Genomic DNA, 136657 nt, shown 5'->3' with positions numbered 1-136657 from the left:
CCAACTTTACAGCAGAAACAAACATGTTTACAGCCTGGTACAAAAACTGTTCTGGTCTCTAGAGCTAATTTTCTCCTTCATGACAACTGTACAGGGGTGAATCTTTATATAACAGGCATTATGTATATAAAGTTATGTATAATTGCGGCGTGGATGACGTCACGGAGTCTACATCCATCTTTATTTACAGTCTATGGTTCCAGCTTGTTTTAAATCTACTGTATTTGTACCTGGACCTAAAAACACTGATGTCAGCAGCTGACCTGTGGCACTGACCTCTGTTATTATGATGGTGTTTGAAAAACCTGCAACCAAATATTTGACCACACTGACACTGACCAATTTCAATTTGATTAAAGAGAAACTAGGACTGTAGAGATCACTGGCTCCCTTTGCGCCTGTTTATTGATTGATGTCCTGCCTTGAATAATAACTCCTAAACACACACTGTAAAAAACAAGCCAGTTCAACAGTTTGTAGCCTGGCTGAGTTTTACAAGCTAAGAAACTTCAGTTGTTTGCATATATATATGTGGATTCCTTAAACTTAGAATAAATAGTTGGAGTGACAAAAGGGAAGCTGGCAAAACAGTCCCATCAAGTGTTTTTAATGATACCAACAAGACATTTCAAGTTGTACAAAACTTAAATCCCAGTTGAGACAACAAATAATGACTAATAAAACCAGCAAACTTGTATTAATGTTTTGAGTTTTACAAAGTTGTTTAAACTAAGTATCTTGTTGAATCAATTTATAATTTTTAGTTTTTCAGAAATTAGAACCTCAGTTTACTCAACTCAGAATCTTGTTGCATTATTTTTTAAGGCAGCCAGGTTTCTTTTTCAGGAGCAGTTCATCTTAAATGCAGTGTTTAGTTCATTCTGAAAATTGAACTACGTAATTTGCCCACACAACTTCAAGTTTCTATTAACTAACATTATTGTACCAACTTGATACATCAACATCAAAGAATATTCAGAATGCTTTTTATTAACTTTCAGAACTGACAGCGGCCTTTTTGGTATGATCTACCACTTTGTACAGGTTTACATTAACATTTATTTCCCCAAGCTGTATACAAAATGCCCTCTGTACTGTGCTTTTACAATAAAAGAACAACTTGCAAGGTATGAAAGTACAAACTGTTGAATATGAATGCATGTGGCTTTACATGAAGTGGAGTTAAATTGCACAAACTTTGAAGGTATAACGTACTGTAACAGGCCATATAACCACATCTGCAACCAGCTTTTTACTGTGACTTTTAAAGGCCTTTTTATTCTTATCATTGGCCTTGTGTTGAGTCTTCTCATGGTGGTGTGTTAGGTGTGTGTGATTCAGTGTGATGTAGTTTTAGTATATACATATACACTACACTTTGCCTTGAAGCATCTTGTTTCGGAGTCCGTTGACTTTGGCTGAACAACTGTCACTATGGATACCTAGAAGACGTATTAACTCAAATGTATACGTCAGTCCTTTGGGATAGTCCATGTTAAGACAGTAAATATGACCCATCAGCGATGTGCTCCTCCTGTACAACAGCAATGTTGATGATCTCTCTTGCCAGCTGCTGCTCCTCATGTCTACCTTCCTCTGCAACAATGAGAAGGCCAGCGTCCACTCCTTTTGTAGCCTCCTCTTCTGAACCGCCAGCCTAAAGAACATAATGAAGCATGTACAGTCACTATACCAAATTCAGTTTACTGCTCTATCATGGGAAATGTACCATGACAACAGCATAATTGTACATTCTGCATAACAACACGGCATGGTGCCAGTTTACCTAAATAGGAAAAACCTTCTTCGAGACCCCTACATATTGGTTATTAGACAATAGATATATCATGTAATTTATTGTTGATCTAGTAGTAGCCTGTATCCCAATTCCCAAAACCAGACCAATGGAGATACAGATTGAACTACATGTCTAATTGTGTACTTGGCTTTAAGAGATAAGGCCATAATAAGATATGATTATTTTCAACAAATCCCATGAAATCTAATGAAATCACACAAATTTAGTGAAGTAGTTTTTCTAAGTTTGATATGTGTGTATGTTTTTTAATGCAGTTAGCACAGATGCTATAGGAGGCTTCAGCTGCACAGAATACTGGACTGGATTTTTTGGGGTGTTTTAAAGCCACAAACTTTGTGTTCTAGTAGTGATCTTCCAAAACAATGTGGTGCACAAGAAAACTAGAATAGATTAAAAAATATGAGGTCTTAGGTCTGAACATTTCTTTTGGTGTAAACATCACAAAGCCTGAGAAGACACACAAGTCATATTCTACATGTGATCATACAGTGTGAGAGTTGTTTTTCTTTTGAGTTTAAAGCTACTTAAAGGTCAAATCTGTGACACAAACATAAAGCAAATGGCTAATGACTAAATATTCAAACTAATTTGGACCTGTCATCAGTGTCAAACTGACTGGTGCCTTAGCTGGACTAACACTAGACAATAATTAAACCTTGGCTCTGATGCTCTTAAAGGTTTGTTAATATCATCTTTGTAAAGACAGCAGGTATACAGGCTTATAATACCAATCATGATTGGAAAAGATTTTAAAATGCAGCTGTTTCATCACGTTTATGGCTCAAGCTTTATTAACATGTTTAGAAATTACAATGATGTGCTCAGTAAGTGTATTTACAATGTCAGAATTCAACACCATGTGTCTTACATTCAATAATAAATCGTTTTGTACCACTACTTCTTTTAATGTCCCAGCCACATTCAAATCAACTCCCACTCCTCACAGACACGGATCAAACTGCTGGGATCCTCCCTCAGGTAAACCTGACGTCCAAGCAAAGCAGCTGTTCTTCTCATCTGGTTTGAAGTCTCAACACACAAGAACAACAACAACAGAAGGCAAACTGTGACAAATGTAGCAACAAATGTTTAGAACAGATTTTGCTACATCACAGTCTGGTACATGCTAAATGGGACATGGCTGCTCTGTCAGAATGATACGTTCAGCTGAGCCACAGCTAAGATGAACATGCTGTGTTGTAATAGTATGATGAGGTCATCCCTCTATGATATATTGTAGCTGGTGAAATAGGTTATCAAGACCACATACTAAGACAATATGGAAAAAATCTGAACTGTAAAACAATATGAACAATGTAACTTATGGAGAGAAGAGAAGAGGGGCAAAAGGGTGGGATTACTTTACTTATTTTTATTGGTTACGTTTTATGTTCCCACTTATTAAGGCAGGATGAGTCATCATTAAGGATTTGTACCTTATCTACAATCACTTATTATTTACTCATTATATACTGTCATGCAAGGCACACACAGAGAAAAAACTGTCTGTGCTTGTCAGATAAATGGAATGACCTGAGGAGTGTCCAAAAGTGCTTTTGGATTTGTCAGCTAACACAATATTGTCACCTGCATAAACTTCCATGTTTGCCAAGTAGTGAATTATTTCATACACATTATTGTCTAGTAACTTTTACAGGACAGTAAAGTGTCTATTTCATTTTGTCTTTAAAAGATCAGAAGATTTTTTCCAGACCCAGTAAACCCTAAATGCAAGTAAGCTAATGACAGTGACAGCTTGTCATCACATCAGATTTGACCATGACTGACACCATCTCTACAAGTGACACCAGGTTATTTTTGTTGAGGGTTGATCAAAGGATTGGGTAAAATCTGAATATCCTTACTTGTACATCAAGGGGCAGAAGCAGACGTTGTGATAAAACTGTAGTTACCAAGTTCATTCCCAAGATCTGGGAACATAACTCCAAAAATAAAGTCTAGTGTGTAATAAACATCGATCATCTTTCAATAACCAAAAGTCTTCTTCCTGCTAGTATTGTCTAAAATATATTCCACTGGTACCCTTAGCACTTTTTTCCTACACATGCAAAATTGTTTGCATGTGTAGGAATAAGGATGCAAGTCTATGCCTAATTGATTCTCCTTTATCTTCATTGTCATCATCATTTGGAGGGTTATCATGATCTATTGAAATCTCATCTCCTATTTGTTCCCCACTGGTTTCTGCTGGACTATGATCACAAATTAGCTCAGGTCTCACTTTCTCTAATCCAGAATCACAGTGATATCTACTTTTGTGCCCAATGGGTGGAATACACACCAGACCTAAACTGACACTGCTGAAAAGGACAGTTAACAGTTTCCTTACTTTTCAAAAGAGTACGTGGCTCAGAAAAATAGCATAATTCACACTGTAGCCATTGAGTTATTACATTAGACTGAGATTCATGAGCAACAACAGCTGGCTGAGAATGATGAACCACTGATTCATGTTTCAACAAATGTTTTTTAAGAGCGACTTGTGTCATAACGGAGCACACACAGTCATTGAAGATGCAAGGCAAGAGGCAAGACCTATTGTAGTGTCTGTGTTTTAGCTTGTGATGCTTTATAATGCTGCGTTGGTTCGCTGAAGAAACTTGCAGATCCAGTTCATACAAGTCACAGGACAGGTTTTCCACAGTCCTCAGTGCAGACTTCAGCTCTGAGGAGAAATCAAGTCAGAGTCAGATTGACATCACCATACTTTGAGTTATGTCCATACATTACTGCCAAAGGGCTTTCTGTAATAAAAATTATATGTCATAGTTTTCCATCTTTAGCTCGTAATATTCAACTGCAGGAAATAATAAGAGCAAACATTGCATTACATAACAAAGTCATCGTCCATTAAAAAAGACTATTCAACAGAAAAATTAGGTTTAGCAAAAATAGACCACACACACTGTTGCTCAGGCTCAAGAATCAGCTTAGCTGCTTAAAAAAGATTTCACTGCTATCTACTATTTATCTGCTAATATTTCAGATCAGATCAGTATTGATCAGTATTCTGCTGTACTGTCACTACACTCCTACCTTCACCAGCGAGGTGTTAAAGGGGATCATTTGGGTTATTTGACAAAGGGCTGTGTGAGGTAGTCCTGCATAGTCAGTGTGTTACCTGCAGCAGATTCAGATCAGTGTGCTGCCTGACAGGAGAGGCAGCAGGGAACACGGCACACTCACAGACACATCCAGACTTTTAGACACGTCCACCAAAACAATGCAATATCTGTTTAAATGTTTGCTTCATTTACAATATTTTCAGCACTCTGTCTTCCGGTCAAAACAGCACTTTCCCTTGGAACTACATTTTACTCAACCGTTCAACTACTTTAGTCTTGTGCACAAGCACACCTATGGCGCTCACTGTATTACGCCGCAGTTGCAGGTCAGCTGAGTGAATCAGAAAGAGCTAAACTTCACTTTGTTCTGACGGGAAGATAAAGCTCTGACAAGATTCTAGATGAAGCGAACATTTAAATATTGGATTGTTTCTGCGGGCATCTTTTAAAAGTGTCTAAAATGTGCTTTTTCTGCTGATCCCGTGCACATCAGCACGTCACTCAGCCAGTGCCCCCTGCTGCTTCTCTAAAGTGGCAGTGCATTGATCCAGATATACTGCTGGTAGCACACTGACTATGCATGACGTCTCACACAACCTCACATCAAATAACCCTGTCACTCTGAAAATACAACCATATCACCAAATCTAGCACTGGACAATGCACTGAGCTAAGTTATTAATAATTTGACAAATGTGAACATACGAGTCTGAAGACATTCATGTGCAGTCTCGTTTGTCATCAGAATCAGAATCAGAATCAGAATCAGTTTTATTGCCAAGTATGTTTTCACATACAAGGAATTTTTTCTGGTGATTGGTGCAATTGATCAGCAACAGTGGGGCTCTCTAGCCTTGTTGATGAGGCTAATAGCAGATGGGAAGAAGCTATTTTTGTGGCGAGAGGTTTTGGTCCTGAAGGACCGCAGCCTCCTGCCAGAGGGGAGTGTCTCAAAGAGTTTGTGTCCAGGGTGGGAGGAGTCAGCTACAATCTTCCCTGCACGCCTCAGAGCCCTTGAGGCGTACAGGTCCTGGAGGGACGGAAGATTGCAGCCAATCACCTTCTCAGCAGAGTGGATGATACGCTGCAGTCTGTTATTGTCCCTCTCCGTGGCAGCAGCGTACCAGATGGTGATGGAGGAGGTGAGGGTGGACTCAATGATGGAGGTGTAGAAGTTCACCATCATAGTCCTTGGCAGGTTGAACTTCTTCAATTGCCTCAGGAAATACATCCTCTGCTGAGCTTGTCATGATTATGATTTACAAAACATATTTTTCTGTGCTCAAAATCTCACACTCAAATAGGTCGTAAGTCATAGTTTAGCCACTTGTATGTTAATTACAGTCGCTTACATAATTCCTAAAATTGGCTATAAATAATGTTTGGCATTTTAAGTTACTAACTGCTGCTGCACGGTTTACTTTGACAAACCCATGTATAACACTGGGGAACAATTTGAAAAAAAAATTCTGTTGAGTTAGATTTTTATGCTGATTAAAACTAAAATTGGCATGCTGATTCCAAAATTGCAGTCGGTTTTTTTCTAGCATGTCAAGTTTTTTCTCCACAGCTTACCCTCCAGATAAGCAAAGTTCCACTGATCAGCTGTAGTAAGACTTGCCAGCTGATTATGATTGGACTCATCAACAGCTACGTGGCAACTTGTTTGTGCAGTCACAATGAGACAGTGCGGTGAGAGGAGTGTGCAGCTCCCAATGGGTCAGTACCAATGTTCCCTCTAATTTTTCATGTGTCTGGGCACACGCAAGCTCCCTGAGCACACTGAGGACCATGGTGAGCAACACCAGATGTGCACGCTGTGGCCACACACCTGTATCACACCTGATCAACACCTGGGATCATAGCAAGTTACATGGCTTATTAAAAGAATCAAATTACAGCAGCAATTTCCATTCATTTACTTTTAATATAAGTGATTTGGCCCACTTAAAATGAAGTGCACTGTTGTTAGCTAGCTAACTTGCGCGGTGCCGCGGCGCGTATGGGAAGGGCACCTACGTAAGCAATGTCAATGCTGTGATTGGCTGCGTAGCGTAAGTGAACCGTATCGTATCATTGGCTGGACATCTGTCACTCACTGTGTTACACTGCAAAAAGTTACAGAAAAAAATGTTATTGCTCTAATTAATTTACAGTTTATGTTGAATTTTATTTTATGCGCTGTATAGATTTTCTTGTGCGCTGAGAATGTGTGAGCAGTGCGCGATTGCGCAAGCGCGCAGCTTAGAGGGAACATTGGTCAGTACTATCAATATCTGCAAACAGAAAGCTGGCATAGTAGGAATTAAGAGGATTCGTGCTGGCTTTTCTCTTAACCTTGTAACCATGGGCATACCGTTCTAAGTTCTATTTCGTTTTATACTGTTTTTTTAGTTTTCAAAGCCTGTAACTGTTCCATCTTAGTACAGTATTTTTCATATGTTTTAAGGAAACAGGGATCCTATAGTTCAAAAACTTGACGTGATAGAGAAAAACTGAGATCAATTTTGGATTCCGCACCCAAAAATTAGTTAAAAACAGCTGTCAGACCTAACTTATCTAGTTTACCTGTTCAGACTGAATTTAACAAGCGTTTTGATAAATACAAGCACGATAAAATTTTATTCTTACCTTGGGAAATCCTGACCCAAAAGGAACTTGCTTGTGGCTCAGGTGAACTCTTCAAATTAGCAGCTGACACCACTGTGACAGGTCTGATCTCTGGAAATGATGAAACAGCTTACAGAGCAGAGGTCTCCTTCTTCGCATTCTTACCCTTCCTTTTTTATCCTTTTCTGTCCCAGCTCTTTCTTTCAGTCTTCTTGTGTCTCTTAACCTTTGTCTTTCTTTTAATATTGGAAAAACAGAGGTTCACAGACCAGGTTCAAGTCTCTGATTTATTCATGATCTCCTTTGCTTTTTTTTCTTTTGTTTCCTGCTGTTCTTCTCTTTGTCCCCTCCATATACTACTGCCTCACCCACCCTATATTTCCATCCTTTATAGGCTCAAGCAAAGAGCTGCTCAGGACAAATAAACAATGTCTCCTGGGGTTCCACTATTCTTGTTTTGCCATTGTTATGGTTTTTCTTTTTTTGTTGCTGTTGTTGTTTGGTCAGGGCTAGGGTTAGGGTTTTTGTCTTTTTTTGTTTGTTATTTTTACAGTTGTACTTAAGTATGAAACTGTCCTGAAAAAAGTTAAGTTGACCTTATTATTTAGATTTTAAATACACATTGAATCATCCTGGCCTCTGTCTTTCCCTGTCTTTGTCTCTCGTCTCTTGCTTTCTCATTTCTATGAAACCATTTCCTCCCTGCTGCCATGCTTTCATAGTTATGTGCAGCAGTTATCAATCTGAGTGTGCCCCATATAATGTGGGAAGCAGTTATCAATCTGTCTGTCTCCGAGTGAGTCTCTGAATAATATGAAAATGAATACTCCTCTGTTAAACAGTCCTTATTACCTTCTTGCTTCAGCGGGCTCGGACTGAAGCCATCACCAGAAACAAAGCTGAGCGGCAGATAAATGAAAGACCAGCAGTGAGCTCCTCAGCCTCAGAGAGACAATAAAAAAAAAACCTTTTATCTCATCTTTCCTGGTGTTTCTAAAAATCTAAGCAGCCGCCCTCCCCTCCCAGAGAGGTGCATTTGGTGAGCATAATTTACAAAAATGTCACATACCCGTTTGAGGCAAGAAAAACTTCCCCACGATTCATCAGTCAGCGTCTCTAAAATCTGCAAAGGATTGTGATGAAGTACATCATTGTCTCAGATTCTGACTTAAATCACTTGCAGTCCTGGAAAATGAACCAAGACATGTTTCAATCTTGTTATCAGTCATTCTGTAAGTGTAGATGTGAGCTTTTGTCAGGACAAAGATCTCAGGTTGAAAGGATTTCCAGTGATGTCAAGTGATCTGCAGAGTTCTGTTGCTGTACCTGGACAGGTGAGGGGCGACACTGAATGAGGACAAGCAGACTAACCTGACTGTCCCTACCTACATCACAGCTTTCAGATTCCATGATGTTCCTGCAAGCTCCTCCTCTTCCTCAGGCACTGCTGAGCTTACTGGGAGATGTGAAACTTAAAATGACAGCCTTTTATTTGCTTCAGTCAATGAATACAACGGGCTTATATTTGGGGGAGGCCATTAATTCTTTCCACACAAAACCTGTGCACAGCAAAGATGGGAAATACTATCAAATTGATTATTCAAGCCAGTATGAATATTACTCATATAAAAATTACAAAGCTATCAGATAACATATTAAGAATCAGTCCATTGATCATAGTACCAGCAGCCTACTTTAGAAAGGATGAAAGCTGAAGCTTACCATAGTTATTTAAACCCTTATTTGTATAAGGAAATTTAATAACTGACGTGAGCGTCTTTCACTCTCGCAACACTCCATCCAGAGAACCTGGCGTCTAGTTCAGACCTGTGTTTATTTGACAAAACGTGCAGCCACACCAGGACAGTGGAAGGGACTCGGCGCTGAATTGGGACTCAGCTTCAAACTGAAGTTTTATGGTAGTTTCTCTGGCGTGTCAGTGTTAGAGTCATGAGACATGGAGCTCAATGGCCAGTCACTTAAAACTCCTGTGAACTGGATTTCACTTGTGTTCGAGATAAATCTTTGACAAACAATCAGTCCTCCAACCTGAACAACCAACAACCCTCTGATACAACCCTCTTATGTCTCCTGAAGTAGCCACCTTATGGCAGCAATGGACCTTGACTGTCATGGTTACAATAATAAACATGTGGACTGTGCCGACAGCTGCGTATTATATACTTTGTTTGCCACGGTTACCATAGTAACGGTCATGTCTTGGTTAGGTTTATGAAAAGATAGTGATTTGGGTTAAAATAAGTACTTGCTCTACATTAGATGATCCTTGTTGTCATGGTTACAATAATAACAACAAACAGTCATGGATAATAGAAACAACATAACAACATAACAACATAAATGTGTCATATTCATCCATCCACCCCAACCTCCTCCTGACATGGACTTTGTCGCTCTGTAAACTACTTCACCACACTTTTCCCTTTGCTCCTGTCATCATTACCACGACCACTAGATGTTGCCTAGCAACAAAACCTAACTATGGGTCATAACAACCTGCTGACAGACGACCTGTGGGCCCATTGTTTACAGGAGTGTCTCAAAGGGTCTGGGGCTCTGTGTTGGACTAACATGGACAGTACAGGGAAGGAGGGGCTGGGTCCCCTCCATCAAGGTCATAAATAAGGCTGAGTTGTCTGTGAATTTATAATTTTATTTTTATTTGTTGGACATTGGCCTTGGTTGCCATGTTCAGTTTGACAATGAGTGATTATGATTGAAAATGAAAATGCCATCTTGCAGACATCTTGCGGACTTGCATGCTTTGATTTTCTATACTGTAATAATCACATAATGCACAACTTCATGCTGCTGTAACTGTCACAGTATCATATGTTGTGGGTTTTTCTCTTCCAGACTCACAGTGTCAATAAAGGGCTCAAAAAATCCTCTATATAGTGCCCAAGGGATCTGCCTATTTCACAGTGGCACATCCCTGAGCTCACGGTTAGCAGCATGCATTAAAATCTTTGAGAGTAGAAGGGGATCTTGGCCCTAGTCCATCTGCTAATTAATAATGAACAGAGCCTCCTCCTGAGGGAGGAGTTCAGATCAGATCTGTGACAAAGCAGCCTGAAGCTATGCACTAAAATGTTGTGGTGATAATGGTCACACTGATGATGATCATGGCACCTGGACTGTAATGATATTGCTGACCCAGCTGGCCCTAACCTGGATAAGCACTTCCTGATGGTGTCCTGACTCTGTTTTGTTGCCCAGGGCCTGAGGGCAGATGCTACATGAACAGCTGCCTGGTCAGCAGTTGTACTCACTTGCTCAGTTGAATTTGTGCAAATGGCAAAGATCCATCTATCTATCTGTCTGGAGTGTGTGTCAATGTGTGTTCATTTCATTGTAAAGTTAATGTTGGAGTCATATTAAGTGTTTTTGAATTTAAATCTGTTGGATGCGATATTTTGAGTTTGATTTTGAATTATGTTTATTTAAGTTATGAAATATTAATCCAAGAAAACTGGCCATAAAGGCTATAAATTGATAAATGACATTATTACCTGATACTATGGGACGGTGTTTAGCTCAGTTGGTAGAGCACCCACTCCATGTGTTGAGGCTATAGTCCTTGCTGCAGGTGACCCTGGTTCAAATCCCGTGCTGGGTGCCCCTCTCCTGTGTGTCATTCCCCCTCTCTCTGCCTCCCCATTTCTTGTCTCTCTTGACTGCCCTATCCAATAAAGGCATGAAAAAAGCCAAAAAAAATAATAATATTAAAAGACTATCTTATGTCATAAAATATAGTTTCAGTTATATAAAAATATTATACCTCTGTGTGCTTTATGAGTGTGTTTGTCAATTTCTCAATATAACCTCCTTTTTTTCAGTTTTGATTGATTGGCAACTATAGTCACAAATTGTCTCTATATGACGTAATACACTAATTATATCATTCATATTGTAATTGCATTGTGTCTGCATTCAGTCTAGTATCAGCTGGTTCATCTGGGATTCATCTGTTTACTTCTCACCTCCTCTCTGTGCTCACATATACAGTATTTTAATTCAGCTGAATTCACAGTAAAGCTGATCTCATTGATATGTTTTTCTGTTTCTGTTGTCATGAAACAGTGACTGAAACATGGTCCATTAATACAACATGTTAACCAGCAGTCACTTCAAGCTGCTGCTAAAATCCTGATTTTATAACTGTCTTCTGACAGAATCACCAAACACATCAGTTAAAGACAAAGACTGAGCTGGGATTTCAGCAGGATTTACTGTAAGATGACAACTCAGACAGAAAGTTAGAAGAGACGCAATATCTTTCTGATTCTGTGTGTCACACAGAGCACAGCATCTGTCTGGGTAATAACCTGCTGCTCCACCTCTCTGCTGCTCCCTGACCTGAGTAGCGGTGTGTCTCTCACATTACTGGCTACTTACTCTTTTCTGTGAAAATGAAAACTGTTGTAGATCCACTTCACAGTAAACCCCCCCGATGATGTAATAGTACCACAAACTTATCTGGCTGTCTTTGGGCTTAGCTCAGATTTTCTGGTATCACAATGCTGGCTCACTTTTAACCAACAACCGACAGTTTACAATGAAGAGAGAACTAACGAAGAGCAGCAGATATTTTTATAGATCAGTAGAATCATTTTGCTGCTCCAGACCTTCACTGTGACAGTTTTAAAACAGCTTCTTACAAACAGGGAGTTTGCCACAAGAAATAAAAATGACAATAATAGCTGCATTTTCATTTTACTCAGACTGGATTCCTGACAGTGTCGACACTTTTAAAAACTTATCAGCTCAGAATAATGTGAGGAGACTTTGTGAAGATAATTGGCCTCTGTTGTGTTTTATTAGAAAGAAATTAACACATTTCCCAAAATATTTCCTGTGATTATATATGAACATTACAGTCAGATTGACCTCATCAGACAGGAACTCCTTTCTCCTCCTCAGTCTTTGGTTTACTTGTAACTTTATGTGCGTCAGACGATAACCAGATATAACCAGACAAAACAGAAAAAAATACTCTTTATATGCTCTCTTACAGAAATTGTTGCACGTACTCACAGTATATCCCTAACCTTAAATTATAAGAGTATTTTATAATCATATGACCATATGTTTCACCCAGTTGAATGTCACTGTCTGTCACTATAAACAAATTTACCTCATTCCATACTTCATTGGTGTTTCTGGGGATGTCACTTATAATCAACAACCCCATCTCTTTCACATGAACACAGTCTGGATGAGAAAACCCAGAGTTACCTGAGCCAGTTGATAACCAGGCTCAGTGAAGCCAGGTAACCCCAAGAAGGTGAAGCAGGGGACAGGTAGTAGTGTGGGTTTAAGACCACACGTGCAACACAACCTGTAGTCACATGGCTGGAGAGCAGAGTTGTAACTGATACAGTGTTTTATTGAACATGTAACTCTCACTGTCACTGTCCTCACACTCACTGCAACCAAACAGCATCTGCTCCTCTCAGCAAAACAAAAATATATACTAGTATAGTATATAAAGTGTATACTATACTATACTTTTCTGAAGCTGAGAGAGTGTTTAGCTGCAGCCAGCAGACTGAAGGGAGCACGTTAACCAGCAGAGTCTGAAGAGAAGACCAACCTCTGACACCGACGCTCTCTCCGTCCATCAAAACCAAACGTGCTGCTGCTCAACGAACAGTAACATCGTCACAGTCTGAGGGTTCATGTGTAGTTTGTGTCCCACTGGAAACAGAGACACACACTCTGTCTATGTACAACTAGATGAGCTGATCCAGACAACAGAGACATCTGGTGGTGGGACGTGTTCATTCCATTCAGTTAAAGCTGTTGTTCCCTCTAAATCAAGTCACCTCCATCTGTCCCCAGCTTCCTCATCAGGTCATTGATGTGATGTTTCTGTTTGTTGCTCTGGATCCTCCACTAGGTTCCCCACCTGTCCACGTCACCACTACAACAACAACTGTCAAGCACTTTCTAACTTTGTTAAGACAAGTGTTATATAAATAAAGTTTATACTCAATAAGCTTAGCATGAGTTCAATCAGGAAGACTCTTTTTTCCGCTTCCATTCATGCTTCTCTCGTTTTCTCCCTCTCTCACCCCTCTCCTTGTAATCAGCTGACTTCAGGTGATCAGTAACCAATTAGATCGCTTCACAATCTCAACCAGCCAATCACGATGTCCCTGTCATATTTTTAAATCTGTTCTCCTGTCCCCTGCTGTCAGCTGTCATTTCAGTGTGTTTCCTCCACACATTTCACCTCCAGTCTTCATATCCAGTGCAGCTCAAGCTCATCGTCACCTCCCATCACATCTAGGTCTCCAGCTCCTCTTCTTCCATCATCAGGACCACCTCCAGTGTCTCGACCCTGGGGGGTTCCCAATACTTTGCACAGCCCCACCCCCTCTTGATGGGGTCTAACCGCCAAAGACTCTCACATCTCTCACTTTTCTTCTCTTCTTTTGCGCATGGAAATAAAAGTTATTCGTTAACACAAATGAAGTCTCTCCTGATTGAAATGTATTATTATTATTATTGAAATAATTATAATTTAAAAAAACACTAAGTGCCCTACTCACAACTGAGGCCTCAGTGCAGTCTTCACAGGTGGTTAGCTGAGGCTGTTTATCCAGATCAGGCTCAGGTGTTTCTGACTGCTCATACCCCCTCCTGAGACACACCAACACAAAAACCTTTCAACCAATAGCATATTGGAGGTAATGTAGATTAATATGTGTCTTTCAGGCTTGTTTATCTCATGTACACCTGGGCCTGACTGACTGTCCACTGCTTTTAAAAAGGTTGAGAGGAGCTCATGTGACGGTCCATCAGTCATCAAACCTAAGTCTCACTGAGAATCTGAGACACAGTTGTAATGTGCATCCCAGCCTTTATCAACCAGCCGTGAACCAGCCGTAGTTTCCTAGTGTCCAAGGAGACATCTTTAAATATCTTATTTTGTCCGCCCAACAATAAAAAAAATCTGTTTACTGTTATATAAATCCTGATGTCAGAGAAGCTTGAATCGTCAAATATTTTTATTTTCTTGACTTGAAAACTGATTTGAACATTTGATCAATTATCAGAATAGATGGCAATACATTTTCTGGTGATTTAGTAATCGTTTTGGTTTTGTAGCTATTTTGGCACCAGCGCATTTCCCTCCCTGCCAAGTGAAAAATTCCTGATATCTCTGACCGGGAATTACAGGAGGCTGACATGATGTTTTTTCTCTGCCACAGCTGCTGGAAAATACAGTCTGGAAAATATGACATGAACAATGCAACAGGAAACCAGGAGAAAAACAAAAAATACGAGTGGCAAAAGTTTTCAAAGTAAAGTTTTTCAGAAATTCCTGCTAACAGACCAACTCAACCAAAAACAGAACCTCCTTCAAAGTGAAGCGCAGTAGACATTCACCCCAGACCCATTTCCTGCTGTTGGTATTATCATGTGATCTGTATCTGGACTGACTGATGTTAATTAGTCCATCAGAGCTGCAGCTGTGACAGATGTGGTCACAGCTTCATCACTGTTCACCCTGGTAACCACTGCACCTGCATGACATGCTGACTCAGTTGTTTCTATATGAAGGTCATAATGTTCAGGTTGTTGTATTATGCTGACAGGTTTTTCCTATTATGTTGTCCACCCCATTCAAATGAGTGAGGGTTGGCTAAATACTAGACCCTCTCTGTATAATGTAATACAGTTCAACAGCTGCACAAACTTAATAAAATGATCCCAGAGGTGAATCAACACCTGTTTGATGGAGGAGGATTTACTGCCACCTGTTGTATGGACTGCATTGACTTTAGCTCAGTGTCTCTAAAAAACTGCCCACTGAGCATCTGAGTCTTTTTTGTCCAAACTTTGTTCAGGTCCTTATTTTACTGGATTATTTTAATGGTTCAACTGTGTCCCTTTCTCTATATTTCTTTCATGCTGTCTTTTTTCAACATTTGAATGCTGTTTGTTTTGTGTTTGTGGCATGAAAGTTGGTGTTTTTCCTTTTCAAGTCTCATTTACATCTTTCATTGACTTCATGACCTGTTCAAGGTCGATGAGCAGGAAGGAAGGAGATTATTTTGACTTTTCGACTGCACCCGTGGGCTCACTCACTCACTCACTAACTCAGATGCATGTGTTCATGATGTTTGAGGCTTGCATGGGAGGAAATGTGAGGGCAGTGATTGGTCACAGAAACACCGCTCATCTTTCAGTGTTTGAGTTGACATCCCAAACAGCCCTGTGAGATGTGCACCACCTGGAGGCTAAATGGTGTAAAGCATTCCGATGCTTCTGTTAGTTTACATGATCCCCAGCAGGCGGCACTTTATCATCTCATCACTGTATCACTACATCCTCTCTAGTGTTGTGATAGAAAACCAAACACCAGAGGCTGGTGAAATCTATTTATGGTAAAAGACATAAACCAGACCAACACATACTGACGTACTACACATGTGTACAGTAACCAGACAAACACATGATGCAGTCTGTACATGTGTCGTGTACAGTGGTAGAGCAGGTTCAGGCAGGGCACTGGATCTCTGACTCTGGAGTCACATTAGCAACATTGGGTCCTGGTTTCTAAATATGATGACATTAATACATTTTGATGAATCTACTATCTGATATGTCTCTGTACCCTTAGACCTTAAACGACTCATCAGGATTTGTAAGGCAGGTCAGGAAATGTCATTAATTGTCAGCTGGCAGATCCAGAGCTGATAAACACTCTCTGTGGTAACATCGTAGCTAAAATGTCAAGACAAGGAGGCTGGAAACATTCAGATCACAGTGGATGGTTGAGACCCTGCAGAGCTGCAGGTAGAAAACAGCCTCTTACCTGCCCTGCAGGTCCACCTGTGTGTTCAAAACACATGTGAAGCCGAGTGAGTGAGTGAGTCTAACCGCCCTTCAGAAATGTTACAGTATAATACCATTAACTGACACTACAGAGTAGTGTTAAGTTCAACAGTCTCAAGTTCTCATTCATTTATTCATTCATTCATCTGCAGTAAGTTCTCTTCAGTCTAAAACATTACAACATAAATATTAGCATAATAATAATAATAATAACAATAATAATTTGTATCCTCATTCTTCATGTTGCTGTTGTGATTTCTTTTTCAAACAACCTTTATCCATCCATCCATTTTCATCTGCTTATCCAGGGTCGGGTCTTGGTGGCAGCAGGTAAGCAGAGAATTCCAGGTATCCTTCTCCCTAGCAACGCTTTCCAGCTCCTCCTGGGGAATCCTAAGGCATTCCCAGGCTAGATGGGATATATAATCCCTCCAGCAAGTTCTGGGTCTACCCCAGGTCCTCCTCCCAGTTGGACAAGCCCAGAAAACCTCCATAGGGAGGCGCCCAGGAGGCATCCTCACCGGATGTCCGAACCACCTCAACTGCTGCTTTCAACGTTACGGAGCAGCATCTCTACTCCGAGCTCACAACCTTTATTTTGTTCTAAATTGTGTGCACAGTAGCAGCAGTTTAAGTGTATTTTATGTGTTTTTATTGCATTTATGTTTCATGTTTTTGTGTTTTTATGTTGGTGCGCTGCAAAAAGAATTTCCTCTTGTGGGATAATTAAGCTCTGAAGTGAACTGAGCTTTTGTTTTAATTATCCAGTAGCTACAGGTTTTCTCTACATTTGAAGGTTATTGGTAAAGGACTCAATGAAGACATGGCCGTGCAGCAGAGACCCAGCAGTGTACTGTATCATGTGGCAGTGCTACAGTACCACTACAATAATCCATTCACATCCATCCCTTCTCTGTCTGCATGCACTGCACTTGCACCATCTCTTTCTTTTCTGTCTCTGTCTCCCCATGTGTTCAAGCTAAAGTCAGAGCAGGGTTGGAGATTAGAGTGATGCTCCAGCCTGAAACTCTGACTCTCTGGTTCTGTAAAGTCACTTCTTCCATTTACAGCACAGCATGAACTCATGGTGGTTACACCCGGACCACCTCCCCTGTCAGCCCACAGGCATTGACATATATGACTCCACCAATGTGTGTTACTTTGACACTTACTTTCATGTGTAATTTGTTATTTTTATTTTTCATTTTATTTTTCATAGTTTATTTGTAACACTGTGTGATATTAGTTCGATCATCTGTTCAGCTCACAGTTCCCTGTGTAGACAGGATGTCCAAGCAGCACAGAGTCAGGAACTTTAACTCCACTCCTCTTCCTCACCCTCAGTGGAAAAGCATCAGTGGCACAGAGGTCACGTTACATGACAGTGTGTGACTGCCTGTCACTGACTGTAACTGATTCCTCATTCAGCCAGTGATTCTTCATCATATGATGGATGTGAGGTGGTTCTGTCAGATTAAACGGAGGCAGCTCAACAAGTGCTCCATCAGTGTGAAGAAGAAGGAGTCTGTGAATAAAGTCATTATTCATGTTCTGTGATGAGATGTGTGATGAACCACTGTCACATCACCTTCATCTTCACAGTCTGCATCATCACTTTGAGGTAAACGATCACTTTAGCCACAATAAATGAATCTAAGTGTTTTAGATGAAAACACATCAGTGGGTACTGAGGTGGCACTACACTGGGGTTTCCTGTGGCGATACTCCAGTCACGTATCACCCACGTATCGTGCATGTGAGGATCCTCACGTAGGCCTGGAGCTGCAATGAGTAGAAGTTGTTTAAGCCCTCAGCTCTGCCTTACAGGCAACCATCACTGTCACTGTGACGGGTAACATAGAAGACGAGCACAGTCGGCAGTCTGTTCAGTGTGAGCCCTTTAGCATTAGCTGGTAAAATAAATGCATCTCCTGCACCATAACAGGTTGGAATATGTATAAGCTTCACAGTAGGCTACACAATGTATAGGTCCCAGTCGCTACATGTGACGTAGAAAACTGTCTGGAAGTTCTTAACCTGCATTTGTTTGTTCTTCTTTTAGCAGCAGAATCAACAGACTTCTTCACATCAGCGGCAGCCATCTTGTTTCTTAAGAAAATTGCTTCAACAACGCTCCTCTGTCAGTCATTAACCTGCCTATTTTAGATAAATGGTTGTGATTGGCCAGGCCTGTCTCAGGACAGATGGAAATCTGTCTGAGCAGGAGGGGCCCCAGACCCATCTGAGAGTGAGTAAACATGAGCTCCAGATTGGTCTCATTTCCAGGCTAAAAGTGTTTCCACCTCCACTGACACTTTTAATCCCTTGATTTATACTGCAATCAATATATACACAAAGAAGAAAAATGTGTTACTTTCCTCACGAACAGACACACTGACATTCCATCATGACATGCTGTAGACATACACCAACAATGCATAAACTGACTTCAGTCACAGTCTCTGGAGCCCTGTGGATGATTGGACTGGACCTGGGTTGACCTCTTAACCCACTGTCGTCTGTGTCATTTTCAGACAAAGAAGATCAACATTTAAGAATCTGTCTTTCAGGCAGGTTAAATATGATGAGGAGATCTAGAACGCGTGCAGTAGGAGACCGTTCAGGGCTGTGACCTGTCAGACAAGGCTGAGGGTTTATTTTACCGGTCACATCAGCATCATCGTTCAGCCCGTCAGAGCCCGACGACACAAGCCGTCCTGATGAGCGCTGCGTTCTGATTGGATGGCGCCCGCCGCGGCCCCGCCCTTCTGCCGCTGCCCTGTTCGTCCTTCTCTCCGTCTCCATCTCTGTCCTGTTACAACAGCAGCTTCCTGCATCTGCGTCTGTCGCCGTTCCTGTCGCCGCGCCGAGCAACATCCCGGTGAGTTTGATTTACTGAAGAATCCGAGAGTTGGAAACAGGAGCTGAGAGGACGACGGCTCCACTCCTGCTCCTTTCATTACAGTTTATCAGTCCAGCTCGTCACGTCTTTTTGTGTTTATCCAACACTTTGTGATGCTGCTGTTTTGGTATTAGTGTTGTTATTATTGGAGAGAACAGACCTAGTGTGGTCTCCTAAAGCTGACCTGGTTTGTCCTGAGGTGTTTCTGGCTCCTGCGGGTCTCTGTGAGCTCCCAGTAGAAGTCAAAGTCACTCAGATGGCCTGACAAGGACGCGGAAGTGCCGTCATGGCTTCTGATAAAGCGGCTGTTACTGTGTCCGACTGTCCCTGAAGTGTCAGGAGCTCTGTAACAGTCCATCAGTAGACAGGAGGACAGGACAGGACAGCAGCTCTCCACAGTCAAGAGAGCGGAAGGAGTTTTTTAAAGACTCTGACTGGTACTCCTCACGGGCCATGACGCACGGCATCATGTAGTGGCCCCTGGAGGCCTTCCGGGCTGACTGAGGCCTGGGGTTTCAAATGACTTCAGGGGCTATTCAGTTCTCTGAGGATTTACTTTGGTAACATGTCAAGAACCACGGGGTGAAACTATTTCATCAGTAAAACTACACTTCAGTCATAGTAACAGTATTAGTTACATGTACTTATAGTATTCTATTGTCTAGTTAGTCAAAGTGGTGATTGTAGAGTAAAAGATTTTATCTGACTTCATTAGATTGTTAATACAGATGTTTTGATTGAATGGAAATGGAAGAGCCATTTTACTCTTAGTCCCACACTGGGGTGTGTGTGTGAGTGTGAGAGTGAGAGTGTGAGAAAGAGAGAGAGAGAGAGAGAGAGCAAGCGAGAGAGACTGGTTTTTAATGCTGTGGTTGATCAGTGTATTGAAAAACAATTGAAACTACAAAGTAAGTGTTGAATCACTAAAACAGGAGACAGAATCTGATCAGTCACTGATCGATGAATAGAAACTTCCTGAAAGCTGATAGTTTAATAGATACAGGTAAACCACACAGCTGCAACATCTGTATTTCACTTTGTTTCAGGTCACACCTCTCTAGGTGGTAGAAGTAGAAGAATAATGTGACATAGAACAGAAATACTCACATGAGGTACAGGTGTCTCAGAAATGTGCTGATTGCACTTGGGGAAAAAAAGAATTAGTCACTGTAACCTCCACCACTGCATTCTATAAGATCTTGTGTCTCCTTCTGTGTGCATCAGACCAATGTGTGGAGTTACTCAGGAATAAACAAATATTGGTTTCTCTCCTTCTCCTCTTGTCCCCATCACAGTCAACATGACTCATGCGTATCCCTTCCTGAGTACTGAGCAGAAGAAGGAGCTCAGTGACATCGCTCAGAGGATCGTGGCAGCTGGGAAAGGCATCCTGGCAGCCGATGAATCCACAGGTACGATAGGGATCACACTCATACTGTTATCTGTCATCATTATTGATAACACCATTACCTACACAGCTGTTCCTGGTCTCTCTCTCTCTCTTTTCTCCTCTCTCCTCCCCCCACCCCCCCTTTTTTTCTCCTCCTAAACCCAACCGGTCGAGGCAGACGGCCGCCCACCCTGAGCCCGGTTCTGTTGCAGGTTTCTTCCTGTTAAAAGGGAGTTTTTCCTCCCCCCTGTCGCCAAGCGCTGCTCTTTGTGGGAACTGTTGAGTTTTTCTCTGTAACAGAGTAAGGTCTTGACCTTGAGATAATGTATATTATGATTTGGCGCTATACAAATAAAATTGAATTGAATTGAATTGAACCACGATGATCAACCACAGTCCAGTTCAATCACTCAGTAATCACATTAGAAACAGTATCTGTTGTCTTAATGCTTAGAGCTGCTTTAAATGTTCTGCTAGAAATATCCAAGCACATACAAATGTATCCATTTTTGGACCCACTGACACATACACCAGCAGGGCCTAAAGCAGTGGCTTAGTTTAACTCAGCAAAGATGTAAGAAAGTAAGAAACAGTAACACAGAAGCTCTCACATCTTGAGGTCATTTAGAGACAGTTTGTCCACCAAGCAAAGAAAGGTTTATTATGATTCTGTAAAATGTCCCGTACTACACATATTAGTCACTGACAGATGTTAGGTGTCTTTAGGTTTATGTCTTATGTAAAAAAAAATAATATTGGCTGATATGTAGTTATATTTCAAACTCTCAAATATTTACATTGGCACTGGCTTCAGAAAGTCAGTCTCTCCCTTTACCTCCCTCTGTGACCTGGCGACGTCTCCAGTCACATTCATGAGCTAAATGTTGGTACATGAAACATTTTGTGGTGCGTGCTGTTTATCAGTGGAGGAGAAAATAACAGAAAGGCCGAAGAAAAAACGAAATCACTGTAAGGAGAACTCTGAACTGACAGTTTGAAGGTTTCACAATTAGTGTGTGTGTGTGTGTGTGTGTGTGTGTGTGTGTGAGTGAAACCATCTTTGTGATCATTACAACATGTTTTACTGACACATCCTCTTCAGCTACGCAACACAGCTGATTACAGGGAGCTTTAATAATATCTGCAGTGACGTTTTCACTGTCTTTATGTGGATGAGTAGTTTTGGACCCTTTTACAGTTTCACTCTAATGAAGATCCAGAATTACAGCTGAGAGATGAAATCAGTATGAAGCTGCACTTCCTCTAATGACCACGAGGTGATCCATCCACAGAAATCTGACAGGACCCAGTGTTAATCATAGATTGTTAATAAAGATGGACGTAGCCTCTGTGATGTCACCAACAGGTTTCTGAAGAGTGGTTCTGAAGCTCAGAGTGAGCTGCTCCACCTTCGCCATCTTGGCAGTGCCTGACTCCGCCCCTAACTCCCAGCTAATCCAAAAAGAGTTAGTGTTTGTGTGGAGCTGAGACTTTGATGCATGCCGGTTTGTGGCGAGCATACACTCACCCACCTGTCACTCAAAGAGGCCACGCCCTCAATTCTCCATACCTTTAGTCCTTAATAAAATTTAAACTCATAAAAATGAGTTCTATAAAATTCAGCTGTACAGTCGTCATGAAGGAGGAAATTAGCTCAAAAACAACCAGAACAGTTTTTGTACCAGGCTGTAAACATGTTTCTTTCTGCTGTAAAGTTGGACATTTGAACATGGGAGTCTGTGGGGACTGACTCACTGCTGGAGCCAGACTCTAGTGGTCATTAGAGGAACTGCAGCTTTCAGCTCTTCACTGTTGAAGCTTCATGTTTCAGACCTGGAGATTGATGTTTGGTATAAGTCAGTTCAGAAGCTCCTAACTTCCCTCTCACAATACTTTAATTACTAATTTATGTGATGTGATTTTGACAGTTTTATCATTATTATTATTATTATTACCTGTTGTTTTAAATTATTCGCAACCTGGTTTCACGACCTTCCAAGGAGTTGCATAAATCTTAAAGAGCTTGCCAGATGATTACTGGAGAGGTTTTCCTCTCAAAAGGATTAAAAGAATCAATCTGAGACTAGAACATCACTCTGTGGTTGAACTGCTGAACAGTCCCATTGAGGCAGCAGAGGTGGACGTATCTTGACCTTTAGCCCCCTCCAAAGACGTGAGGTCCTTCACTTAGACCTGCCCCAGCTGGCAAATGTCCATGTCTGTTAAACTACAGTTTGTAAAGTGGCGTTTTCACATCTTCCCCGTCTCCTGTCTCCAGGCAGCATGGCCAAGCGCTTCCAGAGCATCAACGCAGAGAACACGGAGGAGAACAGGCGGCTTTACCGCCAGCTCCTCTTCACCGCCGACGAGCGGGTCAACCCCTGCATCGGTGGCGTCATCTTTTTCCACGAGACGCTCTACCAGAAGACGGATGACGGCAAGCTCTTTCCACAGCTGATCAAAGAGAAGGGCATGGTGGTGGGAATCAAGGTGGACAAGGGTGTGGTTCCCCTCGCCGGCACCAATGGAGAGACGACCACTCAAGGTACAGAGTCGCTCTTTACTACAAAGAAGGCAGAAACAAAACCACTTCTGGCCTTCTGCCTTTCACAGAAGCCTCATTCAGACTCCTCCCATCATTCAGATATGTTTAGATCATATTTCAACAAAAAATACTAGAAAAAAATGACATACTGTAGCTTTAATTAAAGCTTCTACCCACAAGACAGATGCACCCTGATACTGAATTTGCCTTTTAGCTGACTTCCACAGCTTCCCCATAACTTAATGTTGTTGTTGATGTTTTGTAGTGAGACACAAACATGCTTCAGACTGCAGGCGTCTGTCTCTGTCTGAGTAGGAAAGATCTCTGTGGTGGCGCTCCCCCAGCAGTGATCTCTCAGCCTCCTCTCCCTGCCTCCTGCCTCCTGCGTGTCCACAATGTCTCTCCTCTCTTCCACCTGCTGTCTGTCTCTGTCCCTGTCAGGTCTGGACGGGCTCTATGAGCGCTGCGCTCAGTACAAGAAGGACGGCGCAGACTTCGCCAAGTGGCGCTGTGTGCTGAAGATCACCCCCACCACCCCATCTCAGCTGGCCATCATTGAGAACGCCAACGTGCTGGCCCGCTATGCCAGTATCTGCCAGATGGTTAGCCACAAACACACACACTCACACACACTTACACACACTCACACACAATGCACGTTTACTGTCCATCCTCCACAGCTTCCTCAAAGCAGTGATGTAACACAAACAGCTGTTACAAAACTCAGCACACTTCTCTTCTAACTAACTGTTGGTTCACAAGTCTCACCCCCAATAGAGGAAGTGCTGCTGTCTGTTGTCATGACCTTGTTCTCCCTTTTGCCCCCCCCCCCCCCGCAGCACGGCATTGTGCCCATTGTGGAGCCAGAGATTCTCCCAGACGGCGACCATGACCTGCAGCGCTGCCAGTATGTGACTGAGAAGGTGAGTGATGGGGGCGACAGAGGACCAGATGCTTCAGTTGACTGAGACTGACCTTTAGAAGAACAGCAGCCTGTCATTGTGGTCCACCTCTAATGTGACTCTTCTAATGCAGAAAGTGTTGTCACCCTGAACTTAGCAGAAAATCTCTGCAGGAATTTGGTTTTAAAAAACTGTGGCACCATCTCATTCACCACATGCCCACACACTGCCTGCTCCCAGACATGTAATAACTTGTGCTGTGCATAGTTTCACTCTAAGTCCTTGGTTGTTTTGAGGAATGTGGAAATCATATCTGCTGCTTCATCAGTGTGGACGTAGAAACAGCGTTAAACAGACAGCTGTTAAAGCAACATGAGAACACGTGAGGAGAAAAACATTTGTCAGGAGGCACTGACTCTCAGTGTTTGGCAGGAAGAGATGAGTTCATTCAGGGGCAGAAAGGCAGCAAAACTGACTGTACTTTAACCTTCAGACACCCATCAAACAAGAGTGCTGATTTTCTCCCTCTGTGCACCTGCTCAGTTTCAGTGGAATATCAGAATCATTCTCTGCTGCTTTAGTTCAGATTTAGTCCAGAATCAGGACTGTCATTTCTACTGGAGGAATCTTTTTTTGACAAGACTGAACAATGAATCAAAACATTATCACTATCACAATATGACCAAGTGAAATATCCAAATCACAAGAGCAGCAATTTTTTTTAGATGAAAGTAAAATGTGTCACAACAACAGACCTTAAATGAAGTGTTGTGGTGCTACAGAGAAAAAATGGCCATCTGAGACTCATATCACTTTGTTTTTGCATATTGTTCAGCTCTGTACAATAGTACGCATCCAACCGCACATTTTCAACTTCAGCTGACATCTTGACGCCACTGTACATCTTCTACGACTCTAGACACAACAGTCAGGTCACGCTGCCCCTCACATCACAGACCTCCACTTCAGAGTAACAAGACTAAGAGTCAGCAGCCATGGGAATGCCTCTCTGACACAGCAGTGCTGGAGCTAAAGGCTAATCTCTCCATCTCAGGTGCTGGCTGCTGTCTACAAGGCGCTGTCTGACCACCATGTCTATCTGGAGGGAACTCTGCTCAAACCCAACATGGTGACCGCTGGACACTCCTGCCCCAAAAAGTACAGCCCTCAAGAGATTGCCATGGCAACTGTCACTGCCCTGCGTCGCACCGTACCCCCGGCTGTGCCAGGTGAGATGGATGGACATATATGCATATGTGTACAAACAGTGTATGTACACACAGACACAGTTATCACAGGTATGTGTTGTTTCCACCCACAGGTGTGACCTTCCTGTCCGGTGGTCAGAGTGAGGAGGAGGCCACCCTCAACCTGAACGCAATCAACCAGTGTCCCCTGCACCGGCCCTGGGCCCTCACCTTCTCCTATGGCCGGGCCCTGCAGGCCTCAGCACTGAAGGCATGGGGGGGCAAGAAGGAGAATGGCAAGGCCTGTCAGGAGGAGTACATCAAGAGAGCCCTGGTAAGGGGGGTGGGGTGTGGGGTGGGGTGGGGTGGGGGGTGTGTGTGTGTGTGGGGGGGGGGGGTCCTCTCAGCTCCATCTGTCACACAGTTTAGAAAAAACTGCACTGAATTGTGAAGGTGTTAAAAGTCAAATCAATGTTATATAAATTAATATATACAAGAAGTTATGAGAATATTATTATTTCTAACCTAATCTGATACCACTGTCTAATATTCACTTAATACTGGGTTTGTAAATTGTAACTACTTCCTTGTATAATCTGATATTATCTAATGTTTAATCTTTGTCTGCAAAGTAAGTTCAGTATCCTCCTCTGAACATAATAGAACATAGTAGACTACACAGACTAACTTCTGACCAATGTGACGGAAACCTGAGGAGAGCTGTGCTTTGTGTTTGTCCACAGAACAACAGCCAGGCATCTGTGGGGAAGTACGTGTCCTCTGGAGATAAGGGAGCAGCGGCTTCGGAGTCTCTGTTTGTGGCTAACCACGCCTATTGAGGACAGCCCAGCTGCCACCCCTCCCCCCCAGTGCACTTCATCCGCATTCCTCCACCAGTCACTCCACTGCTTCCCGTCGCAGCCAGGAGGAGCAGGCCGCAGTCTCCCCCGTAACACATATTAATCGACATTATCCCAGTAGTGACAAGAGTCTAACCAGTTCCTGAGAGAAAACATTATGATTTTAAAAAGATGACTACAATACCCAGTAAAAATACTCCAGGCATGTCCTGCCTTTTAGTTAGACTGTAAAGTCAGTGTTACTGTACTTCCTGATCCAGTGAGGTTGCACTTTATTTTGTGTTTGTGCACTTAAACCCCAGAGACAGAGAGAGAGAAAGAGAGAGAGACAGAGACAGAGAGACAGAAAGAGAGAGAGACAGAGAGAGAAAGATCCTCTACAGCATCCTCCTCCTGTACTTTCATCTGTCACATTGACACGTGATTTCTGACGTTGTCTAAATACTTCATGTGCCTTCATTTGTCAGCTGAACCAGCCGCTGAAGGGAGACTTTGTAGAGGATGTTGTAATGCATGTACAGTATTCATTCAACCTTTATATAAACCTTGAATCTCTTAAAACAGAATCAATACACACAAAAACAGCAGAGCACCGTGAAGAACGAGTGTGTGCAGCACTAAGACTAAAAGCAGTTTTCCCAAAATGAGTGTTTGCACGCGAGTGGGTCAAATAATGACTGAGCCCAGTTTGATAAGGAAGTGATGTATGATGGCCTGTTGACATTCAGGGCTTTATAAATAAACAGAAACTAATCTCAGTCACTGTTAGAGACGACCCCCTACCTTTTCATACAACATGCAATGAAGGGTAGAATAACTGTCACCAGGTCAGAGTGATGAACTGAATCTAGGTGTTTCAGAGTGGAGGCAGAGGCGTGTCTGTAGATGACATCATCAGTCTCACTTCCTGCTGAGCAGAGGAAAATTTGCTGACAATGTTTGATACAATCAGATCCCAAGTTGCTCTCTCAATGCTGTCTGTTTAGACTGGTACCATGGACCATTTTCCACAATGTCTCTGGCTCTATATTTAATTTTGTTTATATTTAGTCTTGTTTGAATTCAGGATTTATTTCAAATTTAAAAACTATTTGAGTGTAAACACTGGAAAGATTTTCAAATTAAAAGATTCCACTACTAATCCTGTGTTGTTTTGATGAGGCTGTATATATTTATTGGTTTCAGATATTCATGTCATACTTCCACTGAATGCCTGACATACTGAGGTTCAGTAGTGATGTGCCCTGATCCTTTTCACATACACAGTGGAATAAGAGCAGCTCTGTCCTGCACCGTCTTTGTCCCTGTTATTGGGGCTGTTGGTGATGCAGTCGTAGGATTAAACCTGAACCCACAGGACAGGTTCAAGTTGGAGCTTGATGCACTTTAATCACAAAAACTCATTTTTAACCATCCAATACAAATGTAAGACATATTGCTGAGCATTTAGTTTTAATTGTTTTTTTCCATATAATCTACTGTATTGTATTGTATCATTCGTGTCAAACATTTCACATACAATAGTTTCCTTGTCTTCAGTGGGTTGTTGTAGCAACAACAGTTCATTCAGAAGGTATTCAGACCCTTCACTTCACATTTTGTTATGCTCCTGTTTTATGCTAAAATAGTTTAAATAATTTTTTTCCCTCATCAGTCTTCAATAAAATAAACAGAATTTTAGACATTTGTTTGTGTAAACAGAAATTATGTATACATTTGTCTTAAAATATGATCAGATCTTCATCTAAGTCACAATTAAAAACATCTATTTTAACTAATAACACACAAATCATTGTGTTGTTCTTGTCCATATTGGAAACATGAGTCAAACAGTCAAGCAGAAGCTGACTGGAGTCAGGAGTTATCGGACCTGGACTCAGTCTGAAACCAGACTGGAGGTTGTGGGTCAGAGACACTTTGACTTAAACATTAGAGAAACATCAGCTGATGTGAACCAGGCCTCACAACAAAGATCTCAGAGACTAAGGATGAAGAAGAGTTGATGATGATAAGTGTAGATCTTCATCAGTCCACAGTCAGACAGGCTGTCTATAGATGGAGATGGTTCAGGTCTAGAAGAGGACTAAGTCCAGTTGAGAGACTCCAACAGCTCAACAGTGATGATGAGAGTCACAGCTGAAGGAGCTGGTTCACATCTCTGTTGATGAGTTCACCACACACGTCATGGAGGATGGAGTCCTGTTGCCGTGGACACCAGAGATGAAGCTGCAGTCCGACTCTCCACAACACTACTGGAACATGTCTGATGGTCTGGTGAGACTGAGGTGAACTGTGTGATGTAACAGGTCTCTAAAGACCAACATGAAAACCTCAGGATCGCATCAGGATCTGGACCTGGACAGCTCCACATCATGGTTTATCAACGTCTCTTCAGGATCATGTCAGGGTGTCTGTTCACCTGCTGAAGCTCAGGAGAAGCTGCTGATGCAGCAGAACAATGACCCTAAACATCAGTGTAAATCCACCTTCTGGAGCGGTCCAGTCAGAGCCCAGACCTGGATCCAGTAGAGATCCTGTGGACTGAGCTCACAGAGCCGCTCAGCAGCTCTGAAGAGCATGTTTCAGGTTATTAGAGCCAAAGGTGGTTCAACCAGTTATGAAATCTAAGGTTCACTGACTGTTTCCACCAGCACTGTGAAGGTGTAATGGCTGTGTTCAATAAAGACACAAGATAATTAAATAATTGGTTGTGTGATATCAGCTCAAGCACATTATGTTTGTCTACATTTGTGACTTAGATGAAGATCAGATCACATTTTCGGACCACTCAGAAATCAGGTCAGTGACTTGTTCTTACCACTGCTCAGCAGATACAACAGAGCTTCATCCTCCTCTTATTTGTCCCTAATCAATAAACTCCAGCTGTTGGTTGAATATTTAATGGAACTGAAAACAGAGCTAACATATAAAGACAAGCAGTGCCTCTGTGTTTTGGTAGGTGTTTTTATTTTAAAACGTTGTTTCTGATAATGAGGCCTCCATCACGTGTCAGCAGAACAAAGTGCATCTCCTACCAGTAACTTACAGCGTAAGCACTGCATCGTCAAAAACATTTTCATCCTGTTCAAGTCTTCACATCAGACTAACAAAAGGTTTTATTCCCACATCGTCACCGGGGACAACAGAGATCATCAGAGAACATCAGAGTCTTGGAGATGGGATGGTTGGGGTTGGTGTTGATGCGTGGGTAATTCTTCCCTCCCCAGTCTGCAGCTGACAGCAGAGTCAGCTTCCAGACAATGAAGAGGACTTCTTCCTCACATGTTGGTACTCATCCTGGTCTGGCTGTTGGCTGGTGTCAGTTCACCCTGGCTGCCTTCTCTGGGTGGAGACTGAGGAGGGGAGGCAACATGAATCAGGCGCTGACATGTCAGTTTAATATCACTGCTGTGTCACTTCATCAATCTACTTGTTAAATTCACTGTTATTAGTATTTTAGAAGACTCTCCTGCACACAGAGGAGTTGTTTTGTGTCGGGCACAGCATGTTTTCTTTCTGACTTTATGAAACGTGACAGGTCATTTCAACATGTGATGGACAACTGCAGGACATGCACCATGTTAATGGTAGAGATATAGAAATATATTCATAATGTTGAGCATCACAGGCTATCCTTTACCTTAGAAATAACAGCTGGACAAAAACCTGAACCCTAGGTCCAGTACTTTTTCCACTGCTGCAGTTCTTGTGACGCACCCATGACTGATAACCAAACCATTTGTTCACAAGCAGACATAAAAATAAACATGTATCATCATTGTTTCATTTCAATTTGTGGTGTACTTTAATCAAAGGGGGCAAATATCACCTCAGGTTTACACACACTGAGGGTCACTGCTGCAGCCTGTGGAAACGTGCTGCGTCTCTGAGTGAGCTCAGTCAGGTCTGAGACCACAGCCCTGATAATGCCAGGCTGTGCAGCAGTGTGCTGCCCTCTACTGTGCAGATACTGATCACTCTCACACTGACAACTCTGTGGTTTGTTGAACTCAACGAAACCAATGCTCCAGCTGTAAGAGTCGTCAGGCTGCCACTCCAGATAATTAATTATTAAGCTTCAAATGTCTAATGTTACTTGTCTCAGTTCCAAATACATGGAAATATGTTAAAGATCCCTCCAGATATTCATGACAAAAATACTCTGCTGGTCATAAGAACTTGAATCTGACTACAAAAAAATTAAATTGCCAAATTAAAAACTGTTAAAATTACATTTATGTCCTTTCTTCAATGAAAAGTTCAGAATGTATAAATATGCAAATATTTGTAAATTCAAAAAATGTAACTAGTGGACACAACATGTCTCCTACTTCACTCTGAAGTTCATTCTTAGTTCATCACACCATCTGACGTAGAACTGAACCATTTTAACCATCTTAACCGTGTTACCATAAACTTTAAGTTATGACTAGTGCACCACCTAGACTTAAAGCCCTCCATGTGTTGCACCTGGGTGTAACTTTTACGTCTAGTATAAGTTGAAGTTGCAAAGTCAGACTACCGGTAGTCTCCACTGTAGTAATAACCGGGAAAGACTGATCACACAACCAGGAGGAAAAAACAACAATGACAGCACATGTTGTTTACAGAATAAACAATGAGAGCTAATACGAGAAATCAGAATTAGTGTTCAAACCTTCCTTTGACTGTTGAATCGGGAACAACACTCGCCAGTGCAACTCTGAACATGAGTGAAGTCTCCACTCTGTCAGCGTGCTTTTCAAACTGTTTAATATTTAACTGCTGCTGAGATGAACCGATTCAGTAGAAGCTGTGATGAAGAGAAAAAACATTTCTTTTACCTTGACATGGATCTGGTTGCGCAGCACAGCAGCTCGGAGGATCATGGCTTTGGCTCGTCTCTGGAATTCTTTGCCCATGTGGAGCGATTTCTCAAATGTGGTGCTCCTCTGGTCCACGTCCCTCGCATAGAGAATCTACCAAGTTGTCAGAGAACTGGTTTGTAATGACTCCAGTGAGAGAGGACTCATTTCAACAGTGACGTCTGTGTGGGGATTAATACCTTGCTGTGGGAGTCGATCCGTGCGTTAATGAGCCCCTCCAGTATGAGCTGAGTGAGCTCGTCCTCCAGAGCTGCTACTGTGGTGTTGAAGGCCTGAGCCATTTTAGTCATGTCTGCTGACACGTAGGGGCTGAAATACTACACACACACACAAACCTGTCACATGTCTGTCCTGCTACTAGACTGAAGTTACGTCTCTTCATACTCTTCATAATATCAAATGTAATATCAACAGTGATTTAAAGCAGCGTGGACGTGATTAACTCTCATGATCACCGTCTGTTTCAAAGGTAGAAAGTCTGTCCTGAGTCTGACTCACCTGAATGAGGGCTCTGTTCCTGATCTGGCTGTAGAGGGTCTTGACGTGCGGGGCCAGGTACATGTCCAACAGGAGGTTATCCTGCAGGCAACACCACCACAGTCACTCATCTCAATAAATGATCACATAATAATCTGCCAAGTCACGTGCGTGTCGCCTCAGCACAAAGGTTCTGCTCTGACCTTCATCTCATCCAGCAGCTTGAGACAGGACGCGTACTTGGACTCGTAGAACTTGAAGATGATGTCACGGATCTGAGGTTCCAACTCTAGAAACAACTTAAAGGAGCTGAGGACAGAAGAAAAGATCATGAACACACATTTTAGCCATTTGAAATAGTTTTAACAAAGTGAAAGTGTCAGGCCTCCACAAATAAATGAATGTATGGAAACACTGCAGTTAGCATTTACTGAACCACTGCCTCCTACCTGCTGGAGATGACATTACGTTGGAGCTCCTGTCTGTCAAATGTGGCCAGAGCACACAAGCCTCCATACACAGCTACATTACTGGGTGACAGCAGCTGCAGGAAGATACACGCATCCCAACACACACATTTAATAAGGTTTAACAGCACAGTACACTGGACAACTTCATGAACTGAATATCATTCTGGCTTTGAAAGTAGACCGTCAAGCAGACATCAACTCACCTCTGGACAGTCACAGTGGTCAAAGGACGCTTGCAGGAAGCACTTGGCAGCTGGTTTGTATTTTCGCGAGGCCAATTCTGCAAGGCCTGGGACACCCAGAAACAGAAGACTTGAATAATACCAACCAGTATAGATTGCCAGTCACAGCTGAGGGCTGCTCTCACACGTTTTATATGAGAAATCAGTTGATATTTATCGATACTTGGAGAAGATGTGAGCATTAACATCATGGAGCATAACGGCGTCTTACCTGCAGCACACTTTAATTTGGTAAGGACTGCTTGATTTTGGCTGTCTCGCTCTCCTCTTTGCTAAACAAACACAAACAGAAATGACATCAGCTGAAATCATTTGTTACCTCAGCAACAAGTTCTGAGAAACAAAGAAAGGCTGGAAATAAAACCAGAATATTTGTCTTTCTCTCTCTGAAACACAAATCATCTTTATAGTAACAACACTCACCCCACAGTAACACAGACACTGGGGTATAAGAGGCTGGTGCTCACCTCTGCTATCTCTGGTGTGGATTCTGCCTTGTTGACGTAGCTCAGTACATGGGACCAGTTCTGGAGGTAAACACTAACCTGCGGGCAGAGACAATTTACTCGCTCACATACTCAGTTTGCTGAAGGTGAATTGTCACAAAACTCAAAACCACCGTTCTGACTGATGAGATCCACAAAAAGCCACCACACACAGTGTAATGATACGTTTGAATGGAAATTAATCCAGTGAAGCATAACAAGCTTTTATGACTCCATTCACTAGTAGTTACAGTGGTTACTGTCACTGAGTGTTGTGGTTCCATCCTGCTGTACCTTGATCACATTCAAACACATGTTAATGACGTGCTTAGCACTGGTGCAGTAGTCTCTGGCTCGGGAGTAGCACTTGAGGGCGTTACTGAGGTCACCACAGTCCAGGTAATGGTCCCCCAAGTCATCGTGGCCCCTCCTGAGGAGGATGGACAGAGAGGAAGGTGAGGAGGAGATAAAGAGTTGGTAACTGACAGAGGGTCACTTACACCCACTAAGACCCGCTAACATCGCTTTTGTCAGCAATGGGAAAGGCTGTAATCCACATTCACACCCAGGTCAAATGACTCTGCAGTAAACGCAGGTATTTATCGGCTCTGGCTCCGATTGGCATTGATGTAAACACAACACCCGCCCAGCACGGTGCTGTTAAACCACAAACACCGCAGCTAAACTGCACACAGCTTCAAAATCTTGTTTAGCCCCAATGTGTTCGCTCTGCTCCTTGCAGTTGTGTGTCCTCAGCCTGAACAGAAAGACAAACTCAACTGGCAGTGGAAATGAGGTCTCACGGCTTTTATTAGAGGGTTTAATCACATTCAAAAAACCTGCTTACACCTGCTAATTTTGGTCAAAAAAGGTAAAACTTTCTAAAGACCAAACTAGCAAAACTAACCGTGAACACTGTTGTTACATACTATTCATTTTTGCTAGTGTCTTAAAAAGCTTAGCTGTCAGGCTCAGGTGTTTTGGTCTTTTATCTTTGTCTCAGTAAATTCTATTGCTCTGCTTTAAAGCTGCTGCTGCTGTCCTGAACACACACAGTGTCTGCATCATTTACTGTTGTATATCTAACCTCATTTTAACCCTAATTAAACATAAACAAAGTTCTTCAGGTCTCTAAGAACATTGATGCTGGTAAACTCAGAGCACCATGGCTCCTCCATCATACCTGATGCTCTCTTTAATGGAGTTTCCCTTGTAGTTCTTGAGATCAGTATCCAGTTTCTCCAGTTTGAGCAGAGCCTTTTTCCTTGTGGACTCAGCCCATGCTGAGTCCAGGGGAGGAGGAGCAACCCCACCTTCAGGCACTGTGTCCGGCACACCTTGTACTTCCCTAAAAAAAAATACACACGAAAGAATTCATATTAGATGTTGAGATATTGACAGGTGTGGAAATTGCTGCACTTTACATCACACTGATGCAGTACACTGTGGCGCACACACAGTTGAGTTGATATTAGGGCTGGGTTTTAAAAAAATTAATAAATAAATAATTCAATTTCCTGATTTAAATCAACCTTCATTTGTTGTGTTGTTAAACTTCATTGTGAAGCAAAACAAACCTTATGATATAAAACATCATCAAACAAACAACATGAACACAAACATCCAAAACACAACAAAGTAAAAACTGGTGAGAGCTAGTCGTGCAGATTAACCATACTAACCTACAGTGACAGAAGAGAGGGCCATAGGTTTGTGGCTAAGCTAGGCTAAGATAATGTTACCTAGCAAAGCATTTTTAATTATACATCCAATGGAATGAATCCACTGGGCTTGTTAACTTGTGTTTTTAGGTGTCATGGGCTAAAGACGCCTTTGCACATTGTACAAATACCATCATATTTCTGGCAATTTCCCAGAGCCAGCTCACCAGCCTCAGACAGAGATACTCACAACTCTACTGCTACTATAGCTGACATCACACCTACAACACATCCTGACAACCTAGAAAGTAAGCCAAACGTCTCTGGGCAAGTGATTTAACAATACCAGACCCACAAATATGACACTGGTACGTGCTTGCTAATTAACCAGTTGTGGTCAGTATCACAAACATTAGAAAATGAGACAGTCTTGGCAGTGCAATCGGTATACCCTGCCATCATGTAGCTGCCAGCAGACGTTCCTTCCTGCACTCACCTTAACATCGCCGCTGGTTCCTGGTCTGCAGTCTCAATCAGTCCCTTTCAAAACTCCAGTCTAAAGTAGACTGCTCTTTCTCCTTCCCCTCGTAGTCCTTACATTGGCAATATTCATTAGAACATGCCTGATTCACAGACTGTTGCTCCGACTGCTCTCTTTCTCTAACTTCCCTCTTCTCTTTTTTCCCCTTGTCCCGTGCACAAGCACAAACGCCCTCTGATGCTGATTGGCTGGAATAGTGTTCTGTCACTCAGTCTGAGCCACTTTGTTTATTTCCCATTTACAGAGGCAGGGCTGTGTAATGCCTTGACTGGATTTTTTGTCAGTACACAAACAGAACAGCTAGCAGACCATGAGGAGATATTCACAGAATTTGACAGAGAGTGTATTGGATTAGAATCGTTTACTTCACCTTTTCATTTGGTTATTAAGTTAATGTAAGATTACACGTGTAAATATTCATTTTAGGTAAACAGAGAGCTAACCAAACATCAATCTCTTTGGTAAGAGTACACAATTATGCTTGCTAACATGACCTGTTTTCTAAAATCAAGCTTGCACTATTTCGAAAGAGGCTCTCTCTCCAAAAGCCCTGCTGTCAGAAAAAAAGCAGTCGTTAACTATAATACCGTGTGGCCTCGGTCAGTTTGCGGTGGATCTCTTCATAAGTGTCGACGTTGAAGGTCCTCTGGACAAAGGTGAGGGCCATCTTCAGGGCTTCCACTCGGAGCTGAGGGCAATGCTCAGCAATGAACTGCAGCCTCTCAATGCGCATCAATCCACTGTAGCTGGTGGCATACTGCTCCAGGTCCTACACAAGATGAGGGACAGGTGAGAGATCTCATGAGCTGCTCCACTGAAGTGGTCAGCTCACATTAAAAGTTGTAGGGGGATTCAGAACTGGAGATGAGAACATGGCAGCAGTGACCAGTTTAAGCATTACCCTAACAACTGTTTCCATCAGTTAGTTTTGTAGTAAGGTACATTTGAGGCTTCATCAACGCTACTACGTTTTCATTTTAAAATGAATCTCATTTGCTACATTTTCACCTCCTGTCCATAACACTCCACAGTTTTTGAGTCTCAAGATCGGAGTATTTTGAAAACGCTGCAGCAGGCCAGCACATGCCCAGTGTCCGTGCATGTATGTGTTTTCAGGTGTGTTAGTGTGGACACAGATCATTTCTGAAACAGAACTAAAACACTTGTCTGGATGGCGATTGCTTTCATTTTAAAACAAAAACGTAGGAGTGTGGATGTAGCCTGAGTTAATTTCACAGCCTGCCTGTTACCCTGAAAAAACCTGCAGTGATTCAACTTAAAATGCAAGTTGAATCCAGGGTTCTAGACGGATGATTTAAATCATCAGTGTTTAGACCCCAGTGACCACTAAATCCTTTAACAACAGGGCTTTCCATCACTGCCACAAAGGCAACACATAAGTAATGTGGAACTCCTCCATTTTCCAGCTGAGCTGTTATTTAAACTTACATAATTCAATGTCCCATTGTGAAAATAAACATTTGGATTGACATTTTAAAAGCAAGGTATAAAGAAATCTTGTTGAACTAGCATCCAGCAGCCGAACACTGATGGGGGGGGGGGGTTATATTATTACTTCCTTTGATGCATTACTTTTATACTCTTATTGTCAAATATTCTGAATTAACTTAGCACATCTGTCCCTCAGACCATCTTAAGCCAATGTGATTCTGGGACACACCTATATATTGCTAATATTACCATTTTTGTTGTAATTGTATCTCTTTTAATTCACAATACATAAACATTAGACAACCATCCCAACCTGTGAATATTTTTGGGTGTTGAGTCCAGGCAGGAAAAGAGACCCTTTTGTTATGATTGGTAAAACTCTTTTTCTTCTTCCTATACTTTGACAGTCTGGACACTCACCGGCATAAACCTGAGTACAGCACAACTGGTCAAACTCACAAGGCAGCACCAGCGTTTTGCGTACTTTAGAGTGACAAATCGTACCAGCATTCTCTGATGTCAAAATGTGTACCTGCTATGTTAAACACATATAGATTGACTGATCTGTTTTTCTAACATTTCGGACGGCAATATACAGTCCTACTTCCTGCTGTATAGGACTCCTAATCATGTATCAGAGAGTGTAGTAACACAGTCTGTTCCAACACCGCCTTTGTACAGATGGTTTGTAAGTCATTAGAAGAGGTTGGGGCACCCGTAGGAATTGTTTGCATTAACTTTCAAGGCTTCATTTACTTCCACTGCTGCTCAAAAACTGGAAGTTAACCAATTTCTTAATGCCTGAAAAAAGTTTACTATCAAATTTACATGATTTTTCATCTTATCATTGTATCATTTTATATTATTCACTCGACCCGAACTGCTGAAATTTCAATAAAAACTGGAGAAAAAAAAAACTTTTGACTGGTAATGCATATCACTGGTGTACCACCATCGAGGGTTAGTGTTAGGATAAGTGTGTGCATATGAAAGTCCGTCAGGTCAATACCAGTGTTGGGTTCTCCACTATGTAGTTTGTATCTGGAGCGTTCTGCTGGTCCTCCTGGGGGTCTGCATCAATCTGCATGGGCTCCACAGACCCCTGAGATAAAAACACCAGGCACAGACTTAAACAGAGATCACAGTGCAAGATCTGATCAACATCACTGATAACATCAAAATAAAATGACAAATAATACTGTAAGAATAAATTCAGTAACCATTGAGAAGACTAGTGTCAGTTTTCCAATAAGCAAATCTTTGCAGTTTTGTTCTGATGCTTTCAGATGGAATAAAAGATTTTTGACTGTCAAGCAGTGAACTATATCAACCATAACAAAGACTAGGGTTCTATTAGCTGAGCTATGTAAACATTATCAGGCTGAAACTCTGTTGTTCATGGTGATGCTGGCATCTTAACCTAAACCTGAAATCTCATTTCAAGACCTGGGGCCCAAAGTACAACCTAGTCTGGCTCTCTTAGGGTTATCTGACTTCACTAAGCCAACTGTCCTGGATAACCTGCATCATGAAGTTGGTTATCAACTGGCTCAATTAACTCTGGGTTAATTCCTGTCCAGCTACAAGCAAGTTCACGTGACAGAGGCAGGTTTGTTAATTACAAGCAACATCCTCAGAAACATGAATGAAGTGACCAACATGAGATGAAACTGATATTCCTGCAGGTAGGTCTGGTTACAGCAACAGCAGAAAGTGAAATTCACAATCACATAACAGGAATATAACAAGCTGTTCAAACACTAAAAAATATTTCCACATATTAAACTAAGCCTAGGTTAGGCTTAGGCTGTTTTGTCTGATGGTGAAGAAACGAAAAAAAAAAAAAAAAGTTTAACGTACTGTCAGATTGTAACTGCCAAAGCAGAGAGGAGGGGGAGTAAAGTAGTGCATGTCTGGTGAGGTCAAAGTGATTGAAATATTGCATTTATGATCATGAGAAATATTTATACAGGTTCCAGTGGATATGAATATACAGGTTGTACGTTAATTTGAGGACTGAACTACTGCTCACAGCAGGTCTCACGCCTTTCTAAACAGGTGTATAATTGACAACAAGAAAGATAAATGTCCATGTCAGATTCCTGAGGGGACATTAGCATGAGTTACCTATGTTAGCTTCTTAACATGCTAACAGGCTGACAAAAATGAAAAGCGGTACATTCAGAAATGAATTATTGGCGTTGAAATAACACCACCTTTGGTAAGAGAAACTTCTTGGAAAAGTAGCATCAACAGCTACATACATATAACACTAACTGCTGTTTAGAGCCAATGACAAAGCTAATAACAGGAACCTAGCTTTGCAATGCTAACTGTCGTGAGCTACAGGCTACAATAATGAACACAGATCGTTCCTCAGTCTGCGGTGTGTTTTGTATTGGTTGAAATATTAAACTTACGATGTCTCCACCTCTGTAAGAGCTAACTACTAGCGCCATTTGTTATTTTGCCGGTGTATGTTACCGTTAACGTCACTGTTGATGTTGTTAGCCAAAGAGGCCTTCAACCAGTTGTTAGCCTCAGTCTGTCAGTTTCAATAGGTTTGGCTAGCTAACAGACACTCGTGCATTTAAATCGTTTTAAGGAATTTTGGGGGCTATTCCACAATTTGGCATGATCCAGTCCTCCAAGCAGTAATTATCTTAATAAGTAAGTTCTTCATTAGCTATCCCAACGTTTGCTTCACTAAGATGCACTTTAAGTAGGATGGAGAGGCGCCGTTAGCAGAACATGTCAAACACTATTAAAGCTGAATTTTAAAGGTGATAGTTAGCAAATGACCCGTGTATAATACATCAGCAGGGGCTAATAATGCTGCGTGCTCTGAAATTACCATCTCTAACCATGATAACAGTAGTTTGTGTTGCTTAGCCTAGCTAAGTAACTGCTAGCTACTGGTTTTGAAGCTACATGTTTTATTTCCAGCAATCTTCATTGACATAAGATAAACAGCAGTGACTGAGACTTACCTGGAAGTTAAACACTTGCACAGGCAAAGGCATCTTATTTTTTCTGACTTCAGTGTTGTTACAGTTCTGGGGAAAATATAGCATAGAGATGTTGACGTGCGGCGTGCACCCCAGCAGCTGAACCTGGGTGGGTTGGTCTGAGGAGAGGTGCTTCCCTACGGCTCGCAGGGGGCGCTGTGTGGCCTCTTGACACAGTGGTGTACATGCACGTGGGACGTGGGCGGACGTGGCATTCTGGCCCCCATTGAACATCTGAACCGCCTACTTTCCTTGCAGTGTTTCTCTATGATAAAATGTCAAGAATAAATTTTACAGTAATTATTTCATTAAGCACATTAAAGGTTAGTTCGGATTATTTGATAAGGGTCTGTGTGAGGTCAGTGTGTTTACTTCACAGAGTCCTGTGTTTTCCTTGATTTATAATTCCTTGTATCTTTTCCTTGCACCATGTGGGAAGGACACATCTCATAAGTCAAAATTCTCACTTGGTATATATTATAATATTGACTTCATCAAAAATTTCTGTGTCTTATAATTTCCAACCAATTTACCACTAATTAACTGTCATAACTTACTATAAAAATATTCCCATGAGTGTTTTTGTCATTCCTAATTTTTCACTCGTATTAATTTTTTTTCCTGGTGGTAGTGATCAGATGGTTGTGAATCCTTCATTTAGATCACAAACACATGCATTCCACTACTCCAGACAGCCACATTAAAGAAGCATTGACCTTAATAATCAGCATACTGGATTAGAAACAAATTCTCTACAAATGAGCTGCACATCAGTCCGTCACAGCCATCACGTTTCTCACCTCCCAAGTTAGCAGATACAGTTTGAGAGTAGGGCTCTGAGACTGAGACTTCAGCTCCAAGAGATTAGTGAGACAGAGCCCCTGAGCCTCACATGACTTACTCTTCTCTCTATTTCTTCCTCTTCTCTCTGCTATTGTGAAAATTTCATCCATACTGTTCCTGTGGTTGGTGTCTGTGGAAGTCTCTCCTTCCATTGATGAATCTAACTAACAACAAATTGTTAGACACTGATTCTCAAAGATGGCCACAGCCATTGAGGATTTCACTTCTTGTCTTTCAATGATAATGACGTGTTGGATAACTGAATGTTCACAGAGGTCTGGTCATAATGTTTTGGCCAAATACTGTAGGCAGGAAATTAAATGAACGACAGTAAATGACTGAATTACTTGAGAACTGTGAGATATCACTCACAGAGCTTGATAGGTTTAGTTGCCATTCTTAGAGCAGCACAGAGATGGCCTGAAAAAACATCAGACACCACATCCAGTTGTGTGTTTCACTTTGGATGAGAATCGTGAGACTAGCCCAAGCTCCTCATGCTGGAATTTCTAAATATAAAAATACAATGGCTCTGATCCCTGCTATTTATCAGGCCACTTGCTGCTTAGTAAGAAAATAATATGTGGGTAAAGTCCCTGACACCAATATAGATCTGTGTGAAACACTGACCGTTATAATCTCTCTCTCTATCCAGTGGATGCTGACCAGGCACTTCACCATCCTCTGCTGCACGTCACTGCTCACAATCCCCATTATTAATGCTATTAATAGCCAGTAAGCTATCAATGGTTCATTTTAGTCACACAGTGATCCACAGGACTGCCAACTAATACAATGTCAACATCTAATGTGAATGTATGTGAATGTATGGTGAAGTATTCAGATCTTTGAATTATTACTATCATCATCATTATTATTAAATATACTACCTTTATTACAATGTAAATAAAGCTTACCAGTAAAAGCTCTGCATGTTACTGAATTAAAAGTATGAGCAACAAAATAGTTAAAAAATTTTTAATGATTAATTTACTAAACAATAGCATAAAATATTTACATGTGCATCTTTTACTTTTCCTTTTTTAAAAAGCAATACCACATAAAAATATTATATTACAAGTAAAACTGCTGAAGTACTTGTGATTACTAAAGTAATCAAGTACTGAAGTATTTTCAGTAAAATGTATTTAAAGTATCAAAAGTAAAATACATTCAGTGTGTGCTCTATTATTATTTCACTGAATCATTATTATTGATGTAATAATTTACATTATATGTTCACCTATACACTCAGTTGGTAGTTTATTAGGAACAGCTTGCAAAAACTAATGCAGACTATTATTACAACAGTCCTGTGATAAATCCTCCTTCATGAAGGTGAAGTTCAGTTTGTGTTGAACCTGTTGTAGAGAGGAGTTGGGTCATGATCATTGTGAATGCTGCAGTTTGTGGTGCTGCTGAACTGTATTGTGTTATAGGTGTTTCTGTTATGTCCCCTCTCATTGAGATAAAATCCATTATGAATTAACAAACTAATTAATTTTCCCTTGATGGTGTGGAGCTGCCCAGGCCCACAGGCAGCAAAGCCTTAGATCACGATGCTCCTTCCACCCTGCTCCACTTCTGGGATGATGTTTTCATGTTGGTTTGCAGCATGTTCTTCCCAGACTCCAGGTCTGACAACTGCTGCTTCCAGTTAGTTTCTGTTGATGACATCAGTCGCGGGGTTAAGGTCTTCTGTTTGCTACAAGTGTTGCTGGAGTTTTGACTTCTTTGGACCGTTTCCTTCCTTCCTGCAGTGAAGTTGTACCAGAAGCCTTAACACTGTGAATGTTTGAATGATGTTTTCAATATGCACAAGAACAACATGGCTTATGTTATTAGTTCAAATAGATTGTTGATTGTGGATGTGCTGCTACTTGCTAAAACAGAGAAAACAAAGACACAGTAATTGTGGCATGTGTAAAGGTTTCGTCACTCTGTTAAGTCAGTACATCTAAACCTCCAGTTTTTTCCTGTGGCACTGGATACTACACAATCATTTTTTACCAGATACTGCTCCTTTTTTTCTCCAAACAAACCTTTGATGATTTTGGCCAAAGGATTTTAAATTCATCTCTCCACAACACCGCTCTGGCTCACCCAGACGTCGCTCTGCTAACTCCAGATGCTGACGTTTGTGATGAGGGGGGCCGCGGGAGCGCGCGCGCCGGAGATGCCGTGCGTCTCGTGCGATGCAGCAGAGCCGCGCGCCGTCACAGCGCGTGGGTGGACTCGCGTGGGGAGGTGGCATACAGGCCTCACGTGACTGTATCAGTGTGGACAGCATGAGCGCGCGCACCGGGTTGAGACTGCGGTAAACCGGTGGCTCTCCCGCGCGCTCACCCGCGCGCTCCTGCTGTGAAGCATCATGGATGTGCGCGTGATGATGAGTGACTGACACGCGAGCTCCTCTGAGCCGCATCCGTCCTTCCTGGAGGCTCGTTCCCCTGCGGGGGGGAGGGGGGGGGCAGCTCTGTCCTCAGCCCGCCTCAGCCCCTCCTGACACACGCAGACAGCTCAGCCCGGCTGGGACATCCTCAGCACCGAGCACCGGCCTCCCTCTTTCACATGGGCGAGGACGAGGAGCGACTCAGCGTCCGGACACGCCGCGGAGGAACCGAGGAGAACGGAGACAGCGGAGCGTCTCTGGACCCGGACAGAGAGAGGAGATATGCGGAGCTGTTCGAGCAGCTGGACCTGAATAAAGATGGCAGGGTAGACATCAACGAGCTGAGGACCGGACTGGCGGCTCTTGGTTTACACCAGGGGGAGGCGGAGGAGGTGAGGAGACGGGACACAGGCTGATGCTAGGACAGGTGCACACACACTTAAGCAGCTTTCTTGTGCTGCAGGGACCAGAGTGGTATCCTGTATTCATATTTGGATAGACTACACCACCAAATGTAAAGTAGGCTGTATTTGTTATGTAGGCGAAATGAGAGGTAACAGAAAACGTAGCTACAACACAATATGCAGCTTGTTAAGATCTTAAACTCATTTCAGTAAGTAGCTACTGTATGTAGGGTGATGAAGAGGGGACTGAGTCTGTTATTTCATCCATATGTTCAATACTCATACTGTAGCTCCCCAAGGACAAAAGTTTAGATTTTTGTGTCATTACAGTAAATATCAATATACATTGTAGACTATTTGTCCTTTGGTTGTGCATATCTCTTTAATTGTCAGAACTGTGCCTCATGTTGAATTAACTTTAAAATGTCCTTAAATTTTACAACAGTGTTTGAGGCTTCTTGGGTTTAGAAAATCACAAGGGAAAAATTTAATTTAAAACCAGTTCGAACTGTCTCTGCCATCTGATCTGTCTCTGTCTTGCTGCCTGGAGTCTCCAACAACCACTCTGCCTTTTTAAAAAAGAAAAAAAGTCCACTTTGTGGTCTGATGCCATAGCAACAATCTTCTCACAAGTTTAACCACCTGAATGCCAAAGCATGCCTTGAACTCCACATTTGAGAAACATGGGCTTAATATAAACACTGTTTCTGACCATTTTCACAACTCAATTGTAATATTTTGTGAATCTCAGAAAACGTAAAAAAGTCAAAAACTGCATCTGGGAGTCATAAAGAGAGATAAATGAGTATTGTCTTTTCATGACAATATAGTATTACTTAGACATCTTATAATAAGAACATTCAGGGGTAATTTGCATATTTGGTTTTCATTTATTTTAGGAATTCAAACCAAACTTTCAGAAAGTAGGTGTGGGCTGATAACACCCTAACCACCTCTATTGCGATATTTCAGATGGACTTTATGGAAATATAAAATTTTGGATATCACCCAAACCTTTGTAAACTCTCCATAATAATCCTAATGAGAGGGAAATAGGCCTGTATTGAAGGAGGTATATTTTTTACATTTTTGCTCTGTGCATGAAAAATAATTTCATGCTAATGCTAAAGAAAATTATTTATGAATCTTTTCAGAAATGTTTGAATTTAAATCTAGAAGTTCTAGAAGAAACCTGAGTATGAAAGCAGATGTTCAGCTGGTTCTGTATCCTTATTACAAAGGAACGTGGGAACTGAGATTAGAGAGCTACAGGAGTCCGTCCTAAAACCTGGATATTAGTTGCATGTTATCACTTCCTCTCTGAATTATTTGAATGTGTTTGTGGTTAATGATTGAAATCAGGTCTGTTTAACACAAGCTCAAGACATTTTCAGGTTTGATTCTCTGACATCAAATCCATCAGTAGATCCCTCAGTCCTGATTCATGAAGCTTCTCCGTCAGTTAAAAAAGGCCGGTTGCTAACAAGTGTCTAAATGAGACGACAGAGGTTGTCGGGGACGTAAACGCCATCAGTCCAACATGAAAACCGATCTCCTCACCAGTCCACCTTTACAGCCTCATTGTGTTTCTACTCGCTCTTACAAACTGTTACTAACTCTGTCAGAGGAAAGGTTTTGTAGAAGAGCTCAGAGCTAAATCAAACTACAAGTTGAAGTTTAGTGGTGGTGACGGTGAAGCTGTGGTGTAGTTGGTTTATAGCCTAACATGAGCTTTTTACTGCACTCTATTGCATGAGCCTGACCAAGGAATTATGGGAGGGGCAGTTTCTGTTTCCTCCTCATAAAGTATGTGTGTCTGAAGGACAGAGCTCCTCCTTTACCATTCTGAGTCAGCCAGCTCTTATCATGGCTACCAACTAGATCCTTCTGAGTCAGATCACTCACCTGGGAACCCACCTAAGTGCATTCAAAGACTTTTCCAACTCACCCCCAGAGGTGAAATGCTGTATCAATAAAGTATGAGAGCACTGAAGACGGTGTGTGAGGTTACAGTCTTGTTTTCTCCATCACCACTAAGGCAGCCCCTTCAGTGTCAACAGCACAGGCGTTTGTACAGAGTAAAGTAAAACAAAACTGTTCTGTTCCAGTCGTTCAATTCTTGTCTAAAGCTGTCGCACCAAGTTTCATTTCATTGGCATTCACACAGCTTCACACAAGAATGAAAAGTTAGCATCATAAAAAAGAAGGGACTTACGGCAAATCGAAATTATGAGATGCAAAGATGAAAGTTGACAACACGTGAAAGTCAAAACTCAGTTTCTCATATTTCAGATTTCGTACCTTGTAGTTTTGACCTGGTAAACTGATTGACTGTATGGTCAACGTGTGTAAGTAAGGACGTAATGTAACACTGTTGAAAACAATTACTTTCAGTGGAAAATGGCTAAAACTACTCGCTAGATGACTAATTAGCATATTCATGACATCATCACGTCCTATTTACATCCAGCCTAGTGTCAGCTGTTTCAGTCTAGTGTCATCTGGTTTCAGTCTAGTATCAGCTGGTGTCATTCTACTCTCAGCTGGTTTCAGTCTAGTCTCAGCTGGTGTCATTCTAGTATCAGCTGGTTTCAACTCTTTATCTGTTTGCTTCTCTCCTCCGCTCTGTGCTCACATATACAGTATTTCTAATTCAGCTGAATTCACAATGAAGCTGTTCTCATTGACATGTTTTTCTGTGTCTGTTGTCATGACAACCAAGTTTGAAACAGTCTTTAGTGCTAGAGTTGAAGACAGCTGGACTTCTTCTAGGTAACTGAAGAGGCCTTTCGGATGAGAGGCGAAACGTCTTCCAGTTGTCTTCAACTCTAGCACTTAAGACTACCATGACCCAGATCACTGAGGACCTACACAGACAAGTTTGAAACAGTGACTGAACTGTGGTCCATTACGACTACGTATTAACCAGCAGTCACATCAAGCTGCTGCTAAAATCCTGATTGTACACCATGATGTTATCCGATGAAATCACCAAACACATCAGGTGCTAATTTAGCATCACTGCCTGTAATGCCAGGGTCAGACTACGCTTCTACACTACACTTAAGCCCAATTTTGACGTCGCCAACGGATTCTAGAAGTCACCAACAAAAGCCCCTTATCAGAGGCAAGTCGGGGATTGATTGGCGAACACCAATCACTATGTGTGAACTCTTCAAAGACACGATTATTGAGGCTCGCTGACCCGTCACATATGCCAATCAGATATCTAGCATGCTATGTATCTGGCACAGTTGCTGACGAGCTGCCGGGATGAGGGGAAGGAGGCAGGAATCTGAAGGCCTACAACAACAACAGACGTGGCGTTTTCAGCACAAAGCATTGTGCAAACAAGTAGTGCTTGTTTTCGTCTGACCTCCATTTTTAAAATCCAGTTTCGCGCAAAGAATTGCATCATTTCCTGTATCAGAGTGTCATTTCCTGTATCACTTCTGTCTCTTTTTGTGGCAGAACGTTGTTTTGGAGACCGGACAGACTAGTTGGGGTGAAAGTGCGGGTAGTGTGTGACTCTGTGTCGCTGCTCAGTCGTGTACTATGAGCTCTGTATGACTCCAAGGCTGCCCAATCACAAGTCAGCAAGTCATGTAGTGTGAGCTGTGCAGCGATCTGATGCCTTTGAAGTCAAATAGTCTGAACTCAGCTTAAACGTCCCCTGATGATGTAATAGAAACTTTTTGCACTAATTCATTTTCAAAGAACAACGGCCAAAACAGAGCAGTACAATCCCCAGTTTAACTCTCTGCCAGCTGAACCACATAATTCCCCACAGTTCCTGTCCATCTTCACTGCCATTATCAAATACAGACTTAAAATCACCCAAAAAAGAAAATATATCAGCACTATATATAATATTTGAAATATTGAGTCTCACAGCAGAATCAGTGCCATTTTCTGCCTTTTAATAATCGTATGAATAGTGGTACCAAAAAAACAGTGCAGTCCGGTCCCATGGGTGAGACTGTCTTCATGCCATTAATCAACCTCCAACAGGGCAGTTACTAATTTGTCAGGCCTGGTTCTAACACCATATAAAGACAACCTGTTCCAGTTTGCAGAGGAACCCTTTGTGGATGAATATTTTAACATGTCTGTGTAACACAAAGCTGCTGCACTGCTGACCTTGGTGGTCAGTCTGGCTCTCACATCACTTCACTGTAATCTACTTATTTTTGCGTTTGACTCCAGCAGACAGTTATTTGAATGGTTATGAAAATGACTCTTTTCAGCACAGAGGCCGTCCACAGCATCCAGACACAAGACTCTGAGACCTTCTGTACTGCAGGAACTTCACAGCCTGAACCTTCAGCTTGTTTTGTTTCTGTTGTTTTGGCAGAAGAAAATAAACGTAATTTAGAAATGTAAGAAAGTTTTAAAGAATAATCACACATCACCATCAGTAGGAGTAAGTTATCTTGTTGTTCACATTCAGCAAACTACTTTTTTTCAACGACTCAAACAACTTTCTCTTTTCTTCTTCTCATAAGTAGGACGATCGTCAGTAATATTGAAAATCCCAATATTTCAAATGCAATGCAATATTTTTCATAATGTTAAAAAAAAGTATTATGATTTTTTTGTTTTGTTTTGTTTTAGAGAGAAGGGCTGAAATGCAACAAAGGGCCACAGGTCAGATTTGAACCCAGACTAAGTCTTTATCGTTCAAGCTCTCCCAGGTGAGCCACGAGGGCACAGTATTATTATTTATTTATTTATTTATTTTGATAGTTTTGCACAGTCTGCTCTGCTGCTGAGTCCAACTCTCATGTCACTGCTTTGTTTACTGTACACTGTACTTTGACATGTGATGAATAAAACTTTGAAGCCTAATTAATGAAACATGTACCCTCCGGCAAGCAGTCTTTGTTAGCTCTTCACAGGCAACATGTGCAGTAAATCTTTAGAGAGACACGAGCAGGAAATTTAAACCTTCTTGTTGTTCCAGTTGTAAAAGGCTAATTACACACGAAACCCCTGAGCAAATGAGGACCAACCAAACTAACTTCACACAAATGTCACTTTGCAATCACACACACAGTGGGACTGCACAATTAGCCAAATTCACGTGTTTGACTTTTGAAGACTCTTATGTTCAAAGCTGCTTAGTGGTGAACCAGTAAACTCCTAGCGAACCAGCCACAGCCCCTTTGTCTGAGCAGCTCCGAGCTCCAACATTTTACTGTCAGCACGTCAAGTAGAATAAAAAAAAATCTGAGGTACTTGAGACAGTGAACTTCTCTCTGCAGTCATACTGTAGGAAACAAAGAAATCCTTTTAAAGAATTCAGGATCTGTACCATAACCTAGTCCTTTATTCTGCTGCCCATCCCTCCACCTCCCTTCACTGAAGCCTGTTGACAAGTTTTTAGTTGCCTGGTAACAAACAGACAAACAAGCACCTGCCAACTCATTCCAATACAGCATTTGTATTTAGTCACACTTTATTTTATGGGTCCATAATTCCCAAAGAAATTCCTTATTATTTCCAAGACATTTACTCAAAAGAAAGACATATTCAGATTGGGAGAGTATGATTTACTAAGTAAGTAATTTTAATTTGTGTCTCAGTACAGTAAAAAACATATAAAACAGAGGTGAAATTACACTGATGACATGTGGATGATGAAAATCTGTCAGTTGTTGCTGCCCAAAGCCAAAAAGTGACTGATATATTTATTTCTTTAGTAATTTAAAAGTTTGTACACCAGTAACTGGTCTTGTCCTGAGGTTACGACACAGTGTGTGTTCTTCCTCCTCTGTGCACAGGAACTAGTTGTGTATTTTCTGTCTCTTTCTCCAGAGAGGAGAGGTTGTGTTTGCAGACAGGTAGGATGTGCTTTACTTCTTGATTTTCACAGGGAGCACAGTGCCTTACATCCTGTCCTCACCTCTAACACCTCTAACACCCCCACCACCATCCCCACTCCCACCCTACCAACACCTCCATGCCATTTTCACTGTCAACTTGTGCACCTCTACCTCCACCCCCATGTCCTCCCTGCTGAACAACTGACGTCTCTCTCTGCAGATCGTCCTGGAGAGCGACATCAACCACGATGGTTTGCTGGACTTCCAGGAGTTCTCTCAGTACCTGCGGGCTCATGAGAAGAGGCTGCGGCTCATGTTTCACAGTCTTGACCGCAACAATGATGGTGCGGGCACACAAACCACACACACAAATGCACACAACCACACCCACCAGCTCTCCAGCAGTTCCTGCTCCTTGTTTGTTAAGTAAAACACATGAAACACATTGAATATCAAGTTTATATGGACTGGACAAACAACTTCCTGTTGTTTCCTGCTCTGTAGGTCGGATCGATGTGGCAGAGATCCAGCACTCGCTGCACAAGCTTGGAGTGGAGGTCTCCATGGAGCAGGCTGCCAGAATCCTGCAGAGGTGAAGAGAGTGTGTGTTTGTGTGTGTGTGTGAGAGAGAGAGAGAGAGAGAGAGAGAGAGAGAGAGAGAGAGAGAGAAAATCCTTCACCTTAACATCTTAATATTGTGTGTCTTTCATTCTGTTGTTCTGAGTTTTATAACATTTGTTCATGAGAGGTCTAACAGAGTGTAACTCCTCCCAACATACTGTCACTATCTCAGGTGACAGTTCACTTCTTTATCTCTGTATAACATATAAAACAACATGAATATAAAATAACATATAAAGAATGAAACATTTCCTTATTTGGTTTAATTACAATGTTTCGTGTTCATTTCATATTTTGACACCATCCTTTATGTATTTATTTTGTAATTAATTGTACTGAATCTAAACAATAAGGAAGCAAAGCCAATGTGAGCAAAACACAAAACACATAGTTACACATGAATTATTTTGTCATTGGAGTATGCATGTCACTTGTTCACCTGCACAGGTGTTTTTGCTGATTCGCCTGATTAGACCTTGTCTGTGTGGGCGTATACAAACTGAGCTTGATGGACAACTATCTGATGAATTTTGTTGCAGCTTTTAAGGTGGGTTAGGGTTTGACGTTTATCAGTCTCGTCATTCAGACACAGACCTGCACCACTGCAGACTGAGCAGCAGCTGTGAAAACAACTGTGAGGGAGTGCAGGGTCTTTAACAGAAGCATGAGGTTAGAATCATGAATGTAACAAATGGTCTATTTTCGGTGTAGCCACTAAATAGACCCTTGCTCTGAAAGTCACGATACCATAATTTTTCCACAACAAAATACGTGTAAAAAAAGACTCAGGGCTCTGGTTTGGAGTCATTGGAGTTAATCAGTGTTCAAGAGGGATGCAGGAAACTGTATGTGACCTGGTGAAGTCACTGTACTGTGTTCTCTTTCCCAGTATGGACAGGGATGGCACTATGACCATTGACTGGAATGAATGGCGTGATCACTTCCTGTTCAACCCTTTCCACAACATGGAGGAGATTGTCCACTACTGGAAACACTCCCATGTGAGTCACCTGGCTCCAGTTAATTATAAGATAATAATGACAGTAATAACATCCTGAAGCTGTTTATATTTGTACACTTCTGAGAACAGAAACAGGAAGTGGCACTACTTTACAAAATAAATCAAAGCAGGAAAGGAAAGGCGGTTGAGGGATGGTTTAACAATATATTGTGATCACTAGTAGATGTGTTTATCAGTAATGATAAAGACAGATGGAGATTCATGTAATATACTGGTAAGTGTACTAGTACAGCGTGGGCCTTTCATTTCTGATGATGTGATAGATGTTTGACATCGGGGAGCATCTGACAGTGCCAGATGAGTTCTCAGAGCAGGAGCGGCGCTCAGGGTTGGTGTGGAGGCAGCTGGTTGCTGGAGCCATGGCCGGGGCAGTGTCCCGCACCGGAACTGCTCCTCTGGACCGCCTCAAAGTTTTCCTGCAGGTGGGTCATTTAATTATTGTAATGCAAACTATACCTTATATCATGCAGTATGTATGGTAGTGTCTCACACTATTTATTGTAGAGAAAATTAGCAATTTGCATGTTCTCCACAACCTTCACCTGATCCTGGTGTTTAATTTGTAATGTAATAGTTTTGTAAAACTGCAAACAGCTGTAACAGTTCAGGTGAATGTAATGTGGCAACATCTTTTCTAAGTCTAAAGCTCACTCTTTCCTCTGCACAGATATTCACTTACACTCTCTCAGAGAAATGAGTTGAAGCACATGGTGGGTAGTTTGGGTGGGTGGTTGGAGCGTTTCCAGCTCCGCCCATGTTAAAAGCCTGAAATATCACAAAGCATTTAGGTAACAGAGAGTGACACTGATCAGCTCCTGCTCATTTATTATCCTCTTTTACTGTAACATGGTTTAATTACATTTAGAGAGTGTTAAAGCAGCTATAATCTGTATTTTCATATTAATAGTGGATCACAAGACCACTTGTATGTGAAAGAGGTTGTTTGTACTGATAAACCATCTCTGCAGTTCCTGGTTTTATAGCATCTTTTAGCTCGTTGTGGTTTTCCAGCCTGCAGACGTTACTGCTTTGGTTCACTCGCACAAGATTATTTTCAAATTCCTTATTTTTTTAATTAATGCAATATTTCACCAGAAAAACCTAACAAACACTGTTGCATCGGTTAAGATTTTTGGAGCTTGTCAGCCTAAGTGACAACATCTTCTGTCCTGCACCTTTAGCTAGCTGAGGTTGGATGTGCACATTACCTGTGTCTTAGCACAGAGGCTGTCCAGCCCACAGTAACATTTCAAACTTAGCACAGGTTGTGATGAGATGACTGACCTGCTGTTTGTGTGTGCAGGTGCACGGCTCCACATCTCGGGGCATTAATCTGTGGTCCGGATTGAGGGGGATGGTCCAAGAGGGAGGCATCTCCTCACTCTGGAGGGGAAATGGCATAAACGTCCTCAAGATTGCTCCTGAATCTGCCATTAAGTTTATGGCCTATGAACAGGTCAGTACACTCTAACCTCTTAGTCCACTGAGTGTTTGCTTAAGTCACTGTAAAATTAAAGAAAAATTTCTCATAGTGAATGAATCCTGCATCATTTTCATACATGTCAGGATGATCAAACACTGTGTATGCCTCTGCACATCCTTCCTCTTGTGCTTCATTGAACAGTATCACTGGCTCTCTTCTGTGCCCTCCCTTCTTCCCCTCTCCTTCTTTCTTTCCTCTTTCTCCAGATCAAGTGGGTGATCCGAGGCAGTAAAGAGGGGGGCAGTTTAAGGGTACAAGAGAGGTTCATAGCTGGCTCTCTTGCAGGAGCTACCGCCCAGACCATCATCTACCCCATGGAGGTCAGTCTGAAGTTGGTATTAATTCCTTTGTGTGTTACGTATATACTTGGTCTTTAACTGCAGAAGTCCACTTAACTGAGATATGGTTATGGTCATTGTACTTAACGGCAGATTTGATATGAGCATCTTGTCGGGGGATGGCACTCTCAAATAATGCAGTTCTGTCTCTGCACAGTATCAGTATTAACTACACAATTGCTGGGCAAATTTCATATGATGATGTAATCTATGAATTCACATCAAGGAAAGTGTAAAGTATTGCTGGGTGTGTGAAGGGACTGGTTCCGGATTATGGTAGATGAGTTGTTGGTTTAAAACAATGCCACAAACACAGAGGATCCAGTTCATCTCATTTATTGTTTAGCTGGTTGATTCTGATGAAAAGGAAAACGAAAGAACAGCAAATATTAGTCCACACAACTCAGATATATTCAAATCAATTAACAGTTAATCAAAGTGTACTTAATCTTGGTAATCATAATGCAAACTTAATAAAGAGTAGAAGGTAGCGATAATATTCTTCAATTCAATTAACTATAAAATAAATTATGAGTGTGTGGAACTTAAATGAATAACTCACATCAACTACGCAGCTCAACAATCAGGAATTGGGGAGGATGAGGATTAGGCAGCCAGCTCCTTTGTTCTCCAGGGCAGAAAGGCCTGCCCCAGGTGAGCTACCTGCCTAAATGAACTTCTCAGCTCCGCCCTCCAGTGATGTGAGGGGAAGGAGGAGGAGTAGAAGGAGTTGAAGTGAAGGAGGGATGTGGAAGGAGGTGGGAATTTTCTACAGAAAGAGAGACAGGTCCTGCTTTGACGGCCAATCTGAAGTCCCCCGAGGGAGCCTCGGGCAGGGCCCTGACCCTGGTGGTGGGGGAGTGAAGCCGCGAGTGGGATAGACTGCAATGAGAGCAGAAAAAGACAACACACTGTAGGTAAGGGGGTTTAGATATTCTTCAGCTAAGATGATCATTTGATGATATGAAAGGCTGTGTACAGAACCTGGTGAAATGATTGGCTGATAGTGGAGAGGTGGAGCCTCAGTGTGATGACCAGATAAGATGGCTGACAATTGTCTTCCTGCTTGAACTTGAAGAGATTCATTTCAATCAGGACATGAAGGTACATTAGTGGGTAGATGAAAGCCACTGAATAAAGGGCAGGAAATAATGTGTGGGTGTCAGAGAAAGGATGAATGAGTGATTGTAAATGACTGTAAGTATGAATCACTGCAAACCAATTAGATGCATGACACTCACTGGATGTAAGCTTGTTACGTCATGGTTTCAGAGTTTGTTGGGCAGCAAAGATGGCTGACTGGAGTGGCCAAATACAGAAAAGAAGAAACTGTGGAACCGGACTAGGCTTTGGACCTGGGTTTCAAAGAAGAGAGAAGAAACAGAGGAGAGGAAGATGATAGCTCTCAGATTAAAGAGAAATTAGCATGTACATATAACTATGACTGAACATTTCACCCCAACCTTTGTATGTTTGAGAAAGAGACGACAGACCTCAGGATGAAAAGTTAAATCAGAGAGTGTTATATCATTTGAAGGAAAAAAAAAAAAAAAAAGAAGAAGACACACAAAATTCATTACATTTTAAAAACCTGTAAAAAGCCTCTTACAAATACAGCATCAAGAAGAGAATCAGTGAGTCTCGGGACTCCTAACATCTGAGGGAGGGAGATGGGAAAGGCCTTTTTTCTGCCTTTAAGTAACAACTTTATTGTTGGATTGCTGAACAGACAGAGACACATGGCATCAAAACATCTCTTGTGAAATGAAATTCCTGCCACCAGACTGTGGATATAAGGCGGCTTGAGGTGATATCATATTTAAACACTAATGAAACATAACTAACTGGCATACTGGCACAGAATGAGACTCAACAGACTCAAGGCTGTGTCATAGCTTATTAAAGTTGATACTTCCAGCCTATTTCTCCTGTTTGGCTGAATTTAGAAAAGTAGCCAGCAGCGGGTATGAGTTTAATGCAAGACTGTTGCAGAGAAAGAGGGGTAGGTTACTGGATTTTTGTTGGCCTGGGGAATCAGGGTTCAATTCTGGAGAGGGAGCCTCAGAAATGCTCCCAGAAGGAGGGCAGCAAGCGGCAAAGCACCCATTGCCAACTCAGGGAGGTAGTGACGAAAAATAACAATACAGGACTTTTTCAAGGCCCTGTTATTGGAGTGAGTACACGGGCAGCATGGTGGTGCAGTGGTTAGCACTGTCGCCTCTGTGTACTCCCTGTGCCTGCGTAGGTTCCCTCCAGATACTCCAGCTTCCTCCCACAGTCCAAAGATGCACATTAGGTTAATTGGAGATTCTAAATTGCCCATAGGTTGTGAATGTGAGCCTCTGCCCTGTGATAGATTGGCATCCTGTCCAGGGTGTACCCCATCCTCGCCCAATGTCAGCTAGGATTGGCTCCAAATGGGTGGATGGATAATAACTTGTTGGTACTATTTCTGTCCATAAAAGAAAACAAAGACCAGTTCAGAGTCTTTTGTCCAATTAAAGAATAACCTTTTGCTACTGTTTGTCTTCACTCTTTATGCCTCTGGCAACATGGCATTGTGTATCCAGGTTGTCCGTCCGTACATCTGTACGTTCCATCCTTGTTAACACAATATCTCGGTAACTCTTTGAGGGAATTTCTTCAAATTTTGCACAAACATTCACTTGGACTCAAAGATGAACTGATTAGAATTTGGTAGTCGAAGGTTAAAGGTCACTGTGACCTCACAAAACGTGTTTTTGGCCATAACTCACAAATTAATTCGCTAATTATGATACAATTTAACACAAATGTCTAACAGGATAAAATGATGAAGTGATGACATTTTATATCCAAAAGGTCAAAGGTCAACTTACTGTGTCATAATAATGTTCTGCAAAAGCACCTCTGGCTATTATTCAACACTGTAACTCAGGAAGAAGACACTGTGACCATATTTCCTGCAGCTTGGCTGGTTGGTGGAGAAAGGCGGGAATTCTAGTTTAACCAAGTTCTTATTACATAATTAATTTTTCCTCCACCGTCTCTCATCCCCCTCTGCTGGGTAGGTTCTGAAGACTCGTCTCACATTAAGGAAGACAGGACAGTACTCAGGAATGGCTGACTGTGCCAGACAGATCCTGAAGACAGAGGGAGTCCGAGCTTTCTACAGGGGCTACCTGCCAAATACACTCGGCATCATCCCCTATGCTGGCATCGACCTGGCTGTGTATGAGGTGTGTGTGTATATGAATAGGTCAATTACTGGTCTGGGACTTCCTAAACTATATAGGCCGAAGAATTCAGGAGGCTGGTTAAATTCTCCAGAGTAGTGGGTGATAAAAGTGATTTTTAGACTTTACAGAAGTTACTAGCGTACGTTTGAGAAATAGTGTCGGGTCAGTCACAGCATGAGAGAACACACTGAACTCACTGATGATTCACTTTTGGATGATGGCATTTCTAAATTTAAACTTACATATTTCTGTAAATTAAAGCAATATAGCAATACTTTTATATCAACAATGGGTCCAGTATCTATTTCTATGTGAGAGAGGTCACAGGTAGTGAACATAGTGAATCATCATCTCCAAGCTCAACTGAGCTTTTTAGTCTTTTGTAGCTTGTTGTTTTGGTTTTCCCACCAGCAAATTCAGTTCTCATCAACAGCAGCAGCAGAAAACTCTGTTCAGAGAAGAAGCTCTGAGAAAACCACTGTCCACCACCTGCTCAGCAGCAAACAGCAGACAGACTCAGTCAGAGAAAAAAGGGAACCAGTGTTCTATGAGAAACGTCCCAGTCCCTCCAACACTGAAGCATGTGTCTATGGTGTGTGTGCAGTAATGACACATCAGCAGCACAGCTGAAAGTAAATCTGAAGATGTCATAGTTTAAATCTTTCTGAAGGTTACAGACAATATGCTTTAAATACCTTTTATACCATTTTATTTTGAAAATATGTGATAATAATAATAATGATTTAAATGTATTTGTTTGATCTTTTCTTTTCCTCTCTTTCCACCACTCTTCTCCTTTTGTTTTCTGAACCCTTCCTCACTGCCGCTGCTCTCAGACTCTGAAGAATGCCTGGCTCCAGAGGTTCTGTGTAGATTCAGCAGATCCAGGAGTCCTGGTCCTGCTGGGCTGTGGCACCATCTCCAGCACCTGTGGCCAGCTTGCGTCCTATCCTCTTGCTCTCATCCGGACACGCATGCAGGCACAAGGTGAGCTGTACCGGAGGTTTTGACATGTTACAAATACATACTGAGCATCAGTAGTGGAACTGGTTCTTATGTGAGCCTCTGTAACCTCCATCGTTCCTTTTCCTTCAGCCATTACTGAGGGGAAACCCAAGATGACGATGGTGGGCCAGTTCAAATACATCATATCTCATGAAGGCGTCCCAGGCCTGTATCGCGGCATCACCCCCAACTTCCTCAAAGTCATTCCTGCTGTCAGCATCTCCTACGTGGTGTATGAGCACATGAAGAAAGTCCTGGGGGTGGGCTTCTAGACTGAGACAAAGAAGAGAGACAAAAAATGAAAAAGGACAGAGAAGGCAAAGACTCATTGTGCTGGTGAAGAAGTGATGAAGCAGGTTCTCAAGAAACTGAAGGAAGACGAGGAAGAGGAGAGAGGAGAAAGAACCATGTCACAGACGGGGATGGTGCTGTTGACACATTCAAGTTCAAGCTTGTATAACCTGGAGGTAGTTTGCCAGTAGATCACATTCATGTCTGGAATTTGGAGAGAATGAGGTTAGCGTTTGACACTATTATACCATATTCATACATATACGTATTTGTATTTTAAATGACATCTTGAATTGGTCCACAGTCATTATAACAGTTAAGGTGTGATTTCTGAAATGTCAGGGGTCAGATTCACTAAACGTCTCAGAGCTTTGACTGAAGACGGCGTAAAGAAACAGAATCGAAACCATGAGTTCAGAGGCTCAACAGAAGCCAAAACGCTGCACAGTGGTTCATGATTCATAAATTACTTTATAAAGGAAGGTGTGCATTCACCTGATTGAGCACCACAGTAAGTTTCTGGATCACATTGCTTTGCGTTGCAGTGTCAGTGCGGTGGCCTGTGTTTTCACCCAGTGCTGAGGTGGATGTGAAGTGTGGAGCCTTAAAACAAAAAAACAAATACCAATACTTTTCCTAATTTTGAGATTGTTTCCATGGCTCCTCATGTAACCATGACAGCCACAGAAACCACACACAGTGAAATTACACAGGAGATCATTTTAAGTGATAAATGATACACCTCTACACCAGCAGTGGACGTACACATTAATATGAACAGTCCTGGAGCATCAAACTGTGATTATCTGCTCTGAGCCAATAAACACTGTTTATCACATTAGTTAAACTCAGTAACTGCGTCACATTGCTAACACTCAGAGGGTTCACAAGTCACTACATCCAAACCCAAACAATATGAAAGAGCAAGTCCATTATATTTCCTCCTTAAAACCTTTGCTGTGGTTTGATAAAGTACTTCTTAAATACGTACCTCAGGTACTTTGCAAAATACAATCTCAGCACTCTGCAGTTTACCAGACTGCACAGTTTTCATATCCACAGCCATAAAACCCAGACTGTTGACCCCGTAGAACCAAACCAGAATGGACAGAACCTTTAAATCCATGGAAGCGTTCCTAGATCTGATGGTGTCCCTAAACACAAGTGCATCAGCATCTCAGTGCAAACCATGATCAAAGGACAGTAACTTGGTCTCAGTAGTTTGGGAGGAGTTGAGTATTTGAACAGATGTTTCAGGCTGAAGAGACATCCCTTGGCTTTATGAAATGTTGCTGTCCAAATACTTAGAGGTTCAGGGTGAAGACTGATGTGGAAGTAAGTGGCCTCTAGTTTGGTGATGGTGTGGTGCAAAGCCAGCAGTAAGGAGAGTGAAGAGGGGGCTACTGATGTCATGATGCTCATCACAGTTATCGCTCTTTATTCAGCTTTATGTTAGTTTGAATGAAGCATCCCAATTTAAGGTCAACTTACTATTGTTTTCTGGAGCTTTCAATTTTAGCACACGGTCTTGATCATCAAATGTAGTTTGCTCAGTTGTCATGGAGATGGCAGGGTTGACATACAAGTTCAGCAGTTGATATTATCCTTAGTAATTTAAGGTCTTTTCATCGATGTAACTTAAAAGTTCATTCTTGACCATAGTAGTAGTAGCAAAATATTCCCAACTCAAAGTCCTCTTACTGTATTTTCGGGAGGTTTCAACCATATAACAAACATGAAGCAACTGCGAAAACTCTCTCTGCTGATGAAAATGTGAGACTGTTGAAAGCTCCAGAAAAAACTGGTAAGAGACTGGACTATACTGTAGGAGCAGGACATCGGAAAAGGTTGAGAGCAGACAGGAGGGTCATTAGCCTCTCAGCAGCCCCAGAGGTCATCTGGGATTCATCATTTGTTATTTTAGCTATAAATATATTGTTATCAAAAACTGGGGGGAAGGTATTGCAGTATTTTTCTAGGTCAAGGAGAGAAACCATTTGAGGGCCTTTGTTAGAAATATTGATGGTAGAGAGATGACAGGAAAGAAGAGGAGAGAGACTGATATGACCTACATACAGTGGTTCCTGGATTTGAATCTGGCATATAATGATTCATGGTTTGTGCTTTAAAGTCTAAACCACTGGGTGCATTTGGTTCACTTCCAGTAAAGCAACATACTCAGCCGCCTGCCCAACCCATTCATTTTTGGTTGGCCAACCAAGTGTCCCCATTGGTCATTGCTCTTTCAAAATGATTTGGCATGAACAAGCAGTGACTTTTCAGACATCTTGAGACTTCTTTTTTTTAAAGCACCTAGCGACATATCTAGTGACTTTTTGGAGAAGAGAGTTGCCAGTGCTGCCCTGCAACCACGAAGTTGGGCTTTTCCTCCACAGACACACCTCTCAATGCAGCAGCTTCTAACTTTCTCTGTGAGTGATCATTTTACAGTAAATGCAGCTGAAATCACAGCTCAATCTTTGTCTTTACCTGATGTTTGGTGATTTTGTCAAACAGTGTTATGATTATAAAATCAGGATTTTAGCAGCGAGGAACAACAACAACAGAGCAGCAGCTTGAAATGACTGCTGGTGAGCATGTAAAAAGCTGCAGGAGTGAGTCCTAAATCCCAGAAATTTGTTGCATGTTATCACTTCCTGTCCCCTGGTCCTGAGTCTCTGGTTGTTTGAATGTGTTTCTGGTTGATAACTGAAATCAGGTCTGTCTTTAACACAAGCTCAAGACATTTTCAGGTTTGATTCTCTGACATCAAACCCGTCAGTAAATCCCTCGGTCCTGATTCTTGAAGCTTCTCCATCTGTTGAAAAAGGCTGGTTGCTAACAAGAGTCTAAATGAGACGACAGAGGTTGTTGGGGACGTAAACGTCATCAGTCCAACATGAAAACCGATCTCCTTTACAGCCTCGTTGTGTTTCTACAAAATGTTACTAACTCTGTCAGAGGAAAGGCAAAATCAAACTACAGGTTGAAGTTGAGTGGTGGTGACGGTGAAGTCATGTGACCGTGGTGTAGTTGGTTTATAGCCTAACATGAGCTTTTTACTGCTGCTGATTGTATTTAGGCTTCAGACATCATATGGTGGAGTCATTAGTGAAGATGATCCTGCTGAACCAAACCTGTCAGGATCAGAAACTGTTGCTGGTTTTCTCTAATCATCCAAAACACCATGGAGAAATCCTACTGGCTGTTTGTGGAGGGAACCAGGTTGATGACATCAGGGTTGGACTACAGAATTACGTCATCCCTGCAGCTCTCTATGGGCCATGTTTCAGTCACTCTTTCAAACATGTTCCGCTGTCATGGCAACAGAAACAGGAAAAACATGTCAATGAGAACAGCTTCATTGTGAGTTCAGCTGAATTAGAATATTGTATATGTGAGCACAGAGAGGAGGAGAGAAGCAAACAGATGAAGAGCTGAAACCAGCTGATGATAAGATGCGGTCCAGCCAGATACAAGGTTTTGATCTGGTCTTGTTGTACAGTCCATGAGTAGATGCTGAGTTAGGATTGTTTTCTTCAAACTACTTTCTAAGGTCAAGAATGACTTCAGTATAGTTATAATTTATCATATTGTATCATATGTACTGTTGATCATATCCAACAGTGAGTTCATATTAATTTTTCATATTATATTATTATTATAAGGGCTGTCAGTCTGTGTTCTGTTTAGATTCTGCTAACTGGCTGTGTCCACCTGTGTACTACCATGAAACTAGAGGCCAGTGGAGGCAGATGATGAGTCATCACAAATATTACAAACCCTCTGATTTCTGAGTATATTTTGTAAATTTAAAGCATATTGAACTATTTTCAATACCAAAAACCTCAACCTTAGCTGCAAGTGTCATAATCTGAGGGTGGAGTCAAGGGCAAGAGGTAAACAGGTGACTGAGTGTGTATCTGTGCATGATTTTTTAAAATCATATTTAGGTATAACTTGAATATGAACTGCATAAAAACTTTTTATAGTAAGTTTCTGGGAGCAGTTCTGAAGCGGCTGCATGTAAAGGGAGTAGTGTTATGCTCCCATAGACCCTGAATGTCATTATTTGCATAGTAGGCATATACATATATCATCTATATTATTATGCTTATGAATGCCTAATTCCCTTAAGAGATGTTGTTTTTCTGTTTGTTTTTGCAAGCCTACTTGAAATGATGGATGCTTGTTGCCACTGGGGCCTTGCAAGCATGATGTACAATATGTTTGAAAGCATGAGTGCATGTTTCTGAGCCTTTTTTCAAAGTGTAGCTGGCTAGCTTCAGTGTGACAACTGTCCCACCTTTCATCTATAGGCTATTTTCAACCCCCCGCCCAAAAAACAGAGCTATTGCAGTATGAGTTTGATAACCAACACAATAAGAGCTTTCTAGTTTTGATAAATCATCTATGTCAGCTGAATGTGTGTGTGCACTTTACATGCTGCGATGATGGAATTAAATCTGTGATGAAGAAGAGGGCTGTAATTGTTCAGTGATGTTTAATGTCTGTTTACATCTGTTCAAATGTCAAATGTCTGTCTTAAACATCTTTATTTCACATTTATTTGCACATGGTCATCTTTAAAGCTGCACTAATTCATATTTAGCCACTTGGGGCAGTGGAACAAGCTGAGAACAACACTGACACTTATGAGGTTGTCATGGTGAACATGTCATCATTACTGTTATATTATTTTGGTCTATTGGAGGGAGGGTGTTGCAGTCTTAATTGAGTCAGGAGGGTGTCTCTTGAAACATTAGATTTCACTCCCCTTCCCATCCAAATCATTTTTTTACAGTCCACAAATGATCCACTATGTGTTTTTGGTCCCCACCAACTCTTGAGAAAAATATCTGGCTCTTCAGCAGCTAAGAGAGACTTTATTTGGAGGGGTGTCTTAAAAGGCTATTTTACTTTAAAATTAGTGCACACCATCTTAAATTCTTTATGCTTTACCTATAATGGGAAGATGAGGTGTAGCAAAGACATTTCATCAGTACAGTATTATTTTGGTCTACTGGAGGATGGGTGGTGCAGTTTTAACTTTAAGTTAAGGGGGAGGTCTTTTGAAAATATTAGTAACAGGACGGATTCTCTTTTAAAAAGTGAATTCTGTTCATGCTATAAGAGGGAAAAAAAAGTACTGGTACTCACCTGTGCATCAGCCAATATTAGTAAAGATGATTAAATTCTACATTTCTGCAGTGAATAAAAGACACTAAGAGAAAGGCCTGTTGCCGGTGTTCAAATATACATTTATTTTCTCAAAGAAACAATTTAAGTATTAATTTGATACTGTTTATTATGTATGTGTGTGTATACTGCTGTGTGTGTGTGTGTGTGTGTGTGTGTGTGTGTGTGTGTGTGTGTGTGTGTGTGTGTGTGTGTGCAGTAATAGGACCTATCAGGCTTCAGATGTGCAGTGGAGTTACCCCGCTTCTATCAGAGGAGTCATGTGATTATTACTGTGGCTCTCATTGATCCCTGTGCACACATTTTGGCTCATTAAACAAGCATCAGAGAACTTTGAGTAAGCATAGACAGACTCTGCTAGCATTAACTTGATTTGTTGAGAGGTGAACATGTGAGTCACGTAGTGCCCTCTGGGTAATGCAGTTCACATAGAGTCAATACTTACTGCCCAGAAAAGAGTACTGGCAGCTTTTAAGAAGTGCACCAAAAAGGAACAATACGCTAAAGAGATGTACTGGGACTGCATACCAGTACCTTCGAGCACTGAATTCCTCCCGTCCCATTCCAGTAATTTTCATACTGTCCCAAAATGCTCCACTATGTTCACCAGCTCTCACAGTGTGTGTGTGTGTACTCTTTGGTGCCGAACAGGAAGTGAACAGTGGGTTTATCAGAAAACAGCTGGTGGATCAGAGTGAAGTCTGTGGGCTGTAAAACCAAAACAATGAGCTACAAGAGGCTTAAAGGCTCAGTAGAGCTGGTGATAATCATCTGTGGGTTTGTCAGTATGCAACCATACATTTGATTCATTATTAATACAACAAATATTGATTACTGCAGCTTTAAAAACATGTTGAAATGTATAATAAACTGTAACATAGCTGACAAGTGTGTCTCACATATTGAGGTATTACAGTTAATTTCTCAATTAAATGGTAAATGCACTTGTACTTATATAGCACTTTTCTCGTCATACTGACCACTCAAAGTGCTTTACAATACTTACATTCATCCACTCACTCACACATTCATACATGACACACACACACACATACACACGTAAGCCATCGGGGGCAATGTGGGGTTCAGTATCTTGCCCAAGGACACTTCGACACGCAGACTGGAGGAGCCTGGGATTGAACCACCAGCCTTCTAATTAGTGAGCCACAGCCACCCCACAAATTCTATTCACAGACTTTTCAAAAAAAGCATTTTCAGATTTGCATTTAATAGCCTTTATTAACTTGTTGCGAATTGACTGGACAACAATCACTGTAATGCTTTTATCCCTGAGTTCACACCAGTGATGATCAGTGAAAAGTATAAAGAACACTGTTCACGGGTTTTAACAAAAGGCCGTGCTTAACAAGAGCTCAGAAACTCAGACAACAATAAAGAAGGAACACAAGTGGAGAAAATGCAGATGAGCTGTTGAGTAAACGCTATAAATGGTAACTGCATGATGTTTGCAGTAGATGCACTTTTAAAATGCCATTTTTAAATACACGTCCAATTTTTATTAATTTTAAAAATCAAACCTCAAATGCAGTTTGCACTGTGATAATAAACATTAACTGTTGACACGTCGAAGAACTTTTTTTACTCAGAAATCATGAACAGCAAAATGATGTGAGCAAACTGAAATATATTATTCTGCCTCTCCAGTCAATTCAATTCAATTCAATTTTATTTGTATAGCGCCAAATCATAATATACGTTATCTCAAGGCACTTTACAGGGTAAGGTCAAGACCTTACTTTGTTACAGAGAAAAACCCAACAGTTCCCACAAAGAGCAAGTGCTTGGTGACGGGGGGAGGAAAAACTCCCTTTTAACAGGAAGAAACCTGCAACAGAACCGGGCTCAGGGTGGGGGGGTCTGCCTCGACCGGTTGGGTTTAGGAGGAGATAAAAAAAGGGGGGGTGGGGGGAGGAGAGAGGAGAAAAGAGAGAGAGAGAGAGACCAGGAACAGCTGTGTAGGTAATGGTGTTATCAATAATAATGACAGGTAACAGTGGTTAATAGTAAAGATGAGTAGTGGTGGATCTGGATCCTGCTGCTCCAGAGGCAGAGAGACCTGCAGAATGAGGACAGAGAGAGAGAGAGAGAGGAGAAGCACAAACTACGGGAGAGAAAAAAAAAACAAAGTTAATGGCATAAAGTAATCGAGAGAGAGAGAGAGAGAGAGAGAGAGAGAGAGAGAGAGAGAGAGAGCCCAGTGAATCATGGGAATCCCCCAGCAGTCTAGCTCTATAGCAGCATAACTAAGGGATGGGTCAGGACATACCTGAGCCAGCCCTAACTATAAGCTTTACTAAACAGGACAGTTTTAAGCCTGATCTTAAAGGTAGAGAGGGTGTCTGCCTCCCGAACCCACACTGGGAGCTGGTTCCACAGGAGAGGAGCCTGATAGCTGAAGGCTCTGCCCCCCATTCTACTCTTACAAACTCTGGGAACCACAAGTAGACCTGCATTTAGAGAACGAAGTGTCCTATTGGGAAAATAGGGAACTATAAGCTCTCCAAGGTACGATGGTGCTTGACCATTAATGGCTTTGTAGGTGAGGAGGAGGATTTTAAATTCTATCCTGGATTTTACAGGGAGCCAATGCAGAGAAGCTAACACAGGAGAGATGTGATCTCGTTTCCTAGTTCCTGTCAGTACTCGTGCTGCCGCATTTTGGATCAATTGGAGGCTTTTTACTGAATTTTTGGGACATCCTGACAATAAAGAGTTACAGTAGTCCAGTCTTGAGGTAACACATGCATGAACTAGTTTTTCAGCTTCCTTTAGACACAGAATGGGTCTGATTTTAGCAATATTGCGCAGGTGGAAGAAGGCTGTCCTAGAGACTTGCTTTATATGTGAAGTAAAGGACAAGTCCTGGTCAAAAATGACACCAAGGTTTCTGACTGTAGCACTGGAGGCCAAGGTGATGTCATCCAGAGTCAGTATATTATCACATCGTGTATCTCTGAGGTGTTTTGGGCCAATTACAATAACTTCAGTTTTGTCTGAATTTAAGAGTAAGAAATTACTGGTCATCCAGATTTTTATGTCCTTAAGACACACCTGAAGCTTGGCTACCTGGTTAGTCTCACCTGGCTTCATGGATAAGTACAGCTGGGTGTCATCTGCATAACAATGGAAATTCATCTGGTGCCTCCTAATAATGTTTCCTAGAGGAAGCATATATAGAGTGAAAAGTATTGGTCCTAGCACAGAACCTTGTAGAACTCCATGACTGACTGTAGTGATGATAGAAGAGTCATTATTAACATGAACAAACTGGAGTCTATCTGACAAATATGACTTAAACCAGCTTAGTGCGGTTCCTTTAATGCCGACCATATGTTCTAGTCTCTGTAATAGAATCTTATGATCGATGGTGTCAAATGCAGCACTAAGATCTAGTAGGACAAATATAGAGACAAGTCCATTGTCTGAGGCTATGAGGAGATCATTGGTAACCTTAACCAGAGCTGTTTCTGTGCTATGATGGACTCTAAAACCTGACTGAAAATCTTCAAACAAACCATTCCTGTGCAAATAATCACATAACTGGTTTGCAACGACCTTCTCAAGGATTTTGGAAATAAAGGGGAGGTTGGATATAGGTCTATAATTGGCTAAAACATCTAGAGGTTTAATTACTGCAACTTTAAAAGCCTGAGGTACATAACCAGTTGATAAAGATAAGTTCATCAGACTTGATATAGAGGTGTCGATTAAAGGAAAAACTTCTTTGAACAGCCTTGTTGGAACGGGGTCTAGAAGACAAGTCGATGGTTTAGATGACGAAACTGTTGAAGTGAGCTCAGGGAGATGTACAGGAGAGAAACAGTCAAAATATAAACCAGTTACAGTGGACTCTGAGGCTGCTGAACTGGACAGTACATCTGAGCCGGCTGTGGGGAGGAGATGGTGAATTTTTTCTCTAACAGAGACAATTGTATCTGTAAAGAAGCTCGTAAAGTCATTACAGCTGAGGGCTAAAGGATTAGATGGATCAACAGAGCTGTGGCTGTCTGTCAGCCTGGCTACAGTGCTGAACAGAAACCTGGGATTGTTCTTGTTTTCTTCTATCAATGATGAATAATAGGATGTTCTGGCTTTACGGAGGCTTTTTTTATACGCCAACAGGCTGTCTTTCCAAGCCTTTAGAGATTCTTCCAGGTTAGTAGAACGCCACCTTCTTTCTAGCTTCCTTGAATTTTGCTTTAAAGCTCGTGTTTCTGAGTTGTACCATGGAGCTAGCCTTCTCTGACTCACTACCTTCTTCCTCAGAGGGGCTACAGTATCTAGAGTTGCACGCAGTGAGGCTACAGTACTGTCAACAAGATCACCAACCTGTGTGGATATGAAGTTAAGAGAGCTGTTCCCTACTGCATTGATACATGGCAGTGGGCTAAGTACTGATGGGATCCTTTCTTTAAATTTGCTAACGGTATTGTCAGACAGACACCTGCTGTAATAGATTTTTTCCCCAGATGCTGTGTAGTCCATGACTGAAAACTCAAATGATAACAGAAAATGGTCAGATAAAAGAGGGTTTCTGGGAGAAACTGTTAGATATTCAATGTCAATCCCATAAGTCAGAACCAGATCAAGGGTCTGGTTAAAAGAGTGAGTGGGTTCATTAACATGCTGAGAGAAGCCAATTGAGTCTAATAATGAATTACATGCAATACTCAGGCTGTCACTTTCAACATCTACGTGAATGTTAAAATCACCCACCATGATAACTTTATCTGTGCTGAGAACTAACTCAGATAAAACTCTGAGAACTCAGATAAGAACTCAGAGTCAGGGGCAGGTGGACGATATACAGTAACTAGTAGGACTGGTTTTTGTGTTTTCCAGTTTGGGTGAGACAGACTAAGAATAAGACTTTCAAATGTGTGCTTTGAGGGATATGAACGTTAACATGAGTCACAATTGAAACTGGACTGAATGTGTTTGTGTTACATGATTACAAAGTCACACTCAAAATGTTAAACCAGGAGAACTTTGATATTAAACCACACTATCATGATTCATGACTGAGGGGAAATGTATTTGTCAAGGAGGAGCTCAAGGAAGTCCTGTTAAGAGGCTTCCTTAAAAGGCCACTTTCTTCTTCTTATGGAGAGGATGGAGCTGGGGCTGGGGCAGGCAGGCTGAAGCGGTGAAGGAATTGCTGAGGACTAGAGGACAGGAGAGTGGTGGTGAGGATGGAGCAGTGGGAAGGAGATGGTGGGGACTGGTGATGGCTGGAGGTGAACAGCATGGTGGAGATGGTAACAGGCAGCAGCTTAGGTCTGGTGTGGAGGCACAGCAGAAGCAAAGTTAGTGAGGCACACAGCGAAACACATGAGGAATAACTTGAGTAAATAACACTGACAGGAAGAGAGAGTTTCTGCCACAGGCTGAACAATGTGGAGACGAGTGAGTGGAGGACCAGAGTACATGAGCTGTGAGTGATGAGTTGACTAAGCACAGGTGTGGAGAGCTGCTATAAGCTGGAAGAGGTTAGCCACGCCTACCACACACACACACACACACACACACACACACACACACACACACACACACACATACACACACACACACACCAGGGAGGCGGAGACAGGAGAACATTGGGAAAACACAGGGTGTAAAAGAGGAAAAACTAATTCATGGCTAGAGTTCTTGGGTTGGTCTCGGTTATATGGTATGGTTATGCAGACCACATCTATAAAAAAGCAAGGCAGCCACTCCCTCTTCTCAGAAAACTGAGAAGAGAGCTTCAACACCAGCAAATATAACTTAACCTGGTTCACAGGTGACCTGGTTCACAGGTAGGGTGACCAGGCGTCCGGCTTTAGGCCGGACAGTCCGGATTTTCAATACCCTGTCCGGCCGCTGTATGTTTGTGTAGCCTATTCAGCTACACAAACATCATCTTTAAACCACTCACAATTGTACTATAAATGAGAGTATACCAGAGTCCTATGTACACCATAGTAATTTATTGATATGCCGCATAATGTCCTCCTTTTTGGTGTTATGGAAATGGTCACCCTATTCACAGGTCACTGACTGAGAGAGTTCTCACCTTTAACATCGTTTCCTGATGGGGGAGCCTCTCACATGAAGGCCAGTGGGATCACCAGGATCAAGCAACTGCAACTTCAACATCTACACAACTGATCCATAATCAAAAAGGCACCACAGGTCTATAATGAGGAGTCAGTGTAATATGCTATCACATGCTGAACAAAGAGCCTTGAGATAACTTCTGTTGTGATTTGGTGCTATATAAATAAAATCTGACTTGGCTGGCAAAAGCTCAGCTGGACCGTCCACTCTCTATCCGTCATGGCCTCATCACTCGCAAGTTCAGTTCTCATCTAAACACAACATGGAAATAATGACAATAACATTAATTACAATAACTTATTACAATGGTGTATTGCAAAGTAGACATGAAGTGCTGAACAAGTGCCTGCTTATGAGTGCAGTAACATTATACTGGTAGTTATGAGGTGGGTATATCTATATGGTTGTAGGTGGTGATTCTTACTTGGGTTTCAGGTGGGCTAATACCTTCCATTATTACTCTCATGTAAATTATATTACACTGTGTTTCTGTCCCAGTACAGTGTATATGACGGGAGAACGGTGTCATACAATATGCAATATGCAGCCTTCATGGGAAAAATATTTGAGAACAGCCATGCTGAGGTAGCACCATTATTGGGAGAAGATAATGAATGTTAAATCTACCAACTTTCAGGGCATTCCATCCACAAATAACAGGTCACATGAGGGTGGTTGTCAAGTCAAGTGCCCAATACTGAGGCATTTCTTTCAGTGATGTGCTCCCGACAGGCCTGCAGGTCTGGAAGTTAAAGGTTGCTGTCCTGGCAGATATACAGCAGATGTTTCACTGCTTCTTGGTGTGACAGGACCACAGGAACTACCTGAGATTCCTGAGGTACAAGGACAATGATGTGCCAAAGGAAATCATAGACTACAGGATCAAGGTTCATGTTTTGATATCAGAATCAGAATCAGAATCAGAATCAGAATCAGTTTTATTGCCAAGTATGTTTTCACATACAAGGAATTTTTTCTGGTGATTGGTGCAATTGATCAGCAACAGTGGGGCTCTCTAGCCTTGTTGATGAGGCTAATAGCAGATGGGAAGAAGCTATTTTTGTGGCGAGAGGTTTTGGTCCTGAAGGACCGCAGCCTCCTGCCAGAGGGGAGTGTCTCAAAGAGTTTGTGTCCAGGGTGGGAGGAGTCAGCTACAATCTTCCCTGCACACATATTTGATACAGTGAACCATTGCATCCTGCTACATGTACTCTCTGACACAGGGATCTTGGGTAAAGCCCTCTCTTGGTTTGAATCCTATCTCAGTGGGCACTCCTTCAGTGTGTCATGTCACCTTAGGATACACAATACAAGACTTGGTTTTGTCATGACTGTAAAATAATGAGGCTTCAGCTGATGAAGCTCACCTGGGAGCAGCTTCCTCCACCCGCCTTGAGTTATCTACAGCAGTGGTTCCTGTTTTCTCCTGTTCCTGTTGTCAATCCCAATGTCCCCTCTACGCCCTGGGCCTTGAGTCCTCACAGACTTCATTGACGGCATCTGGTAACTTTTCCTGCACATTTTTAATGTAAATGTGGAAAGAAATTAGGTTACTCCTGGAAACCTGAATAGTTGTGATTCGTATGAATTATTGCATTAAAATGATACAAATTGATTATTTACATTTATCCTCACATCTAAATCAGCTTTGTATATAAAGTGCACAATATATTTAGCTTTTTTAATCTACATTATTTGTTACTATAAAAGAACATGGCTGCGATGTTTGAGCAGTAAATCACTCACCAGTGTTTTGAGCAGCAGGTGGTGCTTCAGTCTGCTTCTTCATAAGTGGGCCTCAACCTTGTATTTATTGTTTTCTTGTGATACAGCTCTTTAGAGCACATAAGCACATTTTTAATATCCATCCATCCATCAATTATCTATACCACTTATCCATACAGGGTCGTGGGGGGCTGGAGCCAATCCCAGCTGAAATTGGGGCGAGGGTGGGGTACACGCTGGACAGGATGCCAGTCTATCACAGGGCTGATATATAGAGACAATCAACCATTCATGCTACTTTTAATATCTTTATATTTCTATGAAAATATTTTAAATGTGGAGGTTTCTGGCACAGCTTCATCTGCTTCCAAGGTGCATGGAGAAAGGAAAAGGTCCAAAGAGGTCAAACCTCCAGCAACTCAGGGAGTAAACAGAAGCTTTAAAATTATTATCAGAACCATTTGTACAAATTATTGAAGGGAATATTAATTTATTTGAGTGAATTAAATGTCACACTGAACATAATAGGAATATTACGATAGCAGCTTATTGGTCCAACAGGATGATTTGTTGATTTATTAGTGCTGGACGGACACTGTCACTTGTAAATGTAAATCTTATGTGAAACTATAGAATCAATAAGATAAAATACCATTACGTAAACTTTGCAATAAACTCACTGTCTATAAATTCTTACATGAAAACTGTAGTCTTTTTCTAGGTGCAGTCAAACTTGGAGTGCATGAGCTTAAATGTGCATAAACACATTGCACGTCCTCAGGTCAGCCACCTCCTGCAATGAAAACTATGTAGGAAAGAAAACATGACAGCATCTTGAGGCAGCATCTCATGTTGGAGAAAAATGTTAAGACATAAATTCACATGAGGTTATCAGGAACAACAGACCTTTATCTGAAGTCACTAAGTAAGAAATAATGACCTGAACACATGTGTACAAGTGATTCCTCATCTGTCTATTTCATATACAAAACAAGAAAATGTGACCTTTCTATACCTGAAATATTTCTCTCAGCCCTCTTAAAGACTGATTAACACCAAAATCTATCAAAGGTCAAGAGAAGCACAGTGGAGCACGGGTCACAGTTTCTGACTGTTTCAGCCATCAGAAAATATGGCCTTCCAGGATGAGGGAATGAAAACAATGAAGAGATGATGAGTACAAGGCCCTGCAGTGAGCTGACTTCTTTTTACCTCTGAGAGATAACTTTGAATTTGAGGGCCTTTGGTACAGGACGAGGCCTGAAAACAGAACTTCACAGTCATCAGGTCTGAATTAAATGTTAGCCAGGATCAGAGTCTCTGCATCAGCCATGGACAGAAGAGACAGCAGTTCTTGCAGACTGTAACTGAAAACAGGCAGTCTTTGTGATTTCATGGACTCTATAGCTGAAGTCACTATTTTTTGTTAATAGACATATTAACACTGATTTTTTAATTGTTTAAGACAGGAGGAAAGGTCCAACTGAATATATGTTTTCCACTGTTCAATCTGTAATGTTGTGATTTGAAAAGACACTAGATACAATTATTATTATTATTTGTAAGTCAGTATACTTAGACTTAACCAAGTAATTGTAGTATTAATTAGAAACATTATGAGACAATATATTTCACATTTTCTAAAGTCTGTGAAGAATGCACTACAGCAAAAAAGATAAATAAATAAATGAGAAAAAAATCATTTAAATCCAACTTTTAATATTGTCAATACATTTTTATAATGTCTTTATATTTTCAGCAGCCACCTGATACAACACAGGTTTAGTAGATTTTCAACTTTTAATCCTACAACCACTTTGATAAAACTGATATTATTAATAGTAATACTGTTGCTCATCAATACATTTTATGTTGTATCTAGGCTTTTTTGGTCATGTTATAACAAGTTTAATGGTGTAGAATTCTTTATATTTTATAATACAAGGAAATAAATCTTCAGGAGGGTCTAACATTCACTAACCCTTTGACATTGTTGTTATTGTTTCCTATTGTTCATATCGTGTTGTAGTTTAACCATCTGTCACACAAGGTTCTGCAGCTTGTCACCGCTTCTTTCTAATGCTCATCAGTTAACAAGATATAACCAAAGTAAAAAGGTTCAGCAGTAATGATCATGGACTAAATTCTAAATCCTGATCTGTGACATACAGCAGAAAAGAATCAAATGGAAAGTTCCCTACAGACCCTCTTAAAGCTTAAAGCTTTCCTTCCTCTGCAACGTCAACGCATCAGAAAACACACTAAGAAGAGAAACCTTCATTAGTTTTGCTGATCACAAGGATTTAATCAAATTTAATAAGTTTAAAAAACACTTCTCCATCTATGAGCTGTGAGGACTCTGGACCCTCCTGTCGGCCTCATTAACAAGACTAGATTGCCACCAATGCAACTTTTAAAGCTGAGGTTGTTGCAAGATTATACAACCTAACATACTGTAACTTCACCGAGTGTTTGCTCATCTCACAACGTATGATCAGAGGGAGCAGCTGGATTGTTGACTGACTTGTTTATTCAGAGTCACCTGCTGGGCTGGGACACTTGGCGTGTTTGACAATGAACACATTTATGAGTTTGTGTTTGGGTTAGAACCAGCTCTGAGACAGGCAGATTAATGTTTTGATAGTGGCCTTTCCTTGGGACTTGGATTTGGTTGCTCTGGTGCACTCAATCAAATCACTCTGTGAGGACTCCTTGAAAACTCATTTGAAAAGAGTAAGTCACCCATGACTAAGCCATTACACTTTTAAAGGGAGACTGCATGGAAGTTCATTCATGCTGCCTTCATGTGCTCTGTGCAGCTTCTGTTTCTGAATGTAAAAGTTTTGATGGTTTAAATTTAACCTGTGGTGCATTTTTGCAGCAGCAAGTGATTTTGCTGCTTCAAAAACTTTTGGTGTTTCATGTTTGAAATCAAGTTGCACATGTATTGTATGTGTCACAGTGTGTTTTCAAGAGATTGTAATAGATGTAAATGACTGCATGGTGTTCTCAGACAGCTGATTTTGGGTGAGGCTACTCCAGTGTACCCCGGACAGGTCTGCAGTCCATCAAAGAAAGTGGTGGTGATGGTATTGAGATATTTTTCTCAAGAGTTTATTTCATTATTGTGTTATGACTGTTACAGATAAGTTTACTGTTGCAGTTGGGCAGTTTAACTAATAACAATGTACAACGTTTTAGAAGCTCACTATATATTTTGTATGTAAAATCCAAATCTGTAAAGAAGGTGTAAAACGTTAAATGTTTCCCTGTGCCCTCTGAACTGTGGTGGAATAGACATACGAAGTACCTCAAAGTTGTACTGCAGTGCAGTACTTGACCAAATATGCTTATTTACATTCCACCACTCCTAAAAGGACTGGCCACTCCCTGACCTACCACTGTACCTTTACCTCGGCAGCCATGGCCAAATTAACCCACTAGAGGGCCTTGGGGCAAAAGTTAGATGTGTGCAGTGACCGCTGTTTGTTCGACCTGGGTAAATCACAAATTTATTACAGCCAGCTGACCTGTGGAGGCTTCAACATGTACAGCATCATACTGACACCAATGGGATCAAGAAACGTATCAGTACCAAGGTACAGCACTGAATGACACAGGACATCCTTCCACCCAATGGACATCTGTCACACATGATTGTTTTCCTCTGGTCCAGTATAAACCTGTTTCCACAGGCCAATATGCAACGTGACTGACAGAAGCTACTTCCACATCTGGACCACTTCTGGTGCACACGCAGAAGATCTTATGGCTGTCAGTCAATACTGAAAGATAACAGCCAGAATCTATGGATGGGTCATTTTTGCTTTTCTACAGAAAATTATGTAACTTTATTTTGAAGTTGAATTTTCTCCGACTGGTTTATTAAAATATTGAAAATAAAAACTGAAATCCTTCAGCCCAAAATGACAGTAACAGACAAGACAAGATTTTGTTCAAAAAATGACATTTGAAATATGTCACTGAAACGTGCTGTAGTTTATTCAGGGAGTTGAAGAGGTTGAAGGGAGGTTGCTTTACACATGGAAAGACAAGTGTATCAATATAGAACAGGTGTCGGACACGCCCAAACATTTTTCCTGCTGTAAGTTGTGCAAAAACAGACTTCTGACTTTTCTCAGTCTCATAATAATGAAGTAAGTTCAACTCTTCCGTCAGGTTTTTAACAGCCTAACATTTGTTGTTATAGTTCCGTGTTCAACAAAATAAATGAATAATTAAAAAAAAAAAAAAAACACTGTCGTCATCAGTTACCACCTGACTGGCCAGTTCTATGGTAGAGCATGACGTCGGCGCTGCCAGCGTGGAACGCACGTCGCGCCAGTCCAGGAAGTAAACTGTCCGGTTCAGTCTGCGGGACACGGACAGTGAGAGTGGTAACTACGTGTCAACGTTTCAACACCCTCGACACTAGCATCCTTGCCAGAGATTTTCGGCGTCCCCGGGCAGGCTGTCAGCCGTATGCAGTGAAGGTAAGAGCTCGGTCAGCTGTGAAGCTGTGCGAAGCGGAGTGAGGCTGTTTGTCTGTTGCTAGCTCGGCGTCTGTGTCCTGCTCCTCTCTGCGGCTGTGTGGAAGCTCTGGGAAACACGTATTTCATTGCAGCTGTTCTCGCCTCATTACTAATGTGTCCGCTGAAAGAAAGACAGCCGGTGACTGCGGTTCTCTCAGGCGAGGAGGAGCCTGCAGCCTGACGGACTGCGGATCATTCAGCAGGCGGAGGATCCTCCTCCCTTAGCAGGACCGGAGCAGTGCACCTGCCACAGCCACGACCATGGAGATATGCAGACATGAAATTCTCACAGTGTTCATGTTAATAAAGATATCTGATGGCTCACTTAGAACTTAATGCCTTTTCCCGTTGGGTAACAGGGTAATAGAGACCCTGCAATACCTGTAACAATAGTAATAGGCTAATACTTATAAAACTAGCTCTGCTAGGAGACATTAACGGACTGGACTTCAACTTAAGATGAGTTTGAAAAAGTATGTTTTGCATACTTTTAACTTTTGTGTAAAAGTGTCACCTAGTGGCCAATATGCACCAAATTTTTGCAGAACCTCACTGTAGCCGAGGAGGAGTTAGAAGAAGCGGGTTTCACATATTTTGCAATTTTAAGAAAAAGGGATGAAATGGACATGGGTTAGATGGATATTGAATTTGGGGATACATATATGTTAGGTTTTTGAATGTGCAATGTACAATGTGGGCGTTACTGGCCAAAACGCCCTCACCTTGAGTATAGCACCACCTGCTGGTGGACATGTCAGTTTTAGTGTCTGATGTGTGTGTAAGTGACCTTTAAAATAAATAAAACATCACACAGATGACACACAAGATTTGATTGGACAGCGTAAGAGTCCAAGAGTGTCAACCCTAACCCTACTAAGAGTGTGTTTGCAACCCTGTACAATGTTAACCAAAAGGGTAGCAACGCTACACACGCAACGTTCACAAAGGCTAATGTTAGCTTGTTTAGACTAACATAGTGGTAGCTCATAATATGAGCTGGGAGCTCACAACATTAGTAGGCAACCACCATTACTGTTCAGTGCGCCAGAATGAATAATTTCACATCATTGGTCTGTCACCTTGCTTGCACACTGACTATATGGCAGTTAATACGTGTGTGTGTGTGTGTGTGTGTGTGTGTGTGTGTGTGTGTGTGTGTGTGTGTGTGTGTGTGTGTGCGCACTTGTACTTGCTACATAGTAAGGACCAAAAAAAGTATTTTACTAACAGAGTGAGGACATTTTGGGAAAGTGAGGACATTTTGGCCGGTCCTCACTTTTTGAGACACCTTCAGATCACATTTTGAGGGTTAAGACTTGCTTTTAGAGTTATGGTTAGAATTAGGTTTAGGTTAAGGTTAGAGTCAGGGTCAGGGTTAGGCACTCAGTTGTGATGGTTAGGGTAAGGGGCTAGGGAATGCATTATGTCAATGAGTGTCCTCACAAAGATAGAAGTACAAGTGTGTGTGTGTGTGTGTGTGACTGTATTTTTAACTTCACCAACTGAAAAATATCAGGTGGCGCAACCAAATTTATATACTTTCCTTCTATTTATTCTAAGTGAAATGTTTGGCAAGTATACCTGAGTGTGTCTATAGTGGCTAACACATTGTTATTTTGTGGTTGAGTTTTTTGTTAACTATAATTTAAGATTCTTGCATTTCAGTGGCCAGGTATTTAATATTTTTAATATCCAATTTTACATTTAAATACAGAAAAACTTGTATATAAATATACAAATGAATCTATTTAATACAATAGCTATATACCTCATAGTTTTCAACCATTTGTTCACTTTAACCTATTATTTATTGGTTTGAATAAATATTTTACCTGGTCGCACCACCTGACGATTCAGTTGTGTCACCTGACTTTTGCAGCTAATTTCAAATTAAACAGGCTTCTATTTAGTTTGCTAATTGTGTTAGAAGCCTAATGAATGATTAGAAAACCCTTGAAAACTCTTGTGCAATTATGTTAGCACAGCTGAAAACAGTTTTGCTGGTTAGAGAAGCTATAAAACTGACCTTCCTTTGAGCTAGTTGAGAATCTGGAGCATCACATTTGTGGGTTCGATTAAACTCTCAAAATGGCCAGAAAAAGAGAACTTTCATGTGAAACTCGACAGTCTATTCTTGCTCTTAGAAATGAAGGCTATTCCATGCGAGAAATTGCCAAGAAACTCAAGATTTCCTACAACGGTGTGTACTACTCCCTTCAGAGAACAGCACAAACAGGCTCTAACCAGGGTAGAAAGAGAAGTGGGAGGCCCCGCTGCACAACGGAGCAAGAAAACAAGTACATTAGAGTCTCTCGTTTAAGAAATAGACGCCTCACATGTCCTCAACTTGCAGCTTCATTAAATAGTACCTGCAAAACGCCAGTGTCAATGTCTACAGTGAAGAGGCGACTCCGGGATGCTGGCCTTCAGGGCAGAGTGGCAAAGAAAAAGCCATATCTGAGACTGGCCAATAAAAGGAAAAGATTAATATGGGCAAAAGAACACAGACATTGGACAGAGGAAGATTGGAAAAAAGTGTTATGGACAGACGAATCGAAGTTTGAGGTGTTTGGATCACACAGAAGAACATTTGTGAGACGCAGAACAACTGAAAAGATGCTGGAAGAGTGCCTGACGCCATCTGTCAAGCATGGTGGAGGTAACGTGATGGTCGGGTTGCTTTGGTGCTGGTAAAGTGGGAGATTTGTACAAGGTAAAAGGGATTTTGAATAAGGAAGGCTATCACTCCATTTTGCAACGCCATGCCATACCCTGTGGACAGCGCTTGATTGGAGCCAGTTTCCTCCTACAACAGGACAAGGACCCAAAGCACACCTCCAAATTATGCAAGAACTATTTAGGGAAGAAGCAGGCAGCTGGTATTCTATCTGTAATGGAGTGGCCAGCGCAGTCACCAGATCTCAACCCCATTGAGCTGTTGTGGGAGCAGCTTGACCGTATGGTACGCAAGAAGTGCCCATCAAGCCAATCCAACTTGTAGGAGGGGCTTCTGGAAGCGTGGGGTGAAATTTCTCCAGATTACCTCAACAAATTAACAGCTAGAATGCCAAAGGTCTGCAATGCTGTAATTGCTGCAAATGGAGCATTTTTTGACGAAAGCAAAGTTTGAAGGAGAAAATTATTATTTCAAATAAAAATCATTATTTCTAACCTTGTCAATGTCTTGACTATATTTTCTATTCATTTTACAACTCATTTGATAAATAAAAGTGTGAGTTTTCATGGAAAACACAAAATTGTCTGGGTGACCCCAAACTTTTGAACGGTAGTGTATACATTATTATAATGTACTGAAAACATGGTCAAACTACAGCAGTTTTATAGAATAAATTGATGCATTTCATGAATTAATTAAAATTACTTTAAAGGAAAGTAATGCACTCAGACACAAAAATATGCACGTCATGTCAGTGACCCCCATACAGTCAGTGTCCTCTTTTTTTCACCGCCTGAGAAAATGGATGTGCAACGAGAGAGTAGACAGGGACCATTTTCTCTCACTCTCAGACTCACACTGACACACACAGCTCCTGGCGGCTCGCTAACAAACTTGCTGGTTAGTGAACTCTGAACTCCAACTCAGCCCTGGGATGATGTGAGGTCCTTAAGTTTGTCCCTGGTATGCTGCAGAACCAGTATAGAAGAATAAAAATAAAACGACTACAACAAGGTTCTTGGACTAAGACCCCTCAACAAAGAGATCTGGTCACAACATCATGGAGTCGTTCTCAGATCACATGACGCCACAGAGACGCTGAGACAAACTGAATCCACAGAAGAACTGTGGCAGGTTTTCTAAGATGTTGGACAACCAACCTGCCATGTACATGAAGAACTGTGTGCAGGTGTACTGAGGAAAACTGGTGCTGAGGTTTTCACACCAGGTAATAAACTCGTGACAACACTGGCGTTACCGGTTACACTGGACATTTTACAACAAAAGACACGTGTTGGCTCAGTATCTGTAGATTAGAAGTGTTACCTCCAGATGCTGCCACCTTCACCTGACAAAGATTGCGGATTACCTTATTAATGCCATCACATTCCCTTTTGGCATCGTTTTCCAGACACATGGTTAAGTTGATCGTTGAATTAATGCAGCTCTGTGTGTCCTCTTCTTTCTATGATCTCAGACAGTGTAGCACCTTGTACCACCGGGTCGTTTTCAGGGATACACAGTAATGGATCAAGAGACATACAAGAACAACAGGGATGTGCGTACGTTGTCTAAGTGGCTCGAGCCACTGCATCTCTGCTACCTTGGCTTACATGCCACATAGCCTTATTAATATATTATTGGTATGATTGTTGTTGCCACTGCTGTTGTTTCAACTGTGAGAACAGTCTTGTTCCTGCCAAGGGTTTATAGAGGTATAATGTAAATATTGGCATTGTTTTCTGTCACCTCTCCCTCACAATTTCCCTTCTGTGTGAATTTTCAGGATGAAAGCTGTAGTGCAGCTCATTTATTGACCTTGTCAGATCAAGTTTATTGATCTTTTGAACCTTTCATACACAGGAGGGAAGCATCTTTAAATATTTTTTGTAATCTAGTGGGAGAGCGGTGCAGTCCATGCACAACTTTGAACTGTATCAAAGTATGTTGAGCTTTTATAGAACTATTGTTGAAATTGTTCAATACAGGTTGTCCACACTTGGTCTGTAATTTCAGTGCCCAACTCTTTCCACCAGTCTTCCCAAAATGAATGTGACCATGGACTATTCAAACTTTTTAGTATCTTGTATAAATGAGACAGAGCTCCTTTAGTGTCTGGTTCAATAATGAAGAGACGATCCAGAGCAGCATGATGAGACACGACAAGGGACACAAGTTGCAGTACAGAAGAATGTGAACTTGCTACAGTTGAAAAGAAGTGAGGTGATCATTAATACAGGTGTCCCTTAGAGAGATGATTCCCTTCTCCCTACAAACCATGAAGTGCCGGTCCTCTAGAACTGGCCTAAATGTGTGATTGGAACATCAGTGTGTCCAGATATATTTTAGGGGCTTTCCGTGTAGTCAACACCTGACACCTAACTTTTACGAAGTTTTGGATTATGTGGTTATTTCCATATAGCATTTTTTAGTCCTTGTTGGAGTGTTAGAGTGCTAGGAGGCATGAATGCTCAAAAGAAAGGTCCTCAATCTGCAGACATGTAGGTGTTTCTTCCAGGTAACTGCCAGGAGGGCGACAGTTCCCACAAGAGAAAATGTACTAGCCAGATAGTACAATGTAAAGTGGGAAAACCAAATCCTTCACTGTAACTGACTTTACCTGACCTCATGAAAGATGAAAGAACATTCTAGCTTCTTGAGGTAAGATTGAGGGATGACACTGGAATTACCTAAAAAATTTGTAAAAACCTAGGCAATGCTACAATTTTAATAGTACTGATATCTTTTTCTCCAACTGTTTCATGTCTTGTCTCAGTTATGCTCTAATAATTGGCCCAGTTTACTAATACCCAAGCTAATAATGATTTTTTCAGCCTACTCTGAGTCTTTATGACATTAGGTGGTGCACTGCTGTATGTTTGTTCTCATTTTATCCCAAAGAACTAAAAACAACAGAAAAAGTCTTGTTTAGTGGTTCATTTCAGGCTTGAAATGTATCAGAGGTGTAATGCTGCCTGTTCAGACAGAGCAGACTGTTGGGTCGAGCTCTGAATAGATAACTACAGCTACACTTTGGTCTTTTTATGGCTTCATTCTCTCTCTCTCTGTCTGGTGCTTATTGACCTGCATACAAACTTCAACAACACTGTAACTGTGTGAAAGACTGAGAACGGTGTTTTACTGTCATAGATGCACATTATAGGTATTTTCATGTGAATTCTGTGGAACCAGTGTCAGTGTGTCTAAATGTGTGTCTGCATATTCACTGTGTCTATATGATGATTTATTTTAAAACCATTGTCCTAATATTCTCTTTAACTCTCTCCCAGCACACACACACGCACACACACACATACACATATACACACATTCACACACTTAAGATGATGGTGGACTCTGCACTGGTTCAAGTGGGCAAGAATCTGAGTGAAGCCATGAGGATCCTGGGAGATGGACAGAGGTAAGAGGAGTCATCACATCTGACAGGAGGGAAATGACCAAAGTAACATGATCCTGTGATTTCAGCAGAGATGGGAGGATTAGATCTTTGACCAGTCTCTGTTAGTCGAATGTCTCAAACTTATAAAACAAGTAAAGCAGCTGAACATCCATTTTAGTTTGGATTTACAGCTAAGGAGCACATGAATGCAACATTACATAACATATCAGACTGGAGCACCTTTAGATCCATGTGCGTTTATCTGTTTAGAGAGCTGGAGATGGGTGCTGAGAGGCGGCGTTTCAGCAGAACCAGCATCCCTGGACCTCTGCAGGGAGAGTAAGACAGACAGACAGACACACACACACACGTCAGATTCTGTTCCACTTGGTAATGTGAGAGCAAACATTCTCAAACTCATCAGTCCCTGGTTTGAACAGTCTGGAAAAATTCAAAAGTAGCTGCCAGCCGCTGCACAGTGCAACTTACTGTGTAGACTACTGTTTTAGATCAGCAAAGAAGAATTGATTTCTGGGAAAACTGACATTTTATCAAGCTGTGAAACTATAAAGTTTATTAATAAACTATGTGGTGTTAGTTTGGTACATAGACTTGCATACTTGTATTTTAGGCAGTGTTAGAGGAATAAGTATCAGTGTTGGAACAACTCCAGCATTTGACGCCTAAGTAAGAAGTTTTGAAGTATCGTAAAGGACAGTTAATTTAGAGCAAAGTTAATTCACATATTTAGCAATGCTCCATAGGGAGGGAGGAAACCATACTGCACAAGTACACAAAAAAGCACAAAAAGGAACAAGCACATGCACACACACAAACACGCAAAACAACTTTGTTACTGTAGTGAGAATAATGTGTTACCACCCCTTTCACTCTGTATGCTACAAGAGGTTTGAAAGTCCCTTTAAAATCTTCTCAAGTCAGACAATACGATGTAGTTTTCCTGCATAATAGCAGAAAGCTGAGTAGAGGCCACTGATACAGCTCTGAGCTTTAAGTAGGAACTGACTAACCCAAAATGAATTGTTATTATTATTGCTGTCATTATTATAATTTTGATAATGAATCATTAAGTTAGAAGTTTGTTTTCTTGAGAAAAGTTGAGCAACTGAATCTAATCATTGGTTTTTTTGTGTGCCCTGTGCAGTGGTCAGGATGTCACCACTATTCTGCACTTAGTTCACAACCTCATTCATGAAGAGGAAGAGAATGACAAGCCCAGCCAGCAGTAAGTAGAGTGAATGAGCACTGTACACAGCACAGCACGGTCACCGGTCTGTGCCGGGGAAAATCCTTGATAATAAGTAAAGAATTCTTTGTAACTATGAGCGAACAGAGTTCTCATGGTCATGAAAAGTTATGAAATTAGAAAAACTGTTTTCCAGGCCTGGAAAAGGTTTGAAATTAACTGAAAAGTTTTGAATACACACTCTTTTAGCCTGTTGTTTAAAATATGTGAATAAAATTTCCATAATATGTCTAATGTTACAAAATGCATCACTTGTATTATTTTTAAATATAGTACTGCTGCACAGGCTGCATGAACTTCATGTCACTAGTGTCACATCTAATACAAGTACACTGCTAGTGTGGCAGTGGGAATGTCTCTCGAGCAAGTGAAGCTAGGAAGCTCTAGCAGGATACTTATCTGCAACAATGCCAGAGAAAAGCGTTTTTAATAAGAACGACAAATATAAGATGTGGCTTTAGAGAGAGGCAGACTCAAGCTGTGCTGGGTATGAGTTCTCCACCAAAACGTTTGATGTTGGCAACAGGGGGGAAGCGGCTTTGGTTAGCCATGCTAAAGGGAAAAAGCATCAAGACAACCAAAAGGCTGCTCAGCAGACTGTCCACATCCAATCTGTTGTCAGCTGAAGTGATTCCATTCCAAATTCCTTGCCTCATTTTTTGCTACACAGCCTGTAGTAGGGCGAGTGCATTGTAGTAAGAGCCTCATTCCTGATGATATGATCACTACTATGATTGCTATGATTGGCCTATCTATGTTAAACTACTCAAATTAAGTGATGGAAATGGGGTGAAATATTATGGAAAAGTTATTGAAAAGTTTTGAAAATTGATTGGTGAAAATGTGTGGGGAAAGATGAGTGAAGATGAAGCAGTTTCTAATGATTGTGGTGACTGACGTACTTGTTGAAGTTATAAAATATAAAAGCTGAGTCATGTCTTATGTGGTACTTACTGGGGGTAAGTAGTTCCTGATTATAAAACCGCATTTTTATACAGTACGCTTCTGCTGCAGGTCCAGTTGTAGACTGTTTACAGAAAAACCCAAAAGGTGTGAATGGTAGAAGGAAGGAAGGAAGGAAGCACTGAGAGGGGAGCACTTAGAACTAACGCTAATGTAGTGTTACATTAGCTTAGCATCATCAGATGCTATCAGAGAACAGACTCTGATTGGAGGAAACAGACAGCCCTCAGTGTACACTGCATGCTAAAGCTGCTGTTGGTGTCTCCAGTAGGATGCAGAATGTGGGTGAACAGGGTCACATGGCGCTGCTGGGTCACAGCCTGGCGGCCTACATCTCAGTGCTGGAAAGAGAGCGACTGCGAAAGCTGACCACGAGGATCCTCTCTGACACCACACTGTGGCTCTGCAGACTGTTCAGGTACAACTGAGGCTATATCCCTGCAGCACAACTGTGGATCTATACAAATCACCTCTGTCATGTGTTGGTGACATGATGATTACACAGTGAAAGCCAGAGTCGGTGGGAGCACAGTATCACAGCCATTACAGATATACCACCAACAAACACAACTGTACACACTGGATTTTTCTGTTAATGCTGACAATCATTATCACATCTACTACAATGACACAAATTATTAATGAGTGCACTATGTTCAACAAAATTTCATTTACTTCTGAACAGTTTTACATATCGTCAAACAGTTCCTCACTCCTCGGAGAAGAGAGATTAAAGGACTGTAATAAACACTGTAAATCATCTTAAAGATTGAACTCCATTGGTTTTTTCACACATTTTTACATCTGTACAGTGAAACTTCTAGGCTCTGCTTCCATCATTGTTTGGCTCATTTTAATGAGGTTCCCTCATTAGGAGCAGCTACAGTTATAAAATACCCCAGAATATAGTAAAGTCATTGCATCCAGAAATCATCTCAGCAGATTGTTATGGTCATTCTAACACATCTATGTCTCATATTTCTCTTAAAAAATGTGTTTTATTAAATGGGTGAAAACTGGATGAAAGTCATGGATAATAATAAAAACTATGAAGTCTGAGTGACTCAACACATTAGTGGTTGCTTAATGTTGCTTTCTGCTTTCAGTATTTAGTCTTCATCCACATCCATGTGATATGTTTCTCAGGTATGAGAATGGTTCAGCCTACTTCCATGAGGATAACAGGGACGGCCTGGTCAAAGTGTGTCGGCTGATCATCAATGCCCGCTATGAAGAATACGCCTCTGAGGGCTATTCAGTGCTAAGCTCCAAACAGCCAATAATTTACCAGAGTGTGTCTGGCAGGCCTGGTCTGGGACAACACCTCTGCAGCCAGGTAGGAAGGGACAAACACACACGCACCACTTAAATCATGAAGATTAAAGCCTCTGTGTGTGAAATGCTCATGTTGATATCTCTCAAGTGCAATCCTTGATGCTCTGTCTCCTCTGTGATCTTAGAAATATTCACACTACAGAAAGAAAAAAAAGCCGCCACCCAGGATATATATAGGAGATATATAATATATATATATATATATATATATATATATATATACATATATACACACACACACACACACACACACACATAAAATGTGTGTTAACCTACATTAACATCTAGTATGACATAGTTATACAGATTTGATTGTATTGTATCTAACTGCATCCATAACAGAAAGTGACTGTCTCTGTGTCATCAGCTTGGACTGCCTCTCTCCAGTTTGTGCACAGTCCCATGCAACACCATCTTTGGATCCCAACACCAAATGGTAGGAGAACACAGATGAAACAGAGGCAACTGTCAGATAGTTGATATGAAAATGTTTTGGCTCATGTCCGGTGTGTTGCTGTCAGGATGTTGCCCTGTTGGACAAGCTAATCAAAGACGATGTGGAGGCTGGGAAGCTTCCTTTGCTGTTGATCACCAATGCAGGTGAAGGACAATCACAGACAAACATTGCACTCTGTTTTGCATGTGTTACATTTTTTCTGCAGTTTAAATATGTTAATTTGGAATTCAGTGCAGTCATTTGTATGTGTGTGTTTTTTTTCCCCAGGCACCCCTGGGGCAGGTCATACAGACAAATTGGGTCGTCTGAAGGACCTGTGTGACCAGTACAACATGTGGCTTCATGTGGAGGGGTGGGTCAGTTCTCCTCCTCTACAGCAGATGGTCTTAAAGACGCAGTTCATCATTCTGGGGGATGTGCTAGTTTTAGAGCAAATCATTCAGATAAACATCTGTCTCATTTCTGTGCCTGAAGTATAGGATGTGGTTAGCTTAGCCTAGCTTAGCATAGAGCCTGGGATCAGTAGGGAAATAGCCTGGCTCTGTCCAAAATACACCACTCACTATTAACACATTGTTCGTGCTTGTTTACTTACTACAGAAATGGTTTTATGTGGACTATATGGACATGTTGGTCCTGGAGTCTGATCATGGCCATGAGGTTGCCAGGCAACCACCTACCTCTTGGCAAGAAAGCAAATAAACATCATTCCTATAATATCAGACTATACATGTAAAACTAATGTACTCACCATTAACAGCATCAGTTCATCACAGTCATTTGACCCCCCCCTATACTGTATGTAACTATCCTGTGAGGTGTAGTGTCAAAACATGTCTGAAGCTTTTGGAGGAGCTTCGTGGCTGGAGTCACGTATATGAATTCATATGTTAATGATGACATAAGCTGTGTCCCAAGGGCCACTTCCTTTGGAGGACGCAGTCTACGAAGAGGGCCGAACTGAAATGAGACAGTCTGGTCTTTGGAGGATTTCCTGTCTATCCTCAGCCACTGTTTTATTTTCAGCGTTGGCATTATTCTCTTTTTAAAAAAAGGACAGGAGTCCTGCTGTCTCTCCAGTTGACCACAAGCTCTTTGGTTTTGCTGATATTGGGCTTCGGGTGACTGTTGCACCATGTGATGAAGCTCTCTATCAGTCCTCTGTGCTCCTCTGTAAAAAATAATCTGAGTGAAGACAGCATGTTTCTCACTGGAATCTTAATAACTTTTACTAAATCCCTCAAAGTCTTCACTCCATATATGAGTCTGGACAGACATGAATGAACTGCAGAAAAACCATTGCAAGTGTGAGCAGATGACATAAAACAGTATCTGCACTGATGTTGCCTTTTTTTTAAACAATAGACATACAGCATCACTTAAGTTATTTCAAGTTAATTCTATAAATGCAAATGAGCAGTATTACTTTGATGTTTTCTGGTATGAGTCAGTGAAGTGTTACTAGTACTATCATTATTTCTTACAGTGTTGTTCTTTGTTCTGCAGGGTCAACCTGGCAACCCTGGCACTGGGTCAGGTCACCTCTGCTGTCATGGTAATCATGTGTTTAAATGGTCCCAATGTGATTCACACACCCAAAATAAAATACATCTATTTCAGATTAACAAAAGGCTGCAGCACAAGTTTATGCACAAACAGAAAAATTGAATGCATGTTGCCTGTTCTTCGGAGACCACTGTTACAATATCATAATTTTTTTTTATCTCACATTGAAAAATATATATAATATTAATGAGCTAGGAAGAGATTCTTCTGATGTCAGAGCTTTAAAAATGATTGTTTTGCTTTGCAAGGCCAAAAATGATAAGAAACAAAACTAATATTCATAGTTTATTATCAATATTATCTGATAAATTATGAGATTGATGAGAAAATGCATGGTGGTCATGATAGCCAATGGTCTTCAGCTGCAAAATAACTTTTAAAATCAATCATTGATGCAGCCTACGAGAGATCTCAGAGCAGTCTTCCTCCTTCATATCATTGTTTTCCAACCACTGTCCCTCAGCAGTGACGCTGCTCCCTCTGACAGATGGTGAATAAACACATTTATGTCATGAACCCAAACCCATTGGTTTTAAAGATAGATGAAGCCAACTCTTCATCTATCTGCTTTAAAATATCAATGATCACATGAGCACAAAGTAAAAACCTGGAAGAGAAAAATAGTTAAACACCCATGACCTCAGTCATTCCTCCAAGTGTTACTGTCTCACCTCACTCGGTCTTTCTTATGTTGACACTCTCTTTAAATTGTGTATTTGTGCGTGATTGTTCTTCCCCCTCCAGGCAGCCACCAGAAGTGATAGTATGACACTGACACCAGGTCAGTGGTTGGGACTGCCTGCTGTAACCGCCGTCACCCTCTACAGACATGAAGACCCAGCACTAGTGAGCTCATATAACTTCATACAGATGTATCAGCAATGTATGCTTTGTCGTGTTTGTTGCATTTTTACATTTTTACTGTCTGTGCCAGCAACAGGTAGTCCATCTGTCTGATGGATAAACAAGGATGTAACCTGAAACTGTTCTGAGTAGTGGAGGCATACAACTGCAAGGCAGTAATTCTAGTTTGGTCACCTGAGAAACAGATATATCGCCATTGATACTGTGACCTTTATGTCCATCTGGATGTTTTTAAAGGAAGTGTTATTTTCTGCCCAGTCACTCCGTCAGTATCCATTAGCTGGTTAATCCAAGTGCCAATTAGTTCTTATTTCATTTAGATGAGTTGTATTCTGTCCAGCTCTTCATGGCCGGTGTCTTTCTCACTGCTCTGTGTCTGTGCTCTCTCTCTCAGTCTCTGGCAGCAGGTCTGACCTCTAGCCAGCCAGTAGAGAAGCTGCGAGCGCTGCCTCTCTGGCTCTCCCTGCAGTACCTCGGGCACAATGGAATTGTCCAGAAGATCAGACACGCCACCGCTCTGGTGAGCATCACTTAACTTCCCCCTAAACCACAGACCATCACTTTTCATTTCTGTTTGTGTACAGACTAAACACATGAGACACAACATGTTAGTTAGGACAACAGACAGGCGCTGTCCACAGTCTGTCTATAAACCTGGATGTTGACTCTGGGTCTGAAAAGTGATGCCAGTGCTGAAGAACCTTAAAGCTGCATTCTGTCTAATGACCATCAGGGGGCGACTCCACTGGTTGTAAAAAGAAGTCTGACTGTATTGAAGTCTATGTGAAAATGTCTCTACTTCTCACTTGATTTATTACTTCAGTTAATGTTTTCCTAATGAGTTGATGGTCTCAGTCTATAGTTTCAAGTCTTCTTCAATACAACATGATGTTCAGTTTTTAAATTACAATCCATTTAGAGGAAAATAGACCATAAAGCAGGTATGCATTAGGGTGGGGCTACAGTGTGATTGACAGACTGTACCACACACTGCAACCTGCCTGACAATCAGGATAGAGTACAGAGCAGGTCAGATCCACCCCTCACTCCTCCTCAGCTCCACCCTCTCCTCCAAATATGGTTTCCTCTGGTTTCAAAAAACCAAGATGGCGACGGACAAATTACAACCTGGAGGCTTCAAAACAGCAGCTCACAAACCAGTGGGTGACGACGCGGTGGGTTGACACTTGGCGCAGTCGCTGTGGACGGATGGGGAGATTTCTAAGTTTGGTACCATTGTGCCTATACAGAGACTGATACAAAAACCTGAGCTCACCCACCGACCTGTGCTACAGCCAGAGACACTGCACAGAAGCACTGGATGGATAAACTACAACCAACAACAAACCATAAACTGTCATTTTATGTTTCTCTTTGTTTACATACTGTGTGTCAGTCAGTGTTCATTAGCTGGGCCAGTCCTGCCCCCAGTCTTTATGCTAAGATAGGCTAACCTCATCCTCACTTCAGTCCATACACACACAGGAGATGTTAACAGTCTTCTCATGTCTTTGTCAGAAAGAAACCAAACAAGCACATTTCCCAACAAGCTGCACTAGTTAAACATTTTCAACTAAAACTGTTCTCAGAAATGAACCTTTGTGCATCACTTTACCTTTATCTCTCTCCCCTCCAGGGCCAGCAACTCCTGCAGAAACTAAAATCTCTGGCCTCCGTCAAAACATCGGTAGGTGATCTGCCATGATGATAACACATTGTCCACCATAACAAAAGGTGAACAGGCTCAGGCTTCACATGTTTTAGGAGAACTAGGTCAAGGATTCTTCACTGTGAGTGAACTTAGTCTTACATAACTCACCACAAACTATTGGAAAATCTGTCATCATGTCTTGTGCTGTTTTTAGATCTGCAACAAAATATTATGAAATAACTTACTATAATTATATAAACTATAAATATAAGAACTGCTAAAAATTATGTTGTTATGACTTTGTGCTCTAGCATCATGGTGGTAAACTGGGGGAAGTGGTCTCATGTGCTGGGTGTGTCGATCCTGGTGTGGAGAGCCTATGGACAGGATACAGACACTGACATTCACTCTCGACGTTATAGCTATAAGCTCTCGATTTACCAGTCAGTTTTCGAACGGCTGTAATGAGTTTTCTCTGCAGGGTGTCTGGGCTCAGCCTTGGACATCCAGAGGAAGCTCTAAATAGAGCTGCTGCTCCTTCACATTGAAAGGAGCTGGTTGAGGTGGTTTGGGCAGCTGGTTAGGATGCCTTCTGGGTGCCTCCAGAACTCGCTGGCAAGATTATATATCTAATCTGGCCTGAGAATGCCAGGAGGAGCTGGAAAACATTGCTGGGAAGAAGGACATCTGGACAACTTTGCTTGCCCTGCTGCCACCGCCACCTGACCTAGGATAAGTGGAAGAAAATGGATGGAGGGCCCTATGAAAAAAAAACTACAAATCACAATTTAGTGACTACAACAGAACATTAATACATGATCTGATGAACTAAAACTCAGTTAAGGTTGAAGATGGTCACAAAATACAATACTGACACAGAAACATACACTGAGTTGACAGTTTATTAGGAACATCTAGCTGAAACTAATTCAGTCTATTACAGCAGCTCTACATTAAACCCTCCAGTTTTAGAGATGTGTTGATCGAGCTTCATGGTCATCTTATTTTGGAGGATGTAGTTTGTGCTGCTGTTGAACTGTATTGGGCTCTACAGACAAGTGTTTCTATGAGTGTATCTGTCCTCTTTATATCAATGAGGGTAGGTTAGATAAGTGTATCATGTCATACATTAATGTTCTATTGTAGCCTCTAAACAGTGAGTTTATTTTTTGTTCATACGATGTCAGTGTAATATTAGAGAAAGTGTCAGTGTATCTATCCATGGGCTCTTCACACACAGAGAAGTCACAGTGGTCACTTCAGTAAATCTGGTATTATTCCATGTGTTATTGCCATGAAGAGATTAAAACCATCAGTGTGTTTGTCTCTCAGTACCTCCAGACTTCACCACCCTGTCTGTGTCTCTCAGTCCCACTGGTTCTGCCTGGGGATGTAAATCTTAAAAAATGTCAAGTTTTAAAAAAGGCTCAGTAATTTGGTCACTGATAGAGGAGGAAGTAGAGCACTTGTTAGGGACTATTTTCAGCAGCAGATTAATTCATACTTGACGCGGTAGTGAGCACTAGGGCAGCAGGGTGGTGTATGTGTACTGAGTCAAAATACAGAACAAGGCTGGTGATATTCTGTATTCTGTTATTGTCAACAAATCTCACACAGTCCAAAATCAACAATGTGTCTCTCTATATTTAATGACCTCCCCTTCTTGTCCGTCTTGTCACTACGCTTTTATACACAGGAACTGATCAGACTTTGGTACATTTATTATATCATATTTTCACCACTCACATGCAGAATTCAAGCACACATGTTGACAGAAAAATTGATTAATTAGTTGCATTATTTTCATAATGGACAGCTTCAGTGTCAAGTTATGTTTGGTGAGAGTCCACAGGAGCACAAAGGATCAGAACCTCTTTATGTGTGAACTTAGAACATGAAATGACTCCAGAGTTCAAAGACAAAACCCATTTGTGTTTGTAGGATGTGCTTGAGACAGAGATCTCTCTCGTCGAGGCTTTGACCATGGTAACATCAGGGTTGTGTTGATACTGAAACATTCTGAGGGGTACAGACTTGAAGCTTGTTCACTGACATCCACTAAAGGCAAACACTATCTATCAGTCGCTCAGATGTAAATTGAGCGTTTAGATTAGTAGTATTATACATTAAAACTACTGTAAGCAAGATGCAGTGAACAATCAATCACAGTGCCGCTGTGTTGGTAAGATGTGTGTGTGTGTGTGTGTGTGTGACTACTTGTCTGTGTGTTAGTTATAGTCAGTTTGGGTTGCCTTGGTTCCAGGGCGTGGTGTCGCCGATCCCGCCTATCTCCGGGGCTTCACTGCGGGACGTTCTGGGCTCTCTCATGCTCTCTATTGTAGGTGGGACCAAGCCTCTGCCTGTCTCCCCCACCCCCCTGTCCTCCCCTCTCTCCCTTTCCTTTCTTCCTGTCATTCCTGACCATTTTCCTTCACCCACATCAGCTTAGCAGTTTTTGGGTCTCCATTGGCTGATGGACTGTTCACTTCTTCCTAATTGTTTAGGATGTGGACCACTCAGGCATGTTCTTTGAGGTACTTCAGGGAATGCATCTCCACACTTGATGTTTTGTTAACTTTTGAAGAAATACAAGGGTCATGAATAATGTGTCACGTGCTGTTGCATCTCATTACATCCTTTATTTAAAATACAAATGTGTAGATGTCATTAGACCACTGATGGCACTTAGATTTATTTGAAAAATTCCTGTATTCAGAAATTATTACCAACATCCACAGTCCAGTAAACTCTGCCTTGATAGAAACCAAACATCACGTTCTGTCCTCTCACAGCCTGAGAACTTTAGTTATTTGCAATGGTAATTTTTGAGGTTCTTTATTTTCAAATGTTGGTAGTGGACCGTTTCTCATTTGCTAAGTCATGTGAAAAATTATTATAAAGAATACAAAATTAAAGTTAATTAGTTAAATGTACAATCCTGTTTCCGAAAAAGTTGGGACACTATTTAAAATCTAAATAAAAATAGAATGTGATGATGTGTAAATCATGTAAACCCATATTTAATTGAAAATAGAACAAAGACAACATATCAAAAGTTGAAACTGAGAGATGTTATTGTTTTATGAAAAATATATGTTCAATTTGAAATTGATACCAGCAACACGTTTCAAAAAAGTTTGGACAGGACTGGACAAAAGACTGGAAAAGTTTTGTAGAAGTAGAAGTTCTGTAAAAAAAAAAAAAAAAAAAAAAAAAAAAAACACCTGGTAAAATATCTCACAACTAATGAGGTTAATATGCAACAGGTCAGTAGACAACAGCGTATAAAAAGAGGCAGAGAAGCAGATTCTCTGTGCAGTGAAGATGGGGAGAGGTTCACCACTCTGTGAAAGACTGAGTGGGCAAACAGTGCAGGAGTTTAAGAATAATGTTCCTCAATGTAAAACTGCAAAGAATTTATGAATTTCTACCTCTATGGTTCATAATATCATTAAAAGATTCAGAGAATCCAGAGAAATCCCTGTGTGAAAGGGACAAGGCTGAAAACCAGTATTGGATGGCTTCTCTGGGCCTGAACTCATTTAAGATGGTCTGAGGTGAAGTGGAAAACTGTCCTGTGGTCTGACCAAACAAAATCTCACATTCTTTTTGGAAATCATGGACGCTGTGTCCTCCGGGCTACAGAGGAGAGGGACCATCCAGCTTGTTATCAGTGCACAGTTCAAAAGCCAGCATCTATGATGGTGTGGGGGGGGCATTAGTGCTCGTGGCTTGGGTAGCTTGAACATCTGGGAAGGCTCCATTAATGTAACAGTATATACAGGTTTTGGAGCAACATATGCTGCCATCCAGACAACGTCTTTTTCAGAGAAGGCCTTGCAAATTTCAGCAAGACAAACACCAAACCACATTCTGAGAGTATTACAGCAGCATGGCTCCATAGTAGAAGAATCCGGACACTAAACTGGCCTGTCTGCAGTCCAGACCTGTCACCCATTGAAAACATCTGGAGTATCATGAAACAAATAATATAACAAAGGAGACCCTGAACTGTTGAGGAGTTAAAAAATCTATATCAGGCAAGAATGGGACATTTCACTCTCAAAACTCCAGCAACTGATCTTCTCAGTTCCTGAACGTTTACAGAGTGTTGTTAAAAGAAGAGGTGATGACCCTGTAAACATGACCCTGTCACAACTTTTTTGAAACGTGTTGCTGCCATCAAATTCAAATTGAGCAGATATTTTTCATAAAACAGTTATTTTCAACATTAGATATGTTGTCTTTGTTCTGTTTTCAGTAAAATATGGGTTTGCATGATTTGCACATCATTGCATTCTGTTTTTATTTACATTTTGCACTGTGTCCCAACCTTTTTGGAAACCCAGTTGTTAGTACATAAAAAATAAAATGTTATTCTGTGCAATACGATTAAGGGCAAGCCTGGGTGCAAATATACACATGTGCAGGGCAGTGGACAATGTGCTGGACAAAGATGTGTTATGATGTGTTTGAGTGTCCCTGTGTTGGACTTGTGACTACGAAGGTGTTTGCCTGAGTGTAGAAGCAGGACTAGTCGACTGCTGATGGTGGTGAGGATCCTTCATTGTCCTACTACTCATGGTTCAGACTGACAGTAGCCCTGCATGAAAAAATGCAGCCCTGTAATTCATTTCAATCCAGCTCCAATTAGACTTCCTGGATCACATTGTTCTGTCTCACTGTTATCAGTGATGCTTTACATCCAGCCACTGTTTTATTTGCAGAGTTCCCTTTGTTCTCATCTCATAGCAAGAAGGTTCTGAGTTCGAACCCGGACCCTGTGGAGTTTGCATGTTCTCCCTGTGTCTGCGTGGGTTCCCTCCGGGTTCTCCGGCTTCCTCCCACAGTCCAAAGACATGCACATTAGGTTAATTGGTATCTCTAAATTGCCCTTAGGTGTGAATGTGAGTATGACTGGTTGTTTGTCTTCATGTGTCAGCCCTGTGATAGACTGGCGTTGTGTCCAGGGTGTACCCTGTCCTCGCCCAGTGTCAGCTGGGATTGGCTTCAGCCCCCCTGCGACTCTGTACGGATAAGCGGTATAGATAATGGATGGATGAATGTGTGGTGTGCAATGAATCTTGGGATAGATTGCGCTCTCTATCAGTCCTCTGTGCTCCTCTGTAAAAATTGCCTCTGAGTGAAGACAGCATGTTTCTCATGGGGAAATGATTCAGTGGAATCTTAAAACCTTTGATTAGATTCCTCCAGTCTTCACTACATATATTATATGAGTCTGGAAAGGCCTGTAAACTGCAACGTGACTGGTTGGTGGAGACAGACAACCATGAGGTGGTAATTCTAGTTTCTGGTGCAGGTCCTCAGGTCATCATTTTGATGTTTCCTGCATTGGTTTATGACCAAATATCTTCAGTTTATAATCATATGTTCAAATGTTAACACGCTGAAGCTTTGATGATGACTATGGTAAACATGGGCAGATTAACAGTGTCAGTGTGAGCATGTTAGCATGCTGACGTTATCATGTGGCTCAAAGCACAGCAGCACCTCAGTACAGCCCAAGAGCAGCTCTTATTAAAATGTATTTTTAAAATGATGCTTCTCCAGCATCGAAAAGCATCTACACATCTCTTTCTTCAGCCACGTCCTCCAGCTCAAGGAGACATTCCCTGGCATTTAGATATACTGCATGTACTCCATGTTTTGGTTCAAAGGCTTCCTCCCACCTGGAGGTGCCTGGAATACATCCACAGGGAGGGGGCTGGTAGGCATCCTAATGAGATGCCTCAAAGATGTCAACTGACTCCTCTCAACATGAAGGCCGATGCTGCTAATCAAAGCTGACTCCAGAGCAACTCATACTGGGATCCTCTTGACTTCTAATGAAAGTAAAAGCAGCAATAACGAGTCATTGTCACTCATTCTCTGTTGTCTAGGTTGTACTGTGGGTTGTGTTTTGTTTGTTACAGTCTGTCCTGTTGCGTGTATATCTTTGGTATCCAAGAGACCAGGTGTGTAGCATTTAGAAGATAATGACTTTTTGATATTTACCAGTATTGAGTACGGTCTTGAATCTTACCTTTTTTATTATAGTTTCTAACATGGTAGGTTAAGCTGAACATTTCCTCAGATTCCTCAGACATGATGCACAAGTAGAGACATCTTGGCAGGTGATATTTTGTTTTCTGTTTTGTTTCACTTAATTCTTCTTTGTCTGCGTCGCTGTTTTTTCTTCCTGCTTGGTTGAGAACATCAATAGTTGTATGTTTAGGCTTCTGATGTGGATTTGTTGAACCTTGAATTGTCTGTTTTAGCTCAGCATGTTGTTAACTCCTGGTTCCCGTGTGAGACTTCATCTTGTGCTGGGTTCCTTCAGTGGTTATATAATTTTGATTCCAGTTATAAATCAACCTTACCCCACTGATCTCTGCTGGTCTGTGGGGCCGACCACTGAGGGGAGAAATTCCTTGAGAAGAGATCATCTGAGCTCATCCCTGTGCCTACATTAGACACTGAAACACTTAAGGTCTTAGTGTGCTTCAAACAAACTGTGATTGTGTCCAAAGGTAAACATCCCCACACTCATAGGTAGGGCTAATAGAGAGGGGCAAGATGTGATGAATCATACAGATAGGGATGCTGAGTGTCCTCAGAGGCATTCATGGTGTTACACTCACTTGTATGTCACAGAAGCAGTTTTGTTAAGAATGAAAAAGAGCCTGAGAAAGAAGTTCAAACCCCAGTCTACTTTTAAACCGTCACACAGCTGGTCAGTCTCCATGAAGGGGGGGGGTTTCGAGCCCTTCGTTTGAGGCATACTGAGGCCTTGAGACCAGGTCAGGATGAAATAACCATTTGACAAACAGACAACACCACACATGCACGTGAATTATTCATGACCCTCACATCAACACCTCAGAAACACTAGCCCTCATTTCAGCCCCACCCAGGCATGATGCTTGCCTTAACCTCTCACCTGGATGTCATCAATGATTGGCTTCACTCTGGGTTTTTTTTCCTGTCTTAGTGTTGTATCACACGTAACTTCAGTGAGATCAGTTGTTTGATGGCTCTGATTCTGGTTAAACAGTTAGTGTGTAACTTCTGCCACTAGGGGTCTCTCAATCAAAACAATAACAAAAGGTGCCGTCTGGTGATGTCATGGAGTTGCATGGCATCATGACAGCCAGTTTCTCTTAGAAGGGTTCCTTCACCTAACAGTACTGGGGTTATCCACAGACATCTCCTCCTCTCCATAACACATGGACCAGGGGATTAAAACTGGCAGCAACACATAATAAAGCAGTTTCACATTAAAAATCTTTGGTTTTCTGACACTTGGTGGCGAACACAAGATATCTAGGAGGGGCTTCAAGCCAAGCTGCTGCTAAGGAGCGCTCAGCTTGTTTAACTCATATTGTCAAGTTAAAATATATAGTTAAATACGTCCATGAGTGGTTTTAAAAATGTTGCTTAAAACTGGATGAAAAGTCAATTTTGAGCTTCTGGCAGAAAACCACACTGACACATGCGCATAGAGGATATGATGTCATTGACAGGTGACCAATGAAATGGAGTGTCACAAATTTCTCTGGTTTGAGAATAGATGGATAATGTAAGAACACAACTCAAAAACATATAGAACATAGGTCTATTTATTTTAGAGATATTAATGTGGAAAAGTTACAGATTGTAACTTATAATAAATATAGCTAAGTTTGATAAGATAATGCTAAACAGGAGACAACATCCCTGGGTGATCTACTCAAAAACCCAGTCCAGGTGCTGCCTGCATCAAAAATATTGTTGCATGGTTCATAGACTTTCTTTTGAAATATTTTAGAGTGATAATGGAGTAATTGAAGTGCCCAATAGCATTGATTGATCGCTTTATTGAGTTTTGATTTTATTTAAATCGTGTCAGCTCAGGGTCTGTCCACTAAGTCTTCTAAACTGGAGCTGTAGTTTTGGTTTGGGCTGTTCCATACCACTGAGAGGACCCGGCCACCACCACGTCCATACAGAGCATTTTGACAACTCAAACTAAATCTGTATGTGACATATACCTACAATGACCATAGACATAACATATAGTGGCTTCAGTAGGCATGCACACAGAGCAAACTCTTACGAACATTGCACCTTTTCAACGTATGATGATTGTTTTGCATGTCATAGTTTTAATAATAAGATGTAATAATAATGAATGTACAGGGAGCCTGATTGGTGTCTTTGTGTGTCCAACAGGTGGAGGATGAACTCAACTCTCCTGTGGTGCTGTTCAAGTTTTCCCAGGAAATGAGTGCTGGTGAGGGTCTCACTCTCTGGTCCTGACAGACATGATGGGGACAGGACTTTGTTTTAGTTAGAGACATGTTGGCGCAGTAATGCATCACAGGATGAGACCTCTGTGGGGAACTAACCTTAGTTTTGTGTTATTTGAATTGTGTTTAAATACTTTGTTTAGTAATACATTCAGAGCTCAAAAGTCCTCTAACTAGTTTTTGGTGCTTTCAACCAAATCTCCTGTTCTTCATCAGTGCCTTGTACTTGTCAGCACATGTGCTAAGTACAAAACTTTGGTCATGTGATAACGGGTGGTTGTATATGGAGGGGGATGGTAACCTCTGTCTGGTCGACCTTTGACCTTTGGTTTTGGACTGGTGTTTACAGACAGCTGATGTTGTTCATTCAGTCTCTTGTCCAGGGTTCTCGCTGCTTCACAGGGTCTACAGCATTCATGTGCGGTGATGTCATGATGATGTCATACTCCTCTCAGTGGGGGTTCTGTCTTTAGGGTGGATCAGAAGAGATGTTAAGATGATGAAAGGTTTGGTGTGACTTACAGACACTAGTCAGATGTTCTGACAGTGCAGCCATCTAAGGCAGTCCCTCTGGGAGGTTTCTGGTGGTTTCTGAGTCAGGGTGGATTTGTCAGCATCTGCTCCTTGTACCTGTGGTCTGGTGTGGCCCTTGGACCCTCTGCTCCTCCCTCTCTCTATCTCCCTGCTCAGTGATAAGATGTGCTCAGTGTAGGAGGGTCCTCACTGATCTTTTATGTTGTAAGTGGTTGTTAAAGTCATAGGTTTGTGTGAGTGGGTTTCCTGTGCACTCTGGTCTTTAGCTGAAGAAGACCATGAGATGCACTTGAAAGCCCCGAACAGCTAGTAAGTTGACCTTTTGAGCTTATTTTACTTTGTTACACTTTTCATAAATGTCAAAAAAAATGTATCCCCCAAAAAAGTTTTAAATGATAAGGGATAATTATTGATTAATACCAATTTAATAATATCATATTTTGCTTTATTTCCCTTTGTGCTGTGTTTTAGCATCCAGTGGGGGCTCAGTGGAGGGATACTGTACCGGAGAGAAAGAGGTCCTGGATGCCTTTAACAGATGGGTGAGTGTTTTTTTTCCCTTGTATTGTAAACCTGTATTTTGTGTGCTTAATCTAGATAATGCTACATGAATTAATATTTTATATTCAGTGGTTCAGAGACACTTTGACTTAAACATTAGAGAAACATCAGCTGATGTGAACCAGGCCTCACAACAAAGATCTCAGAGACTAAGGATGAAGAAGAGTTGATGATGATAAGTGTAGATCTTCATCAGTCCACAGTCAGACAGGCTGTCTATAGATGGAGATGGTTCAGGTCTAGAAGAGGACTAAGTCCAGTTGAGAGACTCCAACAGCTCAACAGTGATGATGAGAGTCACAGCTGAAGGAGCTGGTTCACATCTCTGTTGATGAGTTCACCACACACGTCATGGAGGATGGAGTCCTGTTGCCATGGACACCAGAGATGAAGCTGCAGTCCGACTCTCCACAACACTACTGGAACATGTCTGATGGTCTGGCGAGACTGAGGTGGACTGTGTGAAGAACATGCAAATCTATCTGTGATGTAACAGGTCTCTAAAGACCAACCTGAAAACCTCCTCCCACAAGCGGAGCAGGTGGGGGGAGCATCGGGATCTGGACCTGGACAGCTCCACATCATGGTTTATCAACGTCTCTTCAGGATCATGTCAGAATCAGAATCAGAATCAGAATCAGAATCAGAATCAGTTTTATTGCCAAGTATGTTTTCACATACAAGGAATTTTTTCTGGTGATTGGTGCAATTGATCAGCAACAGTGGGGCTCTCTAGCCTTGTTGATAAGGCTAATAGCAGATGGGAAGAAGCTATTTTTGTGGCGAGAGGTTTTGGTCCTGAAGGACCGCAGCCTCCTGCCAGAGGGGAGTGTCACAAAGAGTTTGTGTCCAGGGTGGGAGGAGTCAGCTACAATCTTCCCTGCACGCCTCAGAGTCCTTGAGGTGTACAGGTCCTGGAGGGACGGAAGATTGCAGCCAATCACCTTCTCAGCAGAGTGGATGATACGCTGCAGTCTGTTATTGTCCCTCTCCGTGGCAGCAGCGTACCAGATGGTGATGGAGGAGGTGAGGATGGACTCAATGATGGAGGTGTAGAAGTTCACCATCATAGTCCTTGGCAGGTTGAACTTCTTCAATTGCCTCAGGAAATACATCCCCTGCTGAGCTTTTTTGATGAGGGAGCTGATGTTTAGCTCCCATTTGAGATCCTGTGTGATGGTGGTTCCCAAGAAGCGAAAATGCTCCACGGTAGCCACGGGGGAGTCACACAGGGAGATGGGGGTGGGTGGGGCTGGGCTCTTCCTGAAGTCCACTATCATTTCCACTGTCTTCAGAGCGTTTAGCTCTAGGTTGTTCTGCCTGCACCAGGTCACCAGACGGTCAGTCTCCCACCTGTAGGCAGACTCATCACCATCAGAGATGAGTCCAATGAGAGTGGTGTCGTCTGCAAACTTCAGGAGCTTGACAGACTGATGGCTGGAGGTGCAGGTGTTGGTGTACAGGGATTTTGTCAGGGTGTCTGTTCACCTGCTGAAGCTCAGGAGAAGCTGCTGATGCAGCAGAACAATGACCCTAAACATCAGTGTAAATCCACCTTCTGGAGCGGTCCAGTCAGAGCCCAGACCTGGATCCAGTAGAGATCCTGTGGACTGAGCTCACAAAGACGCTCAGCAGCTCTGATGAGCAGGTTTCAGGTTATTAGAGCCAAAGGAGGTTCAACCAGTTATGAAATCCAAGGTTCACCGACTGTTTCCACGAGGTTTAATGGCTGTGTTCAATAAAGACACAAAGATTATAATTGTCTGTGTGATATTAGCTAAGGGACACTGTGTTTGTCTATATTTGTGACTTGGATGAAAATCAAATCTCATTTTATGACAAAAAAAACAAAACAGGTTGTCCCAAAGAGTTCGCTTACTTTTTCCTGCCACTATAGTAACAATGTGAAATGTAGAAGGAATGACTTACAGAGGGTCCACACAGTGTTTGATTAAGTCATTAAGTCAAGGGCATGGTTGTAAGCACTCACAGCTAGTTTCATGTCAGCTGATTAAAGATCGGGATATGAATTTATTTATTGTTTGGCACCTTTGCTGCCAGTTTGGCTGTTTTGGTTGAACTCTGGAAAATCAATACCTTCAGAATCAGAACTGACCCTTTTCAGACAAAATAAAACATGCAGTTTTGTTATCAGTTCTTTCAACACTTACCAACAATCCTTTATCCTTTAAAATTTCCTTGTGTGCAGCTGGGTGAGCAGCTTGCCCAGTTGGTTCCCACCAGTGGATTAGATGTGGTGGAGCTTGAAGACGAAGGGACGTGTGTTCGCTTCAGCCCCTTGCTGACTGCTGCAGGTAACACAGACACACACAGACAAACACAACGTTCTGTCTTCATGTATTTTTAATATTGTTCATATTAATCATAGATCAGTGCCAGTTCAAAATGTGCCCATCAGTGGCCTGATGGGAGCAGCCTCGCAAAGCAATAGTCTAGGATGTCACTGATGTCATCGGTTTCTGTGAGGGTTATTGTTGGGGAATGTTAGGGTCTCAACAACTGCTCATCCACAAAACTTCATAAAGGACACTGCATATAGTCAGGCCCTTAGCAACGCAGGCAGGCAGGCAGGCATATGAATGGATGGACGGACGGACGGTCGGTCGGTCGGTCGGTCGGTCGGTCGGACAGACAGACAGTTCTAAATTTAAAGATTCCCAGCAAGAGTTGAAACGTCAGCAGGACTCAGTCATGACTGTGACTTCTCCTTCCTTCCCAGTCCTTGGCACTCAGCAGCAGGATGTTGAGGACCTGGTGGAAAAGCTGATGGAGCTCGTGCCCGTGATGAGCTCCACAATGTGCCTCCGACAGGACTTCAGAGAGGAGACCCACCGGCATGCAGCCTTGCTCACATACATAGAGGAGCTCAGCTGGCCTGGCCTGGGGGCTGTTCGGTAAGGCAGGACAGACCTGAGGCTGTGAAGAGTTCTGTTGTAAATCATCTTATGTGCACAGTGAGAGATTGTCCATCCCTCACTTCCTCTGTGGTTATTCATTAAAGCTTCGACAGCAGAATAAGTCATAGGTCTGATGTGGTCAGTAGGATTCAAACATTGACTGATGTGTTGATGTTCAGGTACGAGCCGCGGGCTGAAGGGATGGATGAGAGCAGGAGGAAGCAGGAGCTGGAAAAAATTAACACTGAGCTGCTGAAGAAACTACAAGAGCTTGACACTGACATCATCTTCTCTACTGGTTAGTGCTGCTTCACATCTGACAGGGCTTACAGCATGTATGTTACTGAACCATTTCCATCTCCTCCTCTCTTCCCAGGTCCTGAGTTTGGCACTGAGCAGGACGGTATCTTTGTTGGCATGGTGACTGAGGACGTTGATGTTTCAGAGCTTGTGGATACAATAGCTGCCCTGGGGAGGGACATAGAGGAGAGTGGAAGGGTAACTGCTATGTTCATTTTATATGATACCTGAAGGTCATTAGACATTTTAGTCATTGTGTAATTAAAGCCCATCTTTAGATAATGAAAAAGTCAGTGCAGGGTCAAAGGTGAAGTGACAGATGAAGATCAGAAACCAAGGTGTCCTTGTACCTCAGGGAAAAGACCAGCATGAAGGGGAACATGAAGAAACTCTCTTTTATTAACATTGGACTGTAAAAGTTTTCTCTTTCCCTCCAGTTTAATAGCAGTTAACACAGTCATGTAAGATGCTGTGGCCTGCAGTGAGAGATCCAGCAGATCCGACACAGAACACTCCCCCACATTACCATGAATTAGTGTGTGATATGAGACTCTGAGAAGTGCTGTGGGCGGGTGACACAAGTGTTATTCCCTTGAATTTCACCGCTCCATTTGATTGCTTTTGACCCTCTCCTGCTGAACAAAGTGTCCCCATATTAAACGTGTGGGACATGTGTTTGTCTCTTTCCTGCTGATGCGTTGTTACGCAACTAAAATGTATCATTGATGTGACATGACCACTTCCTACAAGGCTGCCCGGCTGAAAGTGCTGTTCTGGGCACCGCTCATCTCTAGGTGAAGGTGAGCTGAGGTACAAAGAAGTTGTAAGAACTGTGGGAAAGCTCCAGGCTTCTGAACAGTATCTGTCAGATTTTAGCTTTAACTACATCACAAATGATTGATACAGAGCAGAAGCAAATTAGATCAGATATAATGATTTTTGTTCCAGAAATGTATATGTTGTCTTATATATTACATTTCTAAATGTTGTGATTCTCACCTGTGTAGCTGTTGGAAAACATGACGGAGGTGGTGAGGAAAGGCATCCTGGAGGCAGAGCTGCAGCTGCAGAAGGCCAATGAGGAGAAACTCATGGAAGAGGTGTGAGAGAGAGAGTGAGAGAGAGAGTGAGAGAGAGAGTGAGTGAGTGAGTGAGTAGTAAGACTAACACAAGTTCCAGACACAAGTTTTCTGTCTTACATCATAAATTGTGAGTGTGGTTGTGTGTGAGTGTGGTTGTGTGAAGGTCTACATTTAATCATACAAATCTAATTCAAGGTGAAATGTTTGACGTCCTGTGTGTCTGTGTGTTACAGGGGATGCTGAGACAGCTTCCTCTGGTTGGCTCCGTTTTAAACTGGTTCTCTCCAGTTCAGAGCTCCATAAAGGGAAGGACCTTTAACTTGGCTGCAGGTACTGTCTGTTGGGACAGATGATATTATTATAAATAAAATGAATAATTTCTTTTTAGTAATTCTGATAGAAGAAGCACTATTGACAACAATATTAATTAATGCTAAATTTTTGTTCTGTTCCTCTTTTCTAAACATGCTGTGACCTGCACGTTTGGATTGTAGCAGATTAGCTGAGGTCTACGGTGGCCCTGAGAGCTAAACACACTGCAACTTAAGAAAACACATGCAAATAGACAAAACACAAATAAAACACATCTTCATTAATTTGAGAACACCAGTATACACAACACAAGCAAATACAGAAACATGCTTCTGCGACAGACTTGTCGTTCAGTGCTTTGTGTCCCAGCCAGGTTCATTACTTTTCTATGACACCTGTGGACACTTGTTGTCTTATATTATATACACTTCTGTTTTCATGGACAAGTTGTGGAATTGTGCAAACAGAGTTCCTGTAAACAACTTGTGCTCGGTTCATGTCTAAAATGTGCATATGATGTGAAAGATATCAGCTTTTAAAGCAAACATACATTTGTTATTTGGTGCTGCATACAGGGCTATAACCATAGCACTGTTTATAAAAGGTATACATCAGTATGTAAATGTTTGTCAGTGCATGTGTGTAACATACATGTGCTTGTTCATGGTGTGTGTACTCAGGTTCCCTGGACTCCACAGAGGTAATGTACTCCACCAAGGCCCAGGCAGGCAGACCATCCCTGCAAGACACTCCTACCGCTTCTTCAAAGAGACTGCCAGGTAGGACTGTCCATGTCTGTCACTGACGTCTGTATACTGTGACTCCGTGTCTCTGTGTCTATGTGATTCAGAGACTCCGAGACTCTGTAGACTCATCCTTGTGAATATAATAACTCAAGAATGATACGTACTAGAAACTTCACACTTACACCAGACACCTCATATGAAGTAGATGTTCTGATAGATAGAACACCTCTCTGAATACATTTGCATATCATTGAGGTAAAACAGGTTGATTTCTTAACGAGTATTTTTGATGACAAACTGTTGTCAGCACACATGCTGTTTTGATCATGGTAACAGCGTCTTTTCTTTATATTGTCTTGTGTCTCCCTTATATTTTGTTTTTGTAGCAGGAGATTATCACTTCAGGCTTTGCAGCAGCTTTTTTGGACAGAACGTGTTTTGATGTGATTCTAAAGATCCTCAGTGTGTAGAAACATTTGCCTCAGCAGTCACACATATGACTGTCCTTCCCTCTGTTGTTGCTGCCTGCTAACATTGTTATGGTGGATAGACATTTTTCTTTGCTCTCTCTGAGCTCTGTCTCTGTCTTTGTTACAAGTGACACACGGATATCTGGGTATGAATGGGAGATGACATCAAGCTCCCCGTGTTCACTTCCTGTCTTCATGGTTCCTCACAGGTCAGAGGTTATTCCGGCGCTCAGGAGCGAGCTCCGACTCCTTCAGTGAGACCAGCTCAATCGGACAAGCTGATGAGATGACCATGGAGCAGAGTTTCCCTGTGAGCAGTAACATCCACCCTCCCGCCACCCCACCTGCACCAGAGGACGACCCCCACACCTCAACTGATGTCTCACCACAGAAAATCCAGAAGTCTTCTGTGCAGGTGCACACACAGGTGGAGACCGAGGAGGCCTCAGAGGAGAGGCAGCCTGAAGGCCAAGAGGTGGAGCAGAGTGGGAGATAGGACGAGTCTCTGTGCAGGTGTCTTCCAGCTGTCCTCTAAATGATACCAGCCTGACAGATGTTTAAAAAGGGATCATTACAGTGTGAATGTAACAGTTTTGAAGGAAAACAGATGGAACTAGATTGAGCTGTCTGTCTCCATCTGATGTTTCAGGGCAGTTAGGATGTTAATGGAAAAATCCACCCATGGATACACTTACATTGTACCCAGTGCATTCTACTTATTTAGTGATAGTGGTTCAATATATGTTTCTTCTGCCTGTGGCTGAGAAGTGAGATCTCACAGAACAGGAGCAAGTTGTTTCATTCAGAGGTGTACTGATACACATAAAACTTGGTTTGTGAAATGAGCAGTTATGGGTCCATTGCATTATGGTCTGTTGAGGCTTGTGTCTGGCAAGAAACAGGTATACTGTACCTGCCTCTGTATGACTGTTGCCTTTACCCTGTTTTAGGTTGAAAAATGTTCAAACACTAAAAATATGTGGATGTGTCCTGACATGACTCATGTCATCTCTGATTTGCTGTGTATTCAAGAATCCACTTGACAACAGGATGGAGTGAAGTGTTTTTGGGTGGATTTTTCCTTTAAACATAGGATGGAGTAGAGTTCAGTAACATTCAGGCCAACTTTGTCTTGATTTTTACACTGATATCTGTCAGCTGATGACTTTGTGTCCTGATGGATTATAGAGCAGAGGAGTAGCCATATTGCACACAGATTTCTTTTTTAGATTTAAAGAGAAATATGATTAGTTAATACTCACTTCACTTGACCACTCAATATTAAAGCAGCTCAATATTAAAGCAATGAGTGTTGCTGCAATTAAAATGTTTAGATTCCTCACTGTAAATAGTCTACATGCAAATATGTATCTAACTTGCCCAATTACAAACTATAATAATTTTTGATCAAATAAATCTGTAGAGGAGGAGTCGTATTTAATTTAAAATGGCTCCTACTAACAGCAGTCACCTGCTTCCAAGCTTCAAACACTCCCTTCATGAGAGCACTGCCCCAAACAGCATGATGGATTATTAGAGTCACTGCTGCAGGAAAAGGAAATCTTTAATAACAAAATAAAGTCCAAATATTTGGAGAAGTGGGAACATTACAAAGATGAAGTCACAACTTAAGAATTAAAATCACAAAATAATAAGAATAAAGCCACAGGTTTCCAATAGAAACATCAGAAATAAAGTTGTAACTTTATGAAAAAAACCCAAAACATTGTTTTACCAGCAATAGCAGCTTTATTATTCTAAAAATAAAGCTGGTATTTTACAAAACCGTTATTACAAGATGAAGTTGTTATTGTACAGAAAAAGCTGAGCTTATTAGAGATAGAGTTGTAAATTCATGAGGAAAGTAAAGAAACTACAAGAGTAAATTGTAATTTTACAAAAACCTGATCTACATGATAAAATTGTAATTTGATGTGAAAAAGTCGAAATAACGATATGCAACTGTAATTTTACAATAATTTTTACAAAACACAATTTTTTATAAGAAAAAAACACATGAAGTCATAACTTTACAAGAAAAGGCCGTATTATGAAGAAAATTTGAGACAGGCTGTAGATTGAAGGAAAAACAAATTGTTCTGTTATTGTATCATTGCTGCCTGTAGACTGTTCACATGTACAGTTACTATTTCTCCTGCGCTTTGACTGCAGTCATACAATAATATACAGATCTGCTCTCTGTGCACTGACATGGAATGAAAGTCGCATGACGTGTGTGTCATTACATACATTACACACTTTCATGTTCTGCTGGTGTCATCCTGAGCTCAGTCTGACAGAGTGTAGCTACAGTATAAACTATGTAATAAGGTGCTAAGAGCTGAAACCTAAAACCTTCAGATCCTCCACGTTCCCCATTTTGTAAATATCAGTGCACTGCTGTTCTGTTTACTTCAACATATATATCTCAGAACATTACAAACTTATTATCAAAATCAAAGTTTTTATTGGAAAAATACAACATTGATCTCATAATATCACAACCTCTTCTCCTAAAATTATGAGTCATAACGTTGCGACTTTTTTCTTGAAATTATGAGTTTTTGTCAAAATCGTAAGACCATTCTGAAACTCTCAGACTTCTTTTATAACAGTGGCCCCAACACTCTGTCGTACAACATTAGCTCTATCCACAGCTTTATTCCCTTTACAATTACACAACAGCTGGGGTCAGAGGTATGCTAGTTTTTTAATTATTATGTAAATATATTATTATTTTATTCAGTAATGCAACTTGAGCAAAAAGTGGCCTTCTGCCACAGAGGGTCGGGGCTTGTCATGTACAGTCAGGTCCATAAATATTGGGACATCAACACAATTCTAAGCTTTTTGGCTCTAAACACCACCACAATGGATTTGAAATGAAACGAACAAGATGTGCTTTAACTGCAGACTTTCAGCTTTAATTTGAAGGTATTTACATCCAAATCAGGTGAACGATGTAGGAATTACAACAGTTTGTATATCTACCTCCCACTTTTTAAGGAACCAAAAGTAATGGGACAATTGGCTTCTAAGCTGTTCCATGGCCAGGTGTGTGTTATTCCCTCATTATCCCATTTACAAGGAGCAGATAAAAGGTCTAGAGTTCATTTCAAGTGTGCTATTTGCATTTGGAATCTGTTGCTGTCAACTCTCAATATGAGATCCAAAGAGCTGTCACTATCAGTGAAGCAAGCCATCATTAGGCTGAAAAATCTAAACAAACCCATCAGAGAGATAGCAAAAACATTAGGTGTGGCCAAATCAACTGTTTGGAACATTCTTAAAAAGAAAGAACGCACCGGTGAGCTCAGCAACACCAAAAGACCCGGAAGACCACGGAAAACAACTGTGGTGGATGACTGAAGAATTCTTTCCCTGGTGAAGAAAACCTTCTTCACAACAGTTGGCCAGATCAAGAACACTCTCCAGGGGGTAGGTGTATGTTTGTCAAAGTCAACAATCAAGAGAAGACTTCACCAGAGTGAATACAGAGGGTTCACCGCAAGATGTAAACCACTGGTGAGCCTCAAAAACAGGAAGGCCAGATTAGAGTTTGCCAAACAACATCTTAAAAAGTCTTTACAGTTCTGGAACAACATCCTATGGACAGTGGAAACAAAGATCAACTCGTACCAGAGTGATGGGAAGAGAAGAGTATGGAGAAGGAAAGGAACCGCTCATGATGCAAAACATACCACCTCATCAGTGAAGCATGGTTGTGGTAGTGTCATGGCGTGGGCATGTATGGCGGCCAATGGAACTGGTTCCCCTGTATTTATTGATGATGTGACTGCTGAAAAAAGCAGCAGGATGAATTCTGGAGTGTTTTGGGCAATATTATCTGCTCATATTCAGCCAAATGCTTCAGAACTCATTGGATGGTGCTTCACAGTGTAGATGGACAATGACCCAAAGCATACTGCGAAAGCAACCAAAGAGTTTTTTAAGGCAAAGAAGCGGAATGTTATGCAATGGCCAAGTCAATCACCTGACCTGAATCTGATTGAGCATGCATTTCACTTGCTGAAGACAAAACTGAAGGGAAAATGCCCCAAGAACAAGTAGGAACTGAAGACAGTTGCAGTAGAGGCCTGGCAGAGCATCACCAGGGATGAAACCCAGCGTCTGGTGATGTCTATGCGTTCCAGACTTCAGGCTGTAATTGACTGCAAAGGATTTGCAACCAATTATTAAAAAGGGAAAGTTTGATTTATGATTGTTAATTTGTCCCATTACTTTTGGTTCCTTAAAAAGTGGGAGGTAGATATACAAACTGTTGTAATTCCTACATCGTTCACCTGATTTGGATGTAAATACCTTCAAATTAAAGTTGAAAGTCTGCAGTTAAAGCACATCTTGTTCGTTTCATTTCAAATCCATTGTGGTGGTGTTTAGAGCCAAAAAGCTTAGAATTGTGTCGATGTCCCAATATTTATGGACCTGACTGTATTCACTTTATGTGGAATATTTCTTTTCTTTGCCAAAAACATCCTGCCATACATCAGTCAAAGTACTTCCTGTCCTGGATCACCCTTTGAATATTTCCAAGTGCCATATTAGAGTGGTAAACAGGTGATGACCAGCTGCGATAGCTGGAATTGTTTTCACCATGTGAGTCTGTGTGATTGTGCATGAGCTGCAGTTTTTTTGATAAAGGTAAAATGTGTAACAACAATAGACGATAAATGAAGCACTGTGGTGCTACAGAGACACTCCAGCCTGCAAGTCATACTCTCCACACATAAGTGAACAACAAACAACACACAACACAATCAAAAATGACCATTCCAGCTGAATTTGTGACTCATATGAAATATCTGCCAAAATATTAGCAATACTTTTTTTTTTTTGCTTATTGTTCAGCCCTAGTTTGTGTGTCATGACAAAATCTGGTCCTGGAGACACCCACAGTAGCAGCAACTACCATGGAGGCAGTTTTGAGGACTTTGGCAGGTGTTTATATGTCAGTCTGTCTGTGGACAGATGTCACCATGACAACCTGCAAGATACAGTCACAAAACGTTACAGGTGTGTAGTTCAAAACGAAGGCTGAGTTCAAAGATGGGTGTGGTCCAACCAATGACTACTGAGTACTCATGTAGCTAACTACAACTAACAATTAACACTCACACACCTGTACAGACACACAGACTCACAGGGTGAAAACAATACCAGCTGGTAATAATGTAGTAATAACTATTGAGCACCGGGTTGGAACGTAACCGGGTTGGTTACTGTGTCCCATCACAGGATGGTCTCTAGTTTGTTATTTTGTTTGTTTGTGTCTTTTTTTTTCTTGCACTGTTCTGAACAACTGTTTGTGATTGTGGGGGGCTTTGAAATTCGCCACCCGACACTTCCTTGCCATCTTTTGCTCTTGTGCAATGGTCCTTCTTTGGTATGGTTAATAATCACAGGCATCACAGGCTGAGTCTGAGCATGTTGTGTGCACTTTATTAACGTTTTGTAACATTAACATGACTGTAGACTACATTGTGGTGTGTCTGTCACACCAGGATATTTTTAGAGGACATGCTACAGACCCTTATGCACTGTGTGGTCGCAGATGAAAGTCAGTCAGTTACCAGATTTTCAATCCAAATGATGGTCTACGATCTCCCTGTGAGACACGTCCACTAAAGACTGATTCTATCTTTGGAAACCAAAGACAGTCTGCTTCAAAACTGGATCAGAAATATAAGACACAAACACTGTCCAACATGACATTGTGACTGCTGGTAGATATGCCCTTATATACTGATATTGTAGTGTGCAGTCTGACACAGGATGTGACCATGATTGTTGTCGACCATCTCACACAGCGTGACCTGTAACAAACCGGTAAGATCACTGTTACTGCAGACTGTGTGAGTGATGAAAACATAACTCAAATGTTGGAAAATAAGGCCCAGGTGACATGAATATGAAACATATTCTTATTAATATGAAACTGTGATGGGAACATGCAAAACATGCAAACTGTTTTATACACAATTTTTGGAATTAAGTGGGAGTGAATGAGCCTCAGTAGGTGTGGTAGAAATGGTGTAGCTCTCATGGTGGTGCCTGAATGTAAAAACAAAGTATAAACAAACAGAAAATGTCAAAGAAAGAGAGCCAAACACAGATTTGACTGGTCCTGTAGTAGATTGAGGCAGGTACTGGTGGAACATTTACTGTAAAGAGTTGTACAATGTGGATTAAATACAATGGTTTAATAAGGAATTATCACAGGGGGAATGAAGATTACAAAGGAAAGGATTTCAGCTTTATTGCACTTGTTCTGTAGATAATTACTTTACTATTGTTCTTTATTTAATTTCTTTAATGGTGTAAATGAAGCAGATTAATGATTATTTTTGTTGTGTGATTACAATGCAAAGCTGAATTAATAACTTTCTATGTTTGATGAAGAACTCTTGGTTTGATATGAAATGTCCTGGACTGTCCTGCAGCTTTCACTGTCTGAATAATTGAATGTATTTAATCATCAGAATCCTTCCTCTTAAATATTTTCTAAAATTAATTTACTGCACAGAAACATGTTGACATGTGTTGTTTAAACTCTGTTAACAGATTAAATTCTAAGTGTTCTAGTCTTAATGTGAGGCCACGGCTTTCTGGAGTTGTTATAACTCTAAAAGTACCTCTCTGTCTTATTTTCAGTCTTCCTCTATGCAGTTGTGGGTTGGTCAATCAATACAACTGGCATGCTAATGTTTCAGTTAGTCAGCTTAAATACATCTAACTGTAATTGTACTTGAGCCGCAGATCTCTGACAAATACAGAAATAAAGGAAAGCAAAAACAATGTCAGGTGTTAATAACAAAATGCACATGTAATGACTGAATGAGATTATGACATCATGGAAGTCCTTTGTGTGCATATGTGTTTTAAGACCTTGTAATAGAATTTATCAAATAAAGGGGTAATTCTACAGCATATCTGTAATGGAGCTAGAAATAGAGCCAAATGAGTTTTGGAGTAATCTGGAGAAATTTAAACTCTCCTTAAACGAAAAGTCTGAGGCAGCAGTGGTGGAAGGAAACTGTGACATGCTGGACTCAAACTAAATCTAGGAAGTGTGTGTTCACAACCTGCTCATTTGTTCAGTCTGAGGCCTTGACAACCACAGCAAAAGATAAAACAGCCGTCAAACCAGTACAAATAAAAATTATTGAAAATGACCACTGATGACCACAGGAATGCACTTGGGTCACGTGACTTGGTCTTGAGGCAGATTTGACTCATTACTCAAAACTTGACAGAATTAAAACAGACTTGTAACACAACTATTACCTGGAATTCACTTGTATTGGCCACTGGACTTGAAATGACTCGATGTCTTTCCTGAACCTAAAGATTAAAAATGATCACAGAAACTATTTTCTGATTTTTTTGGCAACAGATAAACTTTTAATAAATCTGACAGCAACCAGTCACAGCACTCAGAAATTATAAATGAATGGTGATCATGCCACAGAAATTACACACCAAGACGTGATGCTTTTAAATATTTTGATGTTTGTTGGAAGCACCAAATTTAGGAGTGGACTGGATTCTGGAGTTGTTGGTGTTGACTTGGGACTTGCAAAACTGTGTGTTGGTTCTTGTCAAGTTACATTTTCATATACATAGTAATGGACAAAAGAAATTGTAACATATTGTACAATCTAATACAACAAATGCTACCCATGTGAAGCTCAGAGGTGCTGGTTCCATCCATCCACCTCATTATGAAAGGACGTGAGTCCTGGTTGCATTATATTGTACAAGTGTTGCTTTTATTCAGTTGCTTTTATTTAAAGTAGATTGGTAACTGATTATGGTCATATAATAACAAATAATAACATCACACTTCATATACTGCTAATGTAAAAGCTGAGCTGGCAAGTTGTGTGCTGAATGTGAAATGTACACCTTCAGGCATTTCTTTTTATGAATACACCGTTGTCTCTAGTTGAACTGCTAATTTAATGGTCTGACCACTTTAACGCCTGAGGGCAAAAACAAAACTTTCAGAGATAATACACATCATGTACACAAGAGCATGTGCTCCATTTGATTTCCTCAGTCATGATTATCTCAGGAGTTTTTATATAATTTGCTTGTTGATTAATTTTGGAGCCCCTCAGTGTAGTTGCAGTGTCGTATGACTTACTCCACTTCTGAGACTGAAATCCATAAAATGAAAAAGGGGAAGACTTCAGATAATTAGTGACTGAGATTGGTTTGTTGCAAAACCAGACATATTTTTATCAAATGATGGACTCAGTAAGTTGCTGTTGTATTGTCATTTCTCTCATTAGTTTGTTGAACAGGGAAAATGGTAATGACGTTATTATTGTTGCAACAATGAGTGAAAAAAAAACTTTCTCAACAAATCCTCATTGTGAATTTTGTCAATTCCAACAATATGAAGGAGATTCGATGTGATATTTAACATGTTGTACCTAAGTAAAATGAATTTTCCTAACAAAAATGAATTCAAATGAGAGTGAGTTAAGCTGTATTTCTACGTTTAAGTCGTTTTCTATTTGTTACAAGAAAACCTGAGACGAATCTGCGGTTCCTGAAAAGGTCAGAAACTACTGACGTAAACTGTCTGCCACGAGCCGTTGGGAAATGTAGTTTTCTTGCCCTAAAACGCTTTAAAAACAAATGCTGTACGCTCTTGAATAAGACTACATATCCCAGAGGTTTCTGGGGTTTCACGTCGACTGACGGGATGCATTAGCTCACGCGGACTGTCTCCGGGAGTGCTGAGTCGAATATCCTCTCTGGCGGCCGTGCCGATAGAAGCCGGTGGCTTAATTTCACCTGAGTCGGAGACAAAACATTACACTTCGAGTTGGGACGCTCTCGATTACTCTGAGGGGTGACCTTAACGTCGGGTTCTGGGCGGACACCTACGTAGACCAAGAACTGCGTAGCTCAAATCTCACAGTAGTGAAAATCCAAGACCAACGATGGACCCGAGAGACACTGCCCCTGATTCCTGGGAACAAGAGGACGATGTGGAGGCCACAATCGACGGACAACTTGAACCAGCATTCACAACTCTAAACGTGAATGCTAAACCGTTCGTGCCCAATGTAAACGCCGCCGAATTTGTTCCGTCTTTTGGCGTGAAAGCACACTCGGAAAATCTCAATTCCGCTGGTGAGTTCACAGTCACGTTGGGGAGCTACGTTAGCTAGCAGTTAGCTAGCCGCTAACACGAGCTTGGGCTGGGTAGTTGCTAGCTCACTAGCTACTCTACAGACACGCGTTTCTTGAAGCGCGACAAACTAGCTAACTGCCGTGGTGTTTGGTGTAGCAGTAATTTACACGGTGCGCCTGGCGCTGTAAAACTATAACTATAACCTGCACATGTTGTTAATGTTTCTTAGTGGTGTTGTGTAGCTTGTTGAGCACTGTCATAACTGTAAAAAGTGATCAACCAAACCGGCATCTGCCTCTTGAAACCAACCGGCAGTAGCCACCTAGCATGTTCGTTAGTGGTGCGGTTTCACAACTGAGCATCGAGTTCCTATGTGGCTTAGTGTTCAGGCGGTGAGTTCTATCGTTAATTTAATTCTAAACAGTAAATGGAACCAAACGAGAGGTTACTGCAGACATCCCTGTAGTCGTTTTCTAACACCCCGATGGTTTAACCTAAGGTCGTGTAAAGGGAAGAAATTAGTGGGTTTCGTGTGACGTGGATGTTCTGACGCAGCACTGGTCATGAGTGGGGCCAAATGTGTCACTGGAACCCGCGTGAAGACCTGGACCTGGTGAATGCAATATTAACACGGCAGTAACCGTAGGAAGCCGTTATCATTTTACATTAACACGTCCTATATCCACGGAACTTAAATACACTGTTTGACAGACGGATGCTAAGTGAGCGTGTCAGTGGGTTTAAACCTCCACCTATTGTCTCTATAAATATCAGCCATGGTCAGTGGCAGTTTGAAAGTGCTGTACATGTGTCAGGCTCTGATGTCTTCCTCTGGCTTCTGAAGGCATAGTGAAATCTCCTTTTGGTGTGTAAAGAAAATACACTTATTATATATTTTATATTTTTTTCACTGTCAGTTTAGAGGTTTATCACATTACCACACTGTTCAGAGTTAAACAGAGTTAGCAAGTGGAATAGGTCAGACTTCCAGCAGATGGACTTAAACATTAACTCAACCATTATTTCTTTTTCAGTTGCTGTTGAAAAACTATCCACCATGGAGGTGTCAGAAAGCACTGGTATGTATAGAGTCTGTGTTTAAGCTAGGTTCCCTCTGTGCCATGTGCCATATACATGCTGTTACTGCGCACCCCATTGTCCTGACTGGTGCAGGCCCTCACTGAACAGAGAGGATTAACAAAGCCTGAAGTGACTCTTACATCATGAGTTACCAAGGCCCAATTACAGAAGTTCAGTTTGCCTGAAAGCTCCATTCCCCCTCTCTGTGACCACAAATTAACTGAATAGTGAGTTTTGTTATAGATTAGCATCAGTTTGTCTTGTGTTTTGTTACTGGTTGTGGGTCTTGATCTGTTTCATTATCACTTTAAGCAGACATGGCCTTATTTCAGGGGGAGATAATGCTACATGTACAGGAATGTTTTATAGAGGCTTGCGGTCAACCCACCATTCAGCTCAGTTGTAAACTGGTAAAATGTGATTATTATTATTATTATTATTATTATTGGTTGTGCTTCTTGCAATATGATATCTTGTGGGTCACAGTGTGCAAGTGCATTAAATGTAATAGTCGGAATAGTAAAATATTAAAGTTTGATAACATTGCATGACAACAGAATATGCAGCAGCTCTGCTAACATTGTTATTTCATCATTTACTTCTGCAGTCATTCAAATAAAGTACCAGGACAAATATCTGTAGTATTTGTTCTCCACTTGTTATGAGGAAACATTATCACAGTTGAAAAGGCAGCAGAGAAATGTGGTTGGATGTTCACAGCTGATGACCACAACAACTCAGGCGTGGCCACCTTGTCTGGGTCCTAAAGCTTGTTGACTGTGCACACACTGGCCAGGTTTGTATAGTAGACACAATCAACTCATATTTCAAAGAAAATGCATCCTTCTACTTAAAAGTAGGAAAATGTTGCAGAAATTTGCTCACAGTTTATCATGTAAAGATTTCTCACCAAACTTCACGTATCAGTCTGTGAAGTGTCACAGCCTGTGGCTCTAGTAATACTTTTGGTCGTTCTTAAATATATTCAATCCAGAAGATGTTTAAGGAGGTAAAATGTGCCATCATGGGGAACGATGGAGGTTTGTGTCTTTTTGATGGAGAAAGGAAACCGTCATGGTTCATCTTGTTATAAAGTTAGATGACAACAGCACAAAAGTGTTGGACTGTAAAATATTTGGTTAAAATAACATGAAATAATGTACAATACAATTGTATTACCATATCAATGTGGGGGAGTGGTTTCCAACCTGGTGTTCAGGACCTGCCAAGAGGTCACAAGATAAATCTGAGGTAGGAAATAAGAGGAAAATAATTTCTGCCATAGATGTGTGGAGATAAAGGCCCTGAGGCACACTGGTAGTTTACTGTACCATGTATCGCTGAGTCCCCAACCCATTTGCCCGGGTTTGTGTCTTATCCAGCCTGGGCTTTTTGCTGCATGTCATCACCTGTCTCTGTCCCCTCCCGGTCCTTTTTCTCTCTCCACAGTCACTGTCCGGCCAAAAATACCAGAAAAGTTTTTGTGGCACCTGTGTCCTTTCAATATTAGTTTGTGCATATAAGAGCTCACGTGGCTCAGATTGATTTAGCGAAGACAAAAACCCCTTCGTGAGTGCACATAGAGCTTTCCATGCGTGCCGGCTGCTGGACAAACAACCAACTACTCATGAAATCCAGCGTGTGCTTTCATGACCAGTGGCCTCTGCTCCAAAACAATGTGAGCATGGTGGTAGAGAAACACCCCTGTCCCCACACACGCACAAAATTTATCAATGTGTGTGCGCTCTCAGCTGAGAGTTTGTGTCTTGCAGAGTGGAGGGTTGTCTTCATTATTTGAGAAACATTAGCAAAATAATTGATGACAAAACACATGAAGAATTACACTGATTGCACAGACAGGACGTCCTCATCAGAAGGGCGACTTCAAAGATTGTACAGCAAGAATTAAAGTCACTGAGAACGCTGTGTCCTTAAACACCACACAGATGTTTCTGGGCTGAATGAATGAATTATCTTTATTTACCATTTACACTTTTTACAACAGAGCCTTCTTTAAGACGCATTACAAACACACACTACAATGTTGTTAAAGTAACAGGTGTGATGTCAGGTGAGCGGAGTGTCTCTTAGTAATAGTAAATTTCCAACGACATTGAAACCCAGCAGAAAAAGCAAACTGTTGTAGGTCAGTGTCTGTGTTCAGATGCAGCAATTCCTGCAGTAATGATCAAAAGTAGAACTGTGTCTTAAGATGTCATCACATCATGAGAATTTGTAATGTAGTGTAAATACTGTTCGTGAATACTTTGTAGACACATTCACCTGAAGGAGTCAGAGATGGCTCTGTAGGAAGACGCATTATTCTCTGGTGTGCTTGTCATTCAGAAGCACTGTGTGTGTTTCCCCTGTGGTTCCCAGGACTGAATAGGTGACGTTTTCTGGACTCTGTGAGGTAAACGCGAGGAAAGAGTATCACAGATGATCTTTGTCATGTACAGCTTGATTTACTGGTGGTGTGTCTGCACATGGAAATGCTTCATTTATTTTTTTTCAAATCAGATTAAATGGATATGTAAGGAACCCAAACTGGTTCTACTCTGAACCAGGACCTGTTCTCTGCAGTACTGCTGATCTGTGTAGGAGGCTTAATGTCAGAGCACTGTCATTGTTTCCCATTCCGTCTCCTCCTGTGGTGCGTAGTGTTCATTACTTGTGCTGTTGTAGCAGTGCACTTCATACAGAGAACGCAGGGTCCCTGTCGCAGCGCTGTGCTGAAATGAATGTTTCCTGGCTCCTGATTGAATAAAGATAAACAGAAAAATGGCAGAGGTTGCAACTACAGTATAGTGTGAGTTGTTCAGCAGACATTTGTGTGTTAATGAATGTTTGTGTAAACTGTGAAATATGAAATGTAGCCAAACACCTTCATGCCTCCACACCAGCGACAGCCAGGGCCAGAGTCATCATATTTTCAGGGTGTCTGTCAGTGTGTATGGCCTGTCCTCATGAAGGCAATGTCTCATGGAGTTTCGTCAAATGTGGTACAAACCTTCACTTGGACTCAAACATGAACTGATGTGATTTTGGTGGTAAAAGGTCACTCTGACTGCACAATAGATATTTTTGGCCCTAACTCAAGAGATTGTGATATTTCATATTTGGGTGGATACTGAACTGGTGAGACTGGTCTTTGGTGCCCACCTTGGGTCTGTGTGATTGTATAGAAAGTGCTGTGCTGGGATGAAGTTCTGTATGTGGAGACATATGACCATTCTAACTCTGCTTTACAAACTGGTGGAACCAACTCCACGTTGAAACCTTTGAGTCTGTGTTGTCGTATAAATCCAGCTGGTTCTGCTGCCGCTGGCTGAGAAAAATAAATCACATGACGGGGCACAACAGTGAATAACAATGTGCAGGGTCTTTCCTAAAATTTATTTTTAATGTCTTATGTCTGAGTGCTCCGTGGTAAAACATGTCATTGCTTTTTGCATTAGTGACATAGTAAATGTACAGTAAATGTTGTTTTCTATTAATTTCTTTTAACTTTAATCATGAACTTTTCTGAAGTGTATTTAGTTTGCCTTGTGTGTGTGTATTTTGTCTGTCCTTTCGCAACAGGACACTGATCAGTGCGGTTTACATCAAACTTGGATTTTGTGACCGAAAATGCTCAGAAAATATTTCTAGTAACAGGAAGTGCAGAAGAAAACACAAATATGCTGTGTATCATCAATGTTCAATTAAGTCAAAACCCTGTGCATGTTTCACCCACTTCAGTTGTTTCAAGTAGTTTGTCAAAATGAAGGAAAAGACGGTGAATAACGTGCACCGTGTTTGTGGCTGTGCAGGTCCGGTGGAGAACGGTGACACAGAGATGACCACAGAGGAGCCATGGGACCAGAAAGAGGCTGAGCCAAATGAGGAGGAGCCAGGAGGCGGGGACCGGGGGCCAGCAGTGGCAGCAACAACAGAGGAGACGGCTCCAGAAATGATGGAGGAGGAAGAGGAAACGCCAGTGCCCAAGGTTCCACTTATACAACCAGACGCCCCCAAGAAGGAACACATCAATGTCGTATTCATCGGACACGTAGGTCAGTGCAAACACTTGTCTGCTGTAGTTCAGTCAGTGGATGATGATATTCGCAAGAGCTCTGAAGTTTACGAACAGACCTACATTAGTTCCTCCTGAAGACGTGAAGCTTTCACAAACAGAGTTTGGTTTTGAAAGGTGCTGTGATTTCCTCACACAGCTGGGCATCACAAGTTGCACCCTGCTCACACCCGTACACAATCTGGCCGTATACTGGGTTTATACCCAATCAGTAGATTGTTGGTCTAGATCTGCATGTGCATCGGGTAACAACTGATTGGATTGAAATAAACAGATTGAAATAGGGTGTCAGTGACTTAACAGTTTTCATGTTTAATTGTTAAAATTAGAGGCTGGCTGGTCTAATATTATCAGCCAGAGATATAATGGAGGCAGAACCGACATGTATTTCCCACAGCAAATGGTCCACTCCAGTACATGTGTTGGTCATATGGTCACTGTTGCTCTAAAACTGTCTTCTTACACCACCTTTGCCAAAATGCTACATGGTGGGAGAGGAGCCATTTGTGCTTCTGAATGCTCACACATGCAAATCATAGCTAAGAACCGATGGGGCTACAACAATGTACTGATGTTTCCTCCAGCTGCCATGTTTATGTTCGGTGTCTGTTTACTCCGCTGTCCAATGTGCAGACACCGTGTGTGTCACCAGCTAAAGGATTATCACCTTCACACTAGAGTTGTCACGATACCAAAATGAGTAACCACGATACTATACCAGACAAAGTATCACGGTTCCGGGTATTATTGCGGTACTGCGGCCTTTTTTTTAGTATTATCACTTTTTTTATCAGCTTGTTGTTGTTTGTTTTGAAGCGATTTTTTTTTTACCGAAGCGGAGCTGTCTTCATCGAGTTTGTTCTTGCCGGCAGAAACACACATACAGCCAGCTAACAGACAGGCGGACCCAGCGTGCAGAAACAGCCTATCATATCCCTGGACGTCACCAGTAAGAGGCAAACAGCCAATCATTCAGCAGGTTGCAGTAGTTGCCATGTGGGTTTGTTTACAGGGGAGTAGCATGCAGTGAGAAGCCGGGAGGAGAGTAGAGGCGGCCGCTATGTAGCGGAAAGCATAGCACCGGTCGTACCGTCGTGTAGAATTTCTAGTATAGTAGGAACCGTTACGATTTGGCACCGCGGGGTAGCGTGGGTACCGTGCAACTCTACTTCACACCGTCATCACTGATGTACCTCCTAACATGTCTGAAGTGCACTCATTTACACTATGGTCTGTTATGACTCCACACAGACTCTGGTGTCAGCATGGTACTTACTGTAAATGGTAAATGGACTGCTTATATAGTGTTATTGACCACTCAAGGACATGTGGACCGGAGCCTGGGATCGAACCACCGACCTTCTGATAAGTGGATGCTCTACCTCCTGAGCCACAGCCACAGCCGCCCTCTGTCACTGTTACACAACCAATGAGACTGTCTCATTCAGTGAATAGTTGTGTGTTTCATAATGAGAGGCCACATTAGTCAACCTGTTAGGAGCAGGCTGGTCTGGAGTCAGTCATGTGTATGCAGCCGATCACTGTGTCTTCAGCTGAGATGTGACACTTAAATCAAAAAACAACACTGTGTTAAAACCAACTCTGCAACAATGAAGTTAAAAAGACCATGGCGTTGTGTGATGACCTGCCAGGAGGAGCGTCTCTCATGTCTGTGTGTCTGCTCGTCTGTCTCACTCTGTTTAGACACTCAGATTTATTTTCTTATTAATGGAAGGTGTTGGAACGCTGTCCTGGATAGTCCTGGCCCACTTTAACTCCTGCTGGCAACTCTCTTCTATGGAAAGTAGCTCAGGTAGTCTTACCAACGGTGTAACTTCATCACTCATCAGTCAGCTACGTTTGCATCTAAAGGGCTGGCCCCACTGTTGAGGCTGAGAGCAGTGACTGTCCTGTTCCGTTAGTCCCAATAACGTCATTGAACCTCATATCTCTCACTGAAGTGGAGGAGTAAAGGAGTAAGGACCTGAGTAAAGTATCAGACTGAGATAAATGCCTCTTAGTTTTTGTTTTTTTTGTTTTTCCTATTCAGATTTTTCATGTTTATTGGCCACTCACAGACCAAAGTTTAACATGAGTAATGTCACAGCTTTAATCTAAAGTGTGTTGCTTCGACAGATGCTGGCAAGTCCACCATTGGTGGACAAATCATGTAAGTCTCCCTTTTTTGGTTTTCTGCTTTTCCTCACGAGTGAGATTATATTCATTACATGAGGCCTTTGACCTGTTGACTTGCATTCCTTAGTTGTGCCACTCTTGTCCAACAGGTATCTAACAGGCATGGTAGACAAGAGAACCTTGGAAAAGTACGAGAGAGAAGCCAAGGAAAAGAACCGAGAAACCTGGTGAGTTGACACACTGCTCTGTCTGAACAAGGAGAAGTGCCCAAACTAAAACAGAACTTAAAGTTTTAAGCACATTGTAATTTTGTTAAAAAGGTTCTACATAAATGAAGTTATTATAGATGTGTGATGGCCTTGCACCATAGCTTTATAGAGTTAAAATGTATATCTTCCTGTAACTGCTTCAAAATGCAAGCCCTCTAGTCTTTCAATGGACAGGAAGCCATCATTTATTAACTGGGCTTTTATTGTGAAACATTTGCAGGTACACCATATGCAGTAACAGCTGAATGGGATTAAAGGTGGACAAAGCAAAATGGATCAGAATGAATGAATCAAACGCCACCAATGTGTCAGTTTGAACTCAGTTACCCTCATAGGGTAAAGATACTTTTGGTATAGCTGCTGCAATCTATTAGCACTTGTATGTTGAAATCAAAGTGAGATGTATAATATGCTTAACTGGCATGAACATTTTATGGCAGGCAGCCATGTTTTTTTTCCCTGGTCTGTATTTGGAGGTGGGCCTTTGTTTGTTCGCATCCACCACACCGGACTATTATCAGAGACTCGTCTTTTTATTGACCGCCTGTTTTACTTTAAGGACATGCGTTATACTGGTGTCATTGCTTAGAAACAGTCTCTGATTTCCCACTAGCGACCAAAGCAACAACCGAGTGTCACTATTTTTGTCTCAGGTATCTGTCTTGGGCTTTGGACACCAACCAAGAAGAGAGGGACAAAGGAAAAACTGTGGAGGTGGGCCGAGCATACTTTGAGACAGACAAAAAGCACTTTACCATCCTAGATGCTCCGGGCCACAAAAGCTTTGTGCCTAACATGATTGGAGGGGCATCACAAGCAGACCTGGCTGTTCTGGTGAGTCATGGACATAACCAGCTTTCTTAAACTGTTGAGTTAATGTGGAAAGTTGGTTCAGAATTTAACTAGCAGCCCCCTTTTCTGCACAATAACCTTAGGAACTAAAACAGTTCATTAATGAAAATCAGCACAAAGTCCCTTAAAGGAACTGTGTTTAAACAGAGCACAACAGAAGATCAGTGAATCAGCCAGGCTGATGTTAGCCTGGTGCAGATTGGTTGAAACTGGTGAATTTGTCAGCCGATGACAACAAGAAGTTGCATTACAGATATGATATATATACAAATACAAATTTAAAAGTATCTGGATTGTTTTATCTTAAAAAAACAAAAATGACCATTGAGAATCGTTCTCAGATATTTTCCCCCAAATATCAATATTGATCAATATCGGCCTCAAAAATCCACCATTGCCTCGTTTGAGCTACAGCTGCATCTCACTTTTATTGGCTCCATATCTGCATTTTAAACATCAACAATGTGAAAGTAATTTCCCTTCATACAGGATCACACAACAACTGCAGGTCACAACGTCATTTAACATGAATACTGGGCTTCCACAGGAACAGTTCACATTTCACTGTAACAACCACTTGTTGATTACAGTTGGCTTGTGTTTGACCACTCAGCCATGTTCAGTCCCGCACTCTGGTACTTCTCAGGCTGCTGAGGGAAGTGACTTTGTCATGGCAGATACTACAGTCAAGAATCAAACCTGGAAGCTTGGTGATCACAGTGTACCTGAAACGGTTCCTGTGATTAAAAAGGGTTTTGTTGTCTGTCTCTGACTATGAAACCAAAGGACCACAAACAAGTTTCTTTATGGAAGCTGTAACATCTTAAGAGATCATGGAGCAGTTTCCTTTTCTTCAGATATGATCCTTTCTGTGACATACTGTGAGCTCCAGGAATGAGCTCTTTAAACATCTCATGTTTTAATAGGCCATGTAGACTAAACCACTGACTGACTGAATGTGCTGTTCCTCAGGTGATCTCTGCCAGGAAAGGCGAGTTTGAAACTGGTTTTGAGAAGGGTGGACAGACGCGGGAGCATGCCATGTTGGCCAAAACAGCTGGTGTCAAGCACCTGATAGTTCTGGTGAATAAAATGGACGATCCCACAGTCAACTGGAGCCTTGAGAGGTGGGTAGACGGATAATAATGATCCAACATTTAGAGTGTAATGACCCGGTCATACTCCAGGCGTGGACAGTGTACTTACAGTGCAGATGGTTCACACAGCCACAGTTTTTGGTCTGCATCCATGCAGACCCTCACAGACTTGGCAGATGATTAAGCTGACCATTGCAGCCACACTGATGTGGAGATCATGAATGACAGTCCACAAACTTCATGGTTTAACTCATACCTAAACACCAGCTCATGGGTCAGAATAATATATTGTCAAAAAATAACCTAAATAATAACCAGGCAGACATGTCACTATGGTCCAACTTCAGTACAAAATGGTGTGCATGTGAGGGAACATCACAACATCCTCTGTTCCTCCACAGCGAGTGGCGTCACATCCACAGCACAGCTATCCTGTTGCTGCGGTTCAGTGAGAGTAAACTGGCTACTCTCAGCATTCTGCAAAATCTGATTTCATAAACAGCATGTACATGTAGTGGCAGGATTAGAGTGAATGTGCCTGTTACTTTAAAGCCTCATTTGAAGCCTTTGAAATCAAGATTGCTTCTGAATATCAGTATTTCTGCTGAGTAGTCAGTTATATAACATAGTTACCATTAGCCACACATACCGTAAATCAGGCATTTTGTGGTGCCGTTAAACTCAGTAAGCTATTGTTGCTATACAAATATCTGATTACTGACCAGTTACATGTACACACAGATGTTACCACATTTGTAAATATGTTGACTCACTTGCTGTGTGACCCAGTTTCTCTCAGTAACCTCCCAGTGTTGGATGTGACTTTAGGCCCATCTTTAAACTAGTTAACAATAATTGTGGTTGTTCAGTTCACAGTTGAGACCAGACAGAAAGTCAGGTAAACATTTCCAACTGTTACACCCCTGCACAGGGCAGCATGAGCTGAAGCTGGGCTGAAGTGAGTTAAGAAGGCTTAAGCTGCTTTTCGGCTGTTTAAGAAACCTGCTAAGACTTGCTAACATCAGGCTTTTCTCTCCAATGGAAATGGTACAATCTGCATTCACACCCAGGTCAAACGACTCCGCAGTAGATGCTGGTATTTATCAGCTCTGCCACTGATTAGCACTCATGTTAACCCAACGCCTGGGTCACGCTCATTTTCTCCCCTTTTCTGTGCTGTGACGTCTTTCACAGCACAAACACTGTAAACAGACCTGTCACCTGCCCAGCACAGTGCTGTTAAACCAGAAACACCATGGCTACACTGCTCTCAGGGATGAAAGAGTGAGCCACAGTCCTTTTAAATAAGTTCAAAAACCACAATCACTCAGGGCTCGAGAGTAACGCCGTCCCACCGTCCCAGGGACGATAGAAAATGTGCTTGAGACGAACAGAGATCTGAGCCGGGACGTTTCCGGGACAAAAGTATATACATCCTATAATTTATCACTTACTTATTTAGCAGATGACAAAGTGAACCAAGCACTGAGCTGAAAGCGCGTGTTCTCGTGTTATAAAAACTCTGCAGGAGAGCTGAAATGTTCCAGTACTGAACAGATAACACTGGTCCGTGTACCCCCTCAGTCACAGCTCGTTTACAGGACCTCACTAATATGTTGTGCTGGTTAAGCAGAACAGAGTGAAGTCTTCAAACCTGAGTCTGAGCTAACTGATGGACACATTTTGAATTTATTTTTTATGAACCATTGAATTAAAGCTGGTTCGTAACGTTACTTCTCAGCTAAGGCTACGGCTTTACAGGCGGTGTCTTGGCTGTGTGTGTGTTTATTGGCTAAAACATACATTTAGACAATTTAGATATACCAATGTGGTCTTTTTGTTATCATAGTAAACAGTAGTGAACAGTGATCCCAGTTATATCCACGTTCACCGCGGGTCCGATCATAAAAATATCACTTATTAGTAGCAGATGTGTTGGTGGTGAAATGCTTCATGTTTTGACTAACAAGTGAAAACCAGGCACGGAGCTGCTGATGGGAGGCATGGGAAGATCCATGGTGGGCCAAGCTGATTGTGGGGACAATGGGGAGAGAGAGAGAGAGATGTGACTGATGTGTGGAACAGACTGGCACTGTGGCTCTATGTGGCCTCATCTCCTTCACTGTGCCCCCAGATAACTACATTTGGTTCGGCCCCACGGTTCCATCCACCCGCTCACCATTTCTTTGTTTGTATCTTTGTTTTAACGCTGAGGCAGCAGTGGACTGTTGCTGACTTGTTTACATGAATAAGTGTAAAAATAATGGTTGAAAATCTCAGAGAAAAGAAGTTAAGATCCAGATAGTCTGGGGTTTTTTTGATCCAGCAGCAGTAATTGTGCAGACAAATGGGAGGAGCAGCAGAGTGGTTCAGGACCACAGCTCCCAGTACAGCTGAGAGTCCAGTTTTACACAATAAGCAGTGGACAGAAGACAACAGGAATCTAGTCTAGAGTTTATTCATCAGGATAATGTTATATGCCTTTGGTTTCTGCTAATGAGCAAATTCAAGTCCTCAGAGTCTGTGTGATCAGCTCAGATCTACTGAATGTTATTAAAGAAAGATCTAGTGAAGCAGGAAAAATATGTCTGGTGTTGAATCTACGCCTGTACTGTCCAGTCTGAACTCTTATCTCTCACTCTCTACAGCTACAAACTCAAACAGAGGAAAGTAAAAATAAGACCCACAGTTTAATGTGCCAGTTGTTCTATTTCAAGTATTGTTCTAGAAATCATCCTACTTCATCCTCTGTTTACGATATGACTCTTGTAAATTGTGACACGGGCTACAGGTGATGGTGTCTCCAGATGGGTTCTGGTTGGCCAGTCAAAGTCCAAGGCTGATTTTTATCTCCACTCCATCCCTGAATGTTAGGAAATTAGAAATACAGACACTGATGTGTTTTATCAGGAGCAGAAACAGGAGCACAGCAGGCAGCGTACATCTAACTATCTTATCTATAATCCAAGAATCTCTGTCTGTGTGTGTGTTTGGCATTTTGATTTTTGTGACAGTTTACACTCACTTCAGGACAGTTAAAATTGTCTTTTGGGACGGTTTCGGGACTATGGTGAAAAAAGTTAGTCTGGAGCTCTGATCACTGATCAAAGCGTCCCACGCGGAGGCTCCGATGCTTACATGAGGGGATGAGAGTCTGCACGGCAGCAAACAGCTCACTCTTTCCCCCTGTGTCTTTGTGTGTGCTCTCTAACTGTATGTAATGATATTGCTGCCTGCAGTTGTGTGTGTATCCTCTCTGAACAGAAAGACAAACTCTAAACTGGCAGTTTAAAAGGATTCAGTCACCTTTTCTAGCAGCTTTACCTGCGTTTAAAAAACCTAATTTTGGTGTAAAATGGGTCTAACTGTCCCTTGGTGTCTGTGGTCAGGTGACCTGCAGCCTAAAGATCAGCTCTGATCAAAGTTACATTTTTGTTCATACAAATAGATGCTTTCCCAAAAGGCTACAGCAAATTTCCTACATTGCACATGAAGTCTCTTGAATACCAGCTGGTTAACATACACTTCATCTACTTACTCTGACTGTGCTATGCTGTGTGTGAGTCTGTGTCAGTACATTGCTGCAGTGACTTGAGTGCCTGCTGTCTGAACACTTAGGTATGAGGAGTGTAAGGAGAAACTGGTGCCATTTTTGAAGAAGGTGGGCTTCAACCCGAAGAAAGACATTCACTTCATGCCGTGCTCCGGGCTGACAGGAGCCAACCTGAAGGAGCCCACTGACATGTGCTCCTGGTACACGTAAGTCCCTCAGCAGCATGTCAGCAGCTCTCTGCAGTCAGTATATGGGGGTTGTAGAGACAGAAATGATTTCTCCTGTTTATCTGTCCCAGCTAACTCCTCTTCATATCTGATGTCATTGCAGAGGTTTACCGTTCATTCCACACTTGGACAGTTTGCCAAATTTCAACAGATCAAGTGATGGCCCTGTCAGGTTGCCCATTGTAGACAAATACAAGGTAAGAGTCTCTTTCTTTAACCCTCTGTAGGTTCAGCGTTGTCATTGAAGGGTAAAGCTGTAGACATGGATTCTGAACACCTGGCTATCACCGGGCTGAATGCACCCACTGGTGTCAGTCATTGTTGGAACTGCAGAAAAGTAAATAGGACTGTTATCAGTGCTAAGCTGTATCTGCTAAAATTAGCACATTTACTGGCCTTTGTGTTAAAGATTGACTCAGAGCTCTGGCTCACTGTTTATGTTGTGGTTCTAGTAAACTGTGCTCAGAGTGGAGGGAGTATGTTTAACGTAAAACCTTTAAAACATTTTTGCATCATGTCCGAGCTTCACCATGATCTGTCTTCTCTCCAAACTGACATGCCAACTTTGCATTCACACAGTGAGCAGCTCAGTTCACTGTATGAATGCCACTGACTTTCATTTGTTGCCTTGTTGACTTGTCAAACTCAGACATGAAGCTAAATCATTTTATTTGTGGTGGAAACATCAGTGTGAGCTTCCTTAGTGTGCAGGATGAGACACACAGCTCCTCTTTCACCCCCTCTGTAACTCTCTGTCTCTTCAGGACATGGGCACAGTGATTCTCGGAAAACTAGAGTCTGGCTCCATCAGTAAAGCACAGCAGCTGGTCATGATGCCAAACAGGGTAAGATTGGGATCAAGCCTTTCTTCTATCAGCTGGGACCAAGAGAGACCCAGGGCTCCAGATGAACAGCATCAACAGTACACACAACTTAGCATTCCACTTTATCACAACCACAGGTACTGCATTTACTGCATTAGCTATTGTGGTTCAGAGTAGTACTTTTTCTAATGCACTGGCTCAGTTGTGTCATCACTGATGATGAAGGTGCAGGCAGGGAGAGACTGACTGAGCCAGTGAAGAAGAAAGGAAGTACTACTTTTAGCCACAATGGCTAACGCATTACCTGTGCCAGAGACTTGTACACTCACCCACTGAAAAATGGTCACATGTGTAATAATCATCATTATGATCATGCACAAATACAATCGTGGGAAATTTGAACTCACACTCTCAAATACGGTCACAAATGCAACCATTGTTGTCTGGAGCAAAAACATATTTCTCGTGTGTGCATACAGATATAATAATTAATAACTTTATTTATATAGCACTTTTCTAAACAGTCATAAAGTGCTGGACATAAAAAAAACAGAACAAAGCAATAAAAGACAGAGGAGAGGCAAAGCGTCATTAGCAAGGCAAGTATAACAATGAGAATTACAAATACATATGTTAAAACAATAAAATCAATAAAACAGACAGAGAATAAAACCAAAGTACAAACTAAAGATAAAAGCATGAAAATCAAGTGTTAAAAGCTGCTTTCTACAAGAGTAATTATACTCAACCAATCAATACCAAGATACATGTGGAAAAAACTACCATGGTGAAATGTCTCCCTGTCATTCAGTGATAGCATTCATCAGATTTCTCTGTTTTGTCTGCCCTTGTATGGATGAACTGATTAATTCATCTACCTGGTTCTCCTCTTTCATCTGCTGCCGCCTGAACTGATTCTTCTATTTTAGACCTTTTCAACTACACTCACGTTAAACATTTCCTCTGCCCCCCTCCTTGTCTCACCCCATGTTTATCTCCTCATACAGCACACGGTGGAGGTGTTGAGTCTCCTGTCAGATGACGTGGAGACAGATGATGCAGGGCCTGGAGAGAACCTCAAGCTTCGACTGAAGGGCATTGAGGAGGAGGAGATCCTGCCTGGCTTTATTCTGTGTAATGCTGAGAACCTCTGTCACTCAGGGCGCACCTTCGACGCCCAGGTGAGTCCACACAGTAGCTCTGCCCTCCCCCAGTGAAAGAATCTTTCAGCTCCTCAAATCCACAGTCAAGTTTAGACCAATGATTCACAACAAGACAAGTTGGAGCCTACTCGAATGAGCCTTTCTGCAACGTTCTTAAAATCTGCTGGTTTACACTGCTGCAACTAGACCAGACAGTGTATTGTTTCCATAGCAACAGCTCTCTGTACTTTAGTTCCAACTGCAGCTTTTCAGGCTTTTTGTAGCTGATAGTTTGTGCTAGACGGCAACAGCAGGGCCAGCCCTATAATCACCACGACCGTCCGTCCGTCAGTCAGCAGAAAGCCACACGACTGAGTTTCCTCATTGGCTGTTACTCTTTCAAAATGAACTGGCACAAACAAGTGCCATCAGGGGCCATTTACATGTCGCTAGATTTAGAGACTTTTTTCTAAGCAGTTTGTTACTCAAACGGAGGCTGTGCTCTGTGTGAGAGACAAAATAAGAAAGATATTCTGTCTCTGTCTCTGAGTGAGGAGTGTGGGTGTGAATCCACTGAGGGTCATATCCTGGTTGTTGGACGAGGGACTTTTACTGGCATGTTGTCCATCCTGCCCGTTGGAGCTCCTCAGTGGCCACCAGGGCAGTTAGTATAGCTGCTGTTGTAGGGGAGTCCTCATGTGCCGTCTCATACCTGTGACTCTCTTGTCCTCAGATCGTCATCATCGAACACAAATCCATCATTTGTCCAGGTTACAACGCGGTCCTTCACATCCACACCTGCATCGAAGAAGTGCAGATTACGGTAAAACCTGAAGCTGAACTGACCACACGACGGCACATTAGTCACTGAACTGACCTCACAAGTGTTTGAACAGACATAATATGATACACTTCATTCTTTGTTTTGGTTTTAATAATACAAACATATATACTATATATATTGTAATATATACAAATATATTCAGAGAGTGATGTTCTTACCCTCTGCTCCCCTGCAGGCCTTAATCTGTCTGGTAGACAAGAAGACAGGAGAGAAGAGTAAGACACGCCCACGATTCGTCAAACAGGACCAGGTCTGCATTGCCCGTCTGCGCACAGCGGGAACCATCTGCCTCGAGACCTTTAAAGAGTTTCCTCAGATGGGACGGTTTACCTTACGGGACGAAGGTACGTGGCCCAGCTCTACTGCTGACTCTCATCATCAGCACCATCTATATACCAGTCAATACCTGAAGCTCTGCTCTGTGTTAGATATTAAGTTTTTCAAAATACCTCTTATCAAACCAAAGAATAGAGCAGCACAGACAAACTTTGAGGAAATGTCTGATATTCACAGTGGAATCTATAGTGTAAATATACTGTAAATACATAGACAGTAAAATGCTGCATCCATCTGTACTAAACCAGAATAGAATTAAAGTAGAGAGAATAAAATAAAGGGCGATACATAGAACAAATGAAGCTGTGGCAATAGTTTCAATGTTCAAATTACAATCAGTGAATAAACTGTACAGAGGTGTGTCTGTATCTAGAGTAGATGTTAGTTTGTCTGAAAGATTTCAAAGTTAATCCGTTTTTATTTGAATGATCAAACATGGATTAAAAACCCAGATCCATCTCTAGATTTGTGCTTTTTCTCAGTCAACATGTAGCATCTGAGCTACATGCAGAACTGATCTGAGCTCAGTTTGTGTCTCTGGCTGTGGAAGTGGAGTGAACTTTCACTCTGTCCCCGCTGGGGAGCGAACAGCAGAACATCTGTCTGCAGATGTGCACAGTGCAGATGAATCAGAGACAGATGTTCAGTTTCTGTGCTCAGTGATCATCACAGTGGACCTCAGCACTTTGTTGAAGTGTCTGATACTGACAATGTGCAGAATGATGACGCCCTTTATTATTCTTGTTCAACTGTTTTACAAATGTAGACCTGAAGAAATTAAGCTGGATCATATTTTACTTGTTTTGAATTTGCCAGAGAAAATAAATCCTTGGTCCAGTTTTGTAAGCAGGAGCTGTGTTTACAGTAAACAGAAGAAATGACCTGTCACAGGAAATCCTGCCTGCCTCTATATACACAGCAGCTCATTATGACCTCTGTGTGGAGCGCACAGATTTGTTCTGATTAGAGATGTCATGAGAACAACACCTCAGTGCAAGTTGGTTTTTGTTCTTCTGCGGTACTGAAAGTAAATGTCTGGAGATGTGATTGTTCAGCACCGATGAGGGCAGTGTAATAACACTATACTGTTCGAGCCTGAAAAACTTGAAGAGAAGAAGAAGACAGGAAGTGTAAATGGTGTCACACAGCATTTCACATGAAAGGAGGAAACAGTTCAGAGACAGACATCAGATCTTCGCAGAGTTCAGGCTGAGTGAGTCTGAGTCAACATGTTCATGTCCTGAAGTGTCACTGTTACTGTCTGAACTGTGACAGCTGACGTCAGCCTTCCCAGGGGCTAAAGTTAGCTTCTTTAGGCTAATGTAGGTTACAGTCATCACTACTCAGACTGTCAAAATATAACACTGACTTTTTAAATGTGTCACCATGGTCATCAGTTTAAACTCATCACATCTCCAGCACCTACAATCTTTACTACACTGTCTACAATACTGTAGAGTAACCTATACTGTGAGAACCTTATTGACTTGGTACCGAGGATCGGTTCTCCTGGCGTCCATTCAACAGAGTGGTGACTCTTCTCTAGAGGAATGATCAGCTGATCACAACACATCAATCCCAGAACCTCCCTGTTCCACTTTGATTCCTGTCACATCATCATGTGAAATTGTTGTGAATCAGGAGCTTCAGTATCAGATGAGGTGCAGGAGCCCAGAACTGTTGAATGAACTCCTCATATTCTTCTGCTACAGGTTGTGAACATGTCTGCCCTCTGAGCCAGCAGAGCTGATCAGACATGTTTCAGTTAGTTTAGCCTGTATATTCTCAGAAATGTTGATGTGGATTTAATTTCAGTGACAAAGGTGTGACTGTCATTTTTCATCTGTGTGCCTCAGGTAAAACTATCGCCATCGGAAAGGTGCTGAAGCTGGTTGCTGAGCGGGACTGAAGAAGACTGTGCTGTCAGAGTCCTGGTGAGAAGGAACGGGCAGAGCTTGGTTATAACCCGCCCACACTGTTGTAAGCGGCGACGACACCTTCCTGTCACGCCCCCCTTCTGTGTGCCGAAGATCAGCTTCAGAAAATAAACTCATCTGAAAAAGAAAACCTGTTTTTAAGCAAACGACAAACCAAGATGAAGTCCACACGAGTCAGCTTTCTCATATTGAGAGCTCAGCTATGCCATTTCTGGGTTAGCCCTCCCTCCACCTCCCCCCACCTCCTCCTCTGGTCTCCTCATCATTACATGATATTTTTCTTCTAGTTTTTTTTTTTTCTTTCATAAATGACGGTGACAAATGGCAGAAGTTATATCTGTAAACAGATGTGGACCAGGATTTTGCTTGGAGTATAACAATGATTTTCAGAAGTAAATTGCAAAAGAAATTGTTTGAGAGAACTTAACCAGATGAAACCAAATGTTTATCTTGGGTGTACATGTCTCCCTTTGCTTTGACCCAGTTTTTGGTTTCTCGTTGCGTTCTGGCTGTGTGCTTGAGCGTGTTCAAATGTTATTAAAGCAAACAACTATGACAATAAAATAATAAATTGGGAAAACAAGGTGTTTTCATTTTCAGAGCACGTTGCAGTGGATGGCTTCATGTTTTAAACTTTCATCCACAACCTGAGAACAAGTCCCAGACCCAGTCTGAAATCTGTCGGTCACTGTGAATATCAGCTGATAAGCAAACAGCTGTTAGATGTTAGGGATTATTTAGAACCAGTGTCAGGAACTGCACTTACATAGAGCTTTCATCATCTCATCGACTCAAAGCTCTTCACACTACAGGACACATTTGTCCATTCACTCAGGTGTGTTTCTTCTACTGCACACACACACACACACTCTCACTCACAGACGATAAGGACACATCAGCACCTGCACAGAGGAGCCACTGACCCTCTGGTTAGTGGACGACCTGCTCTACCTGAGCCACAGCTGCACTGAGGTTGTTTACAGTCTCCACTCAATGTGTTTTTTAAACATTCACTGTCATTGTGGTGCTGTGTCTGAACTTTGAACATGTGCTGTTACTTTGCATCAGGCTGAACAACGTCCAAGATAAATGGAGACTTGAATAGGTGAGTGTATTGAAAGTGGCAGCAGCTCAAGCTGCCACCACAACATGAACTTGTTTTAATTCTATTTGGTTGTGTCACTTTTTTATGACTGAAGAGAATACCCACCAGCAGGTGGTGTCACTGCTGCAGTGAGTCTTGAGACATGTTTTGTCCTGTCATAGAATCATCACAGACGTCCTTCCCATTTCCAGCTCATTGTTCTGAGCTGTGTATGAATCAGTCTCCACAGCTTGATGAGAGATTAAAATAAACTGAAATAAAAGAGGTTTTTAGCCTCTGAGTTGAAAGCTTGAATAGTAAAATGAAATGGGTGTGGCTGTGATGGTAGCAGTTGTCCAGCAGCAGTCACTTCTGGTTGTTGCATGTGTTTTTTAGTGGACTTGATAAAAATCCTCTGACTGAGTAAATGGTTCTGAAGTGACCGTTCACACAAATCCACTGAATAGATCCAGAAATCTGGTATCTGTCTGTCACTCTGAGGAGGTGCTGCAGTTTGTGGTGAGAGTTCATCTCAGAGTCAGGGTTTATTCAACATGTTTTACTCTGCAGAAAGATTTTTCCTTAAACTAGAATAGAAAAGTGTGTGAAAGTTCTGCGCGTTTTCACGGCTTTTAATCAGAAACAAATAAATAAATAATGTTGCATTTTTCCTATATTTTTCATACTGTCAACAAACCTCATGAGACAAACCAACAAGCAGCAAAAATTCATTCATTTTCACCTGTGATTTTTTTTACAGTCACATGTCAAAATGTATCCATGCTGAGACAGACTGTTGCCCAGGGCAACATGTTCCTTCATCACCATGAACACACTGCAGTTTATTTTAACGCAGTCTCACACACACCATCCTGCTGCCACAAATACTCACTAAAGCAGCAAATGTGAATCAATCTGCTGCTGACACACAACACAGAAATGTCTCCTCCTGATTAGTTCAAAACTACAGTGACCAGATGTTTCAGGAAACCACACCTGCACCTGTTCCAGCAGCTGCAGTATGTGAAGCTCACAATGACAATGTTAACAGGTCTGTAACCATCATTACCATCTTAGCCAGGGGTGGACTGGTAATCTGGCAGACCGGGCACTTTCCTGCTGGGCCAACGTGCTTTTTGGGCCGATACATCCTTTTTTATTTGTCTGACCAGCCCATAAAACTAATAGATCGGCGGCCCATTGGGCTCAGTCTGGCTCAATCATGTATTTAAACACCTTCCCCTTTGGTCACTGTGCCCGTGTAATGCATTCATCAAAACAAAGTCAGCACAGGCCCATGAAACAGGTGAATCAGGGGCTGATTGGTTCTTTTTTTAAATTGACACTGGTTCGGGCTGCATTGGATTGTACTGTATGTGGTGGGCCGGTCAGGATCAGAATGCCAGGACCAATTTTTTGTCCAAGTCCGGCCCTGATCTTAGCAAACAACTCATTTACAACTAATTAGCAAACACACTAATATGCTAAACTAATTAGTTGTAAATGTTGCAAATGCTTGGACAAAATATTGTAAAACAGAGTAAAAATATTCACCTAATGATGACGTCCATCAGAGGATCATCAAATGTATTACAATAGAAAACAAACACATGTAACACAATCCATCCTGGGGGGAGCATGAATATGGGCCAGATTTTATGGTATATCAAAATACCATGGTATAAAATATATTTTATTAGTATATTTTATCATGAGCAGCAGTGGTGACTGACTGACCAACTGTTAGAATGTTAGCATATCAACTGCTATAAATGTAGTTTGTCGGATTTTTCTCTCATCTGTTTCATCCATGTGTCCACCAGTTCAATGGGTTTGATGGAAAATCTACTTTGGAAAAAATCAATCTCCTTACAATTAACCGTCAACACAAACACCCATCAAGAGATTGTGGACACTGAAGCGTACTGTTTAATGGATTCTCATTTCAGAGGGATGCTACATTAAACTTCACTATCTATGCTTAGAGGAAGTCCCACCACAAAAAAAAAAAAAAAAATGTTATTGATTACTAATGGTTCCAACTAATGGTTCTAACTGGAGCCACAAACCGCCAGGAAAAAAGGGTTGCAATCAGCCATTCTGTTTATTTGATGGGAATGTTGATTTCCAGGCCTTTAAATCATAAATATTGCACATAATATCATGAATGTTTCAAAAAATAAGTAGCCTCATTTAATAATTAAAAAATGGAACAGAAAATGGTTGAAATGATAATCAACTTTCAAATGCCAACTAAGAAAGATAAAGAAAACACTACTTACATTGTAGTTAAATCAAAAGACACATGAAAAAGTTACACAAAGTGAAGAGGGTCTGCAGACACAGAGGAGGAAGTCCTCAGTGGTGTGTGCTTGATACTGATATATCAATACTTAACGTTTCTGTTCTGGGATCAATTTTCACATTAAAAGATTGATACCTTAATGTAATAATTTGGGTTAAATGTGTCTTTTATCATCAACAGGGACACAGAAAGCAACAACGCTATCACCTGGATCTAGTCTAAATAATACCTGGTTGATAGGAACTACTTCTCCCTCCGCCTGTCACAGTCATATGACCTATGGCACTATAAATACATGAGCCACTGAGTGTTGAAGTTGATAATGGCCAAACACAAACAAAGTTGTGTGTGGAACTTCTTCAGTTCTGAGAACAACAATGATCCCGGTGTGAAGACCGGGAGCTGCTGTGGCAGCTCCACAAACCCTGTCAAACAACTGAGATGTGGTCACAGGACACGGTATCACCTCAGAGTTACTGAATGTGACCTCTCGGCTGTGTTTGTGGTGTTGGTGCCTTTGGGAGGATTTTTTTATGCAAATATCAAATATGACTTGTGGTTAATTGATTAACAGAATGTGAGGAAGCCTATGCTTCTGCACAGTTATTTTAATCATATGTTAGCTCTAACTAATACATATCAATGACCTGATCTGACCAGTGTATGGCTTGTTACTTAGCTTGTTAACTAGCAAATTAGCCAGCAAATGAATTAGTCTTGGTTAGCCTTTAGGCAAGATGTTTAGACGCTCAGCTGTGCTAACGATGCTAACAGGAGAGCATGCTTGCAACAGTTATATTCAAAGGGAGCCTGATTCAGATGCTGAAGTATCAATTAATATGCAATTTCTAAGTTTCTTGGTCTATAGGTCATCTTCTTTTGATCTGTTGAAAGTGCTAAATGCTGAACAGAATGTATTTTTCTTTATTATTAAAGAATAAGAAGAGTAGTCTGATTTCTTATTTAAAATGGTTATAGCCTGCTTATTATTTCCCTTCTCTGAACATATTCAGCTTTTGTACAAAGTATCGTATCTGTATCGACGCCTCCAGCCTGGGTATGAGTTTGTCGTTTCTAACAAATCCAGTTTAGCAACACATGCAGCAAAGTGCATAAACAGGTGGTTTTAGACTCTAAAAGTGAGGCTGCTTCCAAAAATAAAGCCATGAATAGTTTTTATTTATCAATGAACTTCAGCCAAACAGGTTGTGAAAAAGATCTGAGTTGTGTTCCATTAAATAGTTGATTAATTGTGTTAGATAGAAGATAGTTCATTTAGTCATTTAGTCATTTAGCAGACGCTTTTATCCAAAGCGACTTACAGAAAGGGGAACAATCAAGGTTAAGTGCGATAAGAAGTGTTAGCGCAGCAATAAGTGCTAGTGACGATTCTTTAAGTGTAGGTTTGTCGCGTAGTGCTAGGAGAGAAGGTGCTCTCTGAAGAGCTGGGTCTTCAGGAGTCTTTTAAAGGTGGAGAGGGACACCCCTGCTCTGGTAGGAAGTGGTAGTGCGTTCCACCAACAGGGGACATCGTGAGAGAAGAGTTTGGATTGCCTTGAATGAATGGGTGGCAGAGCCAGGCGTTGTTCGTTAGAGGAGCGCAACGGTCATGAGGTAGCATATGCCTGTACCAGGGCGTTCAAGTAGGTAGGTGCAGTACCAGAGACAACTTTGTGGGCAAGCATTAGAGATTTGAACTTAATGCGGGCTGCAACAGGTAGCCAGTGGAGCTCGATGAGCAGCGGGGTGACATGTGATCTTTTGGGTTGGTTGTAGACTAGGCGCGCCGCCGCGTTCTGGATCATCCGAAGTGGTTGCACTGTGCGGGCTGGGAGGCCCGTCAGGAGGGCATTGCAGTAGTCTAGTTTTGAGATGACCACAGCTTGTGTCAGGAGTTGAGTAGTATGTTGAGTTAGGTAAGGTCTGATTTTTCTGATGTTGTAAAG

At 41.6% G+C, this 136657-nt stretch overlaps 5 protein-coding genes across 9 annotated transcripts; 4 read left to right on the top strand and 1 right to left on the bottom strand.

Annotated features, from left to right (window-relative positions):
* The first annotated feature begins 19097 nt into the window (after positions 1–19097).
* On the top strand, positions 19098–27313 carry LOC139634750 (fructose-bisphosphate aldolase A-like). Its single transcript, XM_071501364.1, has 8 exons — positions 19098–19267; positions 20584–20700; positions 22957–23223; positions 23665–23825; positions 24063–24146; positions 25180–25354; positions 25447–25646; positions 26056–27313. The coding sequence occupies exons 1-8, from the start codon at positions 19129–19131 to the stop codon at positions 26149–26151; spliced, it is 1239 nt and encodes a 412-aa protein (XP_071357465.1). The 5' UTR covers positions 19098–19128; the 3' UTR covers positions 26152–27313.
* A 1805-nt stretch (positions 27314–29118) lies between these two features.
* gps1 (G protein pathway suppressor 1) lies at positions 29119–39524 on the bottom strand. Its single transcript, XM_071501363.1, has 14 exons — positions 39356–39524; positions 37375–37467; positions 35501–35682; positions 33895–34059; positions 33006–33141; positions 32694–32771; positions 32438–32498; positions 32188–32273; positions 31964–32058; positions 31718–31823; positions 31536–31616; positions 31217–31354; positions 30996–31130; positions 29119–29525 (listed from the first exon to the last, which is right to left on the bottom strand). The coding sequence occupies exons 1-14, from the start codon at positions 39437–39439 to the stop codon at positions 29451–29453; spliced, it is 1515 nt and encodes a 504-aa protein (XP_071357464.1). The 5' UTR covers positions 39440–39524; the 3' UTR covers positions 29119–29450.
* A 2979-nt stretch (positions 39525–42503) lies between these two features.
* On the top strand, positions 42504–62963 carry LOC139634787 (mitochondrial adenyl nucleotide antiporter SLC25A23-like). Of its 2 annotated transcripts, XR_011694057.1 has the most exons (11): positions 42504–43000; positions 49058–49181; positions 49342–49429; positions 50348–50459; positions 50743–50901; positions 51783–51935; positions 52169–52282; positions 55351–55518; positions 56355–56505; positions 56614–60205; positions 60252–62963. XR_011694057.1 is itself a non-coding variant. In XM_071501436.1 (10 exons), exons 1-10 carry the CDS (start codon positions 42788–42790, stop codon positions 56793–56795), a joined length of 1464 nt encoding a protein of 487 aa, XP_071357537.1. In that variant the 5' UTR covers positions 42504–42787; the 3' UTR covers positions 56796–62963. The 2 variants fall into 2 exon arrangements, 1 of the variants encoding a protein (XP_071357537.1); XM_071501436.1 differs by having other exon boundaries at positions 56614–62963.
* Positions 62964–73092: 10129 nt separating this feature from the next.
* On the top strand, positions 73093–106003 carry pdxdc1 (pyridoxal-dependent decarboxylase domain containing 1). Of its 3 annotated transcripts, XM_071501365.1 has the most exons (24): positions 73097–74351; positions 80358–80488; positions 80738–80806; positions 81633–81713; positions 82966–83115; positions 83844–84033; positions 84400–84468; positions 84554–84632; positions 84757–84841; positions 85996–86044; positions 86800–86901; positions 87314–87439; positions 88556–88606; positions 90512–90556; positions 96782–96842; positions 97864–97934; positions 100163–100268; positions 100694–100868; positions 101051–101169; positions 101248–101369; positions 102179–102271; positions 102487–102583; positions 103246–103344; positions 103991–106003. In XM_071501365.1, the coding sequence occupies exons 1-24, from the start codon at positions 74163–74165 to the stop codon at positions 104275–104277; spliced, it is 2646 nt and encodes an 881-aa protein (XP_071357466.1). In that variant the 5' UTR covers positions 73097–74162; the 3' UTR covers positions 104278–106003. The 3 variants fall into 3 exon arrangements, with proteins under 3 accessions (XP_071357468.1, XP_071357466.1, XP_071357467.1); XM_071501367.1 differs by lacking the exon at positions 80738–80806 and having other exon boundaries at positions 73093–74351; XM_071501366.1 differs by lacking the exon at positions 90512–90556 and having other exon boundaries at positions 73100–74351.
* A 6542-nt stretch (positions 106004–112545) lies between these two features.
* On the top strand, positions 112546–131921 carry gspt1l (G1 to S phase transition 1, like). 2 transcript variants are annotated; one of them, XM_071501391.1, is made up of 14 exons: positions 112546–112949; positions 113985–114029; positions 117843–118085; positions 120242–120275; positions 120391–120468; positions 121164–121344; positions 122335–122489; positions 126078–126218; positions 126343–126436; positions 127004–127084; positions 128071–128244; positions 128939–129028; positions 129225–129393; positions 131242–131921. In XM_071501391.1, the coding sequence occupies exons 1-14, from the start codon at positions 112757–112759 to the stop codon at positions 131292–131294; spliced, it is 1731 nt and encodes a 576-aa protein (XP_071357492.1). In that variant the 5' UTR covers positions 112546–112756; the 3' UTR covers positions 131295–131921. The 2 variants fall into 2 exon arrangements, with proteins under 2 accessions (XP_071357492.1, XP_071357493.1); XM_071501392.1 differs by lacking the exon at positions 113985–114029.
* Positions 131922–136657: the final 4736 nt, after the last annotated feature.

This window comes from Trachinotus anak, unplaced genomic scaffold (genome assembly GCF_046630095.1).
Source record: "Trachinotus anak isolate AG129_WGS33_773 ecotype Australia unplaced genomic scaffold, CSIRO_AGI_Tana_v1 ptg000017l, whole genome shotgun sequence".
NCBI lineage: Eukaryota > Metazoa > Chordata > Actinopteri > Carangiformes > Carangidae > Trachinotus > Trachinotus anak.
The sequence above is the reverse complement of the archived record's forward strand: the minus strand, read 5'-3'. Positions and strand labels throughout refer to the sequence as shown.

Coding starts and splice junctions, on each gene's coding strand:
- LOC139634787 (XM_071501436.1), top strand. CDS start 42,788: ATGGGCGAGGACGAGGAGCGACTCAGCGTCCGGACACGCCGCGGAGGA. Junction 49,182..49,341: donor TCTTGACCGCAACAATGATG/GTGCGGGCACAC, acceptor CCTGCTCTGTAG/GTCGGATCGATGTGGCAGAG. Junction 49,430..50,347: donor GCTGCCAGAATCCTGCAGAG/GTGAAGAGAGTG, acceptor TCTCTTTCCCAG/TATGGACAGGGATGGCACTA.
- LOC139634750 (XM_071501364.1), top strand. CDS start 19,129: ATGGCGCCCGCCGCGGCCCCGCCCTTCTGCCGCTGCCCTGTTCGTCCT. Junction 19,268..20,583: donor CCGCGCCGAGCAACATCCCG/GTGAGTTTGATT, acceptor TCCCCATCACAG/TCAACATGACTCATGCGTAT. Junction 20,701..22,956: donor GGCAGCCGATGAATCCACAG/GTACGATAGGGA, acceptor TCCTGTCTCCAG/GCAGCATGGCCAAGCGCTTC.
- pdxdc1 (XM_071501365.1), top strand. CDS start 74,163: ATGACGTCGGCGCTGCCAGCGTGGAACGCACGTCGCGCCAGTCCAGGA. Junction 80,489..80,737: donor ATCCTGGGAGATGGACAGAG/GTAAGAGGAGTC, acceptor TTATCTGTTTAG/AGAGCTGGAGATGGGTGCTG. Junction 83,116..83,843: donor TGGCTCTGCAGACTGTTCAG/GTACAACTGAGG, acceptor TATGTTTCTCAG/GTATGAGAATGGTTCAGCCT.
- gspt1l (XM_071501391.1), top strand. CDS start 112,757: ATGGACCCGAGAGACACTGCCCCTGATTCCTGGGAACAAGAGGACGAT. Junction 126,437..127,003: donor CCATTGTAGACAAATACAAG/GTAAGAGTCTCT, acceptor CTGTCTCTTCAG/GACATGGGCACAGTGATTCT. Junction 129,394..131,241: donor GTTTACCTTACGGGACGAAG/GTACGTGGCCCA, acceptor TGTGTGCCTCAG/GTAAAACTATCGCCATCGGA.
- gps1 (XM_071501363.1), bottom strand. CDS start 39,439: ATGCTATATTTTCCCCAGAACTGTAACAACACTGAAGTCAGAAAAAAT. Junction 32,772..33,005: donor TGTGTTTGAATGTGATCAAG/GTACAGCAGGAT, acceptor CTCTGCCCGCAG/GTTAGTGTTTACCTCCAGAA. Junction 31,617..31,717: donor AGCTGCTGGATGAGATGAAG/GTCAGAGCAGAA, acceptor TGTTGCCTGCAG/GATAACCTCCTGTTGGACAT.